The sequence below is a fragment of the Ursus americanus genome, chromosome 2 (genome assembly GCF_024610735.1).
Source record: "Ursus americanus isolate L20-20 chromosome 2, mUrsAme1.1.p, whole genome shotgun sequence".
In the NCBI taxonomy this organism is placed as follows: domain Eukaryota; kingdom Metazoa; phylum Chordata; class Mammalia; order Carnivora; family Ursidae; genus Ursus; species Ursus americanus.
In genome coordinates, this window is record NC_142128.1 from 39,220,680 (window position 1) to 39,353,184 (window position 132,505).

The following is a 132,505-nucleotide window of genomic DNA, read 5'->3' on the forward strand; positions in this document are numbered from 1 at the left end:
CTATTGGCATCTAGTGAGTGGGTTGCAGAGGCCAGGGTTGCTGGCAAACATCCCGTATGTGCAGGACAGCACCTGCAGCAGAGGCTTATCCAAACTCAGGCGTCAGCGGTGCTGAGGCTGGGAGACCCGGACTACAGGCATCCTGTCCCTTCTAACTCTAACAAGGCATCCAACTTGTCCAGGGACCAAAATCACGTGTGGTGGTACTCGGGTCAGGTGCCCCGGCAGGATTGAGTACCATTAGGGAGGCAGCTATCACCAGTGCGCCCAGCCACCAGATAAGGCTGCATCAGGGGTGCAAGCAGGGTCCCCACGAGCCGCTCCCTACCCAGCCGGGTCTACGCGGGCTCTGATGTGCGGTGCGCGGGCCGGCTAACGTGTGAGTCCACATGTGGCGCGGCGGGAAGGGGCCGCTTGGGGCGGGCGGGGACCTTGGGGGACCAGAGGGGGTCTGCGGGACAGGCGCGTGTCTGGGGGCGCGCACGGTCTTAGGGCCCGATGGGGGAGCTCGGGGAGGCGCGCACCCGCTCGGTCCCGGAGTCTCCCCGGTGCGCTCACGGCTTGCCCCGCTGCTGCGGCCGCTCCGCCGATTCGCCACGGCCGCCGAGACCCAGCTCCGCACGCGGCTCGCGGCCTAGAGCGTGAGACCGCGGAGCACGAGCTCCCCACGCGCTGACAGAGCTGTCGCTGAATTTTTCGAGTCTGTAGGCCCGGTCCCCACAGGCAGGTCCCGACGAATCTGCCGCGAAGCCGGGGACCCGGAAGAGGGGTGGGCGGGCGGCCACATCTGCGCCTGCGCCGAGTGAGGGCGTGGTCCTGGGTGGGCGGGGCCCTGGTGGGCGGGGCCGCTCCTTTCCACGCGAGGCTCGCCCGCAGCAGGTGGCCGTGTCACTTGGCAGACATCCAGTTCCTCGGTGGCCACTTCCTTCATGCTGGTGTATGTGCGGTGGGCAGCGTCGGGGGCGATCTGGGAAGACCTCAGGGAGGCGCCGGTTCAGCCTCGACTGCCCTTGGGGGGAATCCGGGAAGCCTGCACTCCCTCACGTGCACTAATTAAATGCCTGCTGCGTACAGCAAGCACTGCTCCGGGACAGAGCGTGCAGCCGATCGAGGTCCCGCTCCCAGATCAAGGGCACAGATGAAGTACAGGCGCGATATGTCCGATGGCAAAGAGTGATAAGAAAAATCGGGCGGCGGGCGCCTGCGTGGCTCAGTCGTTGAGGCTGGGGAGGTCTCAGGGTCGTGGGGCAGGGCTCCGCGTGGGGCTCGGCGCTGGCCGGGAGTCCCTGCACATTCCCTGTTCTTTCCTTGGCTCCCTCTGCCCGTCCCCCCGCTCGCGCCTGCGCGCGCTCTTTCTCGCTCTCTGTCAAATAAATAAATAAAATCTTTAAAAAATTCGGCCGGCTGAGGAGTCCGGTTTTGGAATTTCCGCCCTGGGCGCAGGCCGGAGAGCGGGCGGTAGAGGGCAGCCGCGGGCTCGGGGGATGGCAGGGAGCTCAGGCGCGCGGCAGGGCAGGCAGGTGCAGCCCGGGTGTAGGCCAGGAGGGCTGGCCCGGGGCGCTCCTGCGCAGCGGAACTGATGGGGAGGATGCGGGGCTGGGGCAGGACGCGGAGGGTCCAGGGGGATGCCTCCCTGGGACTCCGGGAATTCCTCCCAGTGCGCTCCTGGAATAGAGCCTCTCTCTCCACTTCCCAGGCAACTTCATGCGACCTTGACCCCCGTTTTTCCCCCAAGCCTGTCACGGTACTAGGTGCGTCCTGAAGCACGGAAGGTAAATGTCTTAAGCCTTCATGTGTCTGAAAAATGTCTTTGTTCTTTGCCCCAGGCAGGTTCACATTTGAGCTAGATAGACAATTTTAAGTGAAAATAATTTTCACGCAGAGAGGCGAGGGTTTGCTCCTCTGTTTTTGGCAGCCCGTGTTCAGTTCTCTGAGGAGAGTCTGTCTTTCCCATTGAGCAGGTTTTTCCCCCCGTGGACAGTCCCAGAATCTTCTTCTCATCCATAGGGTTCTGACGCTTGGCGAGATACCTGGCCCTCTGGCGCGTGAAGGCCCTTGACTGTGACACCGTCCCAGCCTCTCTCCCCGTTTTCTTTAGTCTCACTCCACACTTGCTTTTCATTGGATTGACCATGAAGGCCATGTCTTCTCTCTCTGTCTTTTTCATCTCTTTGTCTTTTTTGCCCTACTTTCTGGGCAATTGCTTAAACCTTGCCTTTTAACTTTCCTGATATAATTATTTATTTATTTGGATAATCCTCATTTTCATGCTGCAAGAGCAACTTCCTCCTTTTTGATTATTCCTTTTCTCATCCATGTTTTCGCCTTGTGGACACAAAGCTTTTCTTGTCTTTCTGGGGTAGTAATTAAGATGCTTTAGAGCTTTTCCTTGGCTCTCTGCATTTTTCTCTTCGGGCAGATTTCTGTCAGAGGCTCCCGTGTCTAGAGATCCTTAGCTTAGCCTTCATACGAAGCCTGAGACGGTAAAGGGCGAAAAGCTCTGTATGTGGATGAGGGGAACTTGTTTTGACAGATGGGGAGAAGGGAGGCTCTTATTTTTCCCCAGGGCTAAAGAAGCTCCCACCCTCCTCCTACCTGGGGGCAGGTGCCTGGCTGTGGCTGCTGCTTTCTGGAAGCTGGCAGAACCCTCAGTGTCCCGCAATTCAATATGTAGACCTTTATTTGATCTCTTTCTTTTTTTTTTTAGTTTATTTATTTAAAGTAGGCTCCACGCCCAGTGCAGGGCTTGAACTCATGACTCCGAGATAAAGAGTCACACACTGTACCGACTGAGCCAGCCAGGTGCCCCCGTGGACATTTATTTCAATAACTTGCTCTTAGTGTTACCTTTAAAATAAGTGAATTTTGTCATATGTATAATTTCCAGTAAAATTCTTTTCTAAAAAAGAGCTGGTGATGGAGATGAGGGGAGTCACCTGTCTCAGTGCACACCTGCACCCACCTGCACACCCATCTCTCTCCAGGGCAATGCTGTCCAATCAAAATAGGATGTGAGGGGCGCCTGGGTGGCTCAGTCGTTAAGCGTCTGCCTTCGGCTCAGGGCGTGATCCCGGTGTTCTGGGATCGAGCCCCACATCAGGCTCCTCCGCTATGAGCCTGCTTCTTCCTCTCGCACTCCCCCTGCTTGTGTTCCCTCTCTCGCTGGCTGTCTCTCTCTCTGTCAAATAAATAAATAAAATCTTTTTAAAAAATAGGATGTGAGCCCCATATGTGATGTTAAATTTTCTAGTGGCAGTAGTAAAAAGTGGAAAAAAAGTTAATTTTAATTATATACATAGAAAGAGAGAGAGAAAGGGGGGGGCTCCACACCCAACATGGCACTTGAAGTCCTGATCCCAAGATCGAGAGTTGCGTGCTCCACTGACAGAGCCAGCCAGGCGCCCCAATAATATATTTTGTTTAACCCCATCAATCCAGAATGTTACCGTTTCTACATGTAGTCCCGTAAAGTATGATGACTAGTGAGATATTTTACATTCCTTTTCTGCACTGAGTTTTGTACCCAGTGCCCTTTGTATCCGTGGTGGATCTCAGCTGAGGCCGGTCACATGGCAGAGCTTCGGCCGCCCACACGGCGCGGGGACGGGGGCTCGGAGAGCCAGCTGACCACATCCTGCCGCGGGGCTGGTGAACAGAGTGTTCTCAGCTGCAGGAGGGCAAGGGGGCCCTGGGGACCCAGCCGCTGTCCAGCCAGTCCCTTCACTCAAGCCTGTGCCGTGCCCCAGCCTCCCACTGTCCTGGACACCCTGGCCTCTGAAACCTCTCTATAGTCAGCTGAATGGTGCTTCCCAAAAAGTGGGGAAGGTCCAAGTCCTCAGCCCACATACGGGAGTGCGAGCTTCTTCAGAGAAAGGGTCTTGGCAGATGTAATTAAGTTACAGATCGCAAGATCATCGTGGGTTATCCAAGTGGGTCCAAATCCAGCGGCCAGTGTAACTTATAAGAGACAGAAGAGCAGAGACACGGGGGCGGGGGGCGGGGGGAGAAGGCCGTGGGAAGACAGAGGCAGAGACCGGGGTGATGTGGGCACAGGGAGAGCCAGGACCTGGACAAGGCAGGAGGGTCCTCCCCCAGAACCTTGGGGAGGAAGGAGTGGGGGCCCTAGGACACAGGGCTCCAGGACTGCAAGAGAATAAACTTCCGTTGTTTTAAGCTCCCCCGTGGCGGTCACTGGTCGCGGCAGCCCAGCTATGGGACTCAAGCACAGGCAGCGGCCTAAGTACATGGGGCAGGTGGGGACCTCATCCCAGGGCCAGCTGCAGGGACCATGCAGGGAGCAGGCAGGATAAAACCTCGGTCAGTTAAACCGCCATGCCGTGCCTGGCTCCTCTCCCCCGGGTGCCACTTCAATGGCAGCAGAAGGACAAAGGTGAAGGAGCCCAGGGCCCGAGGAGAGCGCAGGGGGAGGGAGACAGCAGCAGATGTGTGGATCCAGTGTGGCCTGGGAGAGTGACGGGTCAAGGGCAGAGCAGGGGCCCTGCAGAGAGAGCCCCCAAGGGGAGGGAGGGAGTCAGTGTTCCCTCGCCACAACCAATGACCTGTAACCAATGCAGGTCCAAGGTCAGCGTGTTCCCAAGGATCCAGGGAAGGACCCTCCTGCCTCATCCAGCTCCTGGCTCTCCCGGTGACCACATCACCCCTGTCTCTGCCACTGTCTTCCCACGGCCTTCTCCCCTGTGTCTCTTCTGTCTCCTGTAAGGACATCCTGATTCAGTGTGGTGTCCTCTCGAGATCCTTAATGACGTCTGCAAGGCCTTTTTTCCAGATAAACTCACGTTCACATGCACAGGGGAATTCACCGGGTTAGGACTTGGACCTACCATTTCGGGGGCCACCATTCAGCCCACCATACAACCTATACACCAAAATAAATTAAGATGGCCCCCAGCCCCATTTCCTTTGCCTTATCCGAGGGAGAGACGTGGACCTCACAGGCCTCTCTGTGCACAGCCGGCACGCTGGGCCCCACAGCAGACCTGGCTCCAGGGGCGCCCTGGGCCTGGCCCGGCCCCATCCTGCTTCAACTTCTGTTTGCTGGAGGCTGAGTCCATGTGCCCCTGCTAAAGCCATCACCTCTGTCTGCCTCTGAGCCAGCCTGGCCACCGTTAGCACCCAGAATTATTTTCCAGAGAAACTGTTTGCCTCTGTTTAAAGTTTGTGTCCTTGGGAAACTCCAGCCCTCCAGCACTCACCGGCTGGAGGGCAAATGCTCTTCATTAAGGTGGAGGGGGCACCTGACACCCAACCAGGGGCGGAGAAGGAAAGCCTCCCCGGCAAGTTGGAAGGGGCATGGGGGAGGAAGCCACGCAAAGCCAACGGCCCTCTCCTGCGGTCGGGGGCTCCTCTCCGCGTCCCCAGGATGGGCTGCCCGCGGAGGAAGGCCCTGTCTGTCCTCCTTATTCTCGTGCCTGTGTATCTGCATGGGGCTTCGTCACAGCGAGCCAGCCCCGCAGGGCAAAGAAAACCATGTTTCGAGAGGCTCCGCAGACTGGAAGAGCGGATAAACGTACCCACCACTTGGGGCAGCTGCGTGTCAAATTCGACAGCAGACATAGAGCCGTACGTGTGCTGCTCTGGGGACACAAACAGGGAGCGTGGGGTTCTTTCCATCAGTGACTCTACTGTCCCCTACAGTTGGCAACCCGCAGAGAAGGTCTGCTGGGCTCTGTTAGGAAGTCAACTGACAGTGAGGACAGAGTGGGAGCCGGGCTGGGCGTTGGAGCAAGGAGGGCCGCTGGAGGGGTGCTGGGACGTCCTGGGCACAGGGGCGGGAGCTCCCTGCAGGCACTGCCCGCTTTGATCCCCACAAACCACTCATGAAGCCCACCCTGCCCTACGTCCACTCAGGCAGGACCCTGAGCGTCACAGGGGTGAGGTGTGGGGGGCGTGGGGGGTGTGGGGGGGCGTGGGGGAGATGGGGCCTGAAGCCCTCACCCCACAGAGTGCAGCCCAGGGACCGTGGGTTGGTCATGCACGTCTCTGAGCGAGGCCGCCCTGGGGCTGGCTGTGGTCATCGGCCCTCACACAGCTGCCTGGGGATCAGGCAGTGTGGATGGCGGCCAGGGCGTGACAGGCACCCCGAAGTGAGAGCAGGAAGGCTTGTCCTGCACCCACCCACCCCCCGCCCCGACCTCAGCCCCTGTGACTGCTGTGTGTCTCTCTATAGTTCTGGAGGTTCCAAGAGGTGACCTCAACACACCTGCGAGACCTGGCCAGTAGCTACAACCTGTCCTATAGCATCGATGCTTGGTTCCAGAGCCTGGCCCGAGAGACACAGGCGGTGGCCCTGGCCATGAACCACTCACAGGCCACCGTGCAGGGCGACCTGAGCCACCTCAAGACCTGGATGCAGAAGACGCGTCGCAGAAGCCGGAAGGTGGAGTCCAGGGTGCTGGCCTTGGGAGCCGCCCTGAGTGAGAGGGACAAGCAGTGCAGCCAGGAGGGGAAGGGGCAGCAGGAGCACAGGGCCGCGCTCTCCAGCCTGGCCCTGGACCTGAGGGCCCTGCAGGACACGCTGGCTCGCCTCACGCACCTCGTGCAGGGCCAGGGCGCCCGGCTGGCTGCTCTCGAGGGCCGGCTGCAGGGGCCCAGCCCTGGCACCGTAGCCCCAGGCCTGACCCCAGCCCGGCCCCTGACCCCGCCCGGGCTGCCAAGCCCCAGCTCCCCAATGCTGCAGAGGGGAAGGCAGGAGCTCAGAGCTCCGCCCGAGACTGGGGACGCACCTCAGGACCCTGCCGGCCGTCTCCAGGGCACGCGGGCGCCCCCTGGCCCAGGCGGCCAGTGGGCTTGGCCCCCCCCCCCGAGAAAGCAGAAGAGAGTAAGTACCATGGCTGCCCTTATCCCGTTGGCCTCCCCTCTCCCCTCTTGCGCCTCCTTAGGCCTCTGGTGTCCTCTGAGCAGCCTTCTCCCTGGAGCTCTGAGGAGTGGACACTGGCTTCACACCCCATGTACCCCCAGAAGAAAGGGGGGCCGTGCAGGTGACGGCCTGTCTGCGGGTCCGCGGTGCCCTGGAGCGGATGTGCACCGACATCGGGCGCTGCCTGGGGGGGACCCCCACTCCCACTGGTGGCCACCTTCACTAGGGCTGGCAGGATAGGGCGATGTCCTCAAGCCTCACTGGCACGAGCCTCCTATGCTGGGCCCCCAGCCTCAGCTGCCCCCGCCCCCAGTGCGGTTTGTGCCAAGCCTGGAGGCCCCTCTGAGAAGCCCGTTCTGCCTCACTATTCCAGATCTCCCAGGATAGGGTTTCTCGGCAGCAGCCCTACTGACATTTGGGGCCGGCGGGGCGGGGAGGGGGGGTGTCCCAGGTGCTATGGGTTTAGCAGCAGCCCCGGCCCCTGCGCGCTGAAGGCCAGTCCGTCTCTAACTTGTGTTTTTGACCGGGTGGCTTCTCTGTCTGGCTTAGCAGCCCTGGGGACCCACGAATCTGAAGCAAGGTTTCCCTCCCTCCAGGTAGCTCTGGTGGCCTCACCAACAAGACAGGGCTGACCGGCTGACCTTGGAGGAACTACCAGGGCTCCCGGGAAGGATTTGGGGGCCCCCAGAGTTCTGACAACAAAACTGTCTGCAGTTATCCCTAGATGTCTTGCGGGGGGGGCAGTCACCTCCAGCAGCACCTGCTGTACGTTATTATTATTATTATCATCATTTTAGAGAGAAAGAAGGGGGCAGGGGCAGAAGGAGAGAGAATTTCAAACCAACTCCATACTGAGCTCGGAGCCCGACTCAGGGCTCTATCCCTCAACCCTGAGATCATGACCTGAGTCAAAATCAAGAGTCAGACCCTTAACTGCCTGAGCCACCTGGACACCCCCTGCCCTAGATTATGACAGGGGTCCCTGAGGGGAACAGTGGCTGGGAGCCCTCCATCCTCGGGTCCAGTGGGCTGGCGAGTTAGAGATGTAGGTCCCCAGCCTGCCGATTAGGACCATGGACCTCACCCCGCCCCGTGGACCTCTGTCAGGCAGACCTGAAGGGGGATGGCCCCAAAGACATTGACATGCCGACCCCTGGGCCCTGTGGGTGCGGCATCCCATGGGCAAGGGGCCTTTCCGGCTGTGATTACGGGTTGTGAGACAGGAGGGGTCTGGAATAAACACCAGGGTCCTCATGGGGGAGGCAGGAAGGTCAGAGCGGGAGCTGTGACCACAGGGATGGAGGTTAGAGGGACGCACTTTGAAGATGCAGGAGGGGCCGTGCTCCATGGAGCGGGGGCGTCTCCGGAAGCTGACAGGGCAGGAAAGGAGTCTCCCGGGGGCCTCGGAAGGAACCCGCCCTGCCTACACCGTGATTTTAGTTGGGGACCCGGGTCTGGCTCTTGTCCTGCAGGACCCTGGGAGATACGCAGCTGGTGTTGTTTTGAGCCTCTGCGTGGGGGGGGGGGGCTCCGTGACGGCAGCCCCGGGAGGCTCACGGCGGTAAGACCGCTCTGGCTCCCAGTCTTCCCGCCTGTAGGACGGGCTCATGGTGCAGCAGGGTCCCATGGGACCCTGCATGGCCAACCTCACAGCGCGGATGCAGTTCAGCCTCGGGGTCTGCAGCCCATGCCTGTGCCGGCCCCTGGTGCTGGGGCTGACTCTCCCCTCTGTCTCCAGCCTGTGATGTGGGCCCCGTGCTGGTCTTCCCGAATGCCTCTACCCAGAACGTCGCCTTCCTCAGCTCCGGCTTCCCGTGGGGCCTGCAAGCCCTGTCGGTCTGCAGCTGGGTCCGCACGGCCTCGGGCCGCCTGGGCACCCTGCTGTCCTACGCCACGGAGGAGAACGACAACAGGCTTGTGCTGCGCGGCAGGGACTCCCTGGCCCCCGGCTCCACCTACTTGGTGATTGGAGACCCAGCCTCCAGGGAGCTGCCCCTGCAGCCGCTGCTAGACGGCCGGTGGCACCACGTGCGTGTCATCTGGATGTCCACCCTGGGCAGGTACTGGCTGCACATGGACCGCGGGCTCGTGGCCACCAGCTCTCGCTTCAGAGAGGGCTACAAGATCCCTGTGGGAGGGTCCCTCGTCCTGGGCCAGGAGCAGGACAGCATGGGGGGTGGGTTTGACAGCTCTGAGGCCTTCGTGGGGAGCATGGCAGGCCTGGCCATAAGGGACCGGGCACTGGTCCCCGGGGAAGTGGCAAAACTAGCCACTGGGAGGGAGGTCCTGGGGGGTGCCATCCTGACGCTGAACGATGCCCAGTGGGGAGGCGGATTTATGCAGAGTGTGAACTGCAGCTGCTTGGAGCTCTGTCCCTGAGGCCTCACGCTCTGGGTCCGCCAGGAGCCGCCCTGACCCCAGCACACCCTGTCGAGGGCCCCTTCCTGGACTGGGGAGGGGACAGGGCCACGTGAGAGGGAGCAGGACGACAGGTGGAGTGGGGCCGTGGGAGGACCTATGGGCTGTGACATCATTCCAACCTGGGGAGCACGGGACCCCAGTGGGGCGTCTCATCTGGGCTGCATTGGCCAGTGGAGAAGCCCGTTTTCATGGAACCTGGCTGGGTGCTTTTGAGCTGCCATGGCCCTCTCTCTCGAAGTGGCTTAGAAAGTGTCCGTCCGGGTGGTCCTTGTCCCCATATCCCTCATGAAAAGGGTCAGGAATCCATGTCCTGCCCCCAAGCTCCAGTGCCCTTCACCGGGTGCCCTGGGGGTTTCGTCAAGGTGCTGCGTGGCCAGTGGCCGGCAGGGCTGCCAGAGCCCACGAAGGAAGCACGCTGTTTGGAAAAAGACACGAGCCGTGGTCGGCAGCGGAGTTACCAGAGCAGTGTCACAACGTTCACCCATGATGCGTGTCTAGTACAGCTGGTTCGTGAATTCGCCGAGCTGTGCAACCAACAGCACAGCCCAGTTTTAGGGTGTTTCCATGCCCCCCCATCATGCCTGTTAGCAGTCGCTCCTGTCCCCCCAGCTCAGGCGACCCCTGACCGACGCTCTGAGTGGATTGGCCCATTCTGGACGTTGGACATTTCACCTAACGGAATCACACGCTGTGGGGTCTCACGTCTGCGTCTGTCACCGAGCGGCGTGCTCCCCGACCCCGGGGACACTCCCCTGCCCTCCGGACGTGGTGGCACCCTGCCGTGATGGACCCCGCACTGTGCTCCGTTCATCCGCTTCCAGTCTCTGGCTTCCGTGAATAAAGCTGCTTCAAGCATTCTCGTGAGTCCCGGTGCAGACACGGTGCTGTTCCCCTTGAGTGGGTGCTGGAGACTCGAATTTCTGGGTCGCGTGGTGAACTCATGTCTGAACTCGCAAAGGGACGGCCAAACCGGTTTCCAGAGCGGCGGCCTCCCTTTCCATTCCCACCACCCGCCAGTGTGAGCGCTCGGGCTTCTCCGCATTGTTGCCAACACTAGATGTGGTCGGTCTGACGACGTGTATTTGCACAGTTCTGAAGCGAGGCCCGTAAAAGAACGGGCACTGAGAGAAGGGGCGTTAAGTTTCAGTGGGATGAAAATGAACCCCTACGGTATCGGGGATTCCCAGGGAAGAACCAAACACAAGCTCATGCAATCAGGAAGGAGTCCGTGAAGACAGGAGAAGAGGGTGTTGGGCGGGGGGACCCACACGTGGGAGAGGCAAGGAATCAGAGTTCGGGAACAGGTTCGGTTCTTAGAACTCCCCCCACTTTGTTTTTTAAAGATTTATTTATGTATTTATCTGCGAGAGCAAGAGAGCGAGAGTGAGAGAGAATGCATGTGTGAGAGCTTGAGGAAGGGCAGAGGGAGAGAGAGAATCTCAAGCCGACTCAGGGCAGATCACCCCGTGGTGGGGGACACTGTATCTCCTGACCCTGAGATCACGACCTGAGCTGAACCAACCGGGCCACCCAGGAGCCCCTCTCCCCACTTTACAAGTGAGAAACCAGACTGTGCCAGCCGGGCCACGAGGGGGCCTGATTTCAGCCCTGCAGCTGCCCCGTGGGGGGAGTGCTCTAAATCACTCCCTCGGTCTTTTAGGGTATTCCCATCTCTGCAGAGCTGTGAACCCAGCAATTCAGGGCCTTCTGCCCAAAGACAGCGTGGCCGCCTCCCCCGTGAATCAAGGTTGGAGGAGGCGTTCTAGAACTGAAATCCCCCCGGGTGGCCAACGGACGCTCCCTGAATCCGACTCCTGCTTCCCCTTGCACTTGCCCAGGGCACGTGCACATTTAGGGCCAGCAGCTCCTTCTCAGGCTCTTCTTTCCTGGGCACCTGGGGCTTTTTCTGGAGTCTTGCTCAGTCCCCCACCCACCCCCACACCCCATGAGGAGGGAGGGATGATGTGCTGCTTTAGGGAAGACTGGTAATCTGACTACTGTTTCTTCAGGGACAGCAGGGTCCCCAGCATAAAAGACCACATGGGGTATTATTTCTGGACCCCTCACCCTTCTGGGTGCTTATAACACCTGGAGGCCCAGGATGGCCCACCATTCATAGCAGCATTCCCCTACAAGTCCACACACCCTAACACCACAGGACTAGGGCAAAGACAGAATGGCCGTGGGCTGCCACATCCATACGTGGGAAGCTCCCACGAGGGCAGAGCGGCCTGGGGAAGGGCTTGGAGTCAGGGCTGAGACAGCTTCAGGATGGGCTCTGGTCACTGAGAATTTGGTCTGGGCTCTGTCCAGCAGGACAAGGCAAGCCATGCAGGGTTTGAAGCAGGACAGTCTGAACACAATATCTCATGCGACTGGCCATCCCCATGGGGTCAGTGACAAAGCCCCCCCTCCATTCCGAAGCATGAACCACCTGTAATCCCTGAAACCCCATCTGTGACCTGAGCCTGTTGTGTTTCTGGGTAAGGACAACATGACCCAGAGGCGCCCTTCTCATGCTATGGGGACCAGGGCCTGGCAAGAAGCTGGGGCTGCTTTCTCCCTTCCCCGCCCTGCCCGCTCATCTTCCAGAAGGGCCACTGGTCCAGCACAAGTACAATCAGGCTCATCAGCTGTCTGACAGCGCTGGCCTTCGGGACCAGCCTGGCCTGCTGGGCCATAGAGATGCCTCCAACCTCCAGCAGGACCCACGGACTGCCCTTGCTTCTCTGCCACTGTGCACGGCAGGTCTGCATGCTGGACGTTGTCACGGGAACCCCACCATCCAGTGCACTCAGTCAGCAGCCCCACACCCAGCCCAGCCCTTCCTGCTCCTCACGGTCAGTGGGCCGGGCCACAACCCCGGGGCCATTATACTGCTCTGGTCCGTCACCTGAAAGGACAAAGCCAGATGACACGAATGAGAAACACCCTTTTTTGAAAGAATGTTGTTTTTAGAATTTCCGAAAGAGCATTGCGCAGTCATCATGGGGAAAATTCAAAACCCTGTCCGACTTCTCTTATTTTAGTTTTAGTTCTGATTTTGAGTTATGTGGGGGGAGGGGCTCTGTTACTTTCTCAGCCTCAGAGCCTCTGAAAAACTTTGTAAATCTTTTTCTTTTGAAAAGTTTCACACCTAAAAAACAGAAGTGGCAAGACAGACACACTGCAGGCCAAACAGGTTGGGCCTAGACTGACCACGTCAACATTTGGCCACGTCTGCTCCCCTCTGTCGCTGGGTCCCAGTCCCTATGATGAGGCAGCCGCACATGTCACAGCCCACGCGCCCGCATACGCCCTGTGTCTCCTGAGAACACCGACCTTTCCTGCGGTGACGTCCAGACAATGCTCAGCCTTGGGCACTGAACCAGGCAATCCCACCACCCAGCCCACTCCATGCCCAAGCTTTGCCAGTTGTCTCAGCGAGGACAGAACCACCAGGAGCTTCGGCGGTCCTGTGCCTTCAGTCCCGTCCCAGAGGGCAGTCCCTGCACGTTGTGGCCGAGCAGAGCCGCCTAGCAGTTTAGCAGATGTCCCTCAGTTTGGGTGTGTGTGATTCCCTCCTGGTGAGGGCACTCGGCCAAGCAGCTCCTGCAGCAATGCCCCAGGAGCCGTGTGTCCTCCTCGGTACAAGCCCCGGGGGCCCGGGCGGTGCTCAGCCTGTCCTGGGCTCAGGGGGCATCCGCCGGACTTCCAAGATTTCTTCCCCTTCCTCGTTATCGGTAAACTGCAGGGAGATACGGAGGCCGCGCACGGGCCCGCGCGCAGCACACCTGCCCCGACGGTAGAGCACGCGGCTGCGACCGGTCATGCCTCCGGCGGCGGCCAGGCAACCAGGCGTCCGCCCGCCCTTCCTCCCGCGCCGGTTGTTCGGCCTCCACCGGCTCCAGGAGGGGCTGTCTGCCCGCCCTCCTCCCGCTTCCTCCTGTCCCGTCCGCGCGGACCCCGGCTCCCCTCTCCGTTCCTGCCGCGATCCGTTCTCTGGGACCGGGTCCCTTCTGGTCACCCGAGCGGCCACGGAGCCCCCTCCGCCCCAGAAGGCGCCGGGCGCAGGACTACAACTCCCAGAAGGCCCCCCGCGCGCACGACCCTGCGCGGCCGCCGTCGTGCGTCACGTGGGCTGTCCTCGCGGGTCACGTGGCCGCGGCGCGGGTCACGAGAACAAACACCGGGCAGCAGAGCTTCCCGGGCCGGTCGGTCCGCCGGTGGCCATGGCCAACGTGTCCAAGAAGGTGTCGTGGTCCGGCCGCGACGTGGACGACGACGAGGCGGCGCCGCTGCTGCGGAGGACGGCGCGGCCCGGGGCGCCGGCCGGCGAGAGCACGCCGCTGCTGAACGGGGCCGGGCCGGCGGCCGCCCGCCAGGTGAGGCCCGTCCACCGGGAGAGCCCCGGGCCCGCGCCTCAGTCTCCCCGCCGCCGAGAGCCGGCGTCGCCGTGGCTGGCGTAAGCCGGGCCTTCCCCGCCGGTCCCACCTGGGGGTCAGCGGCTCTGGCGGGCGGAGGTCGCTCCGTCGCCGGTGGCCCTGTGCCCGGCCGCTGCTGACCGGCGCATCGGTGCTCCGATCGTCCCCCTCGGTGAAGAGGAGGAAATCGAGCCGCGGACGGGTGTGGGAACGTGCCCGGGGTCGTCTTTGGCAAGTGGCAGCGCTGGCCTCGGAACCTGGGCCCTGGGGTTCTGGAGTCTTGGGAGGAAGCTCTGGGCCGGGTGACTGGTGGGGTTCGAGGAGCAGGCCGAGCTCACCGTGACACTGTGTTCTGAGCCTGCACGAACTTCCGGCTGCCGAGTTTTCTCTTGCCGTGTGGGCCACCCTTCTCTGCGGGGATCAGTGCAGGGCGATCGTAGGCATGACAAGTGTTTGCACCCAGTCTTCCTTACCAATTAAACGGAATTAGAGCGTGCAGACAGACGCTCTAAGCAACAAGTCCGAGTGGTTGTAGTGTGTTCACGTAGCTATGCGGTTTGCGTCTTTGAACGCATGTATGCGTGTTGTGTTCATTTTGAGTTAATGAGCTGTTTTTATTCGTCGGTCTTATTCTATTTTTGGTATCGTTCTTTTCTTAGTCTGTATCTGTCCTTTAACGTTAGAGCGGTCTTTAGAAATTAGGAACGACCCAAGCGGCAGGGTGTTTCTGTCGGGCTTATCTCCAAGTTCCCCCAGTCCCTTGGACATGCATCAGAGAGTGAAGGTGCAGGTCTGTTCTTTGAGTGAAATCTTATGCTGAAATGCTCACTGTGTCTACGTGAGAAGTGATCTGAAATGGCTAATTTGGAGAGGGGCCTTGAGGGTGCTTTGTTATTTTCTTGTTGGAACATTATTTTTTCCCTTTGAAAGACAGTAACCTGGGGTCGACAAAATGGAATTGTGAAACTGGCTTTACAGGTAAAGAGACTGGAAACGTTGAAGTGGAATTTGGGTTTATCTCAGGACTGAATGTGCATTTCCTACTTATCTTTGCAAGTAGACACAGGAGTTGGCTTTAAGAAGAGCCTTTTCAACTCTTAAAAAAATAATTCCGTTAAAAAAAGGTTGCAAAATATGTTTGTGTTTAGTAACACCTGATCATTTTTCTTAAACAATTAAGAATTATTATGCACCTACTGTGTGCCCAGCTGCATGCAGTTTGCCTGGAACACAGGTGCAGAAGCAGCTTCCTTCCAACTGGTTGTAGGCTCATGGAGAAATATGCCTGGTGCTCTGTGAAGACTGTGTGAGGGGCCCCAAGGGCAGGAGAGGTCCCATTTGGGTTCAGTCTTGAGGAGTGCAAGACCCTCAGGCGGGCCGATAGGCGGGAAAGGCTGAAGTGTGTGTTAGGGATCCCCTGTGAATTTGGAAGGTAGATGGGAGTGGGAGACAGGCGGGTCAGACTTGTAGGGGACAGCTGCTGGCTTTGAATTTGGCTTTATCTCAGGGAGAGTCCTGCGGGAAGCTGGAGATTTCAGTCCTAAGGGATTGGAGCTCGCTTTGTGCGGACCGGTGGCAAGGGGGAGACCGCTCCGCACCCCAGGAGACAAGCCCCGTGGCCTCTTTTGCCTCAGAGTCCTCCCCTGCAGAAAGATGAATGTGTGTGCTGCCCTGAGCAGGGCCTGTCCCAGCTGGTGGACGGTAGCCACTCTCAGTGGATTAGTATCAGAAACGGCAGCATGAAAGTGTCTGTCTTTGGGTTGTCGTTCATGGGGCGACTCCGCTGGCAGCTGACAGGATTCCGTGATGCTGGCTTTCTGGTGGGGAAGGTCTGCCCTGGGCCCACAGGCGAAGTTCAGCATTAGGCTCCCGGGGGGGGGGCACCCTAACTCTGCAGCCAACGGTGACCTGTAAGCTGCTGTCAGTCCATTTGAACTAAAATGACAGCCCAGACCAACAACCGCCCTACAGGAACGTTCTAGTGAATCAGACGTGGGAGCTCGTCTTGGCCAACTCCCAGTGCTTTGGGGTTTGTTGTGTGGTGTCCATAGGTGGATGGTGGTGGTGTGGGCACGAGCAGAGCCTGCCAAGCTCCCGAAGTAGCTGCCCTGGGCAGCGTGTGCCATGTGGCCGTCCTGCCGGGCTGCTCAGTGCCCCGCAAGGAGCAGGTGCGGCCTGCTATCCTGGGCAGGGGGGGCTGATGACTGGTCCTAGCTCAGCCTCCATCTGCCCGGGAGCAGGCTGTTCAGAGCCACCTGTGGGTTACGGTTCCCTGCGTCAGGACCCTGGGCCCATCGTGCGGGAGTGTGGGGTGATGGTGAGTTACCAGCGAGTCCCTGCCCTTCTGCAGGGACAAGGAGAGGGTGAGGTCAGCCAGCAAGTCATGGTCATGTGTGTGGGCAGTGGGAAGCAGAGCATTTCGAGAACTCACACAGGGAACTCTAAGGCAGAAACAGATGCTCCAGAGGTGGAGGGGGGGTATTTGCAGTGTTTGTAAATGCAGGACATTTCCAGGGACCTCGGCTTTGGGAAGCTCCACCTGGGACACCTTGGGGCTGGGGGCGGGGGTAGGACTCTCAGGTTAGTGTTTAGACTTAGTTCTAGGGATCTTGCTTCTCTGGGAACTGGGTTACCTCTGTGTCCTGCCCTGACGACTGGAGCCACAGACCGCAGCCTGAGAGTGCCGGGGGAGGGGCAGGGGTGCTCAGCGGCGGGCCATCTCTCGTCCTCACCGGCCCTTTGAGTTCTGCTCTACGGTAAGTGAGCACTGCACCTTTCTCCTAGGTGCCTCTTAGGGCTCAGCTCCTCCTGGAAGTTCCTCTGCCTCCGCGTCCTTGACCCGTCCTCCCCCCACTCTGTCTGCGCACCCACAGCCTCACTTTGTAGGCTTCAGGCTGGCTGCTGCAGTGCCCTCCCCGAGGGTTCCCCACACCTGCGTCTCTCCTGCCGTCAGTCTCACCTGTGCACGGTCAGTCCTGCCTGCAGCAGGGGCGTAGACTCGAGAGCGGAGGGACAGGACTGGGCCCAGGCCCACACAGAGGGTCCCGGGAGCCCCCCGCTGCGCAGCTCAGGCCTTCTCCTCATTGGGGTTCAGCCCGCAGGCCTCCTCGTCCACCTGACCTTGCACTTACCTTGTTTACGGGCATCTGCCTGCTTGGCCTGAAGTTTCTGGCTGCTGGAGCCCTCTGTCCTCCATGGCTGCTGGAATACACAACACCCCAACAGGACAGCAAACGGTCTTTGCATTGTTTTTACACTTGGTTTGACTGTGAGTGAAAACCTATAACAAAATTTACCACCTTGACCAGCTTCAAACATACAGTTCAGCGGGATGAGAGGCATTCACATCGTTGTGTAACCGCCCTGCCACCCACCCAGGGAACCGGTCCGTCTTGCACAACTGAAACTGTCCCCATGAAACACTGAGCCCCAGCCCCTCCCCAGCCCCTCGTGCCCACCCTTCTGCTTTCTGTCTCCATAAACCTGACTGTTCTAGAAGCCTCCTCCTGTGCTGTGAGTGGGATCATATGGTGTTTGTCTTTTTGTGACCGGCTGCTTTCTGTTAGCAGAACGCTCTGAGGCTCGTCCGTGTTGGAGTGGGTTGCAGAATTTCCTTCCTTTTGAAGACCAGGCGACCTTGTGTTGCCTTGTGTGGCAGTAGTTTAGCCATTCATCTGTCAAGGGACACTGGGGGTGCTTCCACCCCTCGGCTGGTGTGACTCATGCTGCTGGGGGCACAGTGTGCAAGCGTCTCATGGGTTCCTGCTTCCAGCTCTTTTCAGGACACACCAGGGGTCAGATTGCTGGGTCACGTGGTCATCCTGTGTTTAATTTTCCAAGGAAGCACCACACTGCTTTCCACAGCCGCTGCACCGTCGTGCACCCCCACCCCAGCGTGCGGGGCGCCAGCTTCCCACATCCTCCCCGGCACGCGCTGCTCTGTGGTTCGGCGGTGGTGTTGAGCATGTTTTCACGTGCTCGTTGGCCCTGCGTGTGTCGCTGTTGGAGACGTGCCTTCAGGTCCTCTGCCCACTTTTTTAAACCGTGCTGCTTTTGCTGTTGTCTTGTAGGAGTTCTTGACGTGTTGTGGATGTTAACTCTTTTCGGACGTGCGATTTGTGATACGCTGTCCGTCGTACAGGCCGCCTTTTCGCTCTGTTGTCTCCCGTGACGCACAGAAGTTTCTCAGTGTGATGTGGCCATCCCCTTTACGTGTACATTTTTTAAATGTTTACAAATAAGTGTGGGTTTACAGGAAGTTGACAAAGCCTCACAGAGAGGGCCCGTGAGCCTTCCCCCAGGTACCTCCATGGCTTCTGTCCCACAGAACAATAGCACCGAGCTGACACCGGGACATCGACACGGGCACCTGTGTGCTTCTCTGCCCTTAAGTCCCGTGTCTGTGTCCGTGCCACCACAGTCAGCATGCAAAGTACACACCTCAGCATGGAGCTCTCTCGTCCTGCCTCTGTGGGCACCCCTCCCGCACCCCGATCTGTTCTCATTCCCTCGGCCCGACGTTTTGAGTGCAGGTCAGCCCGGCTGCTCCATATGTCATCTCCAGGATTGGCTGCTTTCACTGAGCATCACGCCCCAGAGATTTCATCTAGGCTCTTGTGGGTGTCGGTAGTTTGAGGAGTCGGGATGGAATCTAACCTTTGTTCAAAAGAAAGAAACAGACACAGCATCAAGTAAATCACTGAACTCCGAGGGATGTTTCCTGGAAGATGCACTTAAAGCCCAGAAAAGAGAAGCGAGGGAAGGGAGGGGCCGCCACTTCCCAGTCCAGGCATGCTCTCTTGGGGTGCAGGCCGCCCTGCCCAGCTGGCGTCCTCTGGTCGGGCGCCGAGGACCTGTGTCACCTGAGCTAGTGAGTCTGTGCCAACTGGACCTTTCTTTCTTTCTTTCTTTCTTTCTTTCTTTCTTTCTTTCTTTCTTTCTTTCTTTCTCTCTCTCTCTCTCTCTCTCTCTCTCTTTCTTTCTTTCAGATTTTATTTATTTGAGACAGAGCGAGCACGAGCAGGGGCAGAGAGAGAACCAGGCTCCCTGCTGAGCAGGACCCCGGGATCATGACCTGAGCCGCAGCCAGACGCTTCACGAACTGAGCCCCCCAGACCCCCATGACAGGACCGTTTTCGTCACACCTCCCGAGGCTGCAGCCCAGCTCTTGGAAACTGCAGATTCCCGAGGAGATGTGTGATGGCCCTGACTCTGAGCCCCCTTGTTGTGGAGGGATGACTGCCCGGTGTAACCAAGGTTCTTTCCTGATCACTGTTGGGTGAGATAGAACTGGCCAGACGGACTTTCTCTGTGGCTCCATCTGCCAGGTCGGAGGGCAGATTGCGTTCTCCTCTGCTTCTCACGCTTTCAGCGCCACCTGGCCTTGTTCAGCCAGGTTTGTCCATCTTTGCACCCCGTCTGCCTGGCCGGTCTGTGTGTACGGACACATCCCCAGGGACGTGCATTTGGTGTTGCTGTGGCCGGGTGGTGGCCCAGAACCCCTCCTGCTCATGTGTGTCCTGTCTGTGGAGCAGAGGCTGCAGCCAGGTCCGGGCCCCTCTTGGGTGCAGTTGGCTTGAGAACTGGGACTCCTTGCTGGGCCGGCACGGTGGCCAGCGGGGCTAGCCCTCCTGCCCGAGGCTGGGAGCCAGGGAGCCTCAGCCTGCCTGTCTCATTGTATTCAGCAGTTTGGGGGCGTTGTCAGTGTGTGTTTCTCTCCGCGAGCCCCGTGCTGGGCTCAGTGTGCGCCTGTGGAGAGGAGGGAGCACGCTGAGCCTCCCGGGAACACGCTGCTCCGAAGCCCCCCGTTGTGGGGCGAGCGTGTGCGGCGCTGGCCGGGGAGCCTGAGCGTGCCCGGACTGTGTTTGCTGCAGGCGCCTGGCTCTGGCCGAGTTTGTAGAGTAAGCATGGGGACAGGTTAGGGCGATAACTAGTAGCAAACTAGAACAGTTGTAACAATAGATTGACATAAAAGTGCTGCACTCAGGGCTCCTGTGGGGGTGTGAGGCGGTAAATGCCCCCGTGATGGCTTGAAGTGAGGAGAGCGGCCCCTTGTGATGCAGCACGAGGGGACTGCTGCCCTTCTGACCACGGCAGGAGGACGGTCATCTGCTTCCTGCTGACTGCACACGCCTGAAGCTGTGGAGAAGGGGGACGATTATATAATTTGTTCACGTCCCTGCGGCAGGTTTTCACCGCGTGCAGGGCCGCTGGATAAACGGCAGGGCGCCCAGCTACACCTGCACTTCCGAGAAACCACGAGTCCTGTTTCCACACAGCGTCTGGGACATACTTACCCTGAAACGTGTTTCTCTGAAATGCAAACGTGGCGGGCGCCCGTGTTCTGCCTCCTAGGCCTCGCCGTAGCCGTGCGCTGTGTGTGAGGGCAGTCACGTGCCTGCTTGCCTGTCCTCTGTGGCTGACAGGGGTGTAGCCGTGTGTCTGGAGGGCCTGCCTGGAGGCTGGGCGCAGCTCCCCGCCTGCCAGAGCCCCTCAGTCTCATGATGAGGGGACACAGGAAGTGGGGGGGTGGGGGAGCCTGAAGGACGGTGTCATGGGTGCCTTGCAGCCCTTGGCCCCTGGGGCAATCGGGTGTCTGCAGTCTCATCTGTGCCTTAGGCCAAGAGGGGGCAGGGCCTCTGGGGTAAAGAAGGCCTGGACTCGCGCAGAGCCTGGACTTCTCTGGGGTCCAGCACCGGCCACGACCTGTGACTGAGCACCCTGTGATTTCTCTTGTGCTTCTAGTCGCCACGCTCAGCATTTTTCCGGATTGGACAGATGAGCAATGTGGAACTGGACGATGAGCTGCTCGACCCGGTGAGTAGTAGACCCTTTCCCGTCCTTTCGGCTTTCAGCGCCTACCCTTCCCCAGGAAGGGCGGGGCGGCTCCTGCAGAGGCGCCGCCGAGCAGAGGGCCGACGGTAAATGCTGAGCGAGAAGGTGGCGGACGGCAAGCAGGGCCGTGCAGAGCGAGAGGACAGGTGCGGACAGTCCGTGCAGAGCTCGGGGACAACATGATGAAAAGACGATGGGGCCCCCAGAGGCTGGGTGACCAGGGAGGTCGGCTCTGAGTGTCTGAGTCCCCTGAGGCTGAGCCACATGAGTGGAGATGGGGCCAGTGCACGCCAGCAGGGAGCACCGACCTGTCCTGGAAACGTGCAGGAAGCAAGGCCAGGGGAGTAGGCACCGTGTGGGGGAGACGGGCCCCGAGTGGGCTGGAGGTGGCTCTGGGGACAGGGATCTCTGGAGTCTGGGACCTGGGACAGCATGATGTTCTCCTGCCCTGTGCCAGGCTGTCTGGCAGCTTCTGGGGCATGTTTGCTGAGCCCGCCCTGCTCTCCAGCCTTGCACGTGACTTCCTCCTCAGGGTTTTGTGGTTCTGACCTGCGACCCTCTCATGCCCGGTGACGGCCAGTTGATCTTTCCTGTGCTGGTGGCCATGCGTATGTCTTCTTTGCAGAAATGTCTGTGCAGATCCTGTGCCACTTTAATTGGGTTGTTTGTGTTTTTATCATTGGGTTGTAAGAATTCTTTTTATATCAGATGCACATTGCTCATCAGGTACAAAATTTGCAAAAAGTTTCTTCCACTCTTTGGATGGTCTTCTCACTTTCTGACAGGTTCCTTGGAAGTACAAAACCTTTTATTTATGTATTTATTTATTTTAGAGCGTGGGGAGGTGGGGGAGGGGCAGAGCGTGAGGGAATCTTAAGCAGGTTCCACACCCAGTGCAGAGCCCAACACGGGGCTCGATCCCACGACCCAGAGATCATGACCTGAGCCGAAATCGAGTCGGACGCTCAGCTGATGGAGCCCCCAGGAGTCCCCGCAAAAGCTGTTAATTTTGTTGAAGTCCAGCTGACCGTTCTTTTTCAGTGTTATATCTAAGAATCCACTGCCTAGTCCAAGGTCAGAAAGATTTTCTGCATTTTCTTCTGAGAGCTCTGTAATTTTAGACCTTTGATCCATTTTTTACTCATTTGTGTCTGGCGGAAGATAAGGGTACAGCCTCATTTGTGTGTGGCCATCCAGTTTCCCAGGCCCTTTCTCAGGAAACCACTCTTTCCTAACGAGTGGTCTTGGCACCGTGTCACAAAAGCAGTTGGCTGCAAACGTGAGGGTTTCTCTCGGGGCTCTGCTTGCCTTCCACCCATCCCCACATCTGTCCTTGTGCTGGGGCCACGCCGTCTGGAGGACTAGAGCTTTTGTGGTGAGTTTTGAAACTAGGAAGTGAGAGTCCTCCAGGTTTGTTCTCTTTTTTCTTTTTTAAAGATGTTATTTATTCATTTATTTTGAGAGAGAGCAGGAGCAGGGGAGCAGCAGAGGGAGAAGCAGGCTTCCCGCTGAGCAGGGAGCCCGATGCGGGGCTCGATCCCAGGACCCTGAGATCATGACTTGAGCCGAAGGCAGACGCTTCACTGACGGAGCCACCCAGGCGCCCGTTCTCCTTTTTCAAGGTCATTTTGGCTGCTCGAGACCCCTTCCGTTTCCATGTGGTTCTCGGACCAGCATGTCCGTTTCTTCAAGGACGCCCGCGGGGCCTGTCTGGGGCTCGCTGCTGCTTCACACTTAGTCTTCTGACCCAGGAACCACAGGGTCTTTCCATTTATTCACATCTCCCGTTCCTCTCAACGGTGTTTGGTGGTTTTTAGCGCACACATCTTACACTTCTTCTGCTGTGTGTATTTTAGGAATAAATTTCATTTTATTCTTGATGCTGTCCTAAGTTTTCTTAATTTCATTTCTGGCTGCTCCTTGCAGGTATGTAGAGGAGCCTTTGATTTTTGCATGCCAGTCCCATAGCCTTCAGTCGTGTTGAGTGCATTATTTTAATAACTTCTTAGTGTATTTGGGGATTTTGTGTATACGAGGTCGTGTCTTCTGCAAATAGTGAGTTTTACTTCTTCCTTTCCGCTCTGGATGCCTTTTCTCTCTTCTTGTCTGCTTGCCCCGGTAGGACCTCCAGGACCGTGTGGGGCGTCCTTGTCTTGTGCCTGATCTTAGGGGAGAAGCTTCCGTCTCACCATCGAGTGGGACGCTCACCGTGGGGTTTTCCTAGACGCCCTGATGAGATTGAGGGGGTTCCTTTCTGTTCTTACTTTGTGACGTATGTTTGCCATGGAGTGTTGGATTTTTATTAGATCCTTTTCCTGAATCCGTTGAGATGATCCTGAGGATTTTGTCCTTTATTCTGTGGAAATGGTATTGAGCTGTTTTTACTCACAACACTGCAAACACCAAATGTGTGGGTTTTCCTCAGCAAGCACTTCTCCAGTTCTCTGCAGTGTCCCACACTGTAACTCAGTTCTGACACTATCTGCCCGGCATGGGTGCAGACCCCCCCAAGGCTGAGGGCCCGGTCCCACAAGACCGCCCCCACTCCAGATGGCACTCACACGCCCAGGCTGTCAGCAGCCGTAAGTCAGGGTTCTCATGACCCCCTTCTCGAGCACCGTGGTTTGCTGGAACGGCTCACAGAACTCAGGGAAACACCTTACTTATGGTGACTGGTTCATCATCAAGGATATGACTCGGGAACAGCAGATGGAAGACACCCACAGGAGGGGTGTGGCGGGGTGGGGGGGCAGGGAAGGAGCACGGAGCTGCCAGGCCCTGCCCCGGAGCGCCCCCTCCCCCTCTCGGCACTTCCGTGTAGCCGGAGGCTCCCGAACCCCTTCACTTCGGGTTTTCAGGGAGGCCGGTTCCACAGGCGCGGTGGATTAGACGGTCAGTGGTCGGTGTTGGGCTCGGTCTGTGGCCCCTCCCCCTCCGCAGAGGCTGCAGGTCAGGGTGTGGAACAGAGAGTTCTGCTCTCTGAGTGAGCCTTGGTCTCCTGGCTGGCAGCCCCCACCTGTCTCTGAGCACACAGAAAACACCCTCCAGAGAGGCCGCGGGATTTCAGAGCTGGGTGCCAGCACCTGGGACGCGATCAGGGACGTATTTCCCATGGTTCCACAAACACGAGGTCTCTCGATTTTCGGATATGTCGCTGGGGTGATCCTAACCTGGCCATGGTGCCGAGGGACCCATCTGCTTGCATCTTGTCCAGGACGCTGTGTCTGGGTTCCTGAGGGGCGTGGGCCTGCACTTCCAGACTCCTGGCTTTGTGGGACAGACGGACACGTGCCCCCTCCGCTTCTCGTTCGCATTTGCTCCTAAACGTGCTGTTTGTCAAGTGTGTGTCTCTGCCTCTGACTTCTGCAGGAGATGGACCCCCCTCACCCCTTCCCCAAGGAGATCCCGCACAACGAGAAGCTCCTGTCCCTCAAGTATGAGGTGCGCCTTCTCCCTCTGCACCCTGACCCTGAGCAGCCCCCGGGCCCCTTGTCCCCCTCCCCCGCCTGCCGTGAGCCCGGGTCAGCCGCGTGTCGTGGGTGCTGTCCTGCAGAGCTTGGACTACGACAACAGCGAGAACCAGCTGTTCCTGGAGGAGGAGAGGCGCATCAACCACACAGTAAGTCTGGGCTGGCGTGTCCTCGAGACCGTGCCTCCCCCAGCTGCCCTGGCGCTGCTCCCCATTCTGGCCGCGGCCATCTCCCACCCCCTCCGTGGTCCTCGAGCCTCTAAATCTGGAGCCAGAGACGCCAATACAGGACACGGGGCGGGAGTGGGTGTGTCGGGGGGTGTGATGGAGAAGGACACGCGGAGTCGTCAGCCACAGTGTGGGGTGGTTGCGAAGGCCCACGACCTCTGAGACGTCGACCAGAGGCTGCCTCCCCGGGCGCGGGGTCCCGCACGTGGCATGCCGTTGCTCGTGGCGGCGGCTGGCAAAACCCCAGGAGCTGGTCGCGCCGTCTCCGGAGTGGCCTGTGAGTGGGGGCCTCCCCACCGCGCCCACTTCTGACAGCTGCCCTCCCCACAGGCCTTCCGGACGGTGGAGATGAAACGCTGGGTCATCTGTGCGATGATTGGGATCCTCACGGGCCTTGTGGCCTGCTTCATCGACATCGTGGTGGAGAACGTGGCCGGCCTAAAGTACAAGGTCGTCAAGGACAGTATCCTTCGTCTGTAGTCCCCAGCACAGAAGGGGGCACGGGCTCCGCCGCGGAGCCCGCGGGTCCTAGGAGTGGCTGTGCAGCCCTGAGCCGGCCGGTGGTGCGAGGCCTCCGAGCCGGGCGTGTTTGCCATCCAGGTGGGAGAGGTGTGGCTGCGTGGTTGCATCTCGTGCCAGGGCGGGGGGCACTCTGGGCCCAGAAGGCTGGGCCGCAGGACTGCAGCAGGCAGGCCAGGGCTGAAGCTGCCAGTCGTCCTTGATGAGCGCCAGATATTGACAAGTTCACGGAGAGGGGCGGGCTCTCCTTCTCCCTTTTGCTGTGGGCCACGCTGAACTCCGCGTTCGTGCTTGTGGGCTCTGCGATCGTCGCCTTTGTGGAGGTACCGCCGCCAGGAGGTCACAGCAGGGTCTCCTATGGGTGGGAACCCTGAAGCTCCTACTGGCGAGGTCCGCGGGGCTACACTGGCGGGGCTACACTGGCAGGGCCTCCGGCATAGGTGTTAATGGGCAGTCAAAGCAGAAGGCGCCCGGTTCCCGTGGTGCCACTCCTGCCCTGCGCAGCGAGGACCCCGGGGGGTGCCCGGGACGTGCAGGCCTCACCATCAAGGCTGGTCCAGGTGGAAGGAACCACGCCTTCTTTCCAGGACTTCTCCCAGAAGCCTCTCTCCCTGTAGTCTGCCTCTTTCTTTGCTTCTCCCTTGGGTGTAGCATCCGGAAACTTCCATCTGTGGTGCAGTGTGGTGCCCCTCCCGCCCCCACTTGGGGACACTGGGCCTACTTTCCGCTCCATTCCCGACCCTTCCCATGGCCTGCTCCCCACTACCCCCATCATCACTGCTTTTGGAATGGGGAGAAGCAGGAACCCCTCCATGGGCAGCTGTCCCCTGCCCTGGGCACCACGTGGCCGTGTCCGCCTGGGCCCTTGGCGGCTGTAGCACCTCCCTTGCTCAGCCTGGCTCAGTGCCCGCCTCTCTCTCCTTCCAGCCGGTCGCCGCTGGCAGCGGGATCCCACAGATCAAGTGCTTCCTCAATGGGGTGAAGATCCCCCATGTGGTCCGGCTCAAGGTGAGGCCCGGAGGGGGCGCTGGGCTGGGAGCTGCCGCTTTGGCTCCGACACCTCTGGGACTTGGCCAGACTCGCTCTGTGGGCTGCCCACGTGCGTGTGTATGCATTTCACGTAAATTTTCTTTGGAAGGGGGTAAAGTTTTCTCTCTTGCGCTGTAAATGACACACACGTGCTTGAATGAGGCGTCCACTGTGACCACAGGCTGCGCGGTGTTAGGGTCTCAAGGTGAGAACAGCTCTGTTGGAGTGGGGGGTGCACCCGCCCTGAGTCTTTTCCTGTGTTCATAGTTTTCCTCGATACTCATCATGCTTAACGTTCTCGAAAACGCCCCAGTTCTGAAGAGATTGGAGTGTCAGGAGCGTGGTTCCTCCGAGGCCATTTCCAGAAGCCAGAGGCTTCTCTCCGCCCTTCTGGGGCGGTGTGCTCCCGGGGCCTGCAGCTGTGTACCGGGGCTGCGGGACCGGTGGCGGCAGCCCGAGGGAGCAGGGTGGTCCTGGCCGCACACCACAGGGTCCAGCCTGGCGGGCGCGGGGGTGGCAGATACACCCGGATCGTGTCCACAGGAGCGGGGGCTGCTGCTTTCGGCTCTCTGGGACACACGACTTACCGGGTTAGAAAACTGGAAGGTTTGCCAAGGCAGGAAAGAATCAGCCAGAATCCCAGCACCGAGGATGCCCGCCATACACTGGCCCCCCTGCACGCCTTCCTTGTCTCGTGGGTTTGGAGCTGGGCGCAGTCAGGATAGCTTTGCGGATACGGTTTTGCTACACATTCTCTGTGTGGCCTTTAGAGACTCGACGTACCTTCCTTTGTGTTCTAGACCCTCGTGATCAAAGTGTCCGGCGTGATCCTGTCCGTGGTGGGCGGGCTGGCAGTGGGAAAGGTAATGGAGCCTGTTTGCTGCCTGTGACCGAGGCCAGTTTGTTCTCTTGGGGCCGTGCTTTCTGAGGGCAGCCGTCCTGTGCTTCCAGGAGGGGCCGATGATTCACTCGGGCTCTGTGATCGCCGCCGGGATCTCCCAGGGGAGGTCGACGTCGCTGAAGCGAGATTTCAAGGTGAGCGCTCTCCTGCTGACGCGGACGACCCTAGCATGTCCAGGAAGCTCTGCGGGGACCACGGCCTCGCCTGCAGTTGTTCCGAAGGCACGTGGGGCCTGGGAGGTCAGGAGTGGCTCACGCGCAGATTGAAGACACTTCATTTTCAAGATCTGTTTCAGAGCCATTTGTCACGTTTCCCCCAAAAGCCACCAGCATTCTGATGGGTGTTGCACTGACTTTACGTGGGAATTCAGAGACATTCGTGGTTTTTATGAAACAGTCTTGTGTTTTTACGTCAAGATCGTGTTTTCAGTGCCTCGTTTGTTTGGCATTTGTCTGGTCTTCTGCGGGGTTTTGAGGTGTCGGATGGGTCCTCACGCAGTCTGTGAAGGGTCGTCATTGTCACAAGCCTCCTTTCTTGGCCGTTGGTCTGTGAGGGCGCGTTCGGTGTGTGCTGCCACGTCTGTTCTGTGGTCTTCGTGAATCCACGTCGGTGGCCGTCCAGAAACCCCTCCGTGACCCCTGTCCCTCTCCCTCGGGCCCTGTCTCCGTGGCGCTCGCCGACCTTGCCGCGCTCTGAGGGAAGCACCCTTGGGGAGGCTAGCTTCTGCGTCTCCCCACATGTCCCCATGTGCTCCCGTTGCAGATCTTCGAGTACTTCCGCAGGGACACGGAGAAGCGGGACTTTGTCTCGGCGGGAGCTGCGGCCGGTGTGTCTGCTGCATTCGGAGCCCCCGTGGGTGAGGAGGGCAGCCCGCGTGGGGGAAGCCGTGGTCCCTCCTATGTGGAGGAGGGGTCTTGATGTTTGCAGACTGGGTGTGGGGTGAGGGTGTGGGCGCATGCCCCCGACAGGCCCGGTGGCCGCCTCTGCCAGTCTTGGTGCCCCTGGGTTGTGGGGTGTGAGGCTGCAGGGGCCACTGGCTCCCCTGTGTGTCCCGGGAGCACGTCAGGGCTGGGCTGCTTGCCATTCCAGGTGGGGTTCTGTTCAGCTTGGAGGAGGGCGCCTCCTTCTGGAACCAGTTCCTGACGTGGAGAATAGTAAGTGCCTTCAGAGGGCCACTCCCTTGCGGAGCTCAGGCCGTGCTGTCCCCTGGCCTCCGTTGCCTGGGCAGGCACCTGGCTCTCGGCCCGCACTGTGGTGCCCTCCCCTGGGGTCTCCAATCCGCTGCGCTGGGAGCTGCGCCCCTGTGGGGCTGCTACGGCCGGCTCTGCCCATCACTCAACCTGAGCTGCCCACTGTCCTACCGTGTGTGCCTCCCCTGTCAGCTGTGAGCCGTGTTTGCACCCCGTTGTCCTCTTCGGGCCCCCCAGACCCCACCGCACACCTCGTCCCTCGGCTCCATCACTGGCTTGGCCTTGACGCTCATGCAGACAAGGCCGCACCGCGCTTGGCCAGCCGTGAGAGGCCAGCACCTCCTGCGTGACCAGCGGGGAGGGTCCCCTCCCAGCACCCCCCCGGGCCCCCCAGCCCCCCGGCCCCCCAGCCTCCCATCCGTAGTTCTGACGGTACGTGTGCTCCCCTCTGCCCACAGTTCTTTGCTTCCATGATCTCCACGTTCACCCTGAATTTCGTCCTGAGTATTTACCATGGAAACATATGGGACCTCTCCAGCCCGGGGCTTATCAATTTTGGAAGATTTGACACAGAGGTAATACACTATGCTCCCTCGTTCTTTCTGATTCTTTCTCTGGCTTGGACCTTGGCCACATACTTAAGGTTCATCCTGAGAACGTGGACTCGGGAAACAGTCACTCTTAGCTGCAGGATTGAGCTCTTGGTTGTAAGTGCCAGGGGCTGGGAGGTGACCTAGGAAAGCTCACACCTGACCTACCCATGCAGGTGAGGACGCTTGGTACCCGCTGGGTGCTCTCGGGGGCATCTGGGCAGTCTACGGACTGTCAGATGGGGTGCGGAGACGGCGGGCCCAGGGTGCTCACACAGTCGCTTCCACGGGGCATGTGGGTGCTGTGCATTGAGACCCTTCTTCTAGGGCCAGCACACATGTGGACACAGCGGAGCCCTCGGGTCGCTCGGGGTCACGAGATGTGTTCCCGGGGCTCCCCTCACTTGTGCCCCCCTGACTGCCATTTGGCAAAAGTTCAGGCCATCCCCACCTTCAGGTGGACAAAGACCCGGGCCAGGAGCGGGTGAAAGTCTGCTCGAACACCCACACTTCTCTCCTGAGGACCTCCACAGTTGTGCGTGCGAGTCCTGGAGGCCCCGTGTGCGGGCCGACCACGGGCCGTGTCCATGCTCGTGTCGGAGTGGAGGGGGCTGGCGATGTTCTCCTCACAGGATGCTCGTTCTCTCCTCTGTGCAGACGATGGTGTACACGATCCATGAGATTCCTATCTTCATCGCCATGGGCGTGGTGGGTAAGGGCCGTCCCACGGAGGGACGCTTCCTGTCCCCCCCCAGGTGGCAGCTGGCGACTTCCAGTGGGGTCAGAGTGTGTGGCGGGGTCAGGGCCTGCCAGACCCCAGGCCTGGCCCAGCTTTGAAGTGGCTGGAGGGGGCCATGGTCCCCACACCCAGTAAGCTGTCCTCCCACGTCCCGCTCTGTGCACGCGCCCCCGGGAGGGAGCCCACAGCTGGAAGACCAGCGCTTTACCACCCCTGGAGAAGCCCTCGGTGGCGTGCTCCTCTAAGGAATAGATGAGCTCTGGACGGTGCTTTCTAGTCTGGAAAACCTTCTTCCGCGGAAGGAAGGCAGGGCCTTTGAGAAACCTGCCTGTCCGTCTGCCAGGCTGTGCTGACATAGAGCACACAGACCCTGTCCTCCTGGCCTTTCTCCCGGGTCCCTTACACGCTGCCCCCTCCTGGTCACAGGTGGTATTCTTGGGGCCGTGTTCAATGCCTTGAATTACTGGCTGACAATGTTTCGAATCAGGTGAGAAGCCTCCGTTTTGTGGACCCGGGGCCTTTGAAAATGGGTGTGTTGTGGGCTCTGTGCCCATGGGGGTGCTGGAAGGCCACGTGCTGATGGGCCTCCTTGGTGTTGGTTCGTAGGGCGGGGAGCCACATGAGGCTGGGCGTGGCTGGAGGCTTGGGAGGCCCTGGGCCAGGGGACAGTTGGGCCTGCGGAGGCCCTCTTGCTGTCAGAAGAGCAGCTCTCGGAGCTTTCGGGTTTCTCGAAACCTTCGGGGAGGGCCCTGGGCTTGAGGAAGCACTTCTTCCTTCTCGTTCTCTTGCCTGGACTTAAAACGCGGTCGGCGAGTGCCCAGCAGATGACCTGGTGATTGCGTGCGCTGTGTCGCCCCCGGTCGTGTCCTGTGATGGGCTCTCCTGAGACACGGACTCCAGGTGCCGTGGCAGCTGCGTGGGTGTCCAGCCGTCCTGAGGTCCCGTCCGTCCTGCTGTTTGCTCTAGGTACATCCACCGGCCCTGCCTCCAGGTGATTGAGGCCATGCTGGTGGCTGCGGTCACGGCCACGGTCGCCTTCGTGCTGATTTACTCATCCCGAGACTGTCAGCCCCTGCAGGGGAGCTCCGTGTCCTACCCCCTCCAGGTAGGAGGCCCAGGCCCGGTGGGCAGGTCCATCAGGCAGGACGGGGCCGGAGGGTGGCCGACAGCTGAACTCCAGGCTCAGGTGGGCTTCACGGGCCTGCCGGGCATCAGCAGAGTGGACGTTACACTGGACGGGGTTTCCCCGATCGTCCTCCCAGAACGGCACTCTGCCGGGGGCCACACTTGGACTTCGGAAATGGGGGCTCATGGGTGTGGACTCGAGAAGCCCCAACACCCGCACAGACATGCTCACTGCAGCACGGCCACAGCCCGCAGGGATCAGCCCAAGTGCCCGCCAGCTGGCAAACCGATCAGCAGAACGCAGTTTGTCCACAAGTGGGTTTATTTGGCCGTGGAAGGAGCCAAAGCCCTGACACGCTGCCACATGGATGGACCTCAGAAACACCGTGGACAGAAGCCAGACACAAAGGCCTCTGTGTCGTGCGACACTCTGTATACGAAATGTCCAGAACCGGCACAGCCACAGAGGCAGAGCAGATGCCTGGTGGCCAGGGTGGGGGAACACCGGTGTCATGGGTGGGTCCTGGGCTCCAGAGCCACGCTGTTGAGCCCCGGAGTCCCCACGTGCCCCAGTGACCGCGTGTCCTGTGGACTGGCCCCCGCATGCTGGACCTGCCTCTGAAGCCCTCGCCGTTCCCAGGCCTGGGTCCTTGTGTCCTGCCTCCCGTGAGGCCACGACCTGCCCCAGCCATCACGTGGTTGGCCCCTGGCGCCGTGCAGGCCGGGACCAGTCTGCCCCACCGGCCCGTTCTCTCTTCCAACCTTGCAGCTCTTCTGTGCAGATGGCGAGTACAACTCCATGGCCGCCGCCTTCTTCAACACCCCGGAGAAGAGCGTGGTCAGCCTCTTCCATGACCCCCCAGGTACGTGCCTGAGCTCCGCGCCATCAGCCACATGTCCCCACGTGGGCCTTGATCCCTCCGGGCTACTCTGAGACTGACCCGCAGTCCCTGGGCCTGGGGGTCCCCTTCTGGCCAGCTGTGCCCCGAGGGCAGAGGTCACCATCCTTGCTGCGGAGGCGGGCACACTGTGCACAAGGGCTGGGGGCCCAGGGGTGGGCCAGGCCCTTCCCCTCCTGGGGGGCAGCTGCTGGGGCTTTCTCCATCGGTGACAACATTCCTGTGTCCCATGGTATTTTCCTCCTGGGAGCTGCTTGCACGGGGCACTCTCCAGCCTGGTGACACAGGCCACGCATGTTTCCTTTTTAAGTGCTCTCCACCCCCACCGTGCTGCTCAGAGTCATGACCCCGAGGTCAAGAGTCGCACGCTCCTCCGACTGAGCCCGCCAGGTGCCCCCAGCCACAGACATTTTTAATTTAAAAAAACAGATTGTGAGGGGCGCCTGGGTGGCACAGTGGTTAAGCGTCTGCCTTCACGCTCAGGGCGTGATCCCGGCGTTATGGGATCGAGCCCCACATCAGGCTCCTCCACTAGGAGCCTGCTTCTTCCTCTCCCACTTCCCCTGCTTGTGTTCCCTCTCTCCCTGGCTGTCTCTATCTCTGTCGAATAAATAAATAAAATCTTAAAAAAAAAACAAAAACAGATTGTGAATGCAGACCACTGCTTTTCAGAGCACGCCTTCCGTGGGCGCTGATCTGGGCAGCGGCCTCGCCTCCACCCATGGCACACAGGCCCACGAGAGCGCCTACTCTGTGTGTCCGTGGAAGGCCCCGTGTGGTGGTTCTGCGACATCACTTTCCCTTTTCAGTTCGGGATCCTTTAGGCCATCTCTAATTGCTCCTTGTCACGAGCAAGGTCGCTGAGAACTTTTCTAGCCTTTATGTCTCTGTGCACGTGCGATGGGTTCACACAATCTAGCAGGACGTTTAAATCCAGGGTGAGGCCGAGCCCTTGGTACAGGGCACCAAGCTGGGCCGTTGGGCGGACACCAACCTCCGGACTGGTTGGCAGCTGGGGCGGAACGACCGTGTTCTGGGTGAATCCACCTGGCAGGCCCTGGCCCAGCCCCCTCTTCCCTAGGCTCCTACAATCCCATGACGCTTGGCCTCTTCACCCTGGTCTACTTCTTCCTGGCCTGCTGGACCTACGGGCTGACGGTGTCCGCCGGTGTCTTCATCCCATCCCTGCTCATCGGGGCTGCCTGGGGCCGGCTTTTCGGCATTTCCCTGTCCTACCTTACGGGGGCCGCGGTGAGTATGGGCTTCTCCGTGGGCTTCTCCCAGGGCAGAGGGGCAGGTGCGTCAGAGCCCCTGGCCTTCGGCGTGGCCTCAAGCTCGTCTGGCTGCCGGTGTTGGACCGAGCACGCGATCAGCACGGCCATCTGCAGACGTGTTGGACAGAGACGCGCATAGGGAGAGGTGCTAAGTGTTACTAGAGTGCGTGCCCGGGGCGCGTGTGCCCGGCCTCTGGGGGGTAGGCTTCCCTTTTTTGTATTTCCTTTCCTATTTGAGTCTTTAAATTAAGATTTCTGAAACCATGAGAGGAGCCAAGGAAGGTGCCCTGTCCTCCCACCTGCTCCCTTTTCCGGTTCTGGCTGTGCCTGTGTCGGGTTTCTTCCAGCCGTGGCTCTGGATTTTTCTTTTTTAATTGAGAGGGGATTCACGTACCATCAGACGTCTCGCCGTGGAAGCGTGCAGTTGAGGGGTTCTTTGTATGCGAGAATCACCTGGGTCGTGTGTCTGTTGTTGCACACAGTGCTCTCCTCTCCCTAGGAAATCTGTGCCCGCTGGGTTACTGCTGTGCCCCAGCCCCCGCAGCTGCTCACCCGCCCTCTGTCTCTGCGGATGTGCCTGTCTGGGGCATTTCCGGAGCGGAGTTGCTTGCAGCGTGGCCTGTGTGGCTTCTCTCTTGCCGAGCACCGTGTCGACGGTTCTTGTCCGTGCTGGGTTCTCTCCCTGCACACACGGGGCGCCGCCATCCTCCCCTGCGTGCATCTGTCCCTCCTCCCGCCTTGGCCCGTGGACTTCTTGCCGTCTGTGCGGTGTGTGCGGCTGGCACACGTCCTCCGGAGCCTCCCAAGCGGGGCACACCCGGGGTGTTTCCACACTTCCGTTCTAGGTGCTCCCACACACCAGGGTGCATGTGTGTGCGAATTTTGGGGTTTTCTTCTAGTGCTGGCATTGCTGGGCCAGGGGCCCCAGGCGGTCACGTATCCCAGTGGGCTTGCGTAGGGGGCTGCCACTCCTCTGACACGTCCTCCATTATCCCCGCAGATCTGGGCGGACCCTGGCAAATATGCCCTCATGGGAGCAGCTGCCCAGCTGGGTGAGTCCTGGCCGCCACGAGGGCATCCCAAGGTCAGGAGGGGGCGTGAGTCCACTCCATGGTGGCATGCAGGGCCACTGTCCCCGCTCTTCAGCCTACAGGGCTAGACCACCAGGACAAATGGGTGGGGGCGCCGGCACGAGCAGTGGGAGGTGAGAGGGGTCGTGCGGAGCGGCCCGCGGGGGCTGGAGCCTACCCCCGACCTCCTCGGGCAGGTGGGATCGTGAGGATGACCCTCAGCCTAACAGTCATCATGATGGAGGCCACCAGCAACGTGACGTACGGCTTCCCCATCATGCTGGTCCTGATGACCGCCAAGATCGTGGGGGACATCTTCATCGAGGTGCGGCTTGTAGGAAGAGGCGTGCCTGCCTTCTTTGCCCCCTGCTCTGTGTGCCCCCCACCACGCCCCCAGCCGGGAGCCTGAGACTGGGGCTGGGAGGTCTGCAGCAGAGGCGGCGGGAGGGGCCCTCTAACTCTCTCAGCATCACCCGCTGCCCCTCCTTAGGGCCTGTACGACATGCACATCCAGCTGCAGAGTGTGCCCTTCCTGCACTGGGAGGCCCCCGTCACCTCTCACTCGCTCACTGCCAGGTATGGCCTGCGGGGGGGCCAGCAGAACAACGGACACCCCCGGGAGGTTTGGGAGGGCGTGCCGGTGTCCGGATGTCCGGGCGGCTGGCCGCCTGCCTCCTTGTCCTTGGGTTTCCTGCATCGGGTGGCTTCCTGCCCATTGAGCTTCAACTTTGGTGGGAAGAGAGGGCGTCTGTCACGTGGTTGGTTACGGCAAGGCCACAGCAGACGCTCTTCCCCAGGGAGGTGATGAGCACGCCGGTCACCTGCCTGCGGAGGAGGGAGAAGGTGGGCGTCATCGTGGACATACTCAGCAACACGGCGTCCAATCACAACGGGTTCCCCGTGGTGGAGTTCGCTGGCGACACCCAGGTACCCAGGGCCCCGGGCGCGGTGGACCGACCGTCCCACACATGTGCATGGCCTCGGGCGTGGTGTGTGGATTGGAAACTGTGCACGCACATCGAGCTCACCTCCACCAGCTGCAGAGGACCCGAGTCACACGGCCGGGAGGTGGTTTTGGAGGGGTGCTGACTGCTGGTCAGGGCTGCCGGCGCCCGCGGGTCTCAGGCTCCTATCCCACGCTGCACCATCGGCCAGGGAGTCGGGGCGCTGATGTGTGTCGGGAGCGGTCTGGACGGATGCGGTGGCGTGCGTCTCACCACGGCCTCTTGCTGTCTCGTCCTGGCTCCGGGTCACGTCCCGCTGCCGCCCCCGGACTCTGGGCGGTGATGAGCGCGTGCAGGCGGACTGCCTGCAGCAGGGCCAGGGCCCAGAGTTGGGGTCCACGCGTGGAGGGGGCACACAGCGGGGTATGCCCACGGCAGATGTCTGGGGTCGCGGCAGGGTGCCCCTGGGGCGGGAAGGGTCTCGGTCTCAGGCCCCCGCAGACGGTGGTCTCTGTCCGCAGCCCGCGCGGCTTCAGGGCTTGATCCTGCGCTCCCAGCTGATCGTCCTGCTGAAGCACAAGGTAGCTCCCAGGTGCCTGGGGGTGGGGCGGGAGACGGTGGGTGCGGGGTCTGACGCACACCGCCCGTAGGTGTTCGTGGAGCGCTCCAGCATGGGCCTGGTGCGGCGGCGACTGAGGCTCAAGGACTTCCGAGACGCCTACCCACGCTTCCCGCCCATCCAGTCCATCCATGTGTCGCAGGACGAGCGCGAGTGCACCATGGACCTCTCGGAGTTCATGAACCCCTCCCCCTACACCGTGCCCCAGGTGCCTGCCGCGGGCTGCCGCCAGGGACGGTGGTGTGCGGGGGTGGGGGGCTGCCAGCAGACCCAGGCTCGGTGGTCCTTCCCGGGTGGGTCCGGCCGGCAGCTCAGAGGAGGCCCTGCCCCCTTTGCAGGACGCGTCCCTCCCACGGGTGTTCAAGCTGTTCCGGGCCCTGGGCCTTCGGCATCTGGTGGTGGTAGACAACTGCAACCAGGCGAGTGGCCGGGATCTTCTGCCCGCCCTGCTCATAGGGGACGGGGGTGGGTGGACTTGCTGTCAGCCCGTCGGGGACTTAAGGTTCGGGACCCAGACTGGCCCCGTGCCCAATTCCAGGGCTCCCCCAGACGGTGCCGCCCCCCAGGGCCTGGAGCAGAGTTTCCACAGTGGCAAGAGGCTGCTGCCTGCCCCCCTGACCCAGCTCTGTTCCCACAGGTGGTTGGACTGGTGACCAGGAAGGACCTGGCCAGGTACCGGCTTGGGAAGGGGGGCCTGGAGGAGCTCTCCCTGGCCCAGACGTGAGGCCCTGGCCCCTCCCCGGGGCCCCCACCTCGCTCCCCGGGGAAGCAGTGGATCCAGTGTCCCCCAGTCCTCGGGACGTGTGTGTGTGTGTCTGTGTGTTCGTGCGCGTGCGAGAGCGAGCGAGCCGGCCCCCCCGGGTGGGGCCCCCTGCTGCTCCCGTGCTGTCTACTCCCCTGCGGGCCGGCCCAAGAGCACCACACCGTCTGTGCTTCACCTGCTGGGGCCTGGGGGGCGCACAGCTGCCCCAGAGGCCCGTAGCCTTGTCCCTTCGACTCCCGTCTGCGGCCTCGAGGTGACAGGCCTGGACCTGGAGGCAAGGGCCCTGGGGAGCAGACGTGGCAGCGGGCTCTAGAAAGAAGCCAGCTGTGTCCCAGACTTTCCACGTGGTCCTCCGGGATCTTTGCCAGAGAGAGCTGAGAACCATCAGGGGCCTGAACACTTCCGTCACCCTGATGTCCAGACTGACAGCTGTCGCCCGTGTGCACTGAGAGACTGGCATTCCTAAGCAGGGGGGCTCCCGCTGGCCTCTGAGGACTGCTGGCCCAGGGCCACCTTCTGGGCAGCTCTGGTACTGTCCTGGGGCAAGTGGGCTCTGGGATGGGCCAGTGAGCCTGGAGCAAGGACGCTGTCGTCCTCCCCGCCAGTGTCCTGTGTCCCCGGGGCCCCAGGGGACCTTTTCTGGAGGTGATTCCCTGGCCTGCTCCTGAGACAAGCCTGCACAGTTGCCATTGTGGCAGCCTGGGGGCGTGGGGGCAGTTCTCCTTGGTTTGGGCCCCTTTCAAGGGAGTGGGGCCATGAAAAGCCAGTCCGTTCCTGGCGGGAACCGTCTGGGGGACGCAGGGTGACGAGTTGGGGGGGCTCCGGAAAAGAGAAATAAAGGAATCGTACCCTGATGACCAGCACCGGCTCCCTGGTTCCTGCCCAGCACAGGCCACGGTCCAGCCGTCGGGGGTTTGCGGGGCCACTGAGTAGGGGGCTTCCTGGATGGGGATGCCTTGACCGTCCTGGGAGGGGATGGAGGCAGGAAGCCCAGAAACTCACGTGAAGGGGCAGTTGTGGCCAGCGTACGTCTGTGGGATATGCTGGTCTCGGTCTGGACGCCACTCTGGGCCACGAGGGGTGTGATGTGGTCCCCAGACCGGGGCTGACTTTGGAGCAGTCGCCTTGTCCTGGGGAGACCCCGGTCAGCCTTCGGTGGGAGGAACTGGGTGATCAGACGTGGGGAGCATGGGTCCACGCAGGCCTGACGCAAACTGGGGAGCACAAGGCTGGGCTTGGAAGACCTGGTGTGGGAAAGCGGGGGTGTCACGGTTCATGTTGATGACATGTTGAATCGAGCACGCAGTCCCCATGTTGGGTTAAATAAAACACTGGAAACTCGCACCTGTCTCTTTGCTTTCTTACCGTGGCCGTGAGGAACTTGGAGGCGCCGCACGGCCCATGCCTGCGGCCTGCACCCTGTCCCGGCTCCTGGGGGCACCCTGTGTGCTGTCCCACCAGCCGGCCCGCGAGTGCCTGCACATCCCTCCCACCCAGGCCAGCCCAGCTCTCCGGACCCTACCCTGCAGGCCAGCTGCCACCACCCACGCCAGCCAGCTCAACAGCACCCCTGAGATCTTCCCAGAAACGGGCAGTTGGGGAGGCCTTGCAGGCCCAGCGGAGTCGAAGGCCCATGTTCCACTGGCAGTTGGGCCACGAAGTCACAAGGTTCTGGTGAGAAAAAGATGGTTCGAGAAGAGCCCCTGCCACCCGCCTGCCCTGCCTACTTTGCTGCTGTCTTGGAAGGGGAGGCGTGAGGGCAGGCGCTCCCTCTTCACGCCCCACGTGCTCCCCAAGGCCCCAGAGTCTTCCAGCCCCGCCTTCCCTGCCAGGTCTGCACAGCTCTGGGCAGTGGCTGAAGCCATACCAGGTGAGCCTCGTGCCAACAGGGGCCGAGCCGGGGGGACAGTCCAGGGAAAGGCCTGCACGGGGGTGCGGTGTGGGCCACCCAGGCGGCTCTGCTTCTTGAGCCCTCAAGGGGCCTTACTGCCCCAGGGGGCTCCCTCTGGAGCTGGGCAGGCAGGGCACGGTCCTGTTTCTGCTTCCTGGTGCTGTGTGTCCTCAGGCGGGAGCCTGGGCCTCTCAGCGCGAGCTCCCTGTTGTGGGGCAGCAAGAGCCGAGGCGTCCCGGGGCCAGGCTGTGCGACTCAGCCAGACGAGAGAGCTCAGTGGACACTCAGCCACGAGCTGCAGTGATTTGGTCCCTGTTACCCTGAGCCCCAGCTGGGAGCCGGCACCCTTCATCAGTCTGGAAGCCACCTTCTTGCAGAGCTGGCTGCTAGCAACCCCTCGTCGGGGGCTTCACCCCCCTCCCAGACAAGCACCATCACCCTGGGGGACCTGGGGCTTCCGCTCGAGGAAGGACTGGCCAGCCCTGAGCTCTTGAGTCTGGAGGAGATCTCTGAGAGGTACGAGTCCAGCCAGCTGGCGTCCACCGCCTCCATCCCGGAGCGGGACTCCCCTAAGCACTGGGCGCAGCTGGAGCAGTGGTGAGCCCGGGCAGAGCTGGGGTGGGAGAGCCATGCCGCCCGGCCCCGGCATGCATGGCCCGACTCGGCCTGCTCCTCCCCCGGCCAGGCTGGCCGACCTGCAGGCCGAGGTGGCGTCCCTGCGGGGACACAAGGACCGCTGTGAGCGAGCCGTGCTGAGCCTGCTGCGGGAGATGCTCCAGCTGCGGGCCTGCGTGCAGCTGCAGGACGCAGAGCTCAAGAGGCTGCAGGAGGACCTGCCACAGGAGGCTTGGGCCCCCGGCAAGGAGGCCCTCGAGGTCAGTCGCCCCCACCCAGAGGCAAGGCTCCCCTGCTCCCGGGACCCTGTGCCCAGCTCGGGCCCCTGTCTGTGCCGGCCGGGCCACGAGGCTCAGCCTCCCCTTCCTCCTTGCAGCTCCCCAGCCCCCAGAACCAGAACCAGATGCAGACCCTGGACAAGAGGTACCCCTCCCCCCGCACCAGTGGCACAGGCCTTAGTGGGAGGGTCAGGGGCTTTGGGAAAGCAGCGGCTGGGGTGGGACCCCAGAGCATCAGCCTTACCCCCGCTCCTTGTCTTGCTCAGGTAAGCAGAACGCATCCCTGGCCCAACTCAGAAAGGTCAGGGTTTGTATGAACGTAGCGGGAGGCCGGCTGCTGGGCCCCCTGGGCCAGGACTCTGACGCCCAGAGGCAGCCGGGAGGGCTGGCCAGGCAGGCCCCAGGCAGAAGCAGCTCTTATGTGCCAGGCTGGTGGAGGTCCGGGAGGCCCTGACCCAGATTCGGAGGAAGCAGGCGCTCCAGGACTCTGAGCGGAAGGACACCGAGCAGAAGGCCAGCCTTAGGTGGGCACCGCCTGCCTCCCTCTTGGGGGGCTGGCTCTGGACCCCCCATGTGTGGTCACTGGGAAAAGAGGCTTGAGCCCAGAGTCCCCGCCCCCTGCCCCACCCAGTCGCACTGGCCCAGGCCGCTCTTGGCTCCCCACCTGGGGACACGGAGGTCAGTGTCTTGCCCGTGTCTGTGTTTGCAGATGGGGTTATCTAACCCCTGCCTCGCCGGCCTGCAGGTCAGCCTGGGCCCCGCAGCTGCGGGCCTGGGCCCGGGAAGCATCCTCAGTGTCTCAGGGCCCCCCCAACTTCCTGGTGGCTCCCCAGTCAGGCCATCCAGCCGGCTGGGCTGCTGTGAGCTGCAGCTGTTGCCCTAGGTTGGCCGAGCTGGCCGGGAGGCTGGGGCAGGAGAAGCAGTTCCGGGAAGCGGCCTGCAGTGCCCTGCAGAAGAGCCAGGAGGACGCAGGCCAGAGGCTGGACCGTGAGGTGGCCAAGATGCAGGTACCGGGAGGGAGGCCGGGCCTGGGCAGCTGGGCGAGCCGTCCTTCCCGGCCACGTGGTTGGGCCTGGGGCGGGGGGTGACCCTGAGGTCCTGCACAATCCAGTCCGTGGCCACCAGCCACAGGTGGCTCCATCTGGAGAGAGCTAACGTTTTAGGTCCCTCGGTTGCATGAGCCACACTTCAGGGGCCCTTTGGCCGTGTGCAGCCCGTGGCGGCCACTCTGGCAGCGCCAAGATGGAGCTCATCTTTCATCACAGAAGGTCATTCTCTGGCGGTGGCTCTGCCGCTGGTCCTTCTCCCCGTCCTGTGACCAGCACCCAGATCAGAAAATTGAACACCGTAGGTCTGAAGCCCCTTCCTCAGTCATTCCCGGGGCGGCCCCACCCCTGGGCTGGTGCACGCTCCCCTCCTGCTCTAGACCCAGCCTCTTGAGCTCTGCAAACAGAGGCCGGGGACCGCGTCGCCGGTGCAGCAGGTGGGGGCGCCGGCCCCGTGCTCCCCAGCTGCTGCCCACATAGCTCGGCTGCCCAGTTTCGGTGGCCTTCCCCTTGCTGCTGCCCTTCGGGGAATTGGTGTCTTGGCTGCATTGAGACACAGTCCGCCGCCACAGTCGGGAGCTCCAGAAGGCGCCGGGCCCAGGATTCCTGGTGCGCCGGGCATGCACGTGGAGCGCTGCCTTTTCCCCTGCGTGCCCGCTAGGCCGGGGTCAGCAAGCTGTGACCACCACCAGTTTTCGTCAAGTGTGTTCGGCACGTGGCCACACCCAAGTATGCACTGTGGTTTCGCACTGGAACCGCAGAGCTGAGGAGCTGCGACCCAGACCCCGCGTCCCATACGCTTCAAACATCTGCGGGGGCTCAGGCCGCACCTGCCCTGTGGCCATGGGAGCTGGGCCCGGGCCTTGACACCTGGTCTCGGGCGCACTCAGACCCTTGGTGCCCCAGGAAGGGAGCCCGCGAGGAGGGAGGGGAGGGGGTGGGGCCCCACGCTGGGCCTGGCGGGCGAGGGTGAAGTGTGTGTGCTTGCACAGACGTGTGTGGGTCTGTGCACACATGTCGGTGTGTGCGTGTGCGTGCGTGCGTGTGTGCACAAAGTCACTCAGCTCCCCTGACTGAGGCTCCCAGCTCAGGATGCAGTTCCGTGGCTGCTCTGCCACCTGCCCTGGGTGGCATCTGCGGTCACCGTGAGCACTGAGCGTGGTCTGGATCCACTGGAGCTCGGCCTGTAGGCCCTTCACAGCCCTCGTGCCTGGCCCTCCGGGGGGACGTGTGGCCCCTGCCATCCATCCTAAGGGGGTGTGGTGGGCCCCGCTCTGCAGGGCTTGGGGACAGCAGGGGACTCAGGGCCCGGGGCCCTCTGTGACGGACACGGTTGGGCAAGAAAACAGAGCAGTCCGAGCTCGCCAGGGGGCCGGGGGGCCACCAGGGCAGGGGATGGACGAGGCAAGGAGGACGGTCCGACCACAAGGCAACCACACTGACTCCCCCAGGCCCAGGTGACCAAGCTCGGTGAGGAGATGAGCCTCCGCTTCCTAAAGAGGGAGGCCAAGCTGTGCGGCTTCCTTCAGAAGAGCTTCCTGGCCCTGGAGAAGGTGGGGGCCCGTGGGCCTGAGGCTGGGCTGTGACACCCCCCCCCCCCCGCGCCCCCGCTCACGGCAGGTGGGGGCTGTCTCCCCCCAGAGAATGAAGGCCTCGGAGTGCACCCGGCTGCAGGCGGAGAGCAGCCTGCGGGGGGAGCTGGAACGCCGGGGGCAGAGGCTGCAGGAGCTGGCCGAGGAGCGTGTGCGGGCGCTGCAGGGGCTGCACGAGGTGGGCGGCAGGAGCTGGGGGCGACGGGGGCGTCTGGGCAACCGAGGCAGGGGCTCAGGGCCACCTCTGCACGGCAGCAGGAAGAAGGCCGCCTCCTGGAGCAGTGCCGGGGCCTGGACCAGGCTGTGATCCAGCTGACCAAGTTCGTGCGACAGAACCAGGTGTCTCTGAACCGGATCCTCCGGGCCGAGCAGAAGGCCTGGTGGGTGTCCGAACCGCCTTTCTCCGTGGCGCCTGGCACCCTTGGACGGGAGTTCCTGTTGCCCCCGCGGAGAACTCTGCACGCACCAGGGGATGGAGCCCCGTCCGGGGGGCCCTGTGACCATTCTCCGTCCCCTGTTCCCCGGGGTCTTCTGGATGGTTCCGGACCCAGCAGCCAGGCTCCTTCCATGGCCCGGCTCTGAGAGGGGGCGGCCTCGGCTGAGGGACCATCTGTGTTGGCATCAACCCCCAGGGACAGCAAGGGGCACCTGGAGGAGAGCCGGGCCGAGGAGCTGGCCACCTTCCTGCAGGAGAGCCTGGAGGCCGGCCAGCTGGCCCAACAGGAGGCCCACAGTGTGCTGGAGCTGGTGAGGGCACCAGGGGCCAGGTCAGCATCCCCAGGGGGGCCCCTGCCTCCCCAGGCAGCCACACTCGGCCCCCCCCCCCGCCCCCCGCAGCTCCAAGAGAAGAGCCAGGCCCTGGAGGTGTCGCTGGCCAAGCTGGGGAAGCAGGTGAAGGACCTGAGTGACCACTTGGTGGCCCTGAGCTGGAGACTGGATCTGCAGGAGCAGACACTGAGCGTGCGGCTTTGCGAGGTGAGAGCGGGGACCCCGGCCGCGAGGCCCACCGTGGCCCCCAGCACACATCGGCTTCCATGGTGGCCGGCAAGCCCTCGCCATGGGCTCCTTCTTCTTTCCTGCCATGGTGTCGTTGACATCGTGTGGTCCACCCTCGCGAAGCCGGGGGCTCGGTGGCTCCTCGCATCCTCAGGGCTGAACAGCCACCCTGTCACCAGGACATCTGCTCTGACACCACAGAGGAAGCCCCGTGCGGCTAGCGGTCTCTCCCCACCCCGCGGCTCCTGGCCACCCCGACCTGCCGCCAGCCTCTGGGGATTCGCCTGTTCTGGGCGTTTCCTACAAAGGCGCGCACACAGCGTGTGACCGGTTTGAGTGTTCGTCTGCTGATGGACGCCGGGTGGTCACCCTCTCCTGCAGCTGGGGGCGGCTGTCTGTCCCTGTCCCTGCCGACGCCTGTGCCCCTGTGCAGACCAAGTGGAGCTCTCAGCTGTGTGCGTTCGACCCTCTTGGCTCCAACGGTGGCTCCAGGGGGCCCTGTCCATCTGTCCGTCCCCCTCCGTGTCCCAGCTCCGGCCCCCACCGGCGTCTGTGTTCCAGGCAAAGAGAGAGTGGGAGGGCTCGGCGCAGAAATGGCTGGAGGGCCTGGCGCAGTGTCAGCAGGAGGCCGAGGCGCGTCTGAGGGAGGTGCGGCAGTGCGTGGACAGCCTGCCCCGGCAGGTGGGTGAGGACCAGGGCACGTCGCCCCCGCCCCACTGGGCCGCCTGGGCTGCCCGCCCACCCCGCGTCTGTTGCAGATAGAGGCCGTCTCCGACAAGTGCATCCTGCACAAGAGTGACTCAGACCTCAAGATCTCCTCTGAGGGCAAAGCCAGGTGAGGCCTGACCCCCCGGGCCGCGGCCCACAGGACGGCGGCGGCCCACAGGACAGCCCCGCCCCAGCTCTGGGCTCGGCCCCCACCAGGGGCAGCCCGCACAGGTCATTGGGCTTTGCCGCCTGTCTCCTGCTGGGGACTCCCAGGTCCCACTGGAGGGGTAGCAAAGATGAGCACCCACCCCCTGCACACCCTGCCCTCCTCCTGCCCTGTCCCCCCCCCCGCCCCGCCCACAGCCTCCTATTCCCACAGAGAGTTCGAGGTCGGGGCCGTGCGGCAGGAACTGGCCGCCCTGCTGTCGTCCGTGCAGCTGCTCAGGGAGGGCAACCCCGGGCGGAAGATTGCCGAGATCCAGGGCAAGCTGGCCACGGTACCCCTGCGGCCCCTGTGCCCGTCGCGCTCAGCAGAGGGGCCCCGGGGAAGCCCCACATCAAGGTCGAGTGGCTCACAGAGCCCGTGTGAGGTGGGGGCACCTGTCTGGAGCCCCCACATGCTAGAGGTGTCATCACGGTGAAAGAAGCCAGCCTGAGCGCTGGCCAGGTCCACCGGACCACCCACTGAGGGACCAGGACCCGGTGTCAGAGGCCAGCTCCTGCCCCGGGGCCCAGGGTGGGGGCCGCCCTCATCCAGGCCGACAAACAGGGGCCGCATTTAGTTCCAGAACCAAATAATGAAATTGGAAAATAGCATCCAGGACAACAAGACCATCCAGAACCTCAAGTTTAATACAGAAACCAAGCTGGTGAGAGGCGGCCCCTGTGCCGATCCCGCCCCCGAGGCGGGTGGGGGGGTGGGTGTGGTTCCCGCCCCCCGCCCCCCACTCCTCCCGGCTGGCCCTAGCTCTGTGGGCTTGCCCACGTCCCTCTGTCTGCATGTCTGGCCCAAGCCGGGTTTCCTGGCAGATAAGACCCAGGTTTGTCCAGAAAGAGAAATCCCGGGGCTGTCCCGCCCTGCGCTGGCCGGATTCCTGCGTTCCCGCAGTGGCCCCTGCTCACGGCGCACTTGTCCGCAGCGCATGGAGGAGACGGCCAGCCTGCGTGACAGCATCATGCGCCTGCGGAGCGAGGAGGGCCCGTGGAGCCTGAGGCTGGGCAGCAGGGGGGTCCTCACACCGCTAGGGAAGCAGCGGTCCTTCGTCAAGGACGCAGGCCCCGGAGACGCGGTCCCCGTGAACCACTGGGGCGTGTATCAGGCCGTGAGGTGGGCTGTGGGGAGCCACCTTCTGGAGACCCCGAGGCCTGGGGTCTGGGGCGGTCCTGGGGAGGCCCCGAGGCCAGGGGGCATGAGCCGCGTGTCCGGGCAGGTGGCTGCAGTGGAAGGCGGTCCTCATGAACCTGGTGGCCCGGCGGAGGCCGAGCGTGTTCCTGGTGAAGTCCTTCTGCCAAGAGCCTGCACACCAGCTCACATCCGTGCCCCTTTCCCAGAAATAAATGGGCAGCTCCTGTCCCTGTTGGAGTCCAGAGCTCCTTCCCAGGAGCTCACCCTTCTCCTGCCCGAGCCCAGCCAAGCCCCAGGCCCGGCGCCTTCCTGGGTCATCCTGCCCACAGCCGCAGCATCCCAGAGCCCCAGCTGCTCCTTGCAGGCCCCCTCGAGGGCCAGCTGGCCCCGGCTTGGTGTCCCTTGGCCCCTGCCCCTTGGCAGCCGGCCGAGCCCTTCACACCTGTGCCGTGGCAGCAGGGAAGTGGCTCTTCCTGCCCTCTTCCAGGGAGCACACAGCGTGTTTGCTCACACACTCGAGCAGCGCCCCTTCTTCCTGTCCCCAAGAAAACCCTTGCTCACCCCGCAGTCGCTGGTCCTGCCACCCGCTGTGGGGCCTGGAGGAGGGGCAGCCCCAGGACCGGCCAGGTGGGCGGCTGCCAACCTGGACTCTCAGGGCTGGTCTGGATGGCCAGTGGGCCTCGCCCAGAGTGGGGCACAGTGTGCAGAACCTCTGAGCCCAGCGCCTCCCCTCCTGGGGGCGGAGCTCCGAGGGCTGAGGGCCAGGGTGCCTGGGGCGGCAGCTCCTGCCCGTTCCCTGCCCAGGTGGCCTCTGGCCTGCCCTCCCGGGCCTGGGAAGTCCCTACCTCAGCTGGCCTGTCCTGCTGCTGGCCACCTTGGTTGGAAGGCCCCTGGGGCTCCTCCAAGCCACACACCTTAAGGAAAGGCAACGCCCGCTGCTCCCGCTCACCCCCATGGACCCTGGCCCACTCGCTAGGCCTCGGCCAGCTGTACCCCGTCCAGGGCCTGGGCCCCTCCCCCGGGCAGCTCGGGACCAGTCTCCGCTGACCAGCTGGCCAGCAGGTCGCTGAAGTCGGGCATGCCAGGGTGAAGCAGGCCCAGGGGGCCGGGGGCCGGCTCCTCCCAGAAGGAAAGTGGCAGCTTCCTCTGGGTCATGGGGACGATGTGGCCGTACTTGCGCTCCAGCCTGAGCCGCCTGCCGGCCGGGGCCCCAGGTCCTAAGTACTGCCGCAGCCCGTAGTCAAAGAGCTCGGCCAGGGGCCCCAGCCCGCGCGCCTGCCCCTCGGGACCCCTGGGGGAGAGGACTCCGGGCTCCGCAGCCTCGTCTCCGTCTGGGGGCCCGCCCGGGGTCAGGTGCGCCAGGTCAGTGCACTGGAGGTCCCGGGCTGCGCTGTCGTCCGCGTAGATGTCGCAGGCGTCTGGGTTCTGCCCCTTGTCCTTGCGGCCGAAGTACCGCTGGATGTCGCCACTGATGAGCTCGGAGAACCGCAGCAGCTGCAGGGGCGTCTCCGGGCTGCTCGGACCCGGAGGGGCTGCTTCTGGGGCCCAACCTGAGGCCTGGGGGGCTGGGCTGCGGCCCCCTGGCCCCTCCACCTCTGGCTCCTCCTCCTCCTCCTCGTCCTCATCCTCAGAGGTCTCCTGGGGCTCCGGGTCTGAGGGCAGGAAGGGCCGGTGGGTGCGCAGGGGCAGCCGGAAGTCACAGAGAGGCCGGATCACGCCCGCGGCCATGTCCTCGAGCCTGCGTTTCTGGGGCAGCAGGTGCGGCTGGGGAGGAAGGTGGGGGGTCAGGCTAGCCCTCAGGTCCCCAGGCCTGTGCAGCCACACTCATGCTTGGAGCAGGTCAGACGCCGGGGAGGTGCACAGAGACTAGAGCTGTGGGCGTGGGGCTGCAGAGTCGGTTCTTGGCCAACAGGCCCGCCTGGTGTTGGCGGGGGCAGCCCTGGGAGCTGGGCCTGGCTGTCTCGAGCAGCACGCTAGGTCCGGGTCCCAGAGCCCCTGGGGCTTCGGGGGTCTCCCGGGCTTGGGGCAGGCCCAGAGCCAGGTGCTGTTTCCCCCGAGCCGTCTGACAGCATGGACGCCGTGCGGGCCCCAGGCTTCCATGTGCCCTCTGGCAGGGCCACAGGTGAGAGACCCAGGCACCCCGGGTTTGGAGGGGTCGGAGGGTCAGCAGGAGGCAAGGAAGGTATGTGGGTCTGGGGCTCAGGGCAGGGCGGGCGGAGTGGGATCTGGGGAGGTGACAGAGACAGGGGTGGCCTGAGGCCAAATGGGGCTGACTCTGAGGTTGGAACGCTCTGTCCCCTGGGGACGAGTGCGGGGGGCAGCTTGCAGCAGGGAGGCCCCTTTTGCCTCCTGGCAGGAAGGGAAGAAAGGGAGGGTGGTGTGGAGTAAGGGAGGAGGGACTCCCAAAATCCCACCCCAGCGAGGTTCCCTCGGGAGGGGCCGCCCGCTGCCTGCCGTCTGCGCTGTGCGCTGGCTGTCCCTCACAGTGCTGGGGCCCCTCTTCCCTGCCGGGGGTCCCGTGGCCCCGACACTGGGCCCTGGGGAAACCCACGACGGCGCCCTCCTTCCCCAGCCCCGCCCCTTGCCCTCCCGGTGGGTGGGTGGGTGGTCCGCACAGCCCACCTGGCCAGAAGGCCCACAGCCTCCCGGGGAAGGGGGAGGAGGCCAGGCCCCTGGGGCCAGCACCCTACCCACAGCCTCCCGGGGAAGGGGGAGGAGGCCAGGCCCCTGGGGCCAGCACCCTCCCCGTCCACCGCCCAGTCCGGCTCCTACCTGCTGCGGCCTCCAGCTCCTTCGGGGCAGACCCACCTCCACCTGGGCCCAAGCATTTATAGCTGGCTCTGCGGCCGGCCGGGCTGGCAAATATTTGGTGACTGCATTGTCATCGCAGACTGGGCAAATAGAGCCCGTTTGCTTTAGCGCCCAGCAACCAGGGCCCCGCGGGGGGAGCCTCAACCTGCCCGGGGACCGTGGAGTGTTTGCTGCAGGCCCAGCTGGCTCACACCCGGGCCGAGGACCCTTATCTCCACCGCTGATTGGGACCCGGACCAAGCCTTGTCAAATAGGCGGAAAATTAAATTTCATGCTATTTTGACTTCTGGAGTAGTCCTCTCTGGAGGGCATCCTGCTTCCGCGGTTCTCTGGGTAAACGGTGCTCCAGGCTGGCGGTCAGAGCCAGCAGGCCGGGGAGAGGAGGCCGTGGGGACCAGAGGTGGCAGCCTCTCATGCAGGGGGTCCCCTCTGACCGCCGGGCCCTCCAGGGCGCAGCAAGCAGTCCCACTGTCCAGGAGTGGCTGCAGGACTCCCAGCCCCGCGGCCAGCTCCTGCCATCCCAGAGCTCCCTGCACCTGTGTTTACAACAAACCCAGTTGACCCCTGCTCCCCCGACACAGGGCTTCGCCCCCAGGGTACGAGCTGGTTCTGCACCTTCTTCTGTGGGGCTTGGTGCCCGTGCCGCTGCACCCCACCATGGAGCCCACTAGAGGCATCCTCGTGAGCCTCCCCGCTGGGTTACAGCCGCCACCATCCGCAGGACCCCGGGGGGCTGCCGCCTAGGGCTGCCTGAGTGTCCTGGGGCCACAGGAGCTCATCACCCAAACTGGGGGCTTGGAGCAGCAAAGGGGCATTGTCTGGGTGGGAACCCATGCTTCCCTCCTGGCGTCCGCTGTGGGGCTCCTTGGCTGCAGCTGTCTCACCGTCACCCCTGTCCCCATCCATGCATGTCCCACAGGAGTCTCTGTCCAAGTTTCTCTCTTACAAACACCCATCGGTGGATTCAGGGCCCACCGGGATCCCGTCTGACCTCATACTCCTTACAGCTGCAAAACCTCGATTTCTGCATGAGGTTCCATTCCGAGGTTCAGGTGGACGTAAGTTTTGGGGGACAGTCATTCCCCATCCGTGGCCTCTGCTAGGTGCCTCGCTCCCCTGGAGCAGCCCCCCCCCCCGCCCGGGCCGGATGGGAGGACTCCAGAGTCCGTCCACTGTGGCTCAAAGCCACTGGTGCTTGTGGGCCAGCCAGGTTCCGAGAACAGGACAGCAGCCCCCTCACAGCTTGGTGGGCCCCCGGGCCCCGATATCCCTCCCACCAATGGGCGCTCACCCTTCCAGGGACGTCCTCCCAGTCCTCCCTGGGCCCTTGGCCTTGGCTCCAGGCTCTGCTTCTTTCAGACAGGAGACAGCACCTCTCCTACCTAGTGACACCCCATTACACATGGGGTGTGGGCACAGACCCAGGTCTTTCCTGCAAGTGGGGACCACGGGGGGGTTGCTGCTGGGCATTTCTTGGGCATTTGGAGGGCCCAATGGAGCAGTCATGAGGATGCCCAGCTTTGGGGGAGGGACAGGGAAACGAAGCATGGGACCCCTGCCAGGCTGGTGACTTGCCCAGGTGGGGAGGGGGGGTCTTTGGAGCTGAGGACGTCTCACAGCAGGTCATCTGGCTGGGCCAGGGCCCTGTGCAGGAAGAGCGCAGGTCCTGCGGCCTCCTTGATCATCACAGCCCCCTCCCCACGTCCCCGGGCGAGGCCAGGACACAAGTAATCTGTCTCGTGAGTCCAGTCTACATTTGGACCTCGGTCCCCAGAAACTGACCTCAGGCACAGCCACAGTTCTGCCCTGAGACCCCGTGTTCAATGACACTGTTGTCCAGCCTCTGGCCGTGGGGTGACCCTCCCCCAGCCGCTGCTGTCCCATCTGACCCAGCGCAGTCAGCCTCAGTCAGGCCTGCCGGACAGCCAGGGACCCCAGGGAGGGGCCCTGCAGGCGCCCGGACCGTGGCCACAGCGCCCCCTGCTGCCCCTCAGGACCGCCTGGGGCCAGGACCTGGGAAGGGGCTTGGCTGGTGCAGGTGCTTAGTGGCCCAAGGGGGGCCTCAAGGACCCGAGGGGAGCACAGTCTGGGTGGAGGCTCCAGGAAGACATTTGGGCTCCTCATCGGTGCCCTGTTTGGGCTGGGCAGTGTGGGGCTACGGACCCACCCACCAGAACGTCCCTTCCTGTGTGACGAGAGGAGGGGCTTCATGGAGGTGGTTTGCTCGGCCCTGATGGGACCAGGAGCTTACCCGTCCCATGTGCGTGAAGTGCAGGTGTCCCAGCAGAGGGGACAGCTTGGAAAGGCCAAGGCCACGAGGAGCTGGCGCCCCCATGGTTGGGTGGTCCCGCAGACGTGCATACCCTAATCCCCAGGGACTGTGGACATGTCACGGCACATGGCAAAGGGCCCTGCAGATGTGAGCCTGGATTGTCCTGTGGGCCCAGTGTCATCACAGGGGTCCCAGCCAGAGGGAGGGCAGTTAGGGTCAGAGGGGAGATGTGACCATAGGAGTAGGGTCACTGCTGGCCTCGAAGGTGGAATGGAGGGTCCCCGAATCTGGAAAATGCAAGGAAGTGATTCTCCCTTGGAGCCCCCGGAGAGCCGCCCTGCAGGCACCCTGATTTCAGGCATCCTGGACAGCACGATAATGCATCAGTGCTGTTGTGAGCCCCTCCGTCTGGGCTTGGCAGCCGCAGTACACTCCGCTGGCAGCATCGGCTGGAGAGTGGGGTAAGGAGGCGGCGTACAGGGCCTCCTGGCCGGGCCACGGCGTTTGGCCCTTCCACCAGCCATGAGGAGCCAGGGCAGCCTGGGCACTCAGCTCCGCCCTCTGTGGCTGGAGCAAACCTCGGGGTGAGGGTGGGGCTCTCACAGAGAGGACCCACCATGGTCACCACCCCCAGGGTCCACTCCTTCCAGGGCCCTTGTTCCCCAACCCCCCACAGGCCTACTTCTCCATCCTGGCCTCTGCCTCAGGCCCATGGTCAGTCGAGCTGGGGCTTTGCGGCGGGGGGGCGTCCTGCAAGTGGCTCAGTGAGGAGCTGTTCACTAATGCCAGCCACGGGAAGACTGTCCACAAATAGCCAGACCCTCCCTGTCTGTTTCTGCTGGCATAATCCCAATGCTTTTTTCTGCCGGACCAGAGACTGAGGGGGAAACCCTAGCCTAGGACAGAGAATTTTAGATTCGGGGGAGATACCAGAGCTGATAAAGATTTAGGAAGAGGAACCTAGGCAGTGTGGGGTGGGCATCTGGACAAAGGAAGCCTGAACCTGGAGAACAGGGAGAATACTACTGCACTAGTCCCAGCAGTCAATGACAGGGCCCCACAGAGCACAGCCTGAGGGAGTGAAGGTGGGTGACAGGCATGAGAGGGGCTGAAGAAGCAGATCTGAGGTCTTAGCAGGGGTGTGCATGCGTTATCGGCATCCTTGCTACTTCTGAGCCTGAGCCATGTTCAAAAGGAACGCAGGAGTCCGGAGTAGAGGCTGAACTCTGGCTTTTATCACTGGCAAGGCTGGGTCGGTGGAGACACACTTTCCCAGAATCACTGCCCCACACGTCCAGCCAAGTGTTGAGTGGCCAGGGCCAGGCCAAGTGACATGGGTGTCCCAAGCCCCCTGCTGCCCACCGGGACCTGGAGTGGGGCTGGGACTGACGCATGCAGGCTGCCGGGCTCGGGCCCCAGCACATGTCCCAGCACCCGCTTCCAGCCAGCTCCGGCATGGGCAGTGCCCGGCCTTACAGAGCTCTATGCCCGCGCGGCCCCTGCCAGCCCCTGGCCTGTTGTCAGGCCTCCGTCCCTGGGGAAGAGGCTCGGCTCTTCTGAAGGCGTGGACCTGCCTGTCCCCATGCACCCCATATTGATCTTCCTGGGGAAAATCAATACCCCCAATATGTCAGCTCTCAGGCGAACCGGCCCTGCCATTGGGCACACAAGGGCTGGGCCCTCCCCGCCCATTAGCGAGACATTAGACCCCAGAAAGGTTTCTCTGTGTGCTTTGAGATAATGGAGGCCGAGGTGTTGGTTTATGCCCCAAGGGGGTGGGGGCGGGGGCTCAGACCAGAGTCTGCAGCCTGGGCACCTGTCACAGACCCTGTGAGGTCGGGGACGTGGCTGTCTCAGGAGGAGGGCCTTGGAAAGGGCTGTGGGTTCGGGCCAGGGTCTCGTGAGGGGCTTGGCTCTGGGCTGCTTGCTGTGGGGAAGCAGGGGGCTGTGCGACGGCGCCTCCGGGACCCGTGTCCTGGACCCGCGTCCTGGGGCCGCCGTGACAAGCACCACACACCGGCTGACTCACTGCAACAGCAAGTTCTCTCAGTCTGGAGGCCGGAGCCTGAAGTGAACACGTCGGCAGGGCCGGGGGACAGCCTGTTTCGGGCCTTTCTCTCAGCTTCTGGTGTTGCTGGCAATCCTCGGTGCTCCTTGGCTTGGGGCTTCTCTGCATGGGCTCCCCCAAGTGTCTCTGTCTTTTCCCCTTCTCTTAGGAGGACACCTGTCCTTGGATTTAGGCCCCCTCATCCCGGGTGACGTCCTCTGTCCCACATCTGCAAGGACCCTATTTCTGAGTAAGGTCATGAGCTGAGGTTCCGGGTGAAGGTGAATTTGGGAGGACAGAGTTCAGCCCGGCACGGCAACCCATGTACGCTTCTTATCCAGGAGGAGGGCGGACGAGGTGGGGTCCGGCCATGGCTGGCGAGGGATGGTGTCCTTTCCATCAGCCAGGACGAGGGGAGGTGTCTGGTCTGTTTTGAGGTCTGGGCTGTGTCCGTATTTCGTGTGTTCAGATGTGATTACAGAAGGGTTTCATTACGAGGGGTCACACAGTGGCCTGATGCACAGCTGTCCTCGGAAGTTGCTTCTGTCCAATAGGAGACCCCAGCTATGCGCACCAGGCCAGTTCCCAGAGGCCCCAAGTTCGTGCCCTCCTCGAACTCTACACGACCAGGGCACCTGGGGGGCTCAGTCGGTGAAGCGTCTGCCTTTCGCTCAGGTCATGATCCCGGGGTCCTGGATTGAGCCCCGCATCAGGCTCCCTGCTCAGCGGGGAGTCTGCTTCTCTCCCTCCCTCTGCCTGCCCCCTGCTCCTGCTTGTGCGAGCGAGCTCGCTCTCTCTCTCAGGTAAATACTAAAATCTTTAAAAAACAACAAAGACTCCACCGGACAGATGTGTTTTGCATAGTGCATTGACCTACAATGGAGACCAAGTGACGGCAGGAACTGGGGACAGAGGAGCGGTCATTCGGACACAAGGATTTGCTTTTTTTTTTTTTTTTTTTTTTTAAGATTTATGTATTTACTAGAGAGAGCAGGCAAGCGTGCAGGACCGGGGGGGGGGGCACAGAGGGAGAGAATCCTTGAGTAGATGCCCTGGGGAGCAGGGAGCTTGACTGAGATCGTGAGGTGAGGCAAAATCAAGAACCCACTGAGCCCCCCCCCCCCGGCGCCCCTGGATTTGCTCATTCTTCACTACGAGCATATTCATTGCTCTGGCCTCGAAAGCCCCTAACAACCTGAGGGCAGTAAGGGTGACCTCCGCTGCCCCAGGATGGAAGGGTGCTTCCAAGCCGTCCCATTATCAGTTGTAACAGCTGTCCCAAGGACCGACCAAGGACTCCCCGGGCACGGGCTCACAACAGCCTGAAAAAGGCGTGCGACACCCTTTTTACAGCTGAGGAAGTGGAGGCTCAACAGATTAGGTCACCTGTCCAAGGTGTCTTGTTTTTGTCACCCATCTAAGCTGGGGTGAAGTCCCAGCCCCTACCCCTCTCCCCACCCCCACCTCTGCCCCCACTCCAGCTTGTACCCAATGCCCTCAAGCATCCCAACCAGGTGTCTGCATCAGCCTCAGTCAGCACCTCCACCCCTAACCCCTGAGCTCTTTGATTTTCATCTCCTCCAGGAAGCCCTCCAGACTGCACGCCAGGATGATTCTGGCCATTCTCCCACAGTTTGAGTCCCCTCCTCCAGTCAGCAGCAGGGGCTCCTGGGGTTCCCTGTGGGCAAGTTGGTTTGGCAGTGATTTAGGGTGGGGTTCTGAGGTAGACGAGAGGAAAACTCTGAAGGTCTGATATACAAGGGAAGCCATTTTAGATTTCTGTATCAGGATGACTGCACATGAACTTTGTTTAAACCAAAAGCCTGACTTAAGACGGCCCGCTACACACACACTGAGCACCTGCTTTGTGAATGAGCAGCCTAAGGAAAACCAGCTTGTCTCTGACATATCATCCACACTCTGCTCCCTGCATTCCGTCAAGTTAAAACTCTTAATTCCTGCTTATATGCTAATCTTTAATCTTCTGAGCTTTTACAAGATGTAAAGAAGTATGTAATGCTGTAGACAGGTCACTCTCCAGAACTCTTTCTTCCCCATGAAGATCTGTTTCCCCCGCAGCTCTCCTAACTGGGGTTTGAATGAAACTCTCTATTTTCTTCTTGCATTAGCGTTCTCGCCGGTAAATTTGCATGGACAGGGTGGAACAGGTGGGGTGGGGCCCAGGGAGGAGGACTGGGCACACAGCTGCCTCTGTTGACACAGCAGCTCTGAGCACAGTCCTGGGCTGGGAGCTGAGCTGCCGCAGGGCATCAGGGGCGGGCTCCCCAGGCTGGGGGCGGGGGGGGGGGGACTCCCAGATGTTGCTGCGCAGGGAACATCTCCAGTCTGCCGCCCTCGCCCTGATGTCTGGAGAGTCCCTGGCGGGGCAGGGGCAGGGCGGGGCAGAGAACCGCCGGCTCTGGTGCTTCTCCAGGAAGCAGGTGCAGGAGAGGGGCGCTCCAGAGGCGAAGATGATGAATTAGGGAGGCAGAACAGCACAGTTCATAAGGTGGCCTCATGATCTGATTTTGTCACCCAGTCACCCCCCTGCACACACACACATCCCCACGACGTCTGTGATGACGCCTGGACACCCACCCTACGCGGTCCTCTGCCGGGAAAGATCAGCAACACCAAGACCAGTTTGCCCTGAGGACAAAAGCTCCAGTAACTTCCCTACCGGCAGAGAAGGGAGCCCCGGCACAGCCCGAAGGACACCTTCTCCCCGCTCCCCCAGCCTGACTCGGGATGTCCCAGGAGGGCAGCGCGCTGGGCCCCGCGCACGTGCGCACGTGGTTCCGCGGGCCCGGGGCGAGCACTGTGCGTAAACGCCGTCCCGCAGACCGGTTTGGGTCTAGAGGCAGCTCTGGGTGCCCGGCACCGAGCAAGGCAGAGCGCCAGGACGTGGGCGAGGGCCTGCGGTCCCGCAGCCGCACGGGTCCCGGGGCTGCGCCTGCACGGCGGGAAGGGTGCGGGGTGCGTGGGAGCCAGGGCGACGATCTCGCTCCAGCCGGCCCGGCACCCAGGAACCTCACAGGCTCCTTCCTCTTCTGGCTGGGAGCGAACTACACTTCCCAGCATGCCCTTGTGGGCTGCCGGGGGCGGCTAGCTGCGACGGAAGAGACCTCCCGAGAGTGCGCGTCATTTCCGTCGCGCGAGTGGAACCACGTTCTGTAGTCGTGAACCGAGGCCTCGAACGGCGCCCGGCTTCCGATTTCGCGCGTCGGAAGTGACGCAAACGGGCCGCGCCGCGGCGCCGAGTGCGGAGGCCGGGTCGCGATGCGCGGCGTCCTACGTCCGCCGGCGGCCGGGTGAGCTGTGCGGCTTCTCGGAGGGGCCGAGGGCGGGAGCGACGGGTGGGCGCGCTCACGGCTGTCTTTCTTCCAGGGCCGTCCGGGCGCTGAGGTTCGTGCGCTGGGCTTCCCGAAACCAGCCGCCGCTCGGTGGCCGGACCCCGGCCCCGCCCGCGGCCGAGGAAGAGGACGACCCTGACCGTCCCGTTCACTTTTCCTCCAGCAGAGCCCACCCGTCCCGCTGGACGGTGCAGCATTCCCTAGGAAAGGAGCAGCAACGGTCCTGGTGGAGGGTGTTGCCTTTCAGCCTCTCCCTCATGGTTGTAGTCATCTGGTGCTTCCTTAGGCAGGAGACCGGCGCGGACCGGTGGTTGAAACAGGTGTTGGGGGAAGAAGAGGAGGCGGAGCCCGGCGATGGTTCGCAGGAGCCTGGAGCTCCGGCTGCCAGCAGGCGAGAACTTAGCGGGCGCTAGCGGCGAGGGGATAGGCAGGCGCCCTGACGCTTTTGCCATCGCGTTTGGCCGTTTCTGCCGTGGCTATGCGCGTCCCCAGAGTGAAGGACTCGGCTCACCTGGCCACGCTGACCCGCGTGAAGGCAGAGCGGAACGTCGTCACGTCGGATCTGGCTCTTTGCCGAACACTTGATGCCCAACGAATACGTCCAAAAGACATTTCATTTTCAGATCCCCAGAAAAGGTTTTGGTTGCATTGTGTGCTGTTGGATTGTGATGTGCCTTTCTACAACGTGATCATGTTTCCAAAGCAATTCTGGTGACACTTGTGATCAGTGTGATCCGGTTTCCAGGTCATTTGCTTCCTGAGACAGAATAACTGGCAGAAAAGTTGTTAAACTTCTGATTTGCAATGTACTGTAGTTCATAGAAATTGACGTTAGTTTTGCAAACTGACAGTATATTTTAACTTGGTAACGTGGAATTAAGCCAACCCCCCCCTTTTGTATCTTATTAAAAAAAAAAAAGATTTTAGTCCTTTCCAGTTCCTTTGTTTTTCTGTTTTTCCGGAGTAGGAACTGAGGAAAGAAATCTAAATGTAAATTGTGGAATTTACCAAGGATACCAGAAATAATGAGCTTTCTCAGCTCTAGAGATTTTTATTTTTAGGAAGGCGACAATTTTCTGAGTAGAATAAGACTGATAAGTATTTCTTTTGACAATTGCAGGCAATATTTTTGGGTATCTAAATGATATGCTTTTCAAGTACTATTTAGTAAAATGCTTAATTCTGAATTAAATACAAGATGCACAAAAGGGAGATTTTATTCATGCTTCTAGTGGCAGGTTTTATCTTGGCATGCCTGTGGTGCCGAAGTTACCTGGAGGTTTCTTTCATTCAGGTGTTTGAAGGCTGGGGGCTACCTGCCAGCCTGCTGGCTTCTGGAAGGGTCTCTGTGGGAGTCCTCTGAATGTCCCGCCCACCTGGGTAAATTGGGCTCAGTAGGGAAATGGAACCCATACAAGTATGTTCATTATTTAGAGACAGATCAAGGTTTGGAAAGCTTGACCTAATTGTAGCTCAGGCTACATTGTTATCCCAGTGGGAAAAAGAAGTACGCCCTCCTTTCCCTAACCTGGCATGATGGTTCTCTGTTTAATTGTGAAGTGTTTTGTTTGAGCAGGTCATTCAAACCTGAACCCTTACTTTTCTCACTAGTTCCCGCAGGGAAAAAAAAAAGACTTAACAAAAAGAATTTTTGTTTTAATTAAAATTCTCATATGACAAAAGCAAGTGACTTACCTGGAAAAGTTATATACTGTAAGGAAGAGAATCAGAAACACTGAAAATCCCACCACCTAGAGCTAACCACTGTGAAAACTTTGTTGTTTACTTTTCCAAATTGTTTTGTGTGTATATAAATACACAGGTTTGCAAAACACAAGGGTGGGTAGTACTGTTTTTGATGATACATCGTGTGCCACATGAACAAATCCTGAGTGTCTCCCCGGCAGCGGCCAGGGAGGCGTTTTCTGGTTGCACACTTCACACCCCAGACACGGGTGGGTCTTGTCAGGAGCAAAAGGAAGACCAAGGCCAGCTGGCGCCCATGTGAGTAGGCCCTGCCCCACCTGGGCTTTTCCAAGGGGGGCGGGCAGAGCAGGTGGACAGGTAAACTGCTAGGGAAAGCCCTTTATTACCGAACTGTTTTGTCCTTGCCCAGCCATGCTTCTTCAAGGGCTCGTCTTGCTGCAGTTCACCAGCTTTGGGGGTTTCTGTTCAGAAAACGTCTGCCCGCTCCATGGGCTCTGCCTTATTTTAATTTGCTTTTTAAGAAAATTTTTAATTTAATTACTAGCCAGGTTGAACATGTTAAAAAATGTCTCATGCCCCATATTTACAAAACGGTGTGCTCTGGGCCCGGGTTCTCCTTCCCAAAGTGCACACCCTCCTTCCTCCACCGGGGTCACTGAGGCAGGACCCTGCTGCTGCTGCTTGCTTCCCGGAGTACCCACCCTCTGTGTGTCCCCACGCACCCTGCTGGTGACGGGAGGGGCGTGTGACTCCCCCTTGGCTGTGAGCCTCTTGGATTCTTTTTGAAGATCAGCGTTATTGATACATAATTCACATGCTATTCAATTCACGCACTTAAAGTACGTAATGAAAAAAAATGTTTCGTATATTCACTTGGGGCAGCCGTGACCACAATCTAATATGGGACCTGTTCGCACTCCTTAAAGCTGGGTAGCCATAAGCAGTGGCGCACGGGCCCCCGCATGTCCCACACCGAGCCCTAAGCAACCGCGTCCATTCTTTGCAGCTCCGTACCCAGCCCGGGGGTCAGAGTCGATGAATGAGAGAAGCGCGAGGGTGAGCGGCCAGCCCGCTGTCTCCACGCGGGGAACCTGCTCCGGGAGGCGCAGGACGCTGCGGGGTGGGCCGGGGTCCGCCTGAGGGCGGGCTGGGATGAACGTGAACCAGGGCAGCCCGCGGGGGCGCGGGGCTGTGCACCGGGGGCGGGGGAGGCGCGCTCGAGGCGTGTCCCTGCCGAGCCCGGCGCGGGGCCGGGTAGCCAGGCGGGTCTGGGGTCCGCCGGGTGCCGGTGGGGGCGGGGCGGGGGCGGGGCAGGCGTGCGGGGGCGCGGGGGGCTCCGCGCGGGGGGAGATCCGGAGGGGCGGGGGCGGGCCGGCCTGGCGCATGCGCACTGCATTGTTTTGACTGAAAATGCCGTCGGTTTCGAAAGCGGCGGCGGCGGCGCTGAGCGGGTCCCCCCCGCAGACTGAGAAGCCGACCCACTACAGGTCAGTGGCCGGGCCGGCCGCGGCGGGGGGCGGCCCCGTGCGCCCCCCGGCCCGCGCCCCGCGCCTCTGGGCCTGGGTGCTGCCGCCAGTGCGGCCTGGGGCCCCGCACCGCCCCCAGCCCCGCGCCCCGCGCCCCGGCCTCTGCGTCGCGCCTAGACTCGGGGCGGGTGGACCGCGGTCCGACTCGGGCTGCGGTCGCCTGAAGTCGAAAGGCGGCGCCCAGGGTCTGGGGCGGCACCTGGGGGCTGGGGAGCGCGGCAGGAGGCGGGGGTCCACGCGCCTCCGGTGGGGGTCGGGGGGCGGGCGCCATCTGCACCCGGGCTGCCTCAGCCTGGAATCAGGGATGGCACCAGAGCTTGGGGTTCGGGGCGCGCCCGGGGTCGCTGTGTCGCCCCTGAACTTGGGGGTCGCGTTAGTGGCCGGGATGGGGGTGCTGCGGAGCGGGTCCCGGGGACTCGCATCCGGGCTGGGGGGGGGCGGCCGTCTGGGCTCGGAGTGGGGCTCGCGCCTGGGGTCGGGGGTCGCACCTCGGGTCGGGGATGGACGGCCGCGCCTGGGCTCGGAGGGAGGGCGGCCATCTGGATTCGGGCTGCCTCTACCCCGAGTCGGGGCGCGCCCAGGGTCGCTGTATCGCGCCCGAACTTGGGGGTCGCGTCAATGGCCGGGATGGGGGATGCTGCGGACGGGGTCCGGGGAATCGCGCCCGGGCTGGGGATGGGGTGGGGCGGCCGTCTGGACTCGGAGTGGGGGGTCGCACCTCGGGTCGGAGATGATTGCCTGCGATTGGGGTCGGGAACTGTGCCTGGGATCCAAGGGGCATTGTGGGGATGGGGGACGGCCGTTTGGGGTCCTCTGCCTTCAGAGTGGGGGCTGCTCCTGAGGTTGGGGCACCCTGGCTTGCGGGGTCCGGTCCCCGCCCACGAGTCCCCGAGGCCGCCCGCCGGCGGCGGTGGCGGCGGAAGCGACCCGCAACGCTGTTTGTCTTTTTAGGTATCTAAAGGAGTTTAGGACAGAGCAGTGCGCCCTGTTTGTGCAGCACAAGTGCGCCCAGCACAGGCCATTTACCTGTTTCCATTGGCATTTCCTAAATCAGCGTCGGCGCAGACCGCTCCGCAGGCGGGACGGCACCTTCAACTACAGCCCGGACGTGTACTGCTCCAAGTACGACGAGGCCAGCGGCGTGTGCCCCGACGGCGACGAGTGAGTGTGCGCCGCGGCCGGGCGGCCGCCTGCGGGGAGGGTCCTTCTCCCCTCGGAAGCCTTCCGCGGCCGCCGGTGGGGGGGCAGGCTTTTCTCTGCCTCGAGGGCTGCGTGTCTCAGGGACGCCCCTTGCATGGTGCAAACCCACTGCCCCGCCAACGTCGGACCCAGTTCCCCGCATTCTCTGCCTTTGAACCGTCAGGAGGTGCACTTGCTAGGTGTAGGGCCACTCTGACCCCGGTCGGAGAGCGTGCTGCAATGCTTGCTCGCGGTGTGCAAGTTACATCTGGAACGTTTCCTTTCTTGCGGCTCATCTAACTTCTCTTTAAAAAATTGATAGGAAAGTAATCTTATTTGTAGACTGCCATTTCCGTAGCACTCTTAAAGTTTGAAAAACTAAGGTTTTGTTTTGGTTGGCTTTTTTCTTGCAAGTTTCTACATGGTGTTATGAACAGATGTATTTATTTAGCAATATGTAGACTGGGAAACGGGCAAGCGCAGTCGGAGTGTGTTCAACGGAGTGGGCAGAAATCCGCAGCCGAGGTTTTGCGCTTTCCTCATAGACCATTTGGGGCAGGAGGAGGGCTGGTCTACCTCTGCTTGGAAGCCGGGTAGCCGCCCTGGGCTCCAGGGCCTCTGATACCCGCGGCCTGTGGCATCCCTTCCGTTCAGATCCAGCACCGATTCCGGGAGGTCCTTCAGGCCCCATCCCCTGATCCTTTGAAAGGAGCTGGATCTCCAGAAACGCTCCCTTTCCAAGACCGCGTTCACTCTGCCGCCAGAGAGCGGAGTGATGTCTGTTGTCCTTCATTTTCCACAGATGCTCAGGCCAGGAAGGAAACTTTTCATCCGTGTGATCTCATAAAGTTTAAACCCTTACACACTTACTGAAGGTGCAGTTGAACACCAGATAGTTAAGTAGCGTTGTTATTACGGCAGCTCGAAGCCTGCTGACGTAACGTGCCCAGCTCCTCCTCGGTTAAGATGTGTTACGCTTGTGAAGTTGGTCTTTTTTTTTTTTAAGATTTTATTTATTTATATGACAGAGAGAGTGCACATGAGCGGGGGGAGGGGCAGAGGGAGAGGGAGAAGCAGGCTCCCCACTGAGCAGGGAGCCAGATGCGGGGCTTGATCCCAGGACCCTGAGATCATGACCTGAGCCAAAGATAGATGCTTAACCAACTGAACCCCCCAGGCATCCCCCACTTCTGTGAAGTTTTAAAAGGGGCATTATTTAATTGCTTCTTGAGCTGATGTTTTCTGCAAACGGATCTTCAGAAGGGATGTGCTTGTTTAGCTGAGGCCTGGCATCAGGTCCCCCATTTCCTTTGGCCACATCAGTCACACCCGTGGGCCTTGGGTCCTGAGTTACTCAGGGGAGGGGGGCAGTGCTGCTCGACCCTGGTGCGGGGATCCAGTCACCCGGCATGTCCGACCCCGTCCTAGGACCCAGTACAAAGGACCAACTGGCAGTATTCACTAATGCTTTTAATGCATGTGGACAAAGCATGTTTGAACAGCTGTTTGGGGTTCTGGATCTGCATGTCCTGGTATTGACTCGGCCCCTTTGCTGGGCGTTAAGGATGACATCCAGTCTTGCAGGATGAAGCATCTGCAGTAGACAGCTACCTGCATGCGGTCATTTCCGTGGGGCTCAGTAGGAATTAAAGAGCACACACTTACTGATTACAGAAATACTAACGTGTGATCTAAATTACAAGGATGTCATCATTGAGAACCAGGACGAGTGGGAGTGAGCTGCCTGTTTGCCCTTTTCTGTTGCGGGTGCACCCTGTGACCGTCCATACAGTGAAAGTCACATGTCTGAGTAAAGATTTTGTCACTTGTCTTGAGCTCCAGCCCTTTAGGAAGCGTTTGGCGGAGCAGATGTCTCCCCTGGGGATCTCTCCTTAGTAATTCCTGCTCCACTCCTTGGGAGAGGGGCTTTCTCATCCCCCACAAGTGGAATGGCCCAGAGTTTGTCCCGATCAGCTACATGTTCTGGTTCATGCAGCGTCGTCCTGGAATTTGTAAGTAGATACGACCTTTCAGAGCAAGGACAGAACCTTCCTTTCATTTCAGTTCATGGGTTCTTGAAAGTTCTGGTTGGGGCATATATACTACCAACCTGGTATTTTAAAGCATGATCACTATGAGAGAGCGAAAAGCCTTCAGCCCTTGTCGGGTGACGCGAGCATCCAGGATTGTTCTTGGCGCTGGCTGGGAGGCCTGGCGGCTGAGCTGTGGGGCAGGACAGGACGGGGACCCCTGGAGGGATGGCACCCCTGCTGTCACGGCCTTTCCTAGGCTGGCGGTCACCTTCTCCCCTCGCTGTCATCCCTCCTCCTGTGGCCCCCTCCCCCACCGACACCCGTTTTCCTTGGCGGGTGGTCACCCTTTCCCTGTCACCATCATCCTTTCCCCCAGGGCCCCCCTATCCCCCCCTGGTACTCCCAGTGTCACCTCTGGGTAGACCTCCCGCTGTCATCTCCCCCTCCCCAGGGGTACTCCTGCTATGATCCCCTTTTCTCGGCGGGCGGACCCCGGTTTGGCCCGGGAGGTCAGGCGGCGCTCACAGCCCGCGGTCCTCGCTCTCTGGGGGCGGTCCTCTCTGGCGGATACGCCCCTTCCCCGGAGCCGGCCGCGATTGGCATGCGGGTCACGTGCTCCCGCCCCGCCCCGCGGCCACGGGCCTCCCAGCTGCTTGGCGGGAGCCCGGGGGTCGGCTGCTGGGGGTGCGCGTTTGGCAGTCCACGGAGAGGGGCGGTGCAGGAAGCCGCTTCGGAGCCTAGGGTCTGGCCCAGCTCCCCCGAGTCGGTGTTCCCGCCTGTGAGGACCCGTCTCAGGTATTTCTTAGGCTGGGCTTCAAGGAAAGTGACTCCCGTCCGGAGGGTTTCGTGGTCCGGTCCCATCCCGAAAGCGGGTCTGAGAGCGGCCTTGGGTGTGGATAGCCCCGGCCCTGCTCCCCTCACCAGACCACCGACCGCCAGGGCCGGTGTGGTGTTCGCACCTGCAGCCGCGTGTGCTCGGCCTTCCTGCTGCCCGAGGGCACATGCGCACGCTGCTGGGGCTGATCTGGTGTCTTCGCAGAGTCAGGTGTGAGTATAGACAGACAAAGGCTTCCCAGGGGTCTGCGGGGCCTCTCTTGGGAAACATTTTCGTTGGGAAAACAATCAAGCAGCGCACAACTATCTCGAGTACAAAGTAACCAGTCTCTGCTGACCCTTCTCCCCACGGGAGTGGCTCTCCAGACCCCCAGCTGTAGATTTTCTTGCTTAAGAAAAGCTTGGCCCGAACTGTTCCTGTGGCCTTATTTCTTCAGGGCTCCCCTGGCAGGCCTGGCTCTTCTCCCCACAGCCCCCTCCTCACTGCCCTTGGGGTGTCTGGGGCAGCTTGCCCTGGGCCAGGTGGGCTGTTGGCGTGTGATTCCATGGGCTTGCCCCTGACCGTCCAGGTGCGCTGGTGGGAGCTTGCTGGCTCAGAGCAGCTGTCCTAATGCATGCCACACCACACCTGTCTTCAGTCTGATCTTTCCGCGCCAAGCCCTGAGTGTCTGCGGCCCTCAGCTTTGGGTGAATTTCCCTGCAAGGCAGCTGGAAACTTGCTGTCAACTGGCGGGACCAGTGACCTCTGCTTGGGCGTTTGGGGTGAGGTGGAAAGCTAAGGGCAGGTCCCGAACATTAGAGCTGAATGGTCCGTAGCCAGGGGGCTACTTACGGTCTGGAAGACACAGGCTTTTAGGGGACACCTTAGCCAGCTTGAGGGGATTACAGTCAGGTGACTGGGTTCGCCTGTGAGAGCCCAGAAGAGTGAAGGTGCAGGGATGAAGGAGGTGACCAGGACGAGGCCCCTCGCACAGGGAGGCCCCCCCCTCAGACTGGCGGAGACTTTTGTCTTCCAGAGGGGGGCGGGGGGGCAGCTTTGTGGGTCAGAGGGAGGAGTTACACCTGTTGCTGGTGCTGATGGTCCCTGTTAGGGACTAACGAGGGGTCGCTGGCCTGGTTCCGAGGTCGAGAGACTGGGGGTGCAGGGCCAGGGGGTGGACGTGGTCAACGTGGGGTTAGCTGGCAGCCCCTGTCCCCTAGTGTCCGAGAGGAGGGCGGGTGTGCGATGACACTCAAGCTTCTCCCTGGAAGCCCCACTTGCCCACCCCCCCCCGCCCCCCACTTGTCTGCAGCCCACGGGTCCTCCGTTCGTTCACGTTTGTTGTCTCCCGTGTTCCGTGGCTGCGCCTAGTGGCCAGTTTGTCCTGTTTTGCACCTGTTATTTGTGTGCTGTGTTCGGGTCTCCCCTCACCTCTGAGCCCCTTGGGCGCTGGCAGGGAGTCAGGTTGTACTTGAGGGTCCCTTAAAGCCCAGCAGCATCGACGTCACCTGGGGTCCTCCTGCAGGTGGGATCTGAGGCTCCCACCTAGACTGGGAGCATCAGACCTTCTGGGACTGGCCAGCCCTTCAGGGGCTTGGGACGCACACCCCGGTGTGCCCCTGGCCGCTGCTGGCATGCGATGGGTCTGAGCTTGGTGGGCCACCTCTGTGTCCCTTTGCAGACCCACCTTGGTGAGGGCTGCCAGAGGGAAGGGCACAACTTCAGGCTCTCCTGCAGAGGTAGGGGACAGTTGCGAGCCCCAGTCTGTTCCTCCCTGCTCCCGCCTTCCTTGCTCACGGGTTTCAGTGCATTAGGGTTGTGCTGACGTCCTGTATGTGCTGCTGCATCACGCCCCTGACGGAACCCTGGCTGAATTCCAGTGTTTGGGTCACTAGCGGTGGCAGACGACTTGAGAACCAAGGGCGTTGCCTGAATTTGGTGCTCGGCAGAACCGAGTCACACCTGGGTACACCGTGGGTGCGGCGGGGTCAGCAGTGGCCCATGGATTATCTCTGGTGTTGGGCTGAGCTCCGGCTCTTGCCAGCCCCAGGGAGAGTTCTGGCTTTGCCGCTGTGTCCCCTTGCTTCTCTGACCTTCCGAAGGTGGAGCCATTTTCCTTCATTAAGCAAGAGCCCTCCAGTGTCTTGAGGTCACGCCCTGAGTGAAATAATGGTGTTCGTGCTCCGTGCTTTGTGCTTATGCTCGGTGCTCATGCTCTGTGCGTGGTGCTCCATGCTTGGTGCTCCATGCTTGTGCTCGGTGGTCATGCTTGTACTCCATGCTCGGTGCTCGTGCTCAGTGTCTGGTGCTCCATGCTTGGTGCTCGTGCTTAGTGTCTGGTGCTCCATGCTCGGTGCTTGCGCTCAGGGATCATGCTTGTGCTCTGGGCCTGGTGTTCCATGCTTGTGCTCGGTGGTCATGCTTGTACTCCATGCTCGGTGCTCGTGCTCAGTGGCTGGTGCTCCATGCTCGGTGCTCATACTCAGTGGCTGGTGCTCCATGCTCGGTGATTGTGCTTGGTGGTCGTGCTTGTGCTTCATGCTCGGTGCTCATGCTCAGTGCCTGGTGCTCCATGCTTGGTGCTCGTGCTCAGTGTCTGGTGCTCCATGCTCGGTGCTCGTGCTCAGTGTCTGGTGCTCCATGCTCGGTGCTCATGCTCAGTGGCTGGTGCTCCATGCTCGGTGCTCGTGCTCAGTGGCTGGTGCTCCATGCTCAGTGGTCGTGCTTGTGCTTCATGCTCAGTGCCTGGTGCTCCATGCTTGGTGGTTGTGCTCAGTGCTCCATGCTTGGTGGTCATGCTTGTGCTTCATGCTCGGTGCTCGTGCTCAGTGTCTGGTGCTTCATGCTTGGTGCTCATGCTCAGTGTCTGGTGCTCCATGCTTGGTCATACTTGTGCTTCGTGCTCGGTGCTCATGCTCAGTGCCTCGTGCTCCATGCTTGGTGGTTGTGCTCAGTGCTCCATGCTTGGTGCTCATGCTTGTGCTTCATGCTTGGTGCTCGTGCTCAGTGTCTGGTGCTCCATGCTCGGTGCTCGTGCTCAGTGTCTGGTGCTCCATGCTTGGTGATTGTGCTCAGTGCTCCATGCTTGGTACCCATGCTTGTGCTTCATGCTCGGTGCTCGTGCTCAGTGGCTGGTGCTCCATGCTCGGTGCTCATGCTCAGTGGCTGGTGCTCCATGCTTGGTGGTCATGCTTGTGCTTCATGCTCAGTGCCTTGTGCTCCATGCTTGGTGGTTGTGCTCAGTGCTCCATGCTTGGTGGTCGTGCTTGTGCTTCATGCTCGATGCTCGTGCTCAGTGTCTGGTGCTCCATGCTTGGTCGTGCTTGTGCTTCATGCTCAGTGCTCATGCTCAGTGCCTGGTGCTCCATGCTTGGTGGTTGTGCTCAGTGCTCCATGCTTGGTGCTCGTGCTTGTGCCTCATGCTCAGTGCTTGTGCTCAGTGCCTGGTGCTCCATGCTTGGTGGTTGTGCTCAGTGCTCCATACTCAGTGGTTGTGCTTGTGCTCTATGCTTGGTGCTCGTGCTCAGTGCCTGGTGCTCCATGCCTGGCAGTTGTGCTCAGTGCTCCATGCTTGGTGGTCGTGCTTGGTGCTCCATGCTTGGTGCTCATGCTCAGTGCCTGGTGCTCCATGCCTGGCGGTTGTGCTCAGTGCTCTATGCTCAGTGGTCATGCTCATCTCTGTACTTGGTGCTCATGCTCCATACTTGGTGCTTGTGCTCAGTGCCTGGTGCTCCATGCTCGGTGGTTGTGCTCAGTGCTCTGTGCTCGGTGGTCATGCTTGTGCTCCATGCTTGGTCCTCGTGCTCAGTGCCTGGTGCTCCATGCCTGGTGGTTGTGCTCAGTGCTCCAAGGTCGGTGGTCGTGCTTGGTGCTCTATGCTCGGTGCTTGTGCTCCATTCTTGGTGCTCATGCTCGGTGGTCATGCTCATGCTCAGTGCTTGTGCTCAGTGCTCCGTGCTCAGTGGTTGTGCTCATGCTTGGTGCTCCGTGCTCAGTGGTTGTGCTCAGTGCTCAGGGCCAGGCAGGGGGGTTGGGCCAGGTTCTGGTTGCTTTGGTAACGGCACGAGAGGGGAAACTAGAGGGTGCTTAGTGCTCTGCCGAGGGGCCGCTATGAAGCAAGGGAGGGCTGAGACATGGCATCATGACATCAGGATGGGAGGTCAGGCGGGGACTTCCAAGGAGTACACTCAGCACTCTTTACCAGTGGCGTCAGCCTCTACCGTCGTGTGAAAAGCAGGGGGCCTCATGTTCTCCTCCGGGCTGTCCAGTGTGGCAGAGCTCTCTGTGACAGCCTTGGCCACGTGGCTGCCTAAAACAGTCACAGGCCAGTGCATCGTGTACACGCAGAGTAGAGCGTGGAGGGACGGGAAATGTGAAACACAGCTGGGCGGAGAGGGGTCTGGAGGGGGAGGCGCCAGCATGCACGCTAGTACATGGTGCGGAGAAGCCCCTTGCACCACGGCCTTCCCGGGGACGGGGTCTCCTGTGTCAGGTGTGTGGTAGCCACAAGGTCGTAATTCTTCCTTTGCACAACGTGGGAGCGAGCTGTCTCGGGACCTCCTCCATTTCCCGCACGTCCTTGGGGACTGCCTGTGGCCGCTGCTGTTGTGCAGAGTTTGCCGGGACGCTGACTGGAAGAGGGGCCTGTGTGCCCGATGGCCTCATTTCCAGTTCTGCTGTTGCGAGGGCCTGTTGCGTCCTCCCCTGCGGGCTCGTCCTAGGGGTCCCGGGGGCGGCTGCGCTCTGGCCTCTTGGTCTGGGCGCCGTGACGTGGCTGTGTCGAGGTGTGAAAACGCTGCGCGAGCGCACTTCTCTGTATGAGCAGATCAGATCTCTCCTCTCTCCCCTCTGGCCTCAGGGGCTCTGTCGACGATTATGGTAACGTGTGTGATGTGAAATGTGTGATTTTGCCGTGTTTCCGTGTGCGTTGTGGTGGCAGTGGTCACTTTCACCATGTTGTGCACCCGTCCCCACTGTGCTTCCAGACTCTTTCCAGCTTTGCACTAGGTCCCCGCTGCTCCCCCGGCCGCTCACACCCACGCTCCCTCCTCCCGTCGCTCTGCCTTGGACTTCCTAGGACCGGCTGGAGTGGCATCGTACGGCCATCGTCCCGTAGTGTCCAGTTTCTCTCTCTGAGCAGAACGTCCTCAAGGTGTGCATGTTGTAAAATACATCGGAATGTTCTCCTTTTTGAGGCTGAGTAACGTCCTGCAGTCTGGACGGGCCCCCTTCTGCCTCCCCGCTCATCAGCTGATGGGCATCTGGGTCGTTAGAGGCCTAACGTGAATCCCGTGTTTCCGGTGTTCCTGGGCGCACACCCGGAGCAGACGTGGCCGGCCCGCCCATTGGCTTCTTTTTGGGCTATTGCTTGGTTGGTTCCAAAGGACCTGGCCTGGTAGGCACGGCGTCCTGTGTGTCTTCACGTGCTGTGCACACCACAGGTGCCCCAGAAGGGTTGGGTGCCCTGTGCCAGGGCCGAGCCTGCGTTTCCTTAGCGTAGGGGAGAGGGGTTGAGAGTGAGCAGCCCCGGAGTAGTTCTCTCTGGGTCTGGTCCCTGCTGTGTGTGGGGAACCTCGCAGGCCTTGAGGTGGGGCTGGGCCTTGTTCGAGCCTCAGGTGGCGCTCCGCGGCCATCGCTGGAGGGGACGGGCAGTGACAGAGTCCCTCCCCACTCCTCGGGCAGCTCGGGGGCAGGGCTCGCTCAGGCTCCATTGCGTGTTCTTGCTCTTCTGTGTCTGCCGCTCCTGACTAGACAGACTGACCCCGAGGTGGGCTTGGGGCCCGGCTCCACGTGTGCTGCTGCCCCCCACCCCCACCCCTGGCGTGAGCCCTTCGCTGCCTGGGGAGCCATGTGGACTCCCCCTGGAAGTGAGTGGCTCAGCCCCCACACATGACCCTGCCCATCCCCCGCATCTGCTTCTCTCTTGTCCCACCAGCGTCCCCCTCCGGCCATGTCCAGGCCCCTCCTATCCTCGAGGGGTCCCCAGAGGTCCCTGGGTGGAATGGGAGTGACACCAATCCCTCGTCTGGTAACACTTGTCAGAAACAGTGAGGGCACAGCTATGTCCGGGGGGAGAGCCTCATTTGTCCGTGTTCACAACATGACGCAGGATGATTTTCAGGGAGATCTGGTGTATTTTCTACCATGTGTACCAGGGGTCTGAGTGCCCTGGGGACAGGTGCTCTGCCCGGGCTGGCAGTCCCACGGTGAGAGCAGGGGTTTGGCCAGCTCCTGACACGGGGTGGGGCAGGTCGATGCGGAGGGTGCCCCCCAGTCCCAAGGCCTCAGATGGCCTGTGTCGGCCCCTCTGCTTCCCAGGTGTCCGTACCTGCACCGGACGACCGGGGACACGGAGCGCAAGTACCACCTGCGCTACTACAAGACGGGCACGTGCATCCACGAGACGGACGCCCGGGGCCACTGCGTGAAGAACGGGCTGCACTGCGCCTTCGCACACGGCCCGCTGGACCTGCGGCCGCCCGTGTGCGACATCAGGTGTGTGGCGCGTCCCCGCTCCCCTCCCGGGGCTGCGGGCGCTCTGTCTCCGGCTTCCTGACGAGGCGGTTCCTTTCTTCTGATGCGTGTGCCCGTGGGAGCTCGCGGGGCTGAGCTCGAGGGAGGCGGCCAGGTCCTCGCTAAACACAACTCCGCTCCGAGGATGTCAGATTTAGGGTTGTGCCCGAGGCCTACGGGACGCCCGTCCAGAACCTTCTAGGCAGCTCCACACAGTGACAGACAAACGATCGTCCCTGTTTGACGACGGGCTGAGGCCGAGGTGGCCGAGCTGTGACCCGCCTGTTGTTTGCTCGCAGGGAGCTGCAGGCACAGGAAGTCTGGCAGAACGGCCAGCTCTGCGGTGTGGATGGCATCCCTGACCTGCAGCCCGGGGTCCTGGCCAGCCAGGCCATGATTGAGAAGATCCTGGGTGAGGACCCCCGGTGGCAAGGTAACCCCGAGGCCGCCGCGGAGGGGGGCAGAGGGCCCTCGTCTCTGTGAAGCGACCACACAGTGCACCTCAACCCCTTCATCTGGGGACCAGATGGGGAAACTGAGTCTCCAGTGGCAGACATTACCCCCAGTCCCTCAGGTGGTGGCGGCCGAGTGGGATCTGAACCCAGGCATCTGGTCCCCAGGGCTGCTCTGACCTTCACCCCGGCGTCTCCTGGGTGAGATCAGCCGTCGGCTGCCGCCAGAGAGCGGACCGCGTCTCGGGCACAGCTCCTTCCTGGGATTCCCGTCCTGGAGCTGGGCTGCGGTGGGGGTTGGCTTTTTAATTGGTAGATTTTATTTTGGGCTCTTTAGGTTTATGGCAAAGTTGCAGGTAGTACCCACTTTGCACGACCCCCCTCCTGGTTTCCATGTTATAAACACTTGCACTGACCTGATATATTTTTTAGAATCAGGGGACCGAGATGCCTACGTCATCGCTAAGTAGTGAGCACAGGAGCACAGGTTCTCTCAGGGCTTCTGGCCGCGCTGGGCGGGGGTGTCATGTGTCTGCCCTACAGGGTCGTACAGGCTGGCGCCACTGCCCCAGCTCCTGGCGACTCCCGGTCCTTTACGCCGTCGTTCTGTTCCCGGGGCTTTGCCTTTTCCAGAGTGTCACGTAATTGGAACCATCCAGGACGTAGCTTTTTGGACAGGTCCTGGCTGGCCAGCGCGTGTCTTCTCCCACCGATAGCCGCTGTCGGGACCAACCGCCGTGTCTGTGTCCGTCGGCTTCTGACGGACTTCGGGCTCATAGGCTGTGTTTTGGATGCTTTCTGCCGTGGGGGTGGGATGTGTGTGCTGCTTCTGGGGTGTGTTTGCACGCCTGGGTGTGTGCAGACCGCGTGCGTCCTCACCGCCCCAGGGGCCGGGACCACACGCTCGCGGGTGACTTTCTGGACACCTGGTCTTCACATTCTCTTCGCAGCGTTGGAGGCACTGAGGAGCGTGCGTGTCCCCTGGTTGCCTTGAACGGCTCACTTCTGCCCATTTCATGGCACTCGGCAGGACCTCGTGTCTGTACCAGGCACGCGGGCAGTACTTGGGAGTCAATATTCTATAATTTTTATTTTCTCAAAGTCGGCCTTTTTGTTCCTCAAACCCCTTTTGCTCTCTCCATGCCCTCCTGTGTGGTTTACCTCTCTTGTCTTTTGATGACCTATCGGACATTGAATCTGGCGTGGCCGGACTTGGAGACGTTTCCTGAGGGCCGGGTGGCGTGGCTCGGGGCTCTGGGGCCAGGCTGTCCTTCCCGCTACTGCTTGCTGTCCCTCAGCACGGAGCCCAGCGCTGGTCCATCATTACCCAGCCCGACAGTGGTATGATTTCTAGGAACATCCTCTCATCAGTTCCTGCCTTTAAATGACCCCGGTGGCTTTTGCTTGTTTTTGCTTTGAGATGAAATTCAAAGAGCGTGAGATTACCCATTTAAAAAACAGACCTGTTTTGGGAGCAGTTTTCGGTTCCGCTGATGGGAAAGTACGGAGTGTTCCCACACACCCCGTGACTCCGTGTGCTCCGCGTCCCCGCCAGCGAGCCGACAAGGACGTGCCCTTACACCCAAAGTCCATCATTTACATCAGAGTCAAAGTGTCCTTTTCAGGGGTTTTCAGACGTTTGGGGTCACACAGCCCTGGGAGCTAGTTTGAGACTCTCGTCGGCCCCCAGGTCAGCCCTGCGCCCCCACCGCACCCGCGTCCGTGCTGTCGGTGGCCTGCCAAGGGCGCACCTTTCCTGTAGCAGGACCACACGGACGCTAGGCTCCTGTATCGGCCCTCCCCTGGAGCAGAGGTTCTCGAGTTCCTCCGGTTTGCGGTGGCGCGTGGCCGTGGGGTGGACACACTGTGTTGATCCATCGACGGATACTTGGGCCGTGTGGGCGCGTGTCCACGTTCCCACGTGAACCCCTGTTTTTCAGACACCAACTTTGTGCTGGGCAGCTACAAGACGGAGCAGTGCCCGAAGCCACCGCGGCTGTGTCGCCAGGGCTACGCGTGTCCTCACTACCACAACAGCAGGGACCGACGGCGAAACCCCAGGAGGTTCCAGTACAGGTGAGGCCCTGGGGCTCGGGCCCGTCCCAGCCTGAGCTTCGCCTTCTCCTTGCGTGAATTCGGTGCTGCCTCGCGTGCCTGAGAGCGCCCGCCCCCATGTGGCAAGCTGGTCCACGACAGCCAGGGCTCTCTCCACCTCGTTTTGGGGCTGAGGGGCCTCCAAGTGTTACTCGCCAGAGGTCTGCTGGAGGAGATCAGATGAATTTACTCTGTATCAAAGGGATAGAAAATGTGCCAAAGAACAATAATAAGATCTTATTTTCTCCTGCCGGTAATTTTATTCCATGAAACCAATGAAATGACAACAGCGCTTCCGGCAAGTCCGCAAAGAATCAGGATTTGGGGTGGGTTTTCACACTGTGGGCTCAAACAGTTGGATTCGAGGGCGAGGGCTCTGCGTGGGGCGGGCCCGGCCTCCTGTGTCCCCGGCTGCTTCCCCACATGACACTCACGGCAGCGTGGGGCGCTTGGACTCAGCCTTACTCTGTGTTTTGTGGAAAATGAAAACAGGCCGCCTGAGTCCCTGTCTGGGTTTCGGTGGCTGTCGGTGTGCTTTTGCGTGTTTTGGTGAGGAAAGAGCCGTGCGACCAGGGTTGTGTGCGCTGTCCCGCGTGCGAGGGGGGACCCTCGACAGCTGGACAGACGAACAGCCACGGGCATGCAGGAAGGACGCCTGCTCTTGTCCCTAGTGACCCCACCCTATCCCCCAGGTCCACCCCGTGTCCCAGCGTGAAGCACGGTGACGAGTGGGGCGAGCCCGCGAGGTGTGACAGCGGGGACAGCTGTCAGTACTGCCATTCCCGCGCGGAGCAGCAGTTCCACCCCGAGGTACGAGCCCGTCTGCCGGGGGAGCCACGGCGCCTCTGCCAGCCTGTGCGAGGCCAGGTCTCCTTCTGTGTCTGGGGGTCCTGTGATCCAGAGCTCAGCAGCGCTGTGAGGTCCACAGTTAGGCCTCGTTACTGACAGGATACAGGCTGAAATCCGTGGAGGGCAGGGTCCTGCGTGGAGCGTGGTCCCGCGTGGGGCGGGCTCCCTGGGACACCAGGCACTGACGCCCAGCTCCGTCTTTCAGTGGGTCGTGTGGACAGTGCCCACTTCTTCCCACAGTGATGTGTCACCAGTCAGGGAACCCCCTGGCCCTTAGCGTCTAGGGTTTTTATTCGGGCTCACGTGGACGTGGCTGACCTTAGTCCACAGCCCGCCAGAGGCTGAGCTGATGCCGCGTGGCCCAGAGCCGCCACCGTAAACCACGCTGTTACTGTCTGGTGTGGCCCACGACCAGGCAAACAGAGACACTGCCCAAGGGGCGCCTGGGTGGCACAGCGGTTAAGCGTCTGCCTTCGGCTCAGGGCGTGATCCCAGCGTTACGGGATCGAGCCCCACATCAGGCTCCTCCACTGTGAGCCTGCTTCTTCCTCTCCCACTCCCCCTGCTTGTGTTCCCTCTCTCACTGGCTGTCTCTATCTCTGTCAAATAAATAAGTAAAATCTTAAAAAAAAAAAAAAAAAAAAAAACAGAGACACTGCCCAAGCAAGACATTCCCGGGGCTCAGAGGTCACCCCGCCCCGGGGCCGGTCAAGGCCGGTCCTTGCTTTGGAAGGTGTGGGTCAGCTGACGTCGCCCGAGCAAAGCAGCACACACTTGGATTTCTGTGAAAAACAAACCATCAGGGGCGCCTGGGTGACGCGGTCAGCCAAGGGTCCAGCTCTTGATTTCAGCTCAGTCATCATCTCAGGGTTGTGAGATCAAACCCTGCGTGGGGGTCTGCGCTTAGTGAGGAGTCTGCTTGAGATTCTTCTCTCTGCCCCTTCCCCTGCTCGCTCGCTCTCTGTCTCTCAAGTAAATAAATAAATAAATCTTTAAAAAACGAACAAAACCGGGTGCCTGGGTGGCTCAGTCGGTGAGAGTCTGCCTTCGGCTCAGGTCATGATCTCAGGGTCCTGGGATCGAGTTCTGCGTCGGGCTCCCTGCTCCACTGGGAGCCTGCTTCTCCCTCTGCCACTCCCCCTGCTTGTGTTCTTTCTTTGCCAAATAAATAAATGTTTAAAAAACAAAACCCCAGCGAATCAGCCCCCTTAAGGGGCAGGTGTAGGATGGAGGACCAGGGCCAGGCTTCCCACCAGGAGGGCAGTCAGGGAGGGTGCAAGGTGCCGGTCCCTGTGAACGGGGCTGGGTTGCAGGAGGAAGCCCGTGTGGGGACGGCAGGGGGCGGGGGTGGAGCAGTGGAGAGCAGGAGATGGGGACCCGTCAGTGCCCAGGCCGGGTGATGGGCGTGGGCAGAGGGCTGCTCCTGGCCCAAGGTCCTTGCAGCCCCACGGAAGGAGGGCAAAGAGCAGAGGGGAGTTAGTGGCATTTGTGGGGGAAGGTTGGCGGGATCTTGAGGGTCGTGGTGAGCTGGTGGCCAAAACCAAGTGCTGTTGGTACCGTGACAGTATTTTTGACCAAGGGGAGTGGATCACAGCTGGCCATGGAGCTCATGCATGTGTTCGTGTCATGGGCCTTTCTTGAGTGCCTGCTGTATACCGAGCGCTGAATTGGGCACCTCTTTCAGAAAACGCCAAGTGGTCAGTTGACTTTGCCTGTGATTTCAAGGACAGTCTGGTCTGCTCTGTGGAAGGGAGGGGATTCTGGACCATGGCATGTGGGGCACAGGGCCACGTGTGCACCCCATTCTCAGGAGACCTCGCCGAGATTTGGAGCGGGGATCCCCTGCGCTGTGCCACAGCGACTCCTGGCTTCCCGCGGAAACCCGTTCCCAACCGCCACGTGGGGGGAGCCCGACCCTGAGATCATGACCTGAGCCGAAACCAGGAGCCGGACGCTTCACCAACCAGCCCCCCCAGGCGTCCCTGTTTTGTTTCTGACTTGTGTTCATTTTGTCGTCTGACCTCCGCGTCCTAGATCTACAAGTCCACCAGGTGCAACGACATGCGGCAGACCGGCTGCTGCCCGCGGGGCCCCTTCTGCGCCTTCGCCCATGCGGACAGTAAGTGCCCGGTGCCTGCCGCTGCGGCCCCCGCCGGCTCTCCCCGCGTCTGGGGCAGGAGGGGAGCTGGCAGCACCCGACATCCCTCCCAGGGGCACGTTGGGCTGGCTCCGCCTCCTGGTCAGAGGCCACGCTGCCCTGTGGGCCCAGGTTTCTGGCTCAGTGACGGCCGTCACAAACTCCAGTTTTCTCTCCTGCTTGTTATTGTAACCGGGAGGGTGGCTGGTCTTGTTGAAATTTCCTTTTTCTCGCCCTCAAGTCCTTGAGGACTGGCGCCCAGAGACCCCGCTCTTCCCTGTGGCGCTGCAGCCGCCCCCTCCCTGCTCCCGTCGCTTGGGAAGACTGTGGTCTCCGAGCCTCCCTCCCTCGCGTGGGGGCTCCTGGGACCGGGTCACCCTGCACACAGCTCTGTTTGCAGCCCATGGTTGTTCAAAGCCCTCTGCCTTCCTTTCTTGACAGAGAGCCTCGGGATGGCCAATGGCTGGGGCTGCCGAGACCTGGCCCCCACCCCCGCCAGCAGCTCCGCGGCCAGCAGCGGCCAGCCCGCACACGTAAGTGGACAGCACCCTGAGGAGGGTGCCCCAGGGCACGAGTGCTTAGGACACAGATTTATGTGATCTCTGGGTGATGTGGGTGCGTAGTCGGCCTGTGGGGTTGGCAGCTCCTTCTCGAAGTCCATGAGAGCCTGGCCGGCTTCTGGCCTGGGTGGGCTGACCCAGCCGTGCCTGACACACACACGTCGGCCACGCAGGAAACGCGGTGTCGGGCTGAGCGTCCAGAAGGGGCCCCGAGTCCAGGTGGGACTCCTGGCGGGTAGCCAGCCGTGGCGGGAGGGGTGGTTTCGGGCAGGGCAGGTCCCTCGATAGCAGCCAGGAGGGCGGCCCCAGCGGTCTGGGCCCCGGGCTGGTGCTGCAGGTTTGCTTCAGGCACTGAGAGATTTGGGGCGCTTGTGTCAGGGAACGGATGGCGCTGCCGGGTCAGGACCCTAGTGTCTGTGCGGAGGGGGCTCAGACCTCGCGGCCGCCCGTCACTCTGACCATGCAGCTCCTTCTGCCTGCTCTTGCTGGACGCTTGCAAGAGGGCGAGGGCCACCCCTCCCATGGGACGAGGCCGTTGTCAGGGCTGCCGGGAAAGTGCCCCCGGGTGAGGAAACGGGCAGCACACAGGTGTTTCCCCACCTGCCCACCTTCCCGCTTGGGGTTTTTTTTTTTTTTTTTTACAAAAAGAGTAACACGGGAAAGGTGAGGAAAACCTGGGCGGAACTTACTTGAGAGGAGCCCGGCCGGTGAGACGCCCAGTCATAGTCTGTTCTGCGCCTCCCTGTGTCCCGGGCCAGAGGCGACCTGGCCATGGCTGGACGCCGGGTGGGTCAGCACACAGTGGGCTGTCTGAGCCTGAGACGGTAAAGCCCAAAGACCAGAACTGTCGTGTGCCTCTGCGTCCCCGCAGGCCTGGCTCAGAAGCACCAGGGGTCCAGCGTGATTGCTTCTCGCGCCCCCGTGCCAACAGCACACAGGCTCCCCTCACCGTGCGGCCCTGGTGAGGGCCCAGTCCCTGTGCCGCTGACCCTTCACGCCCAGTCCGTCTGCACACACCCAGCCAGGCGTCCCCTGGCTGACCGAGCGGGGGAGTGTTCTGGACCACCAGCCAGCCAGTAGCCTAGCCCGGCACTGGGCACAGCAGGAAACCCTCCCTCTCTCCACTCCTTGGTGGCTCCCAGGGGACCATGGCAGGTGTGGGCTTAGGTGGTGGTCAGAGGGCCACTGGCTTGGCCTCCCTGAGGGCCTGGGCTGAATGGAGCCTGGTGAGGGGTTGTACTGGGAAGGCAACATGCCAGACGGAAGCCCCGGGCCCCTTGGGGGGCGGTGCTGGAACAGTATGCCCATGCCTACACACGTGGTCTGGTGAGGGCGTCTTTTATGGTTTTTAAATTATTATGCAATTTAAGAAGTTAACCCGCTAGGGTGCAGAGCAGGTGCCGGGGCCGCAGGTGAGCTCCGGGGGGATGGACGTGTGAACTGTGTGGAGCTGGTGGTCACACGACCTTGTGCCCGTGCTGAGCGCCATGGAGCCCTTCACTTCGGAGAGCTTACACTCCCATGAAGTCGTCTCCACGAAGAGTAAGAGACAAGCCAGTGCTGTCTCGTGGGTCGGCTCTGACTTCTGGGCCCCCTCATGGACGATCTTGGTGGCAGCCCAGGGGCACGGCCAGCCCGGCAGCTGGAGCCAGCTTCTGCCCCAGCGAGAGCCCTGCTTCTGCCTCCCTGAGGTCTCCTGCTGCAGCGGCCCCTCCAGGATGGCCAGGCGGGGGGCAGCGGCCTCACCAGCCCCTGGCCACCCCACGGCACCAGGTCTGGACGAGGAGATCATGCCGGGGTGGGCACTGTGCATGGAGGCTTCTCATTCAGACAGCTCGGTCTGCCTCACTCCCAAGTATCGTCATTTGTAAGGACGGACGTCAGAACCCAAATCTTGACTTGTGCATAGCGCGTGTCCCTCACTATTTCCTTTGCACTGTGAACAGCCTGTGTAGACGGAGGCTCAGCACGCAAACCACGGGCCTCTGGTGCACCCTCGGACTGACTGCTGCCGCCCTGACCGTGTCCACGCCTTGGGCACCACGCCTGAGGAGAAGCACCGGGGGTCTCCGTGTGTGTAGACATGGTCCTGGGTTCCAGAACTCTGTCTGGGGTTGGAATCCTGTGTTTATCGGCAGGGGAGGGGAGTAGCATCTCCACGGCACGCTCCCTGCCTCGGGGCCCGAGTGTGGGCTGGCTCTGTCTGCCCAGAGCTCACCATGTGCTAGTGATCCTGCGAAATCATAGAAAACGCGTATATTGGGCTCTGACCCCGCTTCCTGACACAGCTCCTAAAACCGTGGTCGTTTCCTGGGTGGTAAGTCTTTTGAGCAGGTGACTCTGGGTGGGGCCTCCTCGTAGGTCCTGGACGGGGGCGGTCACTAGGAAGGCCGAGCCCCGGTTAGAAGCTTGGAACTTTCTGCACCACCCCACGTGGTCCAGGGGCCGGGAAGGGGCTGGAGATGGAGTTAATGGGACGAGCCTCCATGAAAATCCCCAAAGTGCGGGGTTGGTAGCATCTCTGTGCTGGGAAGGTGGCATCTGCCTGCGCTCGGGGCTCTTCTGGACCTCTCCCGATCGGTCCCTGGCGTCTGTATTCTTTGCCCTATCGTTTGTCACATGACAAATCAGTAAGTGCCAGTAAGTGCTTCCCAAAGTCTTGTGAGCTGTTCTAGAAAGTGGCCGAGCCCGAGGAGAGTTGTGGGCACCCTGATTCAGAGCGGTCGGTTGGAAGCCCAGGCAGAGCCTGTGGGAACCGGCCTGGCATCGGGACAGCCGACACCGGGTGTCAGAGTGTGGCGTGGAGCAGGCCCCCGCAACTGGGAGGGGCCTGGATGAAGGGGCGAGGTCCCCCGCGGGGAGCCCTGTGTCCCGAAGGCAAGCAGAATGGTTTCGGGATAACCCTCTTTCCTCACCGTATCACTTAGCCTGGAGTATAGAAACTCAGGTCTCTGGTCATTGACTTCGGAGGCCCTCACCCTGCTGTGCGGGTGGGAGGTCACTTCTAAACGAGACAGATGCAAGGGACTCAGAAGTACCAGGATGACCTCCGGGTTGAGCCCGTGGCCTGTAGAAGTAAGGGGCCTCGGTCCGCGCTCGCATGGGCACCTTCTCTTCCTCCGCCCCTGGTGACCGCTCTGGGTTCTTCTGAAGAAAGGAAGAAAGGTCAGGATGCCCTGAGCCGCCATTACTACGAGTTCATTTCTTGTAAAATGAGTCCAGAAAATGAGGGTACTCCTTAGCTCTGAAGGACATTTTGGTCTGTGGTGTTAGTGTTTATGTTGCCCTGGGGGCTACTGGTCCTGAGCTCTGAGCGAGCCTTCACTGGGCACAGCGTTCCTGGCCGGTGGTTCCTCAGAGTCAGGATTTCTATATGTGTGGGGGGAAGACGTGTCCCACTACCCTCTTGGGTTCAGCTCTGGGGCCCCTGCAGATCAAGCTGATAAAAGAGAAGCGGGAGGAAAGGGTTGTGACTTATCTGTGGGAAAGGCTTCGCAGGGAGGAAGCAGGACGCAAAGAAGCAGTTGGACCTGGGGCTTAATGTCCTTGTAGCAGAGGAAACGTGCGGAAGTGGACGATGAAGGGGAAGGAGCCTGTTTCCAGGGCGGTCGGTTGTGGGATAGGAATGCATGGGGAAAGGCGATGTCGGGGTTGCCGAGCGAGATCTGTACCGCGGACGCAGTGCTGGCGTGTGTGGTGGCTGTGGGGGGGACACACCTTCACAGAGAAACCTACCCCTCGCCCCCCGCTGGCTTTCAGCGAGCTCAGTGGAATAACCCTTTGCTTCAGGCTTGGGCCTGACCCCCCGGGGGCTTGGGGGCGGGGGGGGGGGGCACGGCGCAGAGCTCCCACCCTCCCTCACGTGCACCGGAGGTCAGAGGTCAGTGAGCAGGTGTGAGAGACGAATTCAGACCTGGTGGAGGGTAGCGGCTTGAACACCTGTGCTGTTCTCTGAGACTTGCAGACTCGGCATCTTCTCGCTGTGAGCGAGGCTTAGGCGTGGGTATGTTTGGAGTCCACCGCTGCTGCTTTCTTCTGTTGCAGGCGAAGCGGCGAGAGTCCCCTGCGGAGGGCAGCCACAGGGCCGGCGAGCAGGACGGCAAGCAGGTACTGTGGGGGGCGGCCCCGGCGGCTGGTGCTCACATGCCGTCCCTCTTGGCCCAGAGCCATCCGGCCGTTGTCCGTTTGTGGCGTCATTACCTTCCTCTAAACCGACCTGTTCCACGGTCTTTTGTTTCCATGTTCAAAAAATACTGGTGATGCACTTTGGAAACAACAAACCCAAAACCTCCCTATATTTCCCCGTGGAGAGCAAGGGGTGCCCATCGTGGCCCGTCTGCATGTGTCCTGGGGCTGCCCGAACAGAGCCCTGCCTACAGGGCTGCTTCAGCCACGGACGCCCTCGCGGTCCGGAAGTTGTGCTCCCGGCGCCCGCAGGGGCAGCCCCTCCAAGGCCCCTGTCCTCGGCCGGTAGCTGGCCGGACTCTCTGTCTCTCCCGGTGCTCTCCCCTGCGTCCGGGTCCGTCTGCACATGTCGCCTTTTCATGAGGACACGGGTCCTTGACTAGCACCTGCCACCACTGCTCTCAGCACTCAGAACACTGGGCTTTGTCCTTCACCGTCCGCGCTCGGAAGGCCTGGGGGTGCCGTGTGGCAGCCGATGCGCCCCCTCTTGGGCGAGCACATCGTTTCGTCGCAGGTCTGTGCTATGGTCTTTATTCCTAATTCTTAAGCGGGCAACGCGCCAGGTCCCCCCCCTGCCCTGGTCGCCTTGGCGCCCACCCGAGGCCGCCCTCACAGGACTCTCTGGAGGGTCCAGAACAACTCGTGTAGGTTCTCTAGTCTCAGCGGCTTTGAAATCAGAAAGGAGCTGAAAGTAAAAATGCAACTTATTTTGTGATGTTTCAAAGAGAGGAAAATGGTAAGATGTTCGTTAAGAATCTGAAGCTCGAAGCGTTGGCAAGGACACAGCCGGTGCACGGGGGGACCCCGGCACCCGCCAGCCCGGACACCCCGGGAGAGGCTTTGCCGGCATGCAGGCCACCCCAGGGACGTCGCGCGGGCCCACCGCGCCCAGAGACGCTCTTTGTCCCGTCCCTAAGCCAGGCTCCAGGGACAGCAAGTGCCCAGTGGGAAGATTGGAAAGCCAGCCCCAGGGATCGCCAGGTCAGTGGAGTGGCTCCCAGCATTTCCCTGGGACCCCCAGTTTGAACGTGGCTGGAGGCCAGCCCAGCAGCCCTCTGGGGACCCCTTCCTTGCCTCTGGCACCTGACTAACCGCCAGCACCAGGCCCTCCCTCCCTGTAGCCTCAGGGGAGACACCAGTGAGGGTGTCCTTAGGTTTCAGGATGAAGCGTCACCTGAGGTCTTTGAGGGGTATGTCTCCCTGCACTACGACTTTTTGGGTGGGTGAAGCCATAGCAGGTGCCTCTGGCCAATGACTCCCGGCCTGGCTCAGAGTGTGGGGTGGACTGTGAGGTGTCTGCACCGCCTTCCTGCCTCAGCTGGGGATGGCACGCAGCCCGGCGGGGGGACAGAGCAGGGGATGGAGCAGGCAGCCTGTGAACCACCCCCCCCAGGTGTGGAAGCAGCGGGCCCACCTCTGAGCCTGAGCCCCGGGAGCACCGGGGGACCTCGCTTTGCAGACTTGTGCAGTCCGGGCTCGTGTAAACGGCCACGCACACGCAGCAGCGTTGGGTCCCAGCGTCCTGGGCGCTCGCGGCAGACGTCTGCGCCGGGGGCCCGTCTGGAGCAGAGCCAGCCATCCGGGAAACGCTCACTCGGAGAAACTGTCCAGTGCTGGATGTCTCTCCCTCTCTCACGAAACACATATTCATTCTTATTATCGTGGAAAGCTTCACTTAAGCCGACAGACCAGGAAAGCCGTCCCCCTCGAGTGGTGGTGTAGCCCCTGCCCAAAGCTGACTTTTCTCGTGTTGAAGCAAAAACCAGACGTCACACATTTCCCTGCGGTGTGGCTTCTGGGTCCCGACTGTGCGGTGACGGGGGCGCGCTCTAGCCCCGAGCCCTGGCTTGCAGCCTGTCCTGTGGGTCATTAGTGTGCCGTCCATACTGCCGGCCGTCCTCCAGGACTGTGCTGGTTCTGATCTGTGAGCTGCCGAATGAAGCTCCTGTGCGTTGCCCCGTGCGTTTTGCCTTTCTCGGGTTACGAGATCTTGCCGTCAGTTTTCTGTTTTCAGAAGCGGTGTTGGTTCTCTGCTGATCCCTTCTGGTGGATTTTTTGTTTACCGCCATGTGTCTGCTCTTAAAAACCATTTCTGCAGAAAAGCTCACTAAATAGGACATTTCTAGATGCATTTGTGCCCATCCCTGGGTGACTGGAGCTAGTGACCCTGTCCTGGTTATCGTAACCAACTAGGCATTTAAAGCCCCCGTGGAGTATTTGGAAGAGTCGAACTTTTTTATATTCTGCTTTGAGGATAGAAGTTAGCCCACCATCCCGTCCGTGACTCTGCATGCTTCTCTCCGCTCCACGCCCCCCCCCACCGTGGCTTCCCGTCACCGAGCTGTCACGTTGCTGTTCTCCGCGCGCATCTACTCACCTCGTGTGTGTCTCTTTGCACAGAACCACCTGTCAGTGTCCACAGTGGCTCACCCGCTCGCCCCCAGCGTGGGTTCCAGCGTGGCGTCCAGCCTGGCGTCCAGCGCCGGCTCCGGCAGCTCCTCCCCGACCGCCCTGCCCACCCTCCCGGCCCGCGCCCACCCGCTCGAGCCCCCCGGTGGTGCTGCCGAGCCCGCCCCAGGTAGGTCTCCAACTTCCTCTCGTCTCCCAACTTCTCCGCACTCATGTTGTATCTTTTCAGGAATAATCTGTTTGTTGTAGAAAAGGCACGTGTGTGTGTGTGTGGGGGGGATCATCCGTCACGTGGCTGTATTGCCTGTGATCTAGAAACCCCCGCCCTCCCCCAGGCTGCAGCCACCTGGCCCTAAGACAAGAGTGGAGGGGTGTGGGGATGAGGCCCGCCGAAGGCAGTGGTACGGCTGAGGGGCCCTTACTGCCGGGAGTCCTTGAGGGTTTGGGGACTGATGACCCATGTGATTGGAGCCCTGTCCGAGGGAGTGGGCTGTCCTGAAAGCACCGGGTAGGGGAGGCGCGTGGAGCTGGAGGGGGCGACCTTGCTCTGCTGTGCAGGCCCCCAGCCCCTAAGGCCACATCTGGGTGGTCCCACGTGTGGCTGAAGCTGCAGAGGGCCCACACTGCCAGGCTGACCCGAGCCCCCAGCTCTGTCCCGGTAGAGGGAGACTCAGCAAGGGCTCTGTTCACGGCTCTTTGCATGTTCTCTGTCCCAGGGCTGGCCAGGACGGTGTGGTCGTGGGCAGGACAGGGAAGCCACTCCGGCCCAGTAGCTCCAGCACGGTCCGTCCTTGTGCTCGGGGCGCTGGGGCACACTCCTTCTTTTCCTCCTTCTCTCCTGGGGACTCGGGGGGACTGCAAAGACCCCTGTGTCGGGGCTCCACTTGGACACCAGAGCTGGCCAGGTGGCCAGCCCCAAGACGGTATGTTCCTACCCAGAGATGAACGTCCGTGGCTGACGGCCAAGGAGTGTTTGCACGTTGTTTTCCACCCCCTAAAACTCATGCCCCCCGGTCATGCTGCCAGCCATGGGGGCCGTGGCCGAGACGTAAGTTGGAGGTGGCACCAGCCCAGGGGAGGGAGGAGACGGTATCTTTCCAACAGCCGAATAGAGGGCAAATCCTGGACTTGAAAGGGCCATAGAGCCACTGTGGGTCCCCCTGCTGACGCGAGCGCAGGCGTGGGCCGTCCTGCTCCGGAGTCACGGCCGACTCCTGGGGTGACCTCTGCGCTGCTGGTGCAGCCTGGCCTTCCCACCCTCGTGCTCATTCTGAGGAGCTGCTTCAAAGGGTCACTCTTCTAGAAGCGCGAGACCTTCTGTGGCCGGGTGTGTCTTCCCGCACAGCCCTGGCGTTCCTGCATGGGCTCCACTGTGGAGCTGTTTCCTCTGCCGAAGAACTCTCTGGGATCGAGCAGGCCCCGCCCTCTGGGGAGGGAAGCTGGAGGGAAGGGGCACCCCCCCCCACTGGCTTTTTCCGAGCCCCGACCTTCTTTCCTTGCCAGGCACAAACTAATGACCCCCACTTCCGTGCTCTGGGCCTTTGTGGAAATCCTGTCCGTGTGGGAGTGAAGACTGCCAGCCGGCTCTCCCCCAGGCTCTGCCTTACCCCAGGGGCGTTTGTTCAAGCCTTACCTCTTTCATACGTAGTATCTTTGTTTTCTTTTAAGCAAAAACAAACACACGTGTATTTTAGGTTGACCTGGAATTGGGGGTGAATGAGGCGTTCCTCTTGAACCACAGAGGTCTCTGGTTTTATGTGGACTGGACGTGGCCAGTGGGCTCGAAAACTCAGCCCTGACTCGCATGCACCGGCGGAGACCTGGAGGCTGAAAGGCGCAGCTGGAGGCAGCCAGGAGCAGTCTGGCCACTGAGCAGGTCCCCTGCTGCACTCAGGGGCTGGGTGGTTAGTTATTCAGAAGCACAGTCTGTATTGTGTGTCTCTAAGTGGCTCCCCTAGAGAATGTCAGCCTGAGGCGCTTGGCTGCCTTACACGTGTGGTTAGAGACAGGAGATCTGGTCCGGCAGGGGCAGGTCGGCACTGGACACCTTTGTTTCCACCTGGAAATGAGCCGGAAAGCCATTGGTATGAACGATGTTTTTGATTTTATTTTTTGGCGTTTTATGTGTAAAAGAGAGGTTTTTTTTTTTTAAGATTTTATTTATTTATTTGACAGAGATAGAGACAGCCAGCGAGAGAGGGAACACAAGCAGGGGGAGTGGGAGAGGAAGAAGCAGGCTCCCAGCGGAGGAGCCCGATGCGGGGCTCGATCCCACAACACCGGGATCATGCCCCGAGCCGAAGGCAGACGCTTAACCGCTGTGCCACCCAGGCGCCCCATAAAAGAGAGTTTTTTAAAGTAAAGGTTATTTCCCCCAGTTTAAAGGTAGTAATAGTAACATTGGAGCATCCTAGAAAAGTAATTAGGAAATGAAGTCCCTGCCCTAAATGGGTTCCCCGAAGGAACAGATAGAGCTGGGTGCACCTGTGCTTTGAAAGCGGCCTTGCGGCCCGTGCATCAGCTCTGGAGTGCACCTGCATGTTTCCAGTGTCCCCAGCTGTCATCCTTCCGTCGGGGTCCTCAGCCTGTTCGCGTGCGTCTCGGAGCATTTTGCAGGTCCTTCTCTGACTCACCTAAGTGTTCCTTGAACCAGCTACCCAGAGGTGAAGGGGTGAAGAGGTGAATGTCTTTTCGGGATCACCATTGCTTGTTTACAGATAGTACGTTTATGTGGCCGCTGCTGTTAAAGTCACGTGCTCCTGCTATCGGGAGACCCTCCTGTTTTCTCCCGAGATCATGCGTTGTCATATCCCAGTAGCACGGGCCCCATTAGGACTCCTCAGAGCCGCCCTCTGTCCCCAGGAGGGCCCTAGCCAGCCGCCTTTCTGCTGCTGGGGACCCGCAGGCTCGGAAAGAGCCTGCCCTACCTACCGAGGCCCACAGCTGTAGACTGGGTGCCGCCTCCGTGTACAGCATAGTGGGGCTCAGATTCACTGCGGCCCGAGAATGAGCAACCCGGAGTAATCAGGTGCTGTTCCCAGACTCAGTCAGTGTGCAGTTAGTGGATTTAGTGGAGTCATTTCAGGGCCATTTGGCAGATTTCGTGTCCTTTGCCTTCCACGTGTATGAGCAAGCTTCAGATTAAAATAGTGACTGTTGAAGTAGTCGCCTGGGAGCTCATTGTCGCGAGTGGGCAGCTGGCTCTCAGTGACCTCGACGGCAGGGGTCAGGGCGTGTTCATCCTGACCCTGGCCTGGCCCCGGGCCATGGCGTGGTCCTGGTGTGCGTGTTGACACTTGAGCGTGTCAGCCCCGGGCGAACGAGCGAAGACCGTTTACCTGAACAAAAGCGGCCCTGCGGGGCGAAGCCCCTGCGTGCACCTGGACCTGGGCTTTGGGCACGCTGCCTCGAGGCGCCGAGAGGCCGGAGGGCAGGTGCCGCTGCCAGGGGGTGCGCGCCCCGCCGGGGGCCCACACATAGGGCGCCTCCCGGACAGGTGCCGCGGGGGCGGGGCCGGAGCCGTCGAAGGGTTGCGTCACCGGGGGCAGGGCCGGCACAGGTGGACGGGGCTCGTCTCAGGGTTACGTCACCGGGGGCGGGTCGAAAGGTTGCGTCACCGGGGCGGGGCCGGCGCGGGTGGGCGGGGCGGATCTAAGGCTTACGTCACCGGGGGCGGGACTGACGCGGGGCGGGCGGGGCGCGGGCTGCGTTTGAATCGGCGGCGGCGGCGGCGCGGTGGACGGTGAGTCAGCATCGTCAGCCCCGCGCCGTCTGGGTGTGGGTCGTGGTTATGCGGAACTGGCTGTGCACCCCGGGCGAGGTGAGAGCCAACCCCCTCTCGACGCGCCTCCCCCGGGAGTGCATCTCCCCCCCGCCCCGTTTGCGCTTCCCCCCCCAGGAGCGCCATACCCCCATGTGCCAACCTGTCCAGGTGAGATGCGTCTCCCACCTCCCTGTTCCTTCCACCTCCCGGGTGTGGCTTCTCCCCAGGGGCGCCACCCCTCTGCACCAGCTCCCCTGCCCCAAGTGAGGTGTGTCCCCCTCCCCGCCCCAGCACCTTTCTCCTCCCCAGGTGTACTTCCCCTCGCCTCCAGGTGCTGCTCGTACCCGCCGTCGTTGCTTGTGCGCCGGGCCAGGTGTGACAGCCAGGGGTCAGTATGAGGTTCCTTAGAGGCTGTGCAGTGATGTGAATGCAAACATACCCTTTTTGGGAGCCTGCTCTGCGGAAGCGCCCGCTGGTTCCCTGCGTGGGCACGAGCCGCGGGGCTTCTCCAGGGGGGCCTGCATCACCTAGCAGAGGTGCGTCTGTTGCTCCCTAGCGAGGACGGGGTTCCTGCCTTGTCCTGCCGGGCATCGTTGCCTGCGCTATTGGAAATTCTGGCCGGTGGGTGAGTGGGTTTGCCGGTGCTTCTCCATCCTGTATTAGGGGAGGACGGTCTGCTGGGGGGCATCCGGCCCTGGTAGGGGAGCACCCCCGGCGTCGGGGCTGCCCTGTGCTGGTCTTTAATTCTGTGCACTGTGCACACTGTCCCTGTGTGTCCCTTGACCCCGAAGGACTGCGTCTCCTCCTGAATGTGCTGTGTCACGTCAGGGTCTGGGAATTGCCAGGGCCGTTATTCAGCAGCTCTCCGCTAATTTCTCATGAACATCTGGGCGGCTTCTGGTAGTTGGACAAGGAGGGTTCTGGGTCAGATGGCACAGCTTATGTAATTTGGCTCTAGATTTTGAGTGTTCAAGTCTTTTTAAAAGTCCGTTCTTCCTTTGAGAGAATATCCTGGAAGACCTGGGTCTGACTCAGAGAGCAGTGAGGTGGAGTAGGCAAGGGTCTTCCCTGGACGCTGGCTCTGCTGTCATGGGCAGGCTGGCCCCCCTCTGTGTTCCCTCTGCTCCTGAGGCTGGGGGAGGGGGCATCTCTGCTGAGTCATGGGGTGGGGTGGGGGAGGGGGACTGTAATAAGATAAATCTTTTCCAGGTGAGAAGAGGTTCCTCCTTCAGCTGCTTCTCCCTCATGCATTAGTTCATTTGTGCTTTTGTTATTCAGAGTGTTTCTAGAACTTTGTTGGGTTTCAAGCACACCATGCCTAACCTGGTGTTGGAAGTTAAGTCCATGTCATCGGGCCTGGCTGACCTGCATGTCCAGGACAGGCTTGGGACCCAGGCCAGCACACGAAGGGTGGGTTTGGGCCTCCATCCTTGCGACCACAGCTCGGAGTTTGGGGAGGTGGGGGCAGGGCACATGGAGGGGGCGGTGCCTGCTTTCAGCAGGTGAGTCTGCTCAGGGTCCAGGTGCCCTCAGAGTCGGGGCTGATGTGCAAAACAAGGGTTTGGGAGGCTGAGCAGAAGTTCTCCCAGGATAAGACGAGCTGATGGGAGCTCTGCCAGGCTGTAGCCTACAGCCGTGTTGTGTGGCTGAGCGAGGAAGAGCCGCGGTGGGGGCAGGGGCTGGCCCCAGTGTCCACCAGCACACCAGGGGGCACAGTCTTTCTGAGAGGTAGGACTCTTGACGTGCCGGGATTGGCATCATAGAAAGGTCACTTCTGGAACAGTGCTGGTCGGGGATGAGGGGAAGCCTGCAGAGATAGCAGGAGCTTGGGGCTCTCACTGGCGCGGGTTCACGAGGATGAAGGGCCCAGGGCTCCTGCTGGGCGCCTGCTGAGTGGTGAGCCCTGGTGCACCAGCGAGGGACACCTTTGTGTCCCCAGACTTTGAGAAGCTGCTGATGCCGCACTGGGGCCTCTACCTGATAGGAGGCGGCAAAGTGTCCGCGCTGGGGGACGCTGGCGTCTGAGGGTTAGGGCTTCCGAAGCCAAGTGTGTCCAGTGGAGGGGCTCCCAGGCTCCCCAGCTCCCCCAAGCTCCCCAGAGAGGGTGGGAGGGCTGAGAGGTGGGCCCCGGTGGAGGAAGGGGGCGGGAAAGGTGGTGGGGGAGGGGGTGGCTCCCTTTTCCCAGGGGCACAGAGGCATGGGTGCAAGGCTGGAGGGCAAGACTTGGCAATAGTTTGGAGTGAGGTGGAGACAGGATGTCAAGAAGGGGGAGGAGATTGGTCAGCGAAGGGTGGGCTTCCGTGAGGGGCGTCAAGGTGTCCGGTGTCTTCCCCAGGAGCAGGTGGACCCTTCAGGCAGTTCGCAGTTCTGTCCAGGGAGGGTCCCAAGAGTTCTAGGCCTTTGGTGTGTGGGAGATGCCTGAGAGGATGGTGGGGCGGGTGACCGCTCACGGCCCCCATTATTGTGGGTTGAATAGTGTGTCCTCAAAAGGCAGGTCTGTTTTAATGCCCTCATCAAAGAACGTTATGTTATCGGGAAACCGCCTTTCCAGACGCAGTCAAGGTAAAACGGGGTCATTCGGATGGGTCCTAATCCACCATGACATGTGTCTTTATAAGGAAGAGGTAATTTGGCACAGACGCGGAGGGATGGCCGTGTGACAGCCGAAGCAAAGGCTGGGGTGATGTGTCCACCAGCCCGAGACGGCCAGGGGTTGCCAGCAACACCAGCAGGACAGAGCCCCCCCTGGAGCCAGTGGAGGGAGCCGGCCCCGCGTACCTCGGTCTCAACTTCCAGCTCCCGACCGCGAGAACAGATTTGTGGGGCGCCGCTGGAAGCCGCCTCTTGCGGTGTTTGGTTTTGGCGGCCCCAGGATGCAAATGCCCCTGTGCCCTTGGGAGTTAGGAAGGAGCTGGCCGAGCTGTAAAGAAAGTCCAGAGAAGCATGGGTTTGGGGGGGCCCAGCAGGAGGAAGGGGCTGCGCGGGCCCCAGGCGGGCCGTGTCTCCCTGAGGGACTCATCTGTCCATTCTCCCTGCGACTCTCGGGTGCAGGGACTGCTGGGGGTGCCAGTGCCACAGTGGGCTCCCTGGCTGTACTGGCCCCAGGGCCTTTTCTGTGCACCCCCACAGAGGACCGTGGCCCCACGTCCCACGCTCAGCTCCTTGGCTTCCTTGCTGTTCATGGTGACGAGGTGGGGGGTCTGGCCTGGCTGCCACCCGACACTCCTACCTCCTTCCTGGATGGAGCCCGCACGTGCCCATAAACCTTTGTTGGAAGAGTGTCTCTTTTGGCGCAGGCAGGGCCGAGGCCAGGGCGATGGGTGGGGAGGCAGGCTGACCTTGGTGAAATTCTCCTGGGGGCTGGAATCCAACGCAGGGCTGCGGGGCGTCGTGCCTGCACAGTGCCCCCGCTCCGTGCTCCTGGCTGCGCCTGTGGGGCGGACGCGGCTGCGGTGATGGAGCACACAGGTCTCTCCAGGCGGTGCAGGCCCCTGGGGTCCCAGCCCCGTGAGCCCACATCTCCCCTCCACCCCCACGGAGGCCTGAGGGCAGTGGGTGTGCGCCTGCGCTCTAGGGGCTTAGGCAGCATTGGGCCACCTTCAGGCGGGCCACTAGGTGCCAGGCGGGGTGAGGCGCTGTCCCTGGGGCCGGCTCAGTGGGCTTCACGGGCTGAGCGGTGCCCACCAGCCCTAGGGACGGGGAAGGGATGGCGCGGCTGGGGTCCCCACTGGGGCCGGACCTCAAGTCTGCTCCTCATGTGTCCTGCGGCCGGCTCCCCGCGAATCCACCTGTCCCAGGTCTGGGGTGGTTCGGAAGTCACAGGTCTCTTACCCTTCCTGTGTACTGCCCCATGTTTCCCTGGTAATTACGGTAAATGCTCTTCATTTGAAGAGGTAGTGGTTTTTCTGCGGCCACTTTGGTTCAGCCTTTGCTCCCAGAGTCTAACACCGTCATTTGTAATGGTCTCGGTCCGCCTGCTGCTTCCTGGCACGTCCCTGGCACAGCGGCGTGTCTGACACGGCTAGGAGTCTGGGCCCAGCCGAGGGCGGGACATGGTCAGAAATGAGCAGTGGCTCCTGTCCCTGGTGGTTCTGGCTTGCTGTCCTCTGTCAGGCACAGCTCAGGGGACTTTGACACTAGGCAGCTGGAGGCAGGGCAGAGGCAGAAGGCCCCAGAAGCCCGGCTCACAGGCCCAGGACAGGCAGGCCTGACTAGGGCCTCCACGGTGCGTCCCCTGGGCTTTGGAAAGGCGGTCGGGCCTGGGGACGGGAGATGCTTTGTGGCCTCCAGAGATGGTACTGGATGCATCTGACCGGGCATCAGGGCTCAGAGGCCTTGCTGGCCAGCAGAGGAGCCAGGCTCAGCCACACAGGAGGGGGCCCCCTGCTTCTGGGAGGGGAGCCTGGTGGGGGCAGTGCAGCGTGCCGCCGACCTCCTTGCGCTGTGCCTTCAGTGTGCAGACCTGGGTGGGGGGACAGCGGCAGCTCGGGCCCAGCGGGTGTCCCGGAGTCATGGCTGGATGGCGTGTGTGCTGTCACATGGAGGCCAGGTCCTCTGGCCGCTCCTTCCCGGAGTCGCCCTCTGTGCAGCTGCTGGAGTTGAGAAGCTTTTGGGACCGAGCCGGGTCCCCAGGGTCTGGCGTCAGATGGGACAGGGTGAAGGGAGGGAGGCCCCTACTTGCAGGAGAGGGAAGGCTTTGGGCGGTGTGACCCCACATCATTCTGTGCCTCTGTTCCTTTAACACGTGGGCCTAGAGCTTACCGGGGTCCCAGAGACCGTACGAGCGCCGTGGTCTGGGGGGTGAAAGCACGTCTCCCCACTGGGGCCCGGTGTGGCCCCGTGCTGACGTGACACTCTGTTCTCCAGGTTCTGTGCTGGATCTTCAGCTCCGTGACGTCGGCCTCACAGCCCTAGACCGAGAGCTGGAGGAGCGTGACAGCGGCGACCTGGGCCCAACAGGTAGGAGGGCGCACCGCGGGCGCTTCCCGGGGCCGGACACGGCCCTGCGGCGGTTCTCAGGCGGGTGGGCTTGCAGTCAGCCCCGACCCCTTCAGGTCCCTCCGTCTCAGCCATGTGGTCTCCGCAGAGCCCCGGGTGCGGCCGCCACGGCCCTTCCCAAGGAGCCGCCACAGCCCGGCACGGAGGGCATGCTGCCCCCCCCCCACTGCCCGCTAACTCGGCGTCCTCCGCTCCATGCAGGTCCGAGGTCGCTGGGGGGCTCGGCCCCCGTCACCATCCCGGGCTGCCTGCCCCGCTCCCCATCCCTGCACTCGTCCTCATCGCTGTCCACCTCCCCGCTCAGCTCGCTCTCCCAGTCCTTGTCGGGGCCTCTCGTCTCCTCGGCCATGACACCCCCCCAGCAGCCGCCGGCCCTCAAATCGGAGCCCGGAGCACTGGGCTCCTCGGCTGCATCCTACAGCTCCTTAGGTGAGCCGGGCGCTGGCAGGGACGTGCCTGCCCTCGTGATGTCTGCGGTGGGGGACAGTAGGGTGCCGTGCCCCCACCTGGTCGCTCTGCCCGATCTCAGGGGCGGCCGCCGCCTGCGGGGTCCCTGTCCAGTCTGCTGGCGGTGCCTCGGGGGCGCGAAGACAGGCTGTGTGTGTAAAGCTGTGTCAGGGTCACTGTTGTAACATCACCACGGTGGCCCCACAGTGGCCCGTCACCTGTGAGCGGTGGCGGGCCTGACGCCCCGGGACCTGTGATGTCACTAGACACCCAGTGCAAAGCACACGACGGGTGAACAGTGACGGCGCCAGTTCTGTGTTTTGTTGTTGGGAAACGTTACTATCTCCCGTAACTCACTGTATTTTAAAATGCTATTTGTGTCATTTTAATCTCTCAGGCCCCACACACCTACCTGTGGGCGTCCCCCACAGCTCCGGGGGCCTCCAGATGGAGGCGAGGGGGGTTTCGGGGGCCAGGGTTGGCGCAGTGACAGCCCTGACTTCGTTTCCTCTTCTGCTTAAACGCCAAAAGGGGCCAGTGCAAAGGTCAGGGGCAGGGGTCTCTGTCGGCGGGGCCCAGGGGTGGAGTCTCAGCGCGGCTGCTGGTGACCTCTCCTGTCCCCTCCACGCTCAGGCTTGAACAGCGTCCCCGGGAGCATCTGGGACTTTGTTTCCGGCAGCTTCTCTCCCAGCCCGTCCCCCATCCTGAACACCGGCCCTGCCCCCTCCTCGAGTGCGAGTCCAAACGGCGCAGAGCTGGCCCGCGTCCGTCGGCAGCTGGACGAGGCCAAGAGGAAGATCCGGCAGTGGGAGGAGTCCTGGCAGCAGGTGAAGCAGGTGAGCGCCGGCAGCGGCGGGCGGGACCGGCGCACCCACAAGGGGCACCCGCAGCCCACCACCCCCTCCTCCCGGGTTTCAGGCCTGTGACGCGTGGCAGCGGGAGGCGAAGGAGGCGAAGGAGCGGGCCCTGGCGGCAGACAGCGCGCGGCAGCTGGCGCTGCGGAAGAAGGAGGAGGTGGAGGCCCAGTTCCGACGGCTGCAGGAGGAGCTGGAGGGCCGGGGCCTGTGCTCGGCGCTGGCGGGCCTGCAGTGCTGTGCCGACCTGGGCGCCATCCCTCTCCCCAAGCTGCACTCCCTGCAGAGCCGGCTGCGCCTAGACTTGGAAGCCGTGGACGGGGTGAGTCCTGGTTCCGGCTCTGGACGCCGCCCCCCCGCCCCCCCCCCCCCCTCCCCGGGCCTGCAGGGCTTTGCCTTTCTCTCCAGAACCCATCTGTCCCCTCCTGCTGGCTCTGTCCTCTGAGGACAGGGTGGGCACCCCTCCTGCCCTGCGGGGTCACAGCCAGAGTGGCGCCTCACAGAGGTCGCCCCCCAGGGTCACTGGGTACACTTCTGCGTGCTTCCACCCTTCGCCTTTTCTGCCCTCGGCCATAAATCCCTGCCACACCAGGGCCTGTTGTGAGAACTTGGAGCCTCTGGAAGGTTCCACGGTCCTCACACACTCTCCCCACCCAGTGGCTGAGGCACACACCTGACTGCCTGGCCGCTGAGGCACGGTCCCCCAGGCTGCTCTCTTGGCCGGAAGCCCCGGTCCCGAGTCAGGGTCCCCACCAGTCCCATCCCTCAAGCTTGCTGGCCACGGCATGTCCACTGGGGGGCTCTATCTGGGCCTCACCCTTCAAGGGGGCCACCTGCCTGGCTGCCCCTTACCACGCCGGTGTGGCAGCTCAGCTCCTGGGGTCTTGCGAGGGGTCCCCCGGCCCTGACTCTGCAGCCGGGACCACATTCCCCAGCGTCACATGGAGGGCCCCCGCCCGGGAGGCTGCCCGACCCCACCACCACCTGTGTCTCGCCCTGCAGGTGATCTTCCAGCTGCGAGCCAAGCAGTGCGCCGTGTGTCGGGAGCCGGCCCGTGGCGGCGTCCTGCAGCCTTGCCAGCACCGCGTGCTCTGCGAGCCGTGCGCCGCGGGCGCACCCCCCTGCCCCTACTGCGAGGGCCAGCCCCTCCCATGGTGACCGCTCCGGCGCCCCCACCCCAAGCTCCGGCATCCTCTCTCCAACCTCATGGGTGCAGCCCCGGAGCCCGCCCGGGCGGCCCCACGGGCTCGGCGATGACACGGGGTTTGCGGGCCTGACGCACTGTGATCCCGCCAAGCACTTTGTAAACCGGGGGCGTTAGACCTTCTAAGTTGCTATAAGCTGCTTTCTAGGTTGGTGTTTTTTTAATATGCGATAATATGAAGCTTTATATGTGTACTATGAACTGACATTTCCTATCAGTTTATCGTTAATTCATGGTATGGTAAAGATCTTAGATTCCTTATTCTGAAATTAGTACTTATGAAATGAGCGTTTAGTAGTGAGAAATGCCTAGGATTTTTTATAGTTTTCAAATTAAGTGCAAATAGTATTTATAGCAGTCATACTGAAAGATCTAGAGGTTTTTAATATTGTGAAAGGAACTCCTGATTGCGAGCACACGCACATTAACTGGAGTTTTATATTCCAGGACCAGGCAGTGGGGCCGAGCCGATCACGCTCCGTGACCCGCAGCCGCTTTTCTAAGTGCCTGAGCCTCGCACGCGGGGCGGAGGAGGCCCCTCCCTCGGTGTGTTTGCGCCTCTGGGGGGAAGCGCGGCCCGGGCCCGACGGGGGAGGCGCTCACGTTAATCTTACAAAGCCGTGCCTGAGCCTGTGGAGCCTCACAAGCATGCCGGGAGCGTGTCCAGCTCCCACGTGGCCGGCCTGAGGCCAGAGACTTGACCACGGCCACTCCCTGCGGCCGGACGGATGCCAGCTCGCAAGGGAGAGGCTCCGAGGCTGCGGGGTAGTCGGGGGATTAGCGGAGTCACTCAGGCGACCCCAGGCTTGCAGAGAGAGCCCAGCCGCCTGGCCGTGGCAGAAACGTTCCTGAGAACAGGTTTGGTTTTGGTGATGACTTGAATGTTCTCTGGTCTGCATTGGGTCATTTTTCCTAGAAATCTGGGGAGAAGCAGAGGATGTCTGTAGTTTAGCCAGACTGTTCTCCGTGCGGCAGCTGCCGATGGCCGCGGGAAGAGCTCCCCCAAGCCCGCAACTGGGGGCGGGAGCAGGTGCTGCCCCTGTGGCCGGGAAGTGTCGGCCCCCACGGCTTTGCCAAAGACTTTTAATAGCATTTTGTAAAGTGCAAAGTGGCTCGGTAAAAATTATCAGTAACCAAATATTTGCTATGGTAAGAGGTTGAAAACCTTTGTTAAGACGCACCGATCGTTCTGCCGTTTGAGAGGTGGGTCCGTGACGTTCTGCAGCTGGTCCGCGACGAAAGGTGACTATTGACTTGGTTTTAGTGAATCTACTTTGTTAATGATAGTGATGATTTATTAGCTTTTAGAAATGACGTATATTTTGTGCTGTTATCACCGTTTAAAATTATTTTTATTAATATTTATGCACTTGTTTCCCATTTCAGGCCTTTGGTCTTTTGGGAAACGGGACAATGTTGATTATCAATGCCTAGCCTAGATATTTTCAAATTATAAACAGCTAAGGACAGTTAAGCTTGAGGTCTGTGTATAAGCTATTCCGGTCGGGTCTTGCTGTGCAGTGGGAGAGACTGGAGCCGCGGCGTCGCGGGGACCCCGCCCTGCATGCGTCCCGAGGCCCTCGGGGGCTGCTGGTTTGGGGCCTCGCTGTCCTGCAGGTGGGCGTGGCTGCTGTCTGCGCCTCTGGTGTTCGCGGTGACTGTGGTCGCCAGAGACCTTGGCTCAATGTGGACGCTTAATGTGGGTTAATTTATGGACGCCTCGATCTATGTTCTGAGTATTTAGGTGAGAATGTTACTGGAATGGCATTTTAACCCAGAAGGTAGTATTTATAATGTGTAATCAATCAATCATTTACTTGTAGTGAATTGTTTCAAGTTAACACTTGTTTAAATTTTTTTACACTACAGCATTTATGCAATGGTTTACAGAATTCATGAATTATTTTTATCAATCAGTACAGGAATTAAAACTTTGAATCTTTATTTTGTCTGCCTCTTTGAGCTGAGCCACGGGGTCCTGGAGGCAGAGGAAGCGGCCCCCACCTGCTCCTCTCCCCGCCAGTCCGGTGCTGCCCTGGCCCTGTCTCGGGTCACAAGGTGTTCCCACGCAGTCCCGGGTCGCCTCGTAGCTGCTCTGCGGTCCCGTCTGTGGGTGTCTTGGGGTCCACGTGCTCCGAGCTGGAAGTTTCTGCCAGAACACCGAGCGGCAGGAGTCAGCACAGGGCCTGGCCCGCAGGCGGCAGGTCCCCAGGTGGGCTGGGACCCCGTGCTGGGCATGACTCACCCGCAGGCCTGGCGTGCGGGATGCCGTGCTGGGTCAGCACGCTCTTCAGCCTCCTGAGCTCCTTCGCCAGCTGTCTGTGCGCCTGCGGCAGAGCATTCGGAGGGCAGGGCGTGAGGCCCAGCGGTGGCGGCCGTCGCGGGGCCAGGCACCCTTCCCTGTCCCTACCTCACTGCAGTCCTCTAAGGTCTGGAACGCCGGGACCTTGGCGCCTCCTTCTGGCACCGATTCACTTTCCTGTGGGGTCTTTAGGTAGCCGGCATCCTCAAAAAGTGCCCTGAGCAACTTGTTGTAGCCCTGGAGACAGTGGAGGAGGACACCGCCAGCTCCTGGCTGCACCGCGCCCGGCCGGGGGGGTGTTCCCCCCACACCTCACCTGGGCTGTGATGAGCTCGTCAGCCAGGTCCTGCTCGGCCCGGTCCCAGCGCCGCTGCAGGGAGGGGGGCAGGGCCGGGTACACTGCAACCCAATAGACGCCGACTGAGCCAAGCTCCTCTGCCCCCACCTGCACCCCGGGGTTGCCCCAGGGTCCTACCTAACAAGGAGTGTGGGTGGCAGACGAGAGGCGTCTCGAACGTCAGCGCATAGACACAGGTGCTTGGCTCAGACACGTGGGCCAGGCGGTTGCTTTTTCCACAGGTAAGCTCCACCTGTGCGGAAGCCGTGGTGGGCAGGTTGCGGGAAGCGGGGTCCCCGCGTCCTCGACCCGTCCCGCAGGCCCACCTTGCTCTGCCGGCTCCGGGAGCGGCAGGAGTCGCCGTCCCTCATCCACATGCCCCCGAAGGTGTTGTTGGAGATTTCCCACTCGTGCCAGATGCTGAGGGGGTAGCAGAGCACATGAGGGGGGACGGGCCACCAGCCCAGGGGCCCGGGACCACCTGCCCGCCCCCGGCTCACCCCAGGATCCCGCTGTAGGCGTTCCAGCGGAAGGTCTGCTCATGCTGTGTCACGTTGTGGAACGGGCAGAACTCGTACTTGTACCTGGGGGCACAGGCGCGTCAGGGGGGCCCCGGCCCCCACCCCCACCAGCACCGCCCCTCACTCACGTGGACTCCACTAGGCTGAAGCACTTGCCAGAAAGCCTGAAGAGGTGCGCAGGCCCTGGAAGAGAGCACAAGAGGCTGAGTCCGGCGTGGAATGCAGGCGCGCGCACGGCCCACGGGACTAGACCTTCCGGGGAAAGGCAGGTCAGTTTAAACTCGAGACGGGAGCACAGGAGCCTGAGTGATGTCAGGAAAGCATCAGAAGAACCAGAAACCAGCTGAACCAACCTGACGGGAGGTTCTGGGGCACAGAGGGGGACGGCAATCAAGCAAGTACCAGGCAACCTTCAAGCTGGTGGGACCAGTTCTGGGGCGTCTGCAAGTCTCCAACTGGCAGGGGCTGCCCGAGCAGCGGTCCCTGATTTGCCGAACTCGGATCTCAAGCAGGAGAGGCGAGCAGAGCTCACGAAAGCCGCAGGGGGTGCAGAGCCTTGCAGGAGCTTATGGGGGGGACATCCACAACAGGGCACCCGAAGGCGCCGGGGAGCAGTGGGGGGAGACAGAGAAAGGCAGGCCTTCGAGAGCAGCCATGCGCACACGGCTGACGAGGAGCCCCAGCACGGAGCCCGGTTTTCCACCAGTCCTCACAACGCGTACGTACAAAGCACCAGGAAAAGGTGACAACCCTCCCAGGAGTATAGCCCAGGTGCTGGACTGAGGAGAGACTTCCAAACCGTCTTAAATATGCTTCAGGGACTACAAGATTAGGGACAAAAACAGCTATTACAGGAAGAAACCGAGAGAGAAACGCTGGAGATGAAAAGCACGAGCCGAGTGCAGAACCCACAGGAAGGCCCAGCACCATCTGAGCAGACGGGAGCCAGGGACCAGCGGCAGGGCCGAGGACAGAAACTTCCCAGCAGGACAGAAGACACGAATTTACAGATGCAGGAGGCTCGCTGGACTGCGAGCCCGGCAAGCTCCGACCCTCCCCAAGGAGACCCTCACGCAGGCAACGTCTGTGAGCTCGGTGGGGCCCTGCACGGACGCCTGCGGGCCAGAGGGCAGCTCGACGGTGCCGCACCCGGACCGGCCCAACCCCTACGGGGCAGAGTGAAGACAGCCGGGGTGCCCGCGGAGGGGTTCCTGATGGCTGCGGGGTGCCCCTCCAGACAGAACAAGGTCTGGACGCTTCTCCAGTCAGCGCAAATCCAGGGCCAAGCTGCACGGCCGGGAGGGTTGTGTGATGGTCAACCTACAGACTCTGGAACACTGATGCACGACCCGTCACCACAGTCCTTTGCTGGTGGCCACCCAGTGTCCAAGGGGGTCACCCGTGGATGGGTGACAGGCTGGGGGAGGGGTGGACCTTACGGGACTGTTTGTATGGGATGAAAATAGAAAAAATTCAAATTAGAATTTAATAACTTCTGATGTTATCAACCCCCATGGTTTCCACAGAGAAAATAGCCATGAGATACACACAAGTGGAAATGAGAGTGAAATCAAGCCTGTCACCTGGAAGAAAACGTCCATAGAGTAACACGGGAAACGAGGGACAGAGAAGCCACCAGCTGTGCCGCTCTGGGTCCAGGCAGTCCGTCCTCTCAAGCGCATTCCGAAGGCAAGCACTGGCCCCGGGCACAAGTGCCCCCTAGGCCGGCCCCAGACCGTCGGGCGCGACAGACCCCACAGCAAACAGACCCTAAGCAGGAAGTCGTCAGGAGACCAAGGACACTCCATTCAAGTTCTTACGAACCTTACTCCGGTTATAACCACACACTTTCCTTCCTGATCACAATGGAAAGCAGAGCTCACAGCAGGAACATGGGGGGCGGGGCTTCGCATAAATATGGGAATTATCATCTCAGCCACTGGGTCAGATAGGAACTCACAAGGGAAATTAGAAAACACTCAGGCAGAAACAGCGAGCCCAGGGTTCTAGAGCTCACGTGGCGCGGCACCAGCAGTGCTAAGGGGGGTTTGCAGCTCCGGCACGGGCGACAAACCAGACCCCGACTCCTGCCACCTTCAGGAAGGAGACAAAGCACACTCAACCCAGAGCAGGAGGAGGACAGCATAATACAGGCTGGAGCAGAGACAAAAATCAGTAAACCCGACACTGGTTCTTTAAGAGATCAAAATCCTGGGGCGTCTGCCTTCTGCTCAGGGCGTGATCCCAACGCTCTGGGATCGAGCCCCACATCAGGCTCCTCCGCTGGAAACCTGCTTCTTCCTCCCCCACTCCCCCTGCCTGTGTTCCCTCTCTCGCTGGCTGTCTCTCTGTCAAATAAATAAAATCTTTAAATTAAAAAAAAATCAAAATTCATGTGCCTTTAGCTGGACTGACAGTCCACACACAGTGGAACTCCTAAAATCAGACATGAAAGCAGGGACACTGCCAGTTCGGCAGAAATGCGAGACTACTACGAGAAATGCACACCGACCAACGGACAGCCCTTGTGAAACGGACACATCCCTAGAAACCCAGCTGACCAGTCCTCCTCACGCGTTCCCAGAGCCTCCGAGGCCAGCGTCACCCTGGCACCAAAGTCACGCAGATCCATCACGAACGCAGATGCAGAAAATCCTCCACGGAAACAACAGCAGACGCACCTCCACAGCACATTAAAAGGACCCTACACAAGTGGGGTTCATCCCCAGGACACGAGCATGCTTCCAACTCCAACGGTCAATACAAGAGAATCCATTAGCAGAAGGAAGGGGGACCCATGGCCACTCAGCTGTTGGAGAAAGCAGCACTTGACAGACTTCAACCCCTCTCATGACACACAGTCCACAAACGAGGAAAAGCAGGAACCTGGCACCACGACGGAGGCCACCGAGGCCGACCCCACGTGCTCGTCAGATCCACACGAGACGGAGGATGTGCACTGCGCTGCACCCCATTCCGACCCCGCACTGCAAGCTCTAGCCAGAGCAACAGGCAAAACCCAAAGGCATCCCAGTTGCAAAGGAAGAAATAAAACTACATTGTCACGATTGTGTATGGAGAACACCCGAGAGTCCGCAAGTCTGTGTGCAGAGCTGCAGGACACAACCCTAACACCAGGTGTGTTCCCTGCACCGACCACCCAGAGAGGACATGAAACAATTCCAGCTACGAGAGCGTCAAAAAGAAAATAGTGGGAATAAACCAAAAAGGCAAAATACTTGTACAAACTACAGAATGGACTGAAATTAAATAAGTGAAGTGAAAGGAGAGATGCCACGTTCGCAGATAGGAAAACTTACTCTTAAAATGTGACCTAATTAGGTCACCCTAAGTGACCTAATTCAATCTGTATCAAAATCCCGGTAACATTTTTTTGCAGAAATAGGAAAACCCATCCTAAAATGAAAACGGAATCTCAAAGAACCCCAAATAGGCAAAACTATCTTGTAAAAGAACAAAGTTGAAAAACGTAATCCCTGATTTCAAAATGTGCTTCAAAGCCATAGACTGAAACAGTGCAGTGCCGCCGTGCACGCAGTTGGGGCGACGGAGCACAGGGCCCACAAACAGTCCTGAAAACCCGTTCCTATGATCTGACATCAAGACCATTCAGTGGGGAAAGGACCACCTGCTCAGTAAATGGTTCCAGGAAACTATCCAGACGCAGAAGGACGACACTGGAACCTTTCTTTACACCGTATACAAAAATAACTCAAGGGGCGCCTGGGTGGCTCAGCGGTTAAGCGTCTGCCTTCGGCTCAGGGCGTGATCCCGGCGTTGTGGGATCGAGCCCCACATCAGGCTCTTCCGCTATGAGCCTGCTTCTTCCTCTCCCACTCCCCCTGCCTGTGTTCCCTCTCTTGCTGGCTGTCTCACTCTGTCAAATAAAATCTTAAAAAAAAAAACAAACTCAAAATGGATTTGAGGTTAGCCCTAAATAAAAAGCTTAGTAGAGAAACAGAGGGGAAAATCCTTAGGACACTGGCTTTGGCGATGACTTCTTGGCTATGACCCCAAAGGCACTCTAAGAAACAGAACCGATGACTGGGACTTGGAAGTCTAGAACATCTGTGCATCGGACGGCACCATCAAGAGAATGAAAGACACAACCCACAGGATGCAAGAAAATACTTGCAAATCACACTTCTAGTGGGGTAATAATATCCAGGACACACAAAGAACTGTAGCAACACCACCACATTCCCCAACGACCTCAGTCTAAAATGGGCCAAGGACTGACTCGAGAGTTCTCTAAAGAAGTTCCATCAATAGTCCCTGGGACACAGAGAGAGTGGTCACCAGGGAAACCACTGAGCCCACAAGGAGATCTCACTGCACACCCGTGAGGACGCACGCACGTGCACGCGGGAAGACGACAAACGTCAGGATGCGGAGGAACATACTGTGGCCATCATTTTGCAATACGCACAAATGCCGAACCGTGCGTTGTACGCCTGGAACTATCTGTTCTAGATCCACTTTACCTCAATTTTAAAAAGGACCAACCAGCAGGCCCCTCACAGGGAGCGCCAGCAATGGGGAGAGGCGGGCAGACCGGTCCGAGCGCACCCTACGAACGCGCTCACGTTGTCACAGGTGAAGGATGACTGGGAGTCCCTACGGTAAGCCCAGAGCAAGTGCGCCACGCGGGACACAGTGAGGCACGCGACTCAGGACAACCCCGCTGACCGATGGGAGCACGCGGACTCCCACGAGTGAACCTAACGGCCCTGAGAGTTCTGACCTCATCTGCGCAGGAAGCAGGAAAGAACGTGACCCAGATCGGAGGCCAAGGCCGCCGACACCAGGCCGAGCCTCCCCCCACAGGGCGCTCCGGAGCGCGGGGGCCGGGCCTAGACAAGCCCACCCCGGTGTCACGGACCAGAGCGACGGGGACAATGGGGCCGACCCAGCGGCTGGGAAGTCGGCCCACACAAGGCGGCAGTGGGCCCCGAGGATAAGCCCCAGCAGTTTCCTGCTGAAGGTCACCCCCCGGGAAGGACGGCGGCCTCACCGCTCAGAGCGGACGGAGGGTAACTGCTGAAAAGCATTTACAGTGTTTTAGGATCAGCCCTTCAACTCCTTGAGGCAAAAACGTGTACTTGACAGAATTCGGCAGGAAGCACCAGGGAGGGGGTCGCTGTGCTGGTGTCTGAGAACCAGTCCGCGCACACAGCTCTTGGAGAAGAAAACAGCCCTGGTTTTAGAAACCAAGTCAGTGACGTTCCTTTGTATCTGACACTTCGCTTTATATCAAGTAGTCCTATCATCACTCAGTTTCAGAACCGAAATCTGAGGGGCTCCTGGCTAGCTCAGTGGGAAGAGCTCGTTATTCGGGTTCTCCGGCTGTGAGTCTGAGCCTCACTCTGAGTGTGGTGATTATTAAAAAAGTAAATAAACTTAAAAATACCATTTTTACTTTTGGAAACTACAAGTCAGATGAGCTGTTCAGCTGCATCAGGGAGAAGGCAGCTGGCTCGCTGTTGCGTGTGCCGTCTTGCTTAGAAGACATGAATGTCTCCACGGGGCGCCTGGGTAGCGCAGTCGTTAAGCGTCTGCCTTCGGCTCAGGGCGTGATCCTGGCGTTGCGGGATCGAGTCCCACATCGGGCTCCTCGGCTGGGAGTCTGCTTCTTCCTCTCCCTCTCCCCTGCTGTGTTCCCTCTCTCGCTGGCTGTCTCTCTCTCACATAAATAAATAAAATCTTAAAAAAAAAAAAAAAAGACATGAATGTCTCCAGTATTTTCCTCGCTGTCTCCTGCTGGAAAAGACGGAGGCAGGCCCCCATGGGGCTCTCCCTGCCCCACACCGGGGGTGCTTCTCTCCCTGCTTTGCTAGGACATCAGAGCCCTGGGCGCAGTACGGTCTGGGCGAACGACTGATTATTTTTGGTCTTCCATTCTGAAAACACAAGACCAAGAGCAAAGCTCACGTTCTGGAAAACGTGGCAGCTCCGCCCGTGAACTCTGGGTCCTGTGGGACCTGCCGCCAGCTGTGATCAGTCCTGAGCGGGCCGGTGCTCGGGGTCCGAATGTCCGAGCACAGTGCTCACCTGTGTTGCTTTCAGCTCTTTTAGATCCATGATTAACTTACATTCCCTTTTAGAATTATGTTTAATTGCTGAAAGAGATTACTTCTGTCATACTGAATGATAGGAAATTTTTTCATAGAACTTTCCTCAACTGTATTTCTTGTGTTCCTCACATGCTCAAACTAGTGGATTTTAAAAATTCAGTAAGAGGTTGGAAACTGTGCGGTGTAACTGTTGTGACTTTGTGCTGATATTCACTGTATTTGAAATGACAGACTTTACAAAACAGCGGATCTTCATTAGAACCACTGGCTCGCTCCCAGGTCTCTGACCTTTTGAGTTTTGATTTTAATTGTTAGCTTAAAGAAAATCCTTGCACTACATTATTTTCACAAAACTCAAGATTCTCACATTAAAGGTTTTGTTTTGGAAGAAATACTAACGGCTTTTAAAAAGCGAAGTTTCAGGAACAGAGGAGCTTTTCCCGAGACCGCGCTCCCCGTGGCTGTCGCTGTGCTGCTCCGCACGAGCGTCCAAGTCGCCTGGAAACCCTGACCGAGCCCCTCGCTTACCTTTCCCAAAGCAGCCTTTGGACACCTCGTTCTGGAAGCCTGCTTGATTCACAGTAAAGGACACACACATTTCGGTGGGGAGGAGTGGTAAAAATGAAGAGCTCGGCCTCAATTCCATGAAACTAAGCTTTAAACTATTTTGTAGGAAACTATTTAAGCTGCATAATGCAAACATGTCAAGCGTCCAGTGGGACCGCTTTTAAAAATGTACACATCACTGCAGGTCGGAACCCTTAAGTCTACGCATCAGTTATTCCAGGTGAAAGCGAGCTCTCAGAAAAGACTCGCTCTCTTGAGAACACACGATTCACAGCTTCAGACTGAAGTACAGCAGCGCCCATGGGACGTGCGTCCCCCAAGCTGAGGGCCCGGCTGCATGGAAACCGCTGGTGCCATTTTCTTCGGCCCGGTACAGAGTTTTGGTGTTTGTTCTCTCAACATTTTTACAGATCGTACATTTGTTCAATCACGTTAGAGCTAGTTTGGGAATAAGTATTTTCTAAAAAGGGGGGCGCTTGGGTGGCTCAGTCGGTGAAGCGTCTGCCTTTGGCTCAGGTCATGATCCCAGGGTCCTGGGATCAAGCCCCATGTGGGGCTCCCATGTGAGGAGCCTGCTTCTCCCTCTGCCTGCTGCTCCCACCTCCACCCCCAGCTCGTGTGCTCTTTCTCTCCCATGTAAACAAAATCTTTAAAAAAAAAAAATTATATATATATATAAATAAGTAAGTATGTAAGGGGTAGTCCTGAAAAAGTGGTGTCTTAAGAGTTTCTGAAGTCACCCAGAACAGACCCAGCCTGGGGCACGCAGCCCCACGGAGGCCCTGCGCCCCCAGCACCAGCTCCCCACTGCACGCGCGATGCCCAGAGCGTCACTGGCTTCGACGGTAGTATTCTCAGGTCTTCTTTTTACATCTTTAGAAACAACTACATTAAAAACCTTATTAATCAGTAGGCCAGTAAATATTAGGTTTGCTTTCTGAAGGAATGTTCCAATAAGGTGTCCGGAAACAGCTATTTCTTTTTTTTTTTTAGATTTTATTTATTTGACAGAGAGAGAGAGACCGCCCACGAGAGAGGGAACACAAGCAGGGGGAGTGGGAGAGGGAGAAGCAGGCTCCCAGCGGAAGAGCCCGACGTGGGGCTCGATCCCAGGACCCTGGGATCACGCCCTGAGCTGAAGGCAGACGCCCCAGGGAGGCTCTTTCTGCCTCACTTGCAGACACCCCACACTTCTTGGGCATGCTTTGCAGGAGAATAGTCTGACCTCTGGTACAATGGTACGATTTACAAGTCTTGGAATAACTTAACATTCACCCTGTCCACCTGTTTTGAAAGTCTTTACATTTTTGTTGGGTAATTTTTTTAAAGATTTTATTTGAGAGAAAATGCACATGTGGGGTGGGGGGGGCAGAGGGAGGGGAGAAGCCGACTCCCCGCTGAGCAGGGAGCTGTCAGGTGATTTTTCCTAAGCCATGAATATAATCTATTAAACCATGTTTATGCTGTCCATTCTGGTTTTTTTAGTTGGGAAAAAAATGTTAAAAATATTTATGAAGAACACTTTACATATTTTTAATCTTAGGAGCACCTGGGTGCCTCAATCGGTTAAACGTCCAACTCTTGGTTTCAGCTCAGGTCATGATCTCATGGTCCTGAGATTGAGCCCCGTGTGGGGCTCTGTGCTGAGTGTGGAGTCTGCTTAAGAGTCTCTCTCTCTGTCCCTCTGCCTCTGCCCCTCCATCCGCTCACTCGCTCTAAAATAAATAAATGTATTTTTTAATATTAAAAAACAACAACAACATGCCACAGGGGAGCCCTAAACTGCCTACAAGCTCTGCGGGGCCCCGGAGCCCAGTGCTGCACGCACACAGAGGGGAGGCCTGCAAAGCCAGAGACCCAGCAGGGCCTGTGCGTGGGCTCAGATCTGCCTGAACAGACCACACTCTTCAAAGCAGCACAGCCCAGCCTGCGTCAAGAACTTACTCCAAAAATAGGAGACGTGTGAGCAGGCGGGCAGTGCGACCCGCACCTGAAAGAAAAGGAAAACCACTGCAGGTCAAGCCCCACACGGTGCAGATGCAGGAAGCAGAAGGGAATTTAAAAGTTATTACGACGTGTTCAAGGGAGTAAAGCCAAACAGTAAGGATAAACAGAAAATCTCAGCAGTTATGTAGAAAATAGAAAAAAGAACTGAAATTCTAGAAATAAAAAGCAGGTCAGAAATAATTAGCGATTTAAATCCAGCAATATATAAAACATGCGTACTCATGACCGAGTGGGGTTCATTCCAAGGATACAAGATTGGCTCAACATTCAGAAATGCACGCTAACCTCGGTGTAAACAGCCCGAGAAAGCAACTCTCTGATCATCTCCACAGATACAGAAAAGCGTTTGACAAAATTCCCATCCACTTGTGCGTGAAAACTCAGCAGGGAGCAGAGGGAACGTCCTCGACCTAAGGGCAGCCGCCACAGCCAACAGAGGGACAAGGAGCGAGGAAGGGGACACCGGCTCTCAAACAGCAAAGGAGGCCTGGCCGGTGCAAGAGACAAGAAAAACCAACGAGAGGCACCAGATTGAAAAGGATAAAAAACAACCGTCTTTATTCCAGGTAACGTGAAGAAGAAATGTTAAGCACCACGGGAACACAAATGAACAAAATTTAGAATGTGGGGAACGAATGACCCAGTTTCTTCAATAAAGAAATTTCGAGGAAACAGGGAGGGGACCTATAGCTTCAGAGACCAGGTCCACGAGGCCGCAACACACAGAGCAGAAACACCGACTCAGACAAAGCAGATGTGAGGCTATTAGAAACCTAAAGCACTGACAGGGTCTTTATTGAAGGAATTCGTGCTTTTTTTAAAGTGTGGCTACACGCTCAGGACGTGCACGCCAGAAGATTTACAAATGAGCCAAGTTGTGAGAACAGAGCTTAGGCTGCAGCTGAGTGCCGGGACCCGGGGCCTCAATGTCCTTCCCTCCACTTTCCCGCCTGCTCCAAACCGGCCCTATCACAGAACTGTTTAAACTCAAGTAAAAATTGGGGCGCCTGGGGGGCTCCATCGGTAGAGCATCCGACTCTTGATTTCGGCTGAGGTCATAATCTCAGGGTCGTGGCATCGAGCCCCGGGTGGGGCTCCGGGCTCAGTGAGCAGTTTGCTTGAGATTCTCTCTCTCTCTGCCCTTCCCCGCCCCCCCCACCCTGTTCGTAAGCGCTTTCTCTAAAATAAATGAATCTTAAAACAAACAAACAAACTTAAAAGGTTTTAGAGTTAAGTGAAAATCCAAAGTGAAAGAGATGCACAGCGGGCACTAGTGCGGAGCACAGGCAGACACACCTAAAGTGCTTGTCAAAGTGATGAGTAGACACAGACGTGCTCGGCCTACACCGCAGAGCTCTGACGTCGGCTCTGGTTGGACGCGCCCTAAGATGAACTGCATCAAAACTCAAACTTCAGCCACTCGTTTCACAGTTATTAGTAGTAGTGTTATTACAACCCCAAAGCTATTTTACATAATTATGGGAGTAAGCCAGTAAATATATTTATGTGATTAAGGAACCCAGCTTTTCAATGTTAGAAAAGGGAAGGAAAAACCTCCAACCCTGTAAAACTACATTTCAATTGGAAACTTAAAGTCACATGGACCCTCCAACATAAACACATATATATGTGTGTATGCTTTTTTTCTTGAAATAACAAGACTTAACAAGAAGTTGCAAAATTCCTAGTCCACGGTCCATGTGGGGTCACGCACCTCTCCCAGCGCTTACCCAGCTGTGGCTCAACAGCTCCACCAGGACGCTGACGGAGGCATGACAGAATCAACCACGGGCCATACTCAAGCTGAGTTTTTACATGTACTCACCAGTAAAAAAGCACAGTGACAGACAAACGACACGGATGAATCCCTGAAACACGCGGCCAGAAAGAAACCAGACACAGGAACATATGCTCTGGGACTCCATGTAGCTGGGGGCCAAGCACAGAGGACTCGCCTACAGTGACAGACACTAGAGAGTATGGAGGAGGAGGATTTGGAAAGGAGCGCACTCATTTTCTGGGTGATGGAACTGTTCCCCACCTTGTTTCAGGCAACAAGGACATGGATGTGGTCCACTGTCACACTTCATCAAATTGAATGTGTCAACTATAGCTCATTAAAAGAGTTTCACTATGAGCCGATAATAATCTTCAAAAAGAAAAAAGAAAGGAGGGGAGAGGAAGGGTCTTCTCTGCGGGGACCATCAGCTAGGAGACGGAGAAGTCCTGAGAGAGGTAGACAGTGGGCGCGCACTCTCCTCCTCCCTCCGCATACAGCGTGAGGCTCCCGGGCACAGGGGTCACTTAGAGCCCAGGGGCAGCTTGAAGCCTGCGTACCAAGGGCAGAGGCAGAAGCCCGTGTCGACGGGGGAGAGACCCTGGCCATGCTGCGCCACGGCCAAGCACTGCCTCCCACATGAGGCCACAGGTGGTCCACTGCCTCACTAGGAAGGATCCGTGGCCAGACCGCTGAACTTGACCACCTGACTGTAATCGAGCATCAGCCTATCCCCCCACTCACAGAGCACACACCAAAGAAAGGAGAACAAGGCAAATGACCTAAACCAGAGCAATCCAGGAGGTCATTCTGTAAGACAACTGGCCCGGACTCCTCCAAGGTCAAGGTCATGAAAGCCTTTTTTAAAGGGGGTACAGTGTAGAGGGACCTGTTCCAGATTTAAGACTACAGACACCTGATTAACCAAATACATGTGTGATCTTTGACTAATCCTGGGCCGGGGGTGGGGTGAGGACAGCTGTTGAGGACATTGAGACAACTGTTTACATTACACACTTACTGCTAATTTTGGGGGGTGGGGGATCCATACTGGAACTATTTAGGGATAAAGTGTCATAATGTCTGTAACCTAGTTTCAAATGGTTCAACAAAATGGAAATTCACTTTTTTCAAAATAACAGAAGGGAAGACCAGGCAAATGTGAACTGTTCATGGAGACACAGGGTACACTGGTGTTCACGGTCCCACTTCCCCATTTTTCTTTTCAAAACTTTTCGTAATAAAAAGCAGGGATAAATCTGTTTAGAGTGAAAGCTCACATCTGTTCCGATTTCATCCTACCCATCCCCAAGCCCTCTGGCTTGGGGGTCCTTGCTGGAGGCCTTTACCTAGCCCCTCTTGCTGGACCCCTCTTCCCAGGTATCCCCATGCCCCCCTCACTTCCTTTCCTCCTTCAGCTTCTGACCCAAATGTCATTTCTCAGCTTTTTCCTGACTCCCCTATTTAAAATGGCAATCCCAAGGGGCGCCCAGCAGCTCAGTCCCTAGAGCACAGGACTCTTGATCTTGGGGTCGCAAGTTGGAGCCCCACACTGAGTGTACAGTTTACTTAATAATAATTAAAAATAAATAAAATGGCAATCCCCAAAGCAACACTCACCTCTTCACCCACACTCTTCTCTGCTTTCCCCGACCTACACGGTATTTCTCATCATCAAGCATTTCACCTACTTCTTTACCGGCCGGCACACGCTCTCCCCCCATTGGACTGTCACCTCCGGCAGAACACGCTCTCTACGTTTTGCTCATTTCTGCATTCCCACCACAGACCCTAACACACAGTAGTGCTCAATAAAAAACATTACTGGGTTTTTGCTTCCCGGATTTCTCATTTAACGACCCAGGGATTCCACTTCTGGGACCCTGCCTTAGGAAACCACGCACACGGCGCAGAGAGACACAATCCGTAGGAGGGATGTTCTCCACAGCATTGCTTCTAATGGCCAACAAACAAACAACACGTCTGAAGACAAAGGAACGCAGCGCCATCCTATAAAAGACCTTATAAGCATCAAGTGAGAAGAGTGAAGGCCGGTGTTCACCACCATGAAGACACGCACTGAGCAACAGCAAATGAGCAAACCTGTGTAGTTCGTGCTCAAAAACAGGCAAAAAATACGCTCTAAAAAACAGCGGCAGAACGCACCAAAACATTAATGCACGTTCTTCCTTGGACGCTTACGCACGTAAAAGCATAAAAGCCATCTGTGCCAAACTATTAACGGAGATCACCTCCACAAAAGGAATTCAAGGGGTCTAAATCCGGGGTAACTGTTCAACTCGTACTAGAACGTTCTGAATAGTAACGCTAGTGCGCTCAAATTCTGAAAGGCTGCGAAACGACTGCACGAGCCTCCCGGCCCTTTCAGGGCCCCTCCTCCAGGCTGCCCCTGTCCACCCGAGCCGGGAACCCGCGCCGGCTCCCCGCTCCCCTCCCTGGCCACCCCCATGTCCGCAGTCAGGGTCCCGCACTCACCAGATACGGGTGAAGGATCCCTCTTGGGCTGCAGGCGACTGGTCTGGGGCAGGAACGGGTTGTTGAGCCTGCGACAAGCGGCAGGGTCAGGGGGAACCGGGCTCTGGGCTGTCCCTCCGCGCCCCGCCGCGCCCCGCGGGGCCGCTCACCCGAACGCGTTGGGCTCCTCCACCACCTTCATCTTGGCGGCAGCCGCGGGCGCCGGCCCTGCGGGAAACGGGGCGGTGAGGAGGCGGGCGGGAGGCGGGGGGGGCGCACGCGAGGGGCCCCGGGGCGCAGCGACACTAACCTCGCGCCGCGAGCCCCAGCAGCAACAGGACGCCAGCCAGCCTCGCCGCCATCGCTCCGCGGCGCGCGCGGTCACGTGAGCACCGCCGGGCAGGAAGTGACGCTGGGCGCCTGCGCAGGTACGCGCGGCCGGGCTGCGGCTTAGCTGTAAGCCCACGGGTACAGAGACCCAGGTGCCAGCCATGGGCCGCAGGAGGGCGGCGCGGGGGCCGGGGGCCGAAGGCGGCCGCGCTCGCCATCCCGCGGGCCGCTCCCTGGAGGCCTTCGCCGAGGAGGTGGGCGCCGCGCTGCGCGGTGAGTGGGGCGCGATCAGGGGCCGCGGGGGCCGGGGGCGGGGGGCTGGGGGCTGGCCCTCTGAGCTGCGCCTGAGGCTCGTATCCTTCCGTGCTCTGGTGCAGCGTCTGTGGAGTCAGAGGCGGCGGAGGACGAGGGCAGCTCGGGCCCGGCGCCGCTACCCTGCACGCTGGCCATGTGGGAGCTGGGCCACTGCGACCCCCGGCGCTGCACTGGCCGCAAGCTGGCTCGCCTGGGCCTGGTGCGCTGCCTGCGTCTGGGCCACAGGTTCGGCGGCGTCGTGCTCAGCCCCGTGGGCTCCCAGTATGTGTCCCCCGCGGACAGGTAGGAGCGGGGGACCGGGTGGGGGGAGTGGGCGGGGTCCCTGCCTGTGCTCTGGCCTCTCCCTGAGCCCGGGACCCTGGAGCATCCTTCTTGTCGGGCTCACCGAGGTGTGCTTGTCTGGTTTGCCCCCGTTGCCTAGAGCAGGACAGAGTAGGTGTCAGTAAACGTTTGTTGAGTGAATAAGGGAGTCTGCTGCAGGAACACATGCTGTTGGGGGCTGAGGAACGATGTTCTTGTATCCCTGGTGAGGTCAGTCTCCAGGGATGGAGTCTCCAGAACCTAGCTCTGCTCTGCTCCTAACAGACAGCTGGTGGCACAGAGTGGGGTCGCTGTCATCGACTGCTCCTGGGCCCGACTGGATGAGACCCCCTTTGGGAAGATGCGAGGGAGCCACTTGCGGCTGCTGCCCTACCTGGTCGCTGCCAACCCTGTGAACTACGGCCGGCCCTGCAAGCTGTCCTGTGTGGAGGCTTTTGCCGCCACCTTCTGCATCTTGGGTGAGCGTCAGCGTGCCACCAAGTCTGGCTACACTGGCAGCGAGCGTTGTTCTTTTGCTGGCACCTCCCAGGAGCAATGTGAGGGTGTGTGGGGCAGTCGAGGTGGACAGGCCAGGATTTCAGCCCCACCTCTGTTGCCTCTCAACTTGCCCTCAGAGAATGGATGGTCGCTGTGGAGGCTCAAACAGGTGGCCCAATGAGACATGGGGAGAGGGCTTTCGTGGATGGCAGAGGCAGGCAAGCAGGCTGTCTGGGCCGGAGGATGGTGTCTAATGGGGAGTTTCAGGTGTGGGGCCGGCATTGAGGGTGCCGGGAACACACATGGGATGGGAGAGGGATTGTCAGCATCCTCGGGTTTCCCATGTCCTCGCCGTCAGGCTTCTCGGACCTTGCTGTCATTTTGCTGCGGAAGTTCAAGTGGGGCAAGGGCTTCCTAGACCTGAACCACCAGCTCCTCGACAAGTACGCAGCCTGCAGCAGCGCCGAAGACGTGCTGCGGGCCGAGCAGGAGTTCCTGGCTCGCGCCAAGGAGCGCCCCGAGGAGGAGGAAATCGGTGAGGCCTGGCATGGACACAGCCCCCTGGTTGGGAGCCAGGACCCTCCAGGCATGCCTCCTCCTGTTGAGAAGCTGGAGGGTGAGGCCTTCCTGCCCCAGCGTCTGGGAGGCTTGGTTGTGCTCTGAGCTCACCTGTAGCTCCCTTTCTTGCTTGCTTCCTCTGTTCAGATCCTTTTGACGTGGATTCTGGGCGAGAGTTTGCAAACCCCAACAGACCAGTGGCTGGCACCCGGTAGGTCCTTGGGTTTCCCAGGGCTCTCCTCTGCCTCGCTCCTCCTGCGGACGGCGTGGGTGGGGAGGAGCGGTGGATCCCTCAACAGCACAAGGGTTTTGTGACTGTGGAAGAGGGAATGTGGATGTCCCACTGGAGAGGTGTTGGTTTGAAGAACCCAGGGAATAGGAGAATCCGCCCTCAGCTGGGGGCTTTTGTGAATGAGTGTGCCCTTAGTGAACACACGTCCCCCTTCCAGGCTGCTTGCAGACAGTGGTGACAGCGACAGTGAGGACGAGCCTGAGGAGCACGGACCTGATGCCGAGGAGAGAGGAGACAGCGACAGCAGCAGCAGCCCTGAGGAGGCGGGTCTGCGGGAGCAAGGGGCAGAGGCCAGGGCCCCCGCAGAGGTTTGGAAAGGAATCAAAAAAAGGCAGAGAGACTAAACGTTGCAGACACGTTTATTTTTCATGGCGGAGTGATAAGGAACTGGAGACACAGCAGGACTTGTGGGGACACAGAAGGGCCTGGCAGCCTCGGCCCTCGCAGCACTGAGCAGCACCGGACTCTATCCCCATGCTTCTGACAGCTGTGCTGTTGGGCCTTCCAGCCCTCCCAGTGAAGCTGCAGGTCAAGGAGACCCCTGTGTGAGCCTGTTTCTTTGCACTTGGCCTGGGGATTGGGGGGGGGGGGGGAATGACTCTCCGTCTCCAGTGAGGCACAGCCTGCCCGGGAAGGGTCTGGACCATGGGGGTGCCGGGCGTGAGGCAGGTCTTGCACGGGCAGATACATGTGGACGCAGAAGGAGAATACGCCGGACAGCTGTGTGGCCAGCACAGAGCTCCTTACACTGACCAAGTCTGTGTGATGTCCCCAGCCTCACAGTGACACCAGGGGACCCTCTCCCAGGCCTCAGAGCCAGGTGGGGAGTGGAGACCTCTGCAGTTCTTAGCAAAGAACTGTACGTACACCCTCTGGGTGAAGGGTTCTGGGTGCCCACCTTCCCCTCCACCAGGGCTCCTGGGAGCTGTTTCCCGTCAGCTTGTGTGGTCCAGACTCAAACCCGAGCCTTCCTGCCTCTTGGCCCAGCAAGGCCCTGCCACACTCCCCGCCCCAGAAAGAGAAGCCAGGGCTTCGTCTAAGATGGGCTCTTTGCTGTGGCACCAGTAACATCTGGGAGCAGCCCTGGGCTCACCACTGGTGCCAGTGACGCCTCCTTCAGCCTATAGCTGTGACAACCAGCAGTGCCTCCAGGCATGGCCTAACATCTCCTGGGGGGCAAAGCCACCCCGAGAACCCCGCTCTGAGACCGGTCCCCGCCTGCCCTGGGGCCGGGGAAGCCAAGGGAGTAGATGGGGAGGCTCACCTGGTGGCCGGGCCTGCTCTGCTCCACATCCAGGGGACAGCTGCTGGCCAGGCCCCACCGTGTGAGCCCCCCAGACCCGGGATGGGGGGTGCCTGCTGGACGCACGGGGTTCACAGTACACACCACACAGACACGCCAGGGCAGGAAGGAGTTGGAGGGCCGGCCGCAACATGCACGCGGCACAGCGGGGTGCAGGGAGTGAGCCCTGGCTGCACAAAGCTGACTGCAGGGCAGGGTGAGGACAGTGGTGCAGGGACATGGGGCAGGCCTGGGCAGGGGAGGGGCTCAGGGGTCGGCCTCCATGCACTTCTCCAGCTCCTTGAGTCTCTTGACGAACTCCTGCGCCTCCTTGTTGGTGCGGCCCTCCAGCATCCTCAGCGCTGACTTCACTGCAGGGGGGAAGGGAGGGGAGGGGGCAGTGTGAGACCCGACCGCCATCATACCCGCCACCCCTGCGCCCTCACTCACCCTGGGCTCTGGGCCGGCGCAGGTGCAAGGTGACAGGCTGACGGGCCCTCGCGCTCCCTCCCACCTGGGGCCGCGCTATGCCACCGACGCTGCCCAGGCCGAGGGCCGCCTCCCCCGCGAAGTCGTTGGTGGACAGCCAGTCGTGGTCCATGACTGTGAACAGCACGCAGGCGCTGCGGCGGCGGCAGGCCTCTGCGGGCACGGAGCTGCAAGCGAAGGCAGGCAGCTGGAGCCGTGCGCCCTGCTCTGGCGCGGGGGGGCTGGCAGGGGGGGGCACTCACAAGTAGAAGAGCTCGTCGTACACGGGGTGCAGCGTCCGGCTCTTGACCTGCGTTCTCTGGCTGCGGACCAGTGGGAAGAGGTGCGGCGGGCCCAGCTCCACGATCACAAAGGGGTCGCTCAGGCCTGAGGGACAGGGCCAGGAGCAGGCCGTGAGCGCTGCCGCCCAGCAGCCCTCTAGCACCGCGCCCCGCCAGTGCCTCGCCACCTCACCATTGGCGTCCAGGGGGGGCAGGTCCGCAGCGTGCAGTACCTCCACCACCAGCCTCTGCTCTGCTGCCTCGTAGTGACAGCGGACGCTCAGGCGCCCGAAGCGGTTCTGCTCCAGGGACTTCTGCGGAAGGGCTGAGGCCAGTGACCAGGGCTCGGGGCCCGGCGGGGGGGCGGGGGGAGGCAGGTGCACACCCCGGGCCACGCTACCTGCTTGAGCTTGTCCAGGTAATACTGCTCGATGCACTCACGGGTGGAGCACTGGTGCAGACGGAGCTCCTCCTCCAGTCTCTGCGGAGAGCGTGGGGTGCTAAGCGCAGCGCCCCCACCCCGTGTGCATGCTCCCCTCCCCCTCTGCAGGGGGCCCCCAGGCCAGGCCTCACCTTGTAGCTTCCGTCCCTCAGGTTCTCCAGGGGCAGACCCTGACCCTCCGCATGGAAAAAATTCACCAGGGCCTGGGGCAGGGCAAGAAGGCAGAGCCGTCAGAGGCACGGCTGTGCTGGGGCCAGCAGGCTGAGACGGGCGGAGCTGTGAGCAGCAGGGCCAGAGCCACTTCCCACACCTACCGCCCCTCAGAAGCCCCAGCCAGCAGGGGAGAATGCCAACGCCTGGGGCGGCCCAGGTGCCGCCGACACAGCTGGGCTTGCAGGCAGGAGGGCCTGCTCTGCCGGGATCCCCAAGGAGCTGGTCAGGCCGGGAAGGCCAGGCCACCCAGCAGAGGGGCGAAGGGGTCATCGGCAGCCTTGATGCCCGGGGACTGCCAGGAAAGGGCCCAGGCGCCCAGGCAGGGACGGCTCCTCTGTGCAGCCCTACCTCCAGCGTGAAGTGAAAGCGGCCGTAGAAATCCGCAGAGACGTCGAGGTTTGCACTGAGCGCCTGCAGGATGGCCTGCAGGAGCAGCTCCCAGAGGGCCTCCAGCACCCTGCAGGGACACTCCTGGTCAGCGGCAGCACCGCGGGCCCCCTGCCCCCCGCCCCCACCACGAGCCCTACCTCCTCAGGTTCTCCTTCACCAGCGAGGCGTTCAGCAGAGCCAGCTTCTCGTCCAGGTACTTGACGAGCGGGGCCACGGCCTGCGGGCAGCACCCTCAGCGCCAGATGCCCCGGGCCCCACCCCACCCCCGGCCGCCGGCCGTGCACTTACTTCATCGTTCTGGATGGAGTCCGGGGACAGGCTGATGTGCTGGACGTACTTCCTGATGTCGGCCACCATCTGCGGGAGAGCAGCACTCGCACCAGGCGGCCGCACACTGGGCAGCCAGCTCCCCCGCGGCCGCCCGCCCACCTTGGAGGTCAGGTGCGCCGTCACGGTGTGGACCTCCTGCCGCAGGTCTTCATCCAGGGCCTGCGTACAGCTGAGCAGAGGCCGCGGGAGCAGCCCCTCAAGCGCCGAAGTCGCCTCCGGCCACGCCAGACCCCGCAGCGCCTGCCCAGCAGCCTTGCGGAGGAGCTCCACATTGTTGAGGACCACACAGAGCTGGGGAGGAGAGTCAGATGTGGGTGCGCGGGCAGCCCATGCTGGCCCCCCCGGCCCCCGCCCCCACCAGCCTGCTCACTGGCTCGCTCACTGCCTCGCCTGCAGCCCCGGGCTGAGCGTCCACCTTCTTCCGCAGCAGCTCAGTGTAGAAGAGGGTGGCCTCGCACAGGTCCTAGGGTGGGACGAGAGGGCTCAGCAACTGTGGGCTGCGGGCCCCGGTCCTGCTCCCCTTCCAGACTCCTGTCTCCTCCCAGACCGTGCTCCCCAACCCACCAGCACACACCTGGCTGAGCTGGGTGCCCAGCGCCTGGGCCTGAGCAGGGTCTGGCCACGCCAGGCGGGTCCACAGCTCCTGGATGTGACTGAAGCAGAGGCTAGCAGTGGCTGCGGAGCTGCTGTGCTTGGAGGAGGCATCCACGGGCTCCAGCTAAGAAGGCGGGAGGAGGCCTGGATTGCAGGACGGCCCTGGCTGAGCCCAGCAGCCTCAGGTCTGGGTGCTTACTCACTGTGTCCACGTCCACGGCTCCCTGAAGTCTCCACCTAGCCTGGTCCCGCAGCACCTGCAGCCAGAGCTTCACGGCGGGCAGGAAGGGGGCGTGGATGCCGGCCAGAGCAAGGGAGCGGCTGTCGCTGCAGCAGGAGCCCCGTCAGAGCTCGCCCTGACTCAAACACCTTGAGCCAGCATATCCCAGGTTCCTTCCCTCAGAGGGCCCTCGGGATCCCATCCCGGAGGCCTCCTAGAGGAGGCTGGAGGACAGCCGGGTGGAGGGACAGGGAGTAGTGGGTACAGGTCTGGGAGGCAAATAGTGGACGGAGACAGACTGGGGCGTCTGGAGGGACGGGGACAGGCGGGGGCAGGGCACGCACCGGCCGGGTATGCTACTCCAGAAGCGCTGGATGTCTGCCAGGGTCAGGTACAGCTCGAAGAGCCCTGAGGCCACCTCGAGGGTCATCTTGGGGCTCAGCTCCTCCGTCAGCACCCACGCCTCCTCGGCCACCTGCTCGGGATGGTAGAGTCAGGCTGCCAGCAACAAGGAAACCAAGGCACCTTCCCAGCCCCTGGTGGGGGTGGATTCTCCCCACTCCCCCTCCTCACCAGACGCTCCAGCTGCCGGAAAGTGAGGGTGAAGAAGTCGATCTCGACGATGCTGCAAGAACAAATTCCACACACCGGCTTGCCCCATGCCCGGCCTGGCGGCGTCACCGAGGGGCCGGGGGCAGGGCAGCAGGCAGGGCCCTGGGCCTCACTTGTGGAAGAGGCTGGCGTAGATGCCATAGCAGGACTGCAGGTCCTCGTAGACGGCGTCGGCCAGCTCCACCAGCCCGGCAAGGCGCTGCGGCCCCGGCTGCGAGGAAGTCCAGTTCACACTGACCTTGTGGCCCTCACCTCCTGGCCGACCCCTTCCCTCCCTTCCCCTGCAGCCCGGCCCTCCCCCAGCGGCACCTGCTCGCGAGGACTCTTGGCGTTCAGGAGCCTGTCATACCACTCACGGTTGCCTCTCTGCAAGACAAGTCACCAAGACAGTGTGGCGAATGGGGGAGCCTAAAAGGGCAGCAGAGAGTGGCAGAGCAGGCTGAGCCGGGGGCCAGGGGGGCCGGCTGCCAGAGCGGGGACGGACAGACCTTCAGCGCAGCCGCGATGTCCATGTTCAGCTCCGTCTCGAAAGGGCAGATCTCGAAGGACGGCTGGAAGAGCTGCATCTTGCTGAGACACCTGGACAGGGGCCGCCCGCTGACCATGGGCTGCCCCGGCCCGGCCCCTACCCCACCAAGCACCCACGGCTGCACTCACTTCAGCAGCAGCTCCAGGCGGTAGACGGCTGTGCTGTTAGTGGCTGGGAAGTAGTCTCGCAGCTGGCGCAGCAGCCGCAGCCCAAACTCCGAGAAGGCAGAGAAGCTGTTAGCCAGGCTCTCCTCCTGGGGGCACAGGGCCTGTCAGAGCTGACCCTCACTGCCCTCCCCACAGGGTGGGGGGCAGCCAGTCGGCAAGGGCCTCCTGCAGCCATCACCAGCCCGGCCCTGCTACTTTCTCCCACAGCCTCGGGGCCTTTGCACCAGCAGCTCCCCCTGCCCAGCGGCCAGCACCCACTCCCTCTGTCCCTCAGCCAAATGAAGGGCACGACTCCCTATCGCAGCACTTCCCAGTCTTGCTCTGCCCTGGGTCATGAGGTTCGTTTTCAAGCCCACCCCACCCTGTAGGCCCGGGACCCCATGAGGGTGGGACTCCGCCCCTGTCTGCCCAGCAGGCCGACAGCCCACGGCACACACTCCGGGAGCAGCACTTCCAGTCCCTGAGGGCGAGCTCACCTGCTCTTGGGGCAGGGAGGACGCCCCCTCCCAATGCGCCTGCACGTCCTCCAGCAGCCCCAGTAGGTAGCCATAGTCCAGCGTGCAGGTCTGATGGTGGCGGCTGCTGACCTGCCAGTGCCTGTGGGGGGGCGGAGTCAGGGCTGCGACCCTCCCACGAGACCCCTTGTGCCCCTCCTACTTGCCCCTTCCCGTCCCACAATCCCCTCACGGCACCGCCCCCTTTCATCCGGTCCCGCTCAAGGCATTCCTTGCTGAGCCTGCCCCTCTTCTGCCCCGCCCACCGCAGGTCACGCCCCCCACCCCGTAACACTCCCTCCCAGCTGCTGCCACTCACAGCGCCCTTTCCCTCCCATAACCCCGCCCCTCATTCGCCCCGCCCCACCGAGACTCCTCCCCGGCACGTGCAGCCCCGCCCGCCGCTCGCCATCCGGCGCCCCGCCCCCCGCGGCCCCGCCCACTTACAGCACCGCCAGCTGCAGCGCAGACAGGTTGCTCTGCGCGCCGTGCAGGCAGAGCACGGTGGCCGCGGGCCCGCTGAGCTCTCCGCGCCAGCCGCTTGAGTTGGTCTGGAGGAGGGGGCGGGGTGAGTGGAGGGAGGAGGTGCCATCCCCTCCTGCCCCCGGTGCCCGGCCTCCCCCGCTCTCCCTCCCGGGTCCCGAGGACGGGGCTACCTGCTGGGACCGGTGCTCGAACTGCAGCAGATGGCCGAGCAGCAGCATGTAGGACAGGAAGCCCGAGCGCCCGCTCTGGCTCATGCCCGTGTCCCTCTGGAAGGCAGGGCCCGCCCATCACCAGCGCTGCCGCAGCCCGCGGGCAGGGGTGTAGGGCCGGGGTGCAGGGCAAGGGACCCCAGGCTCCCCACCTGTGTGGTGATCAGCTTGAGGACCAGCTGGCAGTCCCCCTGCACGCGGGAGGCGCTGGAGCGCGGTTCCAGCTTGAACCAGCGGTCTTCCCCAGCCACCGGCACCTCCTGAGAGAAGGGGGTTCAGACTGGCCATTCCGCCTCCCTCTCCCTCCCACAGACCACTGCTTCCCACTGAACACAGGCCATCGCGCAGGTGAGCATTCGTGGGTGCCTGGACACAAGAGGCCCCAGGAGGCTGTTCCTTCCCTGTCCCCTGCAGCACAATGCCCCCACCCAGCCCAGGAAGGATGGGAGAGGCTTGGGGGAATCACAGGACAAAGCCACCAGCGACGTCCCAGGAGGGTGAGGCACCACAAATGTGCTCTGGGAACAAGGCCCTGGCCCCCACTCACCCGGATGGGTATGTTGAGACATCCCAGGAAGTCATCGGTGTGGTCCTCTGTGGGCCCTGCCGTCCCATTCGCCCGGGCTGACTTGACAATCTGTTTGAAATACCTGGGCAAAGCAGGGTGTGTGCCCACCTGGGGTCCCTGGGAAGCCACCACCTCCTGGCCCATGTCTGGGGGGCACCAGGGTCCCACCTGTCATACCTGCTCATGCCCTTCAGGCCGATGACTTCATTCAGCTTCCTGCAGGCTTCCACCAGGGTCACGTCATCATCGTGGTCCCTAGAGGTGGGGCGAGGGGGCAAATCTGGCTTTGGGGCCTGGCTGGGCCCTGAATGTCCCCTCCCACCGCCACCCTCCCCACAACCAGGTGCACCCACACCCCCTGCCCTGCAGGGCCCAGGGGCCTGTACCAGATGTCCAGGTGTAGCTGGTCTGTGCTGACATCCTCGATCTCACTACAAGGAAAACGGAGAGATGGCCAGAGGGTGCAGGACAGTCCTCTGCCCAGGGCTAAGGGACAGACAATTTCAGGAGCTGCAGGAAGGGGTCCATGAGCTCCAGGCTTGCCCAGATTTGCATCCTGACCGTGTGGCCATTGGGGCATGGCACCTCTCTCTGAGGCGATGACGTCCTCTGGAAGGCGCTCGGGTGGCTGGGGCAGGCACTGAGATGGCACGAGTCCTGGCGTGGCAGCCCCCTGCCCCCCACCCCCAACGCCCGGCTGGAAGAAGGGCCTTACAAGAGGAAGTTTTCCTTCCAGACGGGGTTCAGGGTGCTGCTCTTGACCTCGGTGACCTGGATGCACTTGGCAGGCAGTGGGCCTCCACGCTTGCTGCCTTTGCGGAAGCTGAAACGCTGGTCCTTGTGGGGGCCTGGCTCCTGCGGGGCGCCTGAGGCCGGCAGGATGCCCAGCATGCAGTATGGGTCGCTGAAGCCTGAGACACCGCGGGCACCTCAGTGTCCAGCCCCAGAGCCGCCAGTCCCTCCACGGCCACCAGGCCTGGGCACAGCCAAGCTCCTGGCTGGCCCCCACTCACCGTTGGGGTCTTTGGCCAGCAGGTTCTTGGCACGCATGACAGAGACTTTCAGGGCGTACGTGGGGGCCTGTGGGCCGAGGGTGCCGAGGGGTCTCTTGAGGGAGGCTGTGTGTGGCCATGACAGGGCCCCGCTCTATGTCCTCTCCACCCCCGAGCCCTAGCACTGCGGCTGATCGGCACCTGCCCACACCGGGTGGCAGCCTCACCTTGGCCTTCTTCACACGCTCAATGGCCTCGGCGTGCTCCTCAGGGCTGGTACCAAACACCTGTAGGGTGGGCAGGTGTGAGGGCCCAGGGACCCCCAAAGCAGGGCTGGCCAGTGTCCTGGGGCCTCACAGAGCAGAGGAAACACACAGGGGAGGAGGGAAGATGTATCTGTCTATCTGTCCATCCTCTGTGTCCCTCTGTCAGTGTGTCCTTTCTACTCTTCTGTGTGTGTCCGTGTGTCCATCTATCACTCCATCCTTCTGGGCATGCCTATCAGCCTGCATGTGTGTCTGCCTGTGCACACACGTGTGTGTGGGGGGGTGCGTTCTGTACGGGGGGCGCTATTCGGGGGATGGTGATTCACCAGGCAGAGGACAGGGTTGGGATGGACAGTCGTCTCCGTTCTCCCCAGAGGAGGGTGGGGCTGGGCCAGCAGGGAGGGCGGAGCCGGTGGGACTCACCTGCTGCAGGTAGCCCAGTAGGGTCTCCTGGTCATCCACCTGGTCAGGGCCCATGGTCCCCGCACGGTAAAGGACCGTGTACAGGGCTTCCTCATAGAGCATCTCCACCTGCGGGCAGGGAGCGGGGCGCGTCCTGAGTCCCAGCCACCCCCCCGTCCCCCTCGACCCCAGGCCCTGAGCCCTGGCCACTGGGGTCCAGGCACCTTGGTTCCCCCGACCCTGCATCCCGGCCCCCAGTAGCTCCACCCACTGGCAGAGTCCAGTCCCAGCATCAGTACCTTTGCACCTGCTGGGCCCTCCACTGGTCCGACCCCCGACTTCTGCTCCTTAACTGGCTTCCATGGGAAGTCCTGGCCCTCACCCCTGCCACCTTTGCTGTCCACCTGCCCCAGAACTTGGGCCTGGCACACAGGAAGTTCTCCCAGACCTTCCCCGGGGCTAGGCCCCCGTCCCCCTTACCTCCTCCGGGGTTAGAACTCTCAGGCCACGGTTGGGGTCCACAGGCTCGGCAGGGGCCGGCGAACCACTGCGCAGGAGGACCTGTGGGGGGCACTCGGGTGAGGGCCACCTGTGGGGAGCACTCCAGGGAGGGAGGGAGTTCAGCCTAAGGGGTGGGGGCCTGCTGTAGCAGGGGCTGCGGGCAGCAGCTCCGAGCCGTCCTCACCTCGGGGCACGGCAGGCCCTGTCTGCCTTCCCCCTTCTTCAGAATGAGACGCATCTGTGCGAAGAACTCCACGCCGTCCCCGGGTTTCCTGCAGAGAAAGGCCAGGCTGAGGGTCAGCTCAGGGCTAGCAGCACGCCCCTGCCCCCTGCTGAGGGTCAGCGAATCCTCCCGGAAGCTCCAGGGACAGCCACCAGCCCCCACACCTCGAGGGGACTGCCTGGGTGTCCACGTGTCCGAGGGCTCAGTCTGATGTGCACCGTGTGGGCGCCCCCACCCCCGGCCTTGGGTTCAGACTCTCCCGGGCTCCCCCCTGGAGGTCGTGCTGGGGCAGCGGGGGGAGCGGGCCCAGCGAGAGAAGGGCGGCCAGGTGCACAGGACTGTACAGGATCAGGTGCGGGCACCCACCAGGCCCCTGCAGCGGGCTCCTGCGGGTCGGCGCTGGCGTGCCCTGGCTCTCCCTCAGTCCTCCGGCGGATGGACGGGCGCACCTGCACTTGCCTGAGCACGCTGCTCTTAATCTCCAGCAGCGTCGTCATGGTGGGTGGTCTGCGGGCAGAGAGCATGGCCATAGCCTCTGGGTGTCCACCGGCCACAGGTCTGCCGTGCCGGCCCCGGTAACCACATCAGGTGCACGCCCAGCAAAGGCTGAATCGGCCAGAAACCTGCCCGAGCTGCGTCCCTGGCGGCCAGGCGCAGCCTCCTGATGGGGCTGCCCGTGGAGCAGGAGGGGTCACCTGAGCCTCCCTGGAGCTCAGCCCCCCTGCTGGACGGCACTGGGCACCCAGGGGGCCACGGGTACTCCTGCTGGTGACCTGGGGCCAGTCCCTTGGTCTAAGTCTTCATAGCCCATCTGCAAAATGGGTCATCCCTGCAGGGTCACCCTGGGGACGGGATGGGGCGTGAGAGGTGATAACTGTGCCTGGTATAGTCCATGCTCCGTTGCTGGGAGCTGTGGACTCCACCACATAGGGGGCCCGTTCTGCCACACCTCCACCCGCCACCCATTCGGGGCTGGGTCCCCTCGCTGTGTCCCTGGGGTCTAAGGACAGCTCAGCAGCAAGGGCCTGTGTCTCCTGGGGGCTGTGCTAAGGGAGTTGTGGGGGAGGGGTGCCTGGGTCACCCAGCCTGGAGGGTCCAGTCTGGGGCCAGGGCCGACAAAGCTCCTGCAGGAGGCCAAACCCTCCCCGGACCCTTCGTGTCCTTGTCCCGCAGAGAAGCTTAGGCAAGAAGAGGCCAGCGGGGCGCTGTGGCCACAGTGCCTTCCCTGACCCCTTCACCCCAAGGGGCCAGCATGCGCAGGGGGGGCCGCTGGGGGTCCTGACCCACCAAGCATGGCCAGGGCAAGGCCCCACCCTCACTCCCTTGGCCGCTCTGCAGAGGAGACCCTGCTCCCCGTAATCAGTAGAAATGACACTGTGGAGCAGTCCTGCCCCTCCTCAGAGGTTTGGGGTGTGGGGCCACGACTCCCCGTCCCTCTCCTGTCTGGGAACTGGCCCACATTGTCATGGCAACCGAGCCACAGCACTGCAGCAGCCCAGATGTCAGGGTCTGGACAGGGAGGGGCCCCGTGCCACCGACTAGAGCCTGGGCCAAGCGGCCCCTCGTGGGGCCTGGTCACTCTGCTCTGCGCAGACAGAGCCTGGCGGCGGGCAAGGCCTGGAAGGCAAGTCTGCGGCCCTGCGAGGGGCTGAGCCCAGGACCCCAGCAGTGTCCCTGAGCAGTGTCCCCACGTGTACGCGTTGTCATCTCCAGTCCCCCTGCCCTGCCAGGCACCGTCACACCGGCTTGCCTCCTTCAGGGGATTCAGGGGCCCCTGCAGACGCCAGGGGGAAGGGCAGTGGGACCACGAAGCTGCTGCAGGCCCTCTTCTCCCACAGCACTGGCCGGCCCAGCACCCACCTGCCCCCTGAGCCAGGCAACAACCTGAGCCTCCCCCAAAACCCCAGGGTGGTCTCCTTGTGGCCCTGCTGAAAACTATCAAAGTGCCGACCCCCTGGCCAGGCTGAATCCCCCCCTCGGTGCCCACCCCTTGGGCTCCCTGCCCCAGGCTTGCCAGCCGCTGGTGTAGAGCATGCATCACGCTCCCCTCAACATACCCCAGGGCCTTTGGACTCACTGCCCTTTCTCGGTGGAGCTCATGCGTCCACTTACGGAGGGTCCCTCTGGGCCAGGCACAGCCTGGGCAGAGACAACCATCATTGCAGTTGACAAAATAGGGAGCGGGGACTGAGCTGGGTGCACCTATTCCTGCCCCAGATCTCACGGGCAGTTCGTGGTGGGACAGCCAGGTGAGCCCCAGCCCTGCCCCATGTGCCCAGGCCAGCGCCCCAGGGATCATGGCCGCATCCCTGCAAGCCTCTAGTGAACACCTGCTACCTCGTCCTCAGCGTGTCTGCCGGCAGCGCTGGAACTGGGGCCTGCCGGACACCCCCAAGTCCTGCACCTGACCCCCCCCCCGCTGTGTTTGTCTCTCCGTGGCCCCAGCGCTGCCATCCCTGCTCTGTACTGCCGGCCAGCTCAGGCCACCCCTGCAGACAGCACCTCGGCCTGCCGCCTGATGCCCCAACGCCAGTCCTATGGAGCCCCGGGGAACACTGGGCTCAGAGGGCCTCATCTGAGAGCTGGGGACAGAGAGAGCAGCCGGCTCAACCCCTGAAACGAGGCCCCGCCTTCCTCATATTTACCACTGCCCGCCCCCGGAGCCTCTCTGCAAAGATGGGGGGGGCGCAGTGGCGCGGGCATGCAGTCCTACACGCTGTCGCCCCTACCGTCAGCAGTGAGGTCCCAAGGCGGCCGGGCATCGGGGCCCCCCTTCTCCTCTCTAGCTGTGGGGAAGAGGCTGCTACCCCCGCAGCCCCCCAAAGCTAGGGGAGCAGCCACTGCTTGAGCTGTTGCCAGGGCAACCGCCAATTGCGTCTGCCGAGTGACAGGGGCTACAGGGGCTCACGGTCCCAGAGACAAACATGACGCAGGAGCCAAGTGGCCGCAGAGATCGGGAGCCTCTCTGAGAATGAAACGTTCAACACAGAGGGGGGCCACCTTGCCCCACAATCTCAGCCCCAGAAAGGGGGTACTGCTCTACTCCCCTCATCTACCTGGAGAAACTGAGGCCCCAGGCTCAGGAGCTTACTCAAGGCCACAGAACCAGCAAGTGGCCAGGGATGGACGCCTCTGACTCCAGTGTCCAAGCTCTAAGCTCCTGGCATTGCTGAGTTCTGGGGTCCAGGTAGGCTGGCCTCCCTCTCTGCGGCGCTCCCTCCCTTAGCTCGTTGACTGGATGGGGGCAAAAGTGACACTGGGCACAGGTGTCTGGGAAAGATGGCTCATCCTTGGGTGCTCAGACACTGCTCCAGTTTCCCTGGAAACCCTCCACTGCTCGGGTACTGATACTGCTGCAGCCGATGGCCTGGGACCTGGGAGCCAGCCAGCACCTCGCCCAGAGCCGCAGCAGCAGTGGGTGTGCGGCTGACCCCCTGGCCGCAGGGGCCCTCCGTCTGTCTGCCAGGCCCCAACGGAACTCCTGCCTGAGCTCTCTTGGTCTCTGTCCCCTTGGGCTGGGCAGGTGCACAGAACAAGATGTGCCCGCATCCTTGCTCACGCTGGGCCACCAGGGCCAGAATCCCAGCTCTCTTTTGTCCAATGGGTGAGGTGAGGCTGGCCGAGGAGCTGGATGCCCCACTGGCACTGGAGCCAAGCCAACATTACCAGGCCCACCTTGTCCCCTGGCTGTCCCCAAGGCCCAGGTTGACTGCCCAGTGGCAGTCCTGCAAAGTGGGTATCACTGTCCCATTTCACACCCCAGGGCTGGGGTGACCTGCCTGGAGCCAGGACTCACACCAAGGGCTCTAAGCCACCCTGTCTCCTGCTAGCCCACCTGGGGGCTTGGGTGGTGCCAAAGCAGGTGGGTTGGGGGCCACAGACCTGAGCCAGAGCCCTATCTGTCTCCCTAACTAGTGTCCCCTGTGGCCAGCCACCACCCACTTAGTGAATAAACACCTTTATGATAAACATCTCAGAGCACTAGGGCCCTTCTTACCAAAATTTGGTCCCTGGAGACTCAGGGGCAGGGGTCCCCTGCAGCTACCCTGGCTGTGCAGGGGGAGTGACAGGATATCTGGTCCCACATGCCGGTCTCCACGTCACCCTCTGGGTCTTCTCTTCCCAGCCCAACCCCCCCTTCACTCTTCCCATTGGATGTCCGGCTGTCATGTCCTCGTGGCCCCCTAGACAGTGCTCCCGTTACAAATGCTGCTCCCTGAGATCCGACTGCACCCTGATCCCTGGGGAAGGGCCTAGGAATGTGCATTGTAGGCAGCCCTCTAGCCGGACCTAAAGCCCTATGACGCGTGGGGTCTCGTGTAAAGGGCTACCCAGATACTTCTAGAATGAATGCATGAAAAATGAAACCCCTCCGTCTGACCTTCCTCCGAGGCTCCCTCCGCCGGCCTTTACTCACCTGTCTCCACTGCGATGTTCCTCCCACTTCGCCCACCGACATCCCTTCTCGCCGCGCCCTCCCCGCCCCGCCCCTCCCTCTCCGTGCTCCCCGCAGAAGCCTCGGGCCCCCCAATTCCGTCGAGGTCTTTCCCTCCCCGATGAGCGGGTGGTCCGCGGGCAGCTGAGAAGCCTGGTGAGTGCGTATTGTTTTATACCGTTCCGGCCCCTGGAGGGATTTCGTGGATACCGGGGTCCTCAGATGACTGGCGGCAGGGAGGGAAGGAAGGGGCGCCTGGGGGCATCTGCCCCCCAGCGGGTTGCCTGGGAAACCTCGCCGAGCGTCTCCGAGGTCCCCGGCCCGGACCCACCTGCGGCCTCCGCGGGGATGGGGGCACCGGGGTCAGAGGGGCGTCCTGCTGCCACCCCCCCCCCCGACCCCCGCCGGCTCTGGCGCTCCTGGGGACGCGGGCGGAGAGTAGTGCCTGAGACCCGTCCCTCCGAGCATGCGCCGGCCTCAGTTTCCCCGGAGTCGGGGGCGTGCTTTCCCCACCTCCCGCCGCCCTCCTCCTCGGGGGGCCTCCCCGCGCCCCTCGAGGTCCGCAAACGCAGGAGCCGGACCGGGCTCTCGGCGGTGGCGGCGGCCGAAGGGCGCGGCGCCCCAAACCCGCCCGGAGTCCGCGCACTCACCGTGGGCCGGGGGCGCGGGGTCGGAGGCTCTGGGGCTCGGGGGCTCTGGGGCTCGGGAGATGCCGCGCTCCGCACCGACTCCAGGGACGCCCGGCACAGCTAGCTCGCAGCCGCGCCGACGACTGAGCGCGGCGGGGGCGGGGCCTGAGTGCTAGCCCCGCCCCCAGGCCAGCCCCTGCCGCTCCCGCGACCCCGCCCCACGACCCCCCCCCCCCCCACCGCGCGCGCCCTCCGCAGGGGAGTCGGGCCAGGGAGCCCCCTTCCCTGGGGGGCGGGGCGCGCAGCTGGCCGTCCAGCCACGGATGGGTGCGGAGCGGGGAGCGGGTTGTGCTGCGTCAGGACCCCCTCCCCCGGGCACCCTCGGGAGGCCGAAGTCGCAGAAACCGAGTAGGACCGGCCCGGGCCGCAGCGCAGACTTTTCCGGAAGGGCCTGCCATCCCAAGCTCGGACCGCTGCGTCAACTCCGCCACCAGTCTGCCCCCGGGGCGAGGGGTGCTGCAGGCATTATCCCAGGACGTTCCCCCACACACCTCACCTGTTGGTCAGCGTCCCCACGGCGCAGGGGAGGCCCCCGACGCCCCGGCTGGGCCGGGTGCCGCGTCTCACAGCCGGCTGGAACGTCCAGGCCTGGGCGGGACCCCACGCCTGCGCTCTTCTTCGCGCCTCCTGGCGCCGCTCTGAAACTGGCACGAGCAACGAGCAATGCGCCGTGTCCACCTGGAGAGCTCGTGAAAACGGATTGCTGCGCCCCGCCCCAGACCTACCTGCTAATTGCAGGAGTCTGGGCTGGGGCGGCCCAGCTGCGTTTCTCACAAGCTCCAGGTGGTGCTAGGGGGGCCTGGAAGACACGCAGGGGCTGCTCAGAGGTTCTGGAGACTTCTGAGGTGCACTGGGTCTCCGGATCCCTTCCTTGCCTTTGGCCGATCCTGCTGGATCATCAGCCGACCTTGTACTTAGGGGATCCACCGATTTGGAGATGTTTTTAACCCGAAGGACCTCATCTCTAATGGTGGGGCCCCAGGCAGTGTGGGAAATCAAAAGACAGGCCCAGAACACACTCCCTCAGGCCCAGAGGCAAGGATGATTTGCTGGGGGGAGGCCAGGGGTTGGCTGAGCTGTGGGCTGAAGGTGGAGGACCAGAGTTCCAATCACAGGGAGGCAGCTTGGCCGCAGCTCCGCCGCCAGGCTGTGAACTTCCCACCTTGCAGCCCCGTTCGGTGGAGACGGGGGAGGGAGTATGGGGAGAGCATGGCCTTGGCTTCCCCAGCCCAGGGGGGACCCAGCACCTCTCCCATCACCCCAGGATGGGGCACACACTGCTCTGATGGGGACACCGCCTGTCTCAGCTCCTAGGTCCGAACTCACACATGTCCACGCTGCCCTGGAGGAGACACGGAGCTCCCAGGGTGGCTTCTCCTCCTGGAGGCTCTCTGCCTCCAGGCCCTGCTTCCATCCTGGCCCGGCACAGCCAGGCACATGGGGACAGGGGTGCTCAGGACCACGCACCAACTGCTTGGGATGGAGGGGAGCAGGGGAGCCGGGCTCCTCCTACCCCTGCACGGGACAGAAATCGGGGCGGGGGCAGCTGATGTTCTCCCCTGGGGACTGGCAGGTCCTGAGCCAGGATCTCAGAGCCAATGCCCCCCACCCTGCAGTCCTTCATCAGGTTCTGCCAACCTGTTGGAACAAACACAGGCCTGGTTGCCATGGTGATCATAATGGCTTTGGGGTGAAGAGATGAGATCCTGCAGCCGCTATAAACAGGAAGTTAGGAGGGGCCCTGCCCCATCACACCCTTCTGCTGCCCTGGACCTCAGTTTCCCTTTTTTTTTATAAAATGGACATAGCAGCAGCATGCACCCCTCGGCAAGGGGGGGTCTCAGTGAGAAGCCAGTATTGGGTACACTGGGTAGTGTCAGCTGCACACCCTCCGGGTCCACAGGGGCTGGGGACAGGGACCTTGGCCATGGCTGGCCCTCAGAGGACTCAGTCCCCACCTCCGTAGGTGGTGGGTGACCCCCTGCAAGGAGAGAGGGTGGGGAGGGGGCCGTGTGGAGCATGCGTATGTCACAGCAGGAGTTGGGGCACAAACACCTCACCTAGAGGGGTCAGGCTCGGCAGGCTGGTGGGCAGGTGGAGTTCACACCCTCTGGGCTTTGGGCAGGTCGGGGCCACAGCTTTCTTTCCTTAGGTCCAGGAGAAAACCCCCAGGCTCTGGATAGACGCTTCAGATGCCCGCTGGAGAGCAGGAAGGGCAGCAGGGGAGGCGGGGGACATCTCTGTAAGGCCACACCACCCCTCATGATTTAAAGAAGCTTGGGGCACCTGGCCGGCTCCGTCAGTGGAGCGTGCAACTCTTGATCTCGGGGGTGTAGGTTCGAGCCCCACGTTGGTGTAGAGAGGACTTAAAAAAATAAAATCTTAAAATAAATAAATAAAGCTTCATGACCTCATGCCCTCTGGTGGCAGGCCTTGGAATTGCAGGCAGAGCCCCTAGCAGTCAGGCTCCTCCCACCCGCTCCCACCTGCACCTGGGCACCCGTCAGAGGTGTGAAGAGGGGACGACTCTGGAGAATGGTGGGGGCGCAGCCCAGGGACTTGGGCCAGGGCACTTGGGACTGCAGGAATCTGTCCCATTGCCTGTGCCATCTGGGTGGTTCTGCCAGAAGAGGCCCCAGGCGGGAGGGGGTCTTGTCCCTCACCTGAAAGACTTGCTTCTGGGATGATGTCAGCGGCAGCGCAGTGGGGCCAACACCTGCACAGGTGAAGCCTGCACCAGACCAGGGTGGCCTTGGTGGCCAAAGGGTGCCGCTGTGCGCCTGAGGTTTCTGTGGGGGTGCAGCAGCAGGCCCAGATGGGGCTCCGCAGGTCTCCATGAGGGCTGGCCACCTGGCCTGCAGAGTGCTGTCCACTGTCTGTCCACTGAGGCTGCCCATCAGCTTCTGGTCCAGAGGCAGGTATGCAGGCCACCTCCCAGCAACGCCCCTCCCCCACCAGCTCCTCTGTGAGGGCCCTGGAGGGGACAAAGCTCGTGTGCCCCATCAAGAGGCAGGGCTGGGGGGGGGGGCAGGTTCTGGGGCTCCAGGAGTGGGAGGGGCAGCATGAGCCCCAAGGGCCCCTCTCTTCAGGAGGGTGGTGCGTAGGTCCCCTGCAAGGGTAGCCATCGGGGAGGGAGAACCAAGGCCCTGGGGCTGCAAATTCCTGACAGGTGCTGGGCTCCTCGGGTCTGGCGACAACAGGGTGGATGGGACCCGGTGCTCCAAGCCCGTTGCTCCGGCCCATGGTCCTACACCAGCCCCCGCGGTCAGGGCCAGGGCCTCCGCAGGTGGGGTCCCAGCGTCTGGAGAACTCCAGACGAGCCTCGTGGGCCACGGCGACAGGATACCCCCCCAGACTCAGCACCAAGGTCAGCTGGGGACAGATCTGGACCAGCGTTTCTCGGGCCCCTCCCTGCTGGAGCAGGCTCAGACCGGTTCGAGCCGGCCCAAGTCAGTGTTCAGTCTGGCCCTCCAACCTGGCAACTTGTCGTCATGGCAACCACAAAATGGAGGCTGCCTATCCGCAGAGCCTGCCACGTGCGCCCACTCAGGGAAGGAGGCGGCTTTGCGCGGTGGACAAGCGTGAGGGTGCGGGCTCTGGCCTGGGCGGGACCGTCCAGGGGGGCCAGGGCGGCTCTCGGGGGCCCACCGCCTGGGGGGCTGTGGCCAGGTTCTCCGGGGAGCCCCAGCCACAGGACACACCGTCGGGGTCTGAGTTGAGGACTCACTTGCAGCTGGGCGTCCCCTGCAGAGGCCCGCCCCAGGCGTCAAGGACAGCTTGGCCCCAGGAGGGACGCCCTGCTCTGGCAGGCCCAGGAGATGCAGGGGGAACTTGGCCACAGGGCCAAGGTCAGCACAGGATGTGTGCCTGGTCTCAGAGGGGACCAAAGGGGACGTGCCACCCCGGCTCCAGGGTCACCAGCCCCTGCCCACCCCCACGGAGCCCTGAGGGTCTGACACTGAGGCCATGGGGAAGAGGTAGCAGGGGAGGCCCCAGGCAGGGGTGGGGGCCTGTCGGGCGGGGCAGGAAAAGGACACGCCCTGCAGGCCACAGTTTGTGGAAATGTTTTTAATCAGAGGGTTCTTGGATACAGTGGTTAATGTATTGCCCACAATTCCTTACTAATCATTAGGCACCTCATGCTGGGAACACACTCTCTTCCCTCACATCAGAACAGGATGGACGCGTTCCATACTTCTGTTACAAGAGTCACAACGTTGTTAAGCCAAGGACTGGGGCACAAAAGGACATTTCATTAGTTGAAATCATGACAATTTGCTAGAAACATCGATTACTTTAGAATGCTTCAACTAGAAAATATATTGAATTTCCATATACATTAACCATATACATGTGCGGCTATTCCTAAGAGTATCTCAGTCATTACAAAATAAGACATTCTGGGAGAGGCGAAAAACACACAAGCCGGCTGAGTCCCCCCGACGGCCCTCGTTCTGGGAGAGGCGACAAACACACAAGCCGGCTGAGTCCCCCGAAGGCCCTCATTCTGGGAGAGGCGACAAACACACAAGCCGGCTGAGCCCCCCGAAGGCCCTCGCATCAGAAATGAATCACCAACATCAGGCTGAGCTCTGCTAACCGTCCAGCTACGCGAGTGAGCAAGGCACTGGGGCCTCGGAGCCACGCAGCAACTGTGGCCACGGGGCCGAGGGGCCACCTCCCACTCTCACTGCCGTCCTGCTGCGGGGCCACGTCGAGATGCCCTTCCTGACCGAGGGCCCTGGGGCCAGCCCTCCCGCCCCAGCTCGGTCCGTGTGCTGGAGCCACAGGTGACCCGCTTGGGAAAGCGAGGGTCCCCAGGGTGGGAAGGCGAGGTCAGCTGGTGCAGGGCACTGTCTCCGTCTAGGGCTCCTTGAAGCTGAGCCAGGACCCAGGCCCGTTTCTCAACTGAGCAGGCAGTTGACCTCACAGAGCTGGGCTCAGGTTTCGGGGTGCTTTCTGAGAACAGCCCCACAGGCAGACCGGGCTCAGAGTCCTTCAGGAAAAAGGAAGTGCCTGTGCACGGCGGCCTCAGTCCAGCCTCCGGGGTGTCTGTCCCGATGCCGGGCCGCCCGCACCCAGGGTTGGGGAGCTGGCGCAGCGGGCGCAGGACGATCCCAGGGCGGCCGGTGAGGCCGGGCGGGCAGCAGGAGGCCACAGGCCCCCCCGGCAGGCTCCAGCATGTGCCAGGAAGAGGGGAGCTGCTGGCACGCAGTCCTCCCTGGGGCAGGGTCCGGCTCGAACCAGCTTTAGAAGGCTCCAGACACCAGTTCCAACCTGACCACATCTGCTCTCTGCGCAGCCCGAAGACCTGGGGTGGGAGACAAGCCCTGGACACACGCCGTCCTTGCACACGGCACTATCTACAGAAGCCCAGGCCGAGCACAGCAGCGAGCTCTGCTCCGCGGGCCTGCAGCCGCGTGGGGGGCCGGGGCACCGCGAGGCCGCCTCCTCACGCTCTTAATGACGATAATGCAACCAAAACCTTTATATAAACAGTTTATTTACTCTAAACAGCAACACAGACAAAACGCCATATAAACACAAAGGAAGTGATGCGGAGACGAGACGCTGGCTGCCTTTGGATCTGAGGCTCATAAGCAACACAACCTGGGTTCTGCGGGGAGCGAGGCGGGAAGGGCCGGCGGGAGGCTACGCGTAGCTCTACACGGTGGGAAGCATGCCTGCGTCCGCGAGCAAAGGAAACTAGCTCCTCGGGGCTCATCGAAGTATAAAAGTTTATAATTTTACAGCAGTTGAAATACTGACATCAATATTAAAATAAAAGCAAGTTTTACATAACAATCAAAAATACAAAAGACTGAAGGAAGAGACCCTGTATGAAAAACCGGGCAGCTCAGCGAGTCAGGACTGCGTGCCAGTGGCGGAAATGGAAAATGGCGCCCGCCCACCCTCCCAGGTGACTAGTAATTGTACAGAGCAACGTTAGATTTGCAAAAATGTTGTAAACAAGTTCTTGCCAAACCCATCCCTTCCTTCTTACACTGCCGCGGCCGCCGCTTACGAAGGCGCGAACTTCTTGGCTTGTGCTCGAACCCTCTTCTCGTACTCCACTCTGTTTTGGCTGAGGAGGAGGCCAAGAGAGAGACAGGTCAGCCTCGGGGCCAGGGCATCACGGAAGGCAACGCGGGCTCAGAGGACGGCCTCTGATCAGGAAGGCGGGGGGGGGGGGGCACACACGACGGGGCTGCTGGGGGTGATGTACGTGGGACGGTTACGGGTCCCTAAGCTGGAAGCAGCTGCCATCGTTCTGGAGAGAAAATCCGGATTGCTGGGCTACAGATGGAAGGGACGCCTGCTGGCTTCCCCATGGGGCCCCAGGGGGTCAACAGGACCTCTACGGCTGGCCTGGGACCCTCCACGGAGCCCAGGGGCAGTGTGTGCACGTGGGGACACCCGCCTGGGGGCCACACGACACTTGCCTGTGGCCGGGCCCAAGCACAGAGGCAGCCCTGCTGTCCCCCAAGGGAGGCCCTGTGGCCTTTGGCAGCATGAGGACGGGCTGAAGCGTCCCAGCGTGCTCTTAAAGGGGATGCTGACGGGAGAAATCGTGGGAACGATGTCATGGCAGGATTGGCGGCGAGGCGCCCGGGTGCACGGAAGACACCCAGCAGGAGGGAGCGGCCGCACACGCGCCCGGCCCGCTGGTCGCCACAGCAAGCCCCCGGTCCTGCTGTCCCAGCGCTGTGAATGCAGGCACGAGAAGGCCGGCTGCTTACAGTGGCACCGTGGCGCCTGTGGCCAC

The 132,505-nt window shown here is 61.1% G+C and overlaps 11 protein-coding genes across 22 annotated transcripts in view; 6 read left to right on the forward strand and 5 right to left on the reverse strand.

Annotated features, from left to right (window-relative positions):
* The window catches only part of TELO2 (telomere maintenance 2), an 11,633-nt gene extending 10,257 nt beyond the window's left edge, over positions 1–1,376 (reverse strand). For 2 of the 4 annotated variants that reach the window (XM_087853784.1, XM_087853787.1), the window contains exon 1: positions 525–1,375. The gene's annotated coding sequence lies outside the window, so the exon portion shown is untranslated. Of the gene's footprint in view, positions 1–328; positions 464–484 lie in introns of those variants that run through there. The other 2 variants (XM_087853790.1, XM_087853797.1) reach the window with 2 other exon arrangements.
* Positions 1,377–4,814: 3,438 nt separating this feature from the next.
* Positions 4,815–10,090, forward strand: PTX4 (pentraxin 4). Its single transcript, XM_087853850.1, has 3 exons — positions 4,815–5,527; positions 6,188–6,842; positions 8,616–10,090. Exons 1-3 carry the CDS (start codon positions 5,228–5,230, stop codon positions 9,254–9,256), a joined length of 1,596 nt encoding a protein of 531 aa, XP_087709976.1. The 5' UTR covers positions 4,815–5,227; the 3' UTR covers positions 9,257–10,090.
* A 3,340-nt stretch (positions 10,091–13,430) lies between these two features.
* CLCN7 (Cl-/H+ antiporter 7) lies at positions 13,431–37,238 on the forward strand. 2 transcript variants are annotated; one of them, XM_045784694.2, is made up of 25 exons: positions 13,431–13,662; positions 20,446–20,517; positions 23,905–23,976; positions 24,089–24,154; positions 24,563–24,695; positions 24,965–25,074; positions 25,679–25,759; positions 26,581–26,643; positions 26,732–26,815; positions 27,444–27,537; positions 27,771–27,835; positions 28,330–28,446; positions 29,119–29,173; positions 29,627–29,687; positions 30,167–30,305; positions 31,095–31,188; positions 32,306–32,475; positions 33,499–33,550; positions 33,766–33,893; positions 34,059–34,144; positions 34,366–34,495; positions 35,034–35,093; positions 35,163–35,339; positions 35,470–35,550; positions 35,769–37,238. In XM_045784694.2, the coding sequence occupies exons 1-25, from the start codon at positions 13,510–13,512 to the stop codon at positions 35,853–35,855; spliced, it is 2,430 nt and encodes an 809-aa protein (XP_045640650.1). In that variant the 5' UTR covers positions 13,431–13,509; the 3' UTR covers positions 35,856–37,238. The 2 variants fall into 2 exon arrangements, with proteins under 2 accessions (XP_045640650.1, XP_087709906.1); XM_087853780.1 differs by lacking the exon at positions 13,431–13,662 and adding an exon at positions 18,739–19,096.
* Positions 37,239–37,295: 57 nt separating this feature from the next.
* On the forward strand, positions 37,296–44,577 carry CCDC154 (coiled-coil domain containing 154). Its single transcript, XM_087865801.1, has 16 exons — positions 37,296–37,568; positions 38,090–38,382; positions 38,471–38,660; positions 38,777–38,823; positions 39,107–39,202; positions 39,562–39,685; positions 41,176–41,277; positions 41,366–41,494; positions 41,572–41,696; positions 41,949–42,291; positions 42,874–42,993; positions 43,071–43,147; positions 43,400–43,517; positions 43,803–43,889; positions 44,160–44,347; positions 44,451–44,577. Exons 1-16 carry the CDS (start codon positions 37,296–37,298, stop codon positions 44,575–44,577), a joined length of 2,439 nt encoding a protein of 812 aa, XP_087721927.1.
* A 760-nt stretch (positions 44,578–45,337) lies between these two features.
* On the reverse strand, positions 45,338–46,126 carry PERCC1 (proline and glutamate rich with coiled coil 1). The gene has a single exon (XM_045784778.2). It carries the CDS (start codon positions 46,091–46,093, stop codon positions 45,338–45,340), a length of 756 nt encoding a protein of 251 aa, XP_045640734.2. The 5' UTR covers positions 46,094–46,126.
* An 8,554-nt stretch (positions 46,127–54,680) lies between these two features.
* On the forward strand, positions 54,681–56,685 carry UQCC4 (ubiquinol-cytochrome c reductase complex assembly factor 4). The gene is made up of 2 exons (XM_045784800.2): positions 54,681–54,806; positions 54,883–56,685. The coding sequence occupies exons 1-2, from the start codon at positions 54,775–54,777 to the stop codon at positions 55,259–55,261; spliced, it is 411 nt and encodes a 136-aa protein (XP_045640756.1). The 5' UTR covers positions 54,681–54,774; the 3' UTR covers positions 55,262–56,685.
* A 1,275-nt stretch (positions 56,686–57,960) lies between these two features.
* Positions 57,961–101,475, forward strand: UNKL (unk like zinc finger). Of its 6 annotated transcripts, none has more exons than XM_045784703.2 (15): positions 57,961–58,042; positions 59,033–59,242; positions 68,426–68,602; positions 68,920–69,053; positions 71,013–71,148; positions 71,859–71,976; positions 74,050–74,134; positions 74,594–74,685; positions 78,757–78,819; positions 81,298–81,475; positions 89,936–90,028; positions 90,269–90,496; positions 91,148–91,350; positions 91,433–91,690; positions 92,371–101,475. In XM_045784703.2, exons 1-15 carry the CDS (start codon positions 57,966–57,968, stop codon positions 92,524–92,526), a joined length of 2,208 nt encoding a protein of 735 aa, XP_045640659.1. In that variant the 5' UTR covers positions 57,961–57,965; the 3' UTR covers positions 92,527–101,475. The 6 variants fall into 6 exon arrangements, with proteins under 6 accessions (XP_045640659.1, XP_045640660.1, XP_045640662.2 ...); XM_045784704.2 differs by having other exon boundaries at positions 91,148–91,341; XM_045784706.2 differs by having other exon boundaries at positions 68,920–69,032.
* On the reverse strand, positions 94,490–109,060 carry GNPTG (N-acetylglucosamine-1-phosphate transferase subunit gamma). The gene is made up of 11 exons (XM_045784767.2): positions 108,964–109,060; positions 108,824–108,881; positions 108,675–108,742; positions 95,861–95,915; positions 95,712–95,795; positions 95,538–95,631; positions 95,350–95,464; positions 95,191–95,273; positions 94,983–95,111; positions 94,818–94,899; positions 94,490–94,721 (listed from the first exon to the last, which is right to left on the reverse strand). Exons 1-11 carry the CDS (start codon positions 109,013–109,015, stop codon positions 94,624–94,626), a joined length of 918 nt encoding a protein of 305 aa, XP_045640723.1. The 5' UTR covers positions 109,016–109,060; the 3' UTR covers positions 94,490–94,623.
* Positions 109,061–109,069: 9 nt separating this feature from the next.
* TSR3 (TSR3 ribosome maturation factor) lies at positions 109,070–111,484 on the forward strand. Of its 2 annotated transcripts, none has more exons than XM_045784754.2 (6): positions 109,070–109,256; positions 109,361–109,559; positions 109,884–110,077; positions 110,455–110,631; positions 110,802–110,865; positions 111,104–111,484. In XM_045784754.2, exons 1-6 carry the CDS (start codon positions 109,145–109,147, stop codon positions 111,288–111,290), a joined length of 933 nt encoding a protein of 310 aa, XP_045640710.1. In that variant the 5' UTR covers positions 109,070–109,144; the 3' UTR covers positions 111,291–111,484. The 2 variants fall into 2 exon arrangements, with proteins under 2 accessions (XP_045640710.1, XP_045640709.1); XM_045784753.2 differs by having other exon boundaries at positions 109,071–109,256; positions 109,361–109,580.
* BAIAP3 (BAI1 associated protein 3) lies at positions 111,290–121,185 on the reverse strand. Its single transcript, XM_045784686.2, has 34 exons — positions 120,982–121,185; positions 120,577–120,664; positions 120,372–120,452; positions 119,913–120,020; positions 119,451–119,510; positions 119,245–119,311; positions 118,947–119,142; positions 118,618–118,662; positions 118,409–118,486; positions 118,211–118,313; positions 117,816–117,923; positions 117,625–117,720; positions 117,416–117,519; positions 116,951–117,071; positions 116,436–116,560; positions 116,267–116,357; positions 116,088–116,144; positions 115,892–115,989; positions 115,740–115,791; positions 115,511–115,641; positions 115,150–115,273; positions 114,927–115,070; positions 114,723–114,815; positions 114,452–114,643; positions 114,311–114,379; positions 114,160–114,239; positions 113,981–114,089; positions 113,551–113,622; positions 113,378–113,458; positions 113,171–113,291; positions 112,960–113,083; positions 112,679–112,884; positions 112,211–112,599; positions 111,290–111,468 (listed from the first exon to the last, which is right to left on the reverse strand). The coding sequence occupies exons 1-33, from the start codon at positions 121,143–121,145 to the stop codon at positions 112,496–112,498; spliced, it is 3,492 nt and encodes a 1,163-aa protein (XP_045640642.2). The 5' UTR covers positions 121,146–121,185; the 3' UTR covers positions 111,290–111,468; positions 112,211–112,495.
* A 10,036-nt stretch (positions 121,186–131,221) lies between these two features.
* UBE2I (ubiquitin conjugating enzyme E2 I) overlaps positions 131,222–132,505 on the reverse strand; it is a 13,364-nt gene continuing 12,080 nt past the window's right edge. For both annotated transcript variants that reach the window (XM_045784794.2, XM_045784793.2), the window contains exon 7: positions 131,222–131,824. In XM_045784794.2, the coding sequence (XP_045640750.1) occupies positions 131,761–131,824 (64 nt within the window). In that variant the 3' untranslated portion in view covers positions 131,222–131,760. The remainder of the gene's footprint in view (positions 131,825–132,505) is intronic.

What these genes read in the sequence shown, in the direction of transcription:
- PTX4 (XM_087853850.1), top strand. Translation starts at nt 5,228, where the DNA reads ATGCTCTTCATTAAGGTGGAGGGGGCACCTGACACCCAACCAGGGGCG. An exon ending in GACTGGAAGAGCGGATAAAC is followed by an intron (nt 5,528 to 6,187) that starts GTACCCACCACT and finishes GTCTCTCTATAG; the next exon opens with TTCTGGAGGTTCCAAGAGGT. An exon ending in GAGAAAGCAGAAGAGAGTAA is followed by an intron (nt 6,843 to 8,615) that starts GTACCATGGCTG and finishes CTCTGTCTCCAG; the next exon opens with CCTGTGATGTGGGCCCCGTG.
- CLCN7 (XM_045784694.2), top strand. Translation starts at nt 13,510, where the DNA reads ATGGCCAACGTGTCCAAGAAGGTGTCGTGGTCCGGCCGCGACGTGGAC. An exon ending in GTACAAGGTCGTCAAGGACA is followed by an intron (nt 24,696 to 24,964) that starts GTATCCTTCGTC and finishes GATGAGCGCCAG; the next exon opens with ATATTGACAAGTTCACGGAG. An exon ending in CCTACCTTACGGGGGCCGCG is followed by an intron (nt 32,476 to 33,498) that starts GTGAGTATGGGC and finishes TTATCCCCGCAG; the next exon opens with ATCTGGGCGGACCCTGGCAA.
- CCDC154 (XM_087865801.1), top strand. Translation starts at nt 37,296, where the DNA reads ATGCCTGCGGCCTGCACCCTGTCCCGGCTCCTGGGGGCACCCTGTGTG. An exon ending in TGGACAGCCTGCCCCGGCAG is followed by an intron (nt 42,994 to 43,070) that starts GTGGGTGAGGAC and finishes CGTCTGTTGCAG; the next exon opens with ATAGAGGCCGTCTCCGACAA. An exon ending in TCCAGGGCAAGCTGGCCACG is followed by an intron (nt 43,518 to 43,802) that starts GTACCCCTGCGG and finishes GGCCGCATTTAG; the next exon opens with TTCCAGAACCAAATAATGAA.
- PERCC1 (XM_045784778.2), bottom strand. Translation starts at nt 46,093, where the DNA reads ATGGCCGCGGGCGTGATCCGGCCTCTCTGTGACTTCCGGCTGCCCCTG.
- UQCC4 (XM_045784800.2), top strand. Translation starts at nt 54,775, where the DNA reads ATGCGCGGCGTCCTACGTCCGCCGGCGGCCGG. An exon ending in CTACGTCCGCCGGCGGCCGG is followed by an intron (nt 54,807 to 54,882) that starts GTGAGCTGTGCG and finishes TCTTTCTTCCAG; the next exon opens with GGCCGTCCGGGCGCTGAGGT.
- UNKL (XM_045784703.2), top strand. Translation starts at nt 57,966, where the DNA reads ATGCCGTCGGTTTCGAAAGCGGCGGCGGCGGCGCTGAGCGGGTCCCCC. An exon ending in GAGAAGCCGACCCACTACAG is followed by an intron (nt 58,043 to 59,032) that starts GTCAGTGGCCGG and finishes TTGTCTTTTTAG; the next exon opens with GTATCTAAAGGAGTTTAGGA. An exon ending in GTGTGCCCCGACGGCGACGA is followed by an intron (nt 59,243 to 68,425) that starts GTGAGTGTGCGC and finishes TCTGCTTCCCAG; the next exon opens with GTGTCCGTACCTGCACCGGA.
- GNPTG (XM_045784767.2), bottom strand. Translation starts at nt 109,015, where the DNA reads ATGGCGGCGAGGCTGGCTGGCGTCCTGTTGCTGCTGGGGCTCGCGGCG. An exon ending in GCTGGGGCTCGCGGCGCGAG is followed by an intron (nt 108,882 to 108,963) that starts GTTAGTGTCGCT and finishes CGTTTCCCGCAG; the next exon opens with GGCCGGCGCCCGCGGCTGCC. An exon ending in ACGAGCTCATCACAGCCCAG is followed by an intron (nt 95,112 to 95,190) that starts GTGAGGTGTGGG and finishes CACTGTCTCCAG; the next exon opens with GGCTACAACAAGTTGCTCAG.
- TSR3 (XM_045784753.2), top strand. Translation starts at nt 109,145, where the DNA reads ATGGGCCGCAGGAGGGCGGCGCGGGGGCCGGGGGCCGAAGGCGGCCGC. An exon ending in GGTGGGCGCCGCGCTGCGCG is followed by an intron (nt 109,257 to 109,360) that starts GTGAGTGGGGCG and finishes GCTCTGGTGCAG; the next exon opens with CGTCTGTGGAGTCAGAGGCG. An exon ending in AGACCAGTGGCTGGCACCCG is followed by an intron (nt 110,866 to 111,103) that starts GTAGGTCCTTGG and finishes TCCCCCTTCCAG; the next exon opens with GCTGCTTGCAGACAGTGGTG.
- BAIAP3 (XM_045784686.2), bottom strand. Translation starts at nt 121,145, where the DNA reads ATGGCCATGCTCTCTGCCCGCAGACCACCCACCATGACGACGCTGCTG. An exon ending in GCGCTGCAGCTGGCGGTGCT is followed by an intron (nt 117,072 to 117,415) that starts GTAAGTGGGCGG and finishes GCCCCCCCACAG; the next exon opens with GCACTGGCAGGTCAGCAGCC. An exon ending in TGAGGGACGGAAGCTACAAG is followed by an intron (nt 113,459 to 113,550) that starts GTGAGGCCTGGC and finishes CGCTCTCCGCAG; the next exon opens with AGACTGGAGGAGGAGCTCCG.